The 134,087-nt window shown below is 40.7% G+C and overlaps 3 protein-coding genes across 20 annotated transcripts in view; 1 reads left to right on the top strand and 2 right to left on the bottom strand.

Annotated features, from left to right (window-relative positions):
- LOC125723477 (SH3 and multiple ankyrin repeat domains protein 2-like) overlaps positions 1-52,760 on the top strand; it is a 205,170-nt gene extending 152,410 nt beyond the window's left edge. For 2 of the 9 annotated variants that reach the window (XM_049000078.1, XM_049000087.1), the window contains 8 exons: positions 19,470-19,605; positions 20,451-20,531; positions 23,871-23,894; positions 25,489-25,548; positions 25,813-25,934; positions 26,386-26,497; positions 27,532-29,935; positions 48,838-52,760. In XM_049000078.1, the coding sequence (XP_048856035.1) occupies positions 19,470-19,605; positions 20,451-20,531; positions 23,871-23,894; positions 25,489-25,548; positions 25,813-25,934; positions 26,386-26,497; positions 27,532-29,935; positions 48,838-49,390 (3,492 nt within the window). In that variant the 3' untranslated portion in view covers positions 49,391-52,760. Of the gene's footprint in view, positions 1-19,469; positions 19,606-20,450; positions 20,532-23,870; positions 23,895-25,488; positions 25,549-25,812; positions 25,935-26,385; positions 26,498-27,531; positions 29,936-48,043; positions 48,470-48,837 lie in introns of those variants that run through there. The other 7 variants (XM_049000079.1, XM_049000086.1, XM_049000082.1 and 4 more) reach the window with 7 other exon arrangements.
- Positions 52,761-54,317: 1,557 nt separating this feature from the next.
- LOC125723481 (src substrate protein p85-like) lies at positions 54,318-69,810 on the bottom strand. Of its 2 annotated transcripts, XM_049000091.1 has the most exons (17): positions 69,651-69,810; positions 68,274-68,357; positions 67,722-67,795; positions 66,981-67,110; positions 64,900-65,010; positions 64,474-64,528; positions 64,091-64,201; positions 63,500-63,610; positions 62,871-62,981; positions 62,028-62,138; positions 61,228-61,283; positions 60,874-60,943; positions 60,611-60,759; positions 59,085-59,156; positions 58,301-58,457; positions 56,506-56,577; positions 54,318-55,903 (listed from the first exon to the last, which is right to left on the bottom strand). In XM_049000091.1, exons 2-17 carry the CDS (start codon positions 68,355-68,357, stop codon positions 55,767-55,769), a joined length of 1,611 nt encoding a protein of 536 aa, XP_048856048.1. In that variant the 5' UTR covers positions 69,651-69,810; the 3' UTR covers positions 54,318-55,766. The 2 variants fall into 2 exon arrangements, with proteins under 2 accessions (XP_048856048.1, XP_048856049.1); XM_049000092.1 differs by lacking the exon at positions 62,028-62,138.
- A 768-nt stretch (positions 69,811-70,578) lies between these two features.
- LOC125723491 (liprin-alpha-1-like) lies at positions 70,579-131,689 on the bottom strand. 9 transcript variants are annotated; one of them, XM_049000107.1, is made up of 33 exons: positions 131,463-131,689; positions 120,236-120,499; positions 99,139-99,240; positions 97,875-98,039; positions 97,502-97,576; positions 96,150-96,251; positions 95,075-95,296; positions 94,810-94,956; positions 93,853-93,987; positions 92,928-92,984; positions 92,241-92,324; positions 91,755-91,886; positions 91,605-91,667; positions 91,241-91,323; positions 91,006-91,156; positions 89,292-89,515; positions 87,685-87,916; positions 85,763-85,792; positions 83,438-83,562; positions 83,138-83,310; positions 81,132-81,225; positions 80,578-80,589; positions 78,429-78,510; positions 77,988-78,188; positions 77,135-77,197; positions 76,447-76,473; positions 74,817-74,992; positions 74,373-74,470; positions 73,702-73,877; positions 72,910-72,978; positions 72,627-72,792; positions 72,180-72,253; positions 70,579-71,867 (listed from the first exon to the last, which is right to left on the bottom strand). In XM_049000107.1, exons 2-32 carry the CDS (start codon positions 120,497-120,499, stop codon positions 72,195-72,197), a joined length of 3,789 nt encoding a protein of 1,262 aa, XP_048856064.1. In that variant the 5' UTR covers positions 131,463-131,689; the 3' UTR covers positions 70,579-71,867; positions 72,180-72,194. The 9 variants fall into 9 exon arrangements, with proteins under 9 accessions (XP_048856064.1, XP_048856070.1, XP_048856062.1 ...); XM_049000113.1 differs by lacking the exon at positions 80,578-80,589 and having other exon boundaries at positions 81,132-81,222; XM_049000105.1 differs by lacking the exons at positions 76,447-76,473; positions 80,578-80,589; positions 85,763-85,792 and adding an exon at positions 86,533-86,652.
- Positions 131,690-134,087: the final 2,398 nt, after the last annotated feature.

Raw genomic sequence — 134,087 nt, 5'->3', positions numbered from 1 at the left:
TATAAACGATTACCCAGTCATCAAATTAATTGGTAGATGATTATTAGTATAATCGATAGTGACAGCCCTGAATTAAACTGCATTAGAGCTGTCATGATTACTCGATTAAACTTGATTAATTGATTATTAAAAAGCATTGATAACAAATATATAAAAATCCTAATCGATTATTTGGCAATATGGCGGAAGGAGGACAGTGCATAGAGAATTCGAATCTAAATAAAGACCGAAAGTATCATGTGTGTGGACGCACTTCTCATTAAAACTGAATGAAAATGCAGTCGTCTGACAGCATTCCAAAGCAGGACTTCAATATCAGCACATAACGACTGCAATGCAAATATATGTTAAAGGAAGGCATTCAGGTTTTATGGACTTACCTAATAATGCAAGCTTAGCCATAGATATGTGGCATTTAGCCTCTTGGAGTAGCCTAACCTGTCTTTATTATTACTTTCACTTAAATTATTTTGCTTAATTTACTGTGTACGATTCCTGTACGAGGGGTGGCATGATGGTGCAGTGGTTAGCACTGTTGCCTCACACCTCTGGGACCTGGGTTCGAGTCTCCGCCTGGGTCACATGTGTGTGGAGTTTGCATGTTCTCCCCATGTCATCGTGGGGTTTCCTCCGGGTACTCCGGTTCTCCCCCCCCCCCCCTCAGTCCAAAAACATGCTGAGGCTAATTGGAGTTGCTAAATTGCCCATAGGTGTGCATGTGTGAGTGAATGGTGTGTGAGTGTGCCTTGCGATGGGCTGGCCCCCCATCCTGGGTTGTTCCCTGCCTCGTGCCCATTGCTTCCGGGATAGGCTCCGGACCCCCCGCAACCCAGTAGGATCAGCGGTTTGGAAAATGGATGGATGGATGGATTCCTGTACGACAAAATCACAGCTGCTAAAATGAAGGCCAGCCCCATCGCTTATCCACATCATTTTACATAATATTGTACATAGAGCTAACCAATTAAAATTAATTATAATTCATTCTTTGTGAACGTATTTCTTTTGGCTGAACGATACTGGAAAAGTACATATTGCGATATATGAAGTTTTTGCTTTTATTTAGGAGTTGAAAATGAACTATATAGCCATATAGAACTTATCCAACAACAGAGTCTGACAAATAAGTTAGTGGTGCCCTGCGTTGTGCCAGCAGGCCAAAAGCAAAAGTGACAAATCACTTGCTTCTGCACGGTATCGTATCTCAAAGGAATACAAAATATTTATATAGGCGAAGGTCTTTTCGTAGCCAGCTCTTATTCACATTTCCTCTCTTCACTGATTTTTGTTTAATTTCTCACAAATGTGCCACAAGATCTATCAGTGAGACTGTCAGCATGGACATGATTGATTATGATTATCTTGGAGAATGCATGCAGAGCTCATTGAGGAGCACTGGCGGTAAGCCTCTTATACTAGATAACGCTGAAAAGGAGCCATCATTAAAATCGCAAGCTTGCTGAATTTGGTTTCCTGTGATTGAGTAAAAATGTTTTAGCCCAACTTATTGATAGTTTGAATGCGGCAGTATATTGCGATCCTTTCATGCATGAAATGTCAGGGCGGTACAGTGTTGCAGCAGGTAGCGCTGCTGCCACTTTGTGTGTGTGGCATTTGCATGTTCACACTGTGTATGTGTACCTTTTTCTGTGGATCCCGTTTCCTTCCACTGCTCAAAAACATGCAATTTAAGTAAATTGGACTGCCTAAATTTTCCATATGTGTGACTAAGTATACACCAATTGTAATTTATATTATATTATATTATATTATATTATATTATATTATATTATATTGTATTATATTAGGGGGTGGCATGATGGTGCAGTGGTTAGCCCTGTTGCCTCACACCTCTGGGACCCGGGTTCGAGTCTCCGCCTGGGTCACATGTGTGTGGAGTTTGCATGTTCTCCCCATGTCGTTGTGGGGTTTCCTCCGGGTACTCCGGTTTCCCCCCACAGTCCAAGAACATGCTGAGGCTAATTGGAGTTAGTAAATTGTCCATAGGTGTGCATGTGTGAGTGAATGGTGTGTGAGTGTGCCCTGTGATGGGCTGGCCCCCCATCCTTGGTTGTTCCCTGTCTCGTGCCCATTGCTTCCGGGATAGGCTCCCCCCCCGTCCCCGACCCGGTAGGATAAGCGGTTTGGAAAATGGATGGATGGATGGATGGATGGATGGATGGATGGATGGATATTATATTATATTATATTTTTAACTAATTAATCTTGAGCTAGTTCCTTCTGACTACTGGGGATGTGGAACAGCTCAGTTTTGGTTTCATTTGCAGACATCTTTGCAATGTATTATTTATTTACTGCATTTTCAGATTCATAGAACAAAGAAAAGTATATGTCCATGAAATATTAAATGAATCTGCAAATGTTACATTTTACTTCCCTTTTTCAACAAAACTTTGCTTCATAGAGAGGCACCACAGATACCTTTAATAGCAATGGCTTGTTGCTATCATTAGAGAAGGGTGTCTCCTTTTGCACAAGTCTAGAATTACAGTGGTCGTGATGCGTTCTGAACCCTGTGTGAATAGCTGAACTGTAATGATAGTGAACCATCTGCAGACCCCATATATAATATGATTTTCATGTACATACATATGGGAAACTTATGCACAGTGCATTAAAGTTATGCACAGACATTACGGTAACACTTAAGGTAATATTTTTTGTAATTTATAAACACATATAATAATGAATTCATAAAGCATTGTAAACATGTCTATAAATATTTATCACATTATAGTCATGTTTATTAGGCTTTATGAATGCTTTAGGAAACTCATCCAGTATTAAATAGTTTTAGTCTTAGTCCTTTAACGAAAATGCAACTTAGTTTTAATCATTTTTTAGTCAACTGATTTTTTTTTGTTTTAGTCTAGTTTTAGTCAATGAAAATTACTGTATCTTCAGTAGACTGAATCGACAGTACATGCAGTCAAAAGAAATTGACAGGCTTATTCATAGTATGCACATGCATGTACACAGGCACGCACATGGATTAGTCTACCTCATCCACTCCAGATTCCTGATGGAAACATCTGTAATGCTATCATTCCATTAGGTTTGAACATAGTCTTTAAGCACATAGATTTAACTCTCGTAATGTGGAACATGACAGTTCTTAAATGTTTTATATGGACTTTATCATTAAATTAAATACAAATAAAACCATTTTTTTTCCGCAAACAAAACACTTGCATATTAAAACAGGGTTTTATTCAACTAATAGATCAAAACAGAAAGGAACAGGGTCAAAGCAGTTTCCGACTTTGGTCAGCTGGCTGGCATGAGAATTTCAATTTGAGATTCAAGTCTGCATTATAAAGGTATCTATAGTGCATTATAAATGAGCGCTTCATAGGGCAGTCATAATGCATAATAAACATGCTATAATATCTTTTAATGGATAATTATAACCATGTTTGTAATGCTTTGTGAATGCATTATAATGCATTATGAATGATTATAAATTACTAAAAACATGGCCTTAAGTAAAGTATTGCCATTGACATTACCAACATTATGCACAGTAAGACCAACATTAAATACAGTAATCATAAAGTACATTATACTGTATGTTATGATACAGTCCTGTAATGTCTTGAGTGAAAGAGATTCTGACATTTCAGCCTAATTCTCAAGAGAGGACATGTCATGCATTAAAGGATGACAGAACAATGGAAACTGTGCTTTTTATACCCCTCAAAGAACAAATGAACTCAGAAGCTTGCTGTTCTACATTTTACTATGAAAAATATTGTATCATATACCCCTGTTGTACATAACCTGTAATGAGAAAAACTTGCTTAAAAATGGCTTAGCTTGCCTGTCTTAGCTTTAGTCATTACTCGCTTGGCGTAAGGGTTGGAATTTAATGAACCATTTCTGTCATTTTGAAACTTTTTTTTTTTTGTTAAATAATCAAAAACTGAAGTTACTGAATTTGCAGATCTGGGGGTCCCACTCTACTGGAGAAGTTCTGGTAAATGGTTTGACTCTGTTGTGGTTCTTTGATTTGTCTCAAGGCCAGTAAAGTAAGCTTCCACTGATAGAGTTGTTTGTTTTGTGCCAGTATGTGTATAAGCTGTCATATTGTCTTACTGGTGGTTTTATACATACTGTATATACAGCCAGTCCCCAGTTTAAGAACATCCAAATTCTGGACATCCTGTACTTACAATTCACTGCTATAAAGCCTATTGTATAGAAAATTTGAGTTAATGAACTCAGGCACTACTTTGTGACCCTTATGAAAACATCGCTCGGCTTGTGTGGTCTGTCGGCTCAAGGTATAGTGCAGAAAATATGTAGCACATACTAGGACAAACATTTGACTAACTGACACTAAATAAGAACCATATGTACCTTTTCTGACTTACCTACACATTTGACTAAAAGACGGAATTTGGGAACAAATCTCGTGTGTAATATGGGCACTGCGTGTACAGTGCTGTGTCAAACATTTATTGCAAGCTGTTAATTTCTCTGCAGAAATCTTTTAGATTTATTAAATGGCATCTTATCTACAAGCATAATCATTGTGGCATTTAAGTAGTGCACTCGATTGTAGCACAGCGTGTTATTTACCAACATCTGTCCACTGCAGTACCTTGGGCAAAGTCTTCCTTATTTTTATATGTGTGCTGAGATTCCCTGCATCCCTCCTTAGCTTTTGATATATGGGAAGTTATTTTCCGTAGCTTTCCCCCTTGCCTGCATAATACACACTTCCCCTTAAATAGAAGTAAACCCCATTTCACAGAAACTTTAGCAGAATGAAGGATAATAGATTCTGTAACTTCTTTTTAGATAAAGACATGTTGCAGGATGGTATCTGCTATCAGCAAGAAGGATTAAAATGGTGTCCTTGGCATTGCAAACTATAAAACCATCCTTCTGTATCAAAACCCATAATAGGAAATGGGTGTGGGTTATGTGCACATTTCTGGGCTTAATGTCACAATGATTTCAGCTCTGTAAGGAATTCTCTGTCCCTGTCAGATGATGAGAAGGTGAGTCAGAGGTCTAGTTTAATCCTAAAACTTCAAGTCAGCCATGCACTCTATTGATGCAATTAAGTGGACTGTTTAAGTCACTTAAATCACTGTTTATGAATTAATTATTTTATGCTATGTCAGACCCAAGCAGTTACATTTTTTCATGTAGGATTGCTATAGTAGTGACAATTTAGTTCGGACATAATTTTACCATTGCGACAAGCACAGCAGTGACCATCATTGCCCTAATCTAAACACATTATATTGAAGAAACCCCCCACCCCATACTCCGCTTTGTTTTTAATTAGTTTTGATTACCATAAAAGAGCCATTAACTCAGCTGAGCTGGGATGCTGTAGAAATGGTCCAGACCGTTCCCAACACCATCTGGTGTTCATAACCATTGAAAACCCTTTAAAACCATCCAGGAAACACCAGAGCACCAGGGGGAATATGAAAGTTTAAAAGGGTTTATACTTGCCATGTCTGTAATTCTGCAGTGAAGGATCCACATTCAGCGGGTCAGCTTTAATCAATAGGGATTCGTTGCAGCTTTTTATTCTTGCTCTGATACAGTCAATATGAATGGATGGCTTATTGTTCTGTCTGACACATGAAGGGAAGTGTTACTTGATGACTCTGCTATATGATTACTTCAACATATCTACCAGCTCTGCTTGAAAAACATCTATTATTTTACTATTTTTTTCATTAGATTGTTTTATTCAGTAATTACAACAGCTTTAATCATTTGTACAGGTAGTGTATACAAAAAGAGAGAAAAAAGTGTCTTGCTAAAAGCTCAATATCTGGGTTTTGACCTAACAGCAGTTCATTTTTTTTTTTTTACTAGAATGCATAGTAAGCATGCTGTACGTAGTAAGCATGCTGTGCGTAGTAAGCATGCTGTGCATAGTAAGCATGCTGTGCATAGGAAGGATGCTATAGTTGTATATTTGTTTTAATCATATTATAACCATAAACAGTTTTTGTTTAAGCTATACATGACCTGAAAGTGTATATGTCAGATGGAGTAGTGCTTAAGCCACTGTGGACTCATCTGTTTCATGGTGGGCACTGTGTGGTGTGCGCTGCTCCTCTGACACTGTGCTGCTCGTGTAGCACTGCACTGTTTCTGTAACACTGCACTGCTCCTGTGGTACTGCTTTGCTCCCGTAGCACTGCACTGCTCCCGTGGCACTGCACTAGTCGCGCCGTTTGATGGATGCTCGCTGAAAGCTCCCCCACCTCCTCCACGGGTGTAGGCCGCCACTCTCACATAAGCGGACTCTGTCACCATGACGCCTTCATTGCCATGATGTCTCAGACTGGAACACATTTGCATGTTAAGGGTGAACTAAATGTTTTTCTCCGGTCAAATTTTGTTTTTTTTTAATTATATTTTTGACCGACTGCTGCTACTGCTTGTGATACCATAATGTACAGATTTATTTGGTCTCAGTGTGTTTATTGTTGAGCTCATGTATTTGATTTATTTCTGATTTTCATTATTAATTAACCATAGGCCTTTTCGATCGTAATCAACAGCAAATGACTTGGTCTTCAAGGATACACAGCTGAGGGCTACTGAGACTTGAATTGTCCTGGTTAGTTTGTACCTGTTCTAATTAACTTTGACAGTGAAATACAGTATGCCTGCCAACAGAAATACATACCTTTTAAAACACCGCCTTTGTTGCCATGCACTATTTTTAAGTAATGAATATGTAATTATTTGAGTTTATGCCCATCTTCAGTAACATAAAGAGAAACGCTGTCATCTGGGTCCTGGGCACCTGCAGGCATTCTCACTGCCCATTAAGTGTTGTGTAATCTGGCTGGTGATGCACTTTCATGTGAGGAGTGGATTACATAATGGCCCTGTGTTAGTGCAAGCCCCCCCACCCACCCCAGCACCCAAAGGCCTTGGGACAGCTTAAGCAGTGTGGATCCCTTTGCCTCCTCATCTATAACATGCTCCTGTTAGGCCCTGCTCTGAGAGTGACTGCAGCATCCGGCTTTCCTTTATAATAGGAGGTGCCCTCTTTCTGCAGCATTTTTTCTGACACCTCCAGGGCCCAAGTCAAGTAACGCTGTCCTACATGCCTTTTAGAGTGTGCCCCCACAGGTGATCAGCAACTGAACAAAACCTTGGAGTTGCAGCCTCGCTCTGATAGAGAATTGTGTGTGATGCACATGATGGCAGCCATAATAACTAAGCTACACCAACAATGTGCATCACATTTACTGCCATGTGGCCCCTGAGGAGCAGGGGTTAAGGGTCACAGGAGATTGGCCATTTCAGGCACACATATTCAGAATTAACTCTAGTTAAACGTTTGGTGGCTGATTGAAAGGCACACATTACACTATCATGTGTATTTTTGGAATTTTTCAAGTCCCCACGCCTCGGCACATGCACTGTGCAGCTCTAGGACTGATAGTCAGATGATGCCCATTGTTTGCAAATGGAATTTCACTTTTCGCTGCTCATGTGCATACACACTGAGTGTGCAGAAAACATCATCTCGAGTTAGTCTTCAGCCTACTGATTCAAGACCCTGGCCTTCTGTGTCAGATCTGCATTGGATCCACATCAGCTCATTTGCAGAAAGGTTTGATCATGTTTTGAGCAGTGAGGAATTGTGCTGAGATTATTCTTAAAGGACAAGACACTCATACCTAAATGCATGTTGCTGTTTTGTTTCTGCTTCGCTTTAAAAATTGGACAAACATGCATACACAGGCATCATATGTGATCTGCGTGGTCCACGGCAATATAAGCTTGACAGCATATGGACAAAAGTATTGGGACACCTAGCCATTAAACCTTTTATGACATCCCATTCTTAATTCATAGGCATCAATATGGAGTTGGTCTCCCCTTTGCAGCCATAACAGCTGCCAATCTTCTGGGAAGGCTTTCCAGAAGATTTTGGAGTTTGTCTTTGGGAATTTTCGCCCATTCTTCCAGAAGAGCATTTGTGAGCTCAGGCACTGATGATGAGTGAAGCTCTGGCTCTCAGTCTCCATTCTAGTTCATCCCAGCGGTATTTGATGGGGTTGAGATCCGGGCTTTTGCGGGACCAGTGAAGTTCTTCCACACCAAACTCATCAAACCATGTCTTTATGGATCTTGCTTTGTGTACTAGAGCACAGTCATGCTGGAACAGAAAGGTGCCTTCCCCAAACTGTTCCTATGAAGTTGGAATTATAGAATTGTCCAAAATGTTTTGGTATGCTGAAGAATTAAGAGTTCCCTTCACTGGAGCTAAGGGGCCTAGCGCAACTCCTGAAAAACAACCCCATATCATTATCCCTCCCCCATCAAACTTTACAGTTGGCATAATGCAGTCAGGCAGGTACCATTCTCCTGGCATCTACCAAAACCAGACTCATCCATCAGACTGACCGATTCGGCACTCCACAGAACATGTTTCCACTGCTCAAATTTCAGGTGACGCCATGCTCTATGCCGCTCCATCTGATGCGTGGCATTGTACTTGGAGATGTGAGGCTTGTATGCAGCTGCTAGGACATGGAAGCCCATTCCATGAAGCTCACGGCACACAGTTTTTGTGCTGGGGTTAATGCCAAAGGGAATTTGGAACTCTGTAGTTATTCAGTCAATATCCTGTTGCCGGCTTTCACGCACTATGCACCTCAGCAGTCGTTGACCCCCTCTCTATTATTTTACATGGTCTGCCACTTTGTGACCGAGGTTCTGTTGTTTCTAACAGCTTCTACTTTGCACTAATACCACTTATAGCTGATCTTGGAATATCTACTGTAGCAGGGAAGAAATTTCACAGATTGAGTTATTGCGAAGGTGGCATCCTATCACAGCACAATGCTTGAATTCATTGAGCTCTTCAGAGTAACTCATTCTTTCACAAATGATTGAAAACCTGACTGCATGGCTAGGTGCTTGATTTTATACATCTGTAGCAATGGGTATGAATGAAACAGCTGAATTCACTGAATAAGCGGTGTGTCCCAATCCATTTTGTCCATATGTATTATATGTATATGTACTAATCATTCACCTGGTGCCAGCAGAGAAGCTTAGACCTGAGGAGTTGCTTTTAAAGCCAGCGCTGCAGTGGGTCAGGACTTTCCAGACCTTGTCTGCTACCAGATAGAGAGGTAGTCCCAGTTCTGCTTTGTGTTTGCTAATCTGGACAGGGTGGACACTCACAAATACATATATGTTAATTCATCCATCGATCTACAACCACTTATCCAGCACAGAGAACCTATTCCTGGAAGCAGAACATCCTCAGTGGTATTCCAGCCTGTAACTGGCCACATACACATGTGTAATTACATGCTATGAGAAGTTTAGAAACCTCAGTTCACCCAGCTGCATGTCTTGGGATGACATGAAGAACCCAGAGTACACAAGTGGACCTGACAGGACACAGAGAAAGCACACAATGACAGAGCAATGCCGGGATTGGAACAGCATTGTGTCAGGCACCTCATTTGTGTCGGAACAGTGCCCCGCTTGCCATATTTTGTGTTATGGAGCAGTGATGTAGTACCATATGAGGAGTTCATGAGTGTTTTAGCCCATTCTGCTTTAGGGCTTGAATTTATCTTGCACTATTCCTTCCCGAGGCCACCATAAGGGTATACACAGAAACAGAGCAGGCTCGATTTCAATGTTTGGCAACTGCAGCATTGAAATGGGAAAAATAAAGTGTGTATAACATTTGGAACAGTTTTTCAGCAGTTTTTTTTTTCTCTCCATGGTTGTATTCAGCAATCTGGAGTCATTGATTTGAGTACGTAGCAGCTGCATGAGTAGGATTAGGCCTGCTGAAGGAAGCAGTGTATCCAGCCATCACACATTCATGTTTGGTTGTTTAGCTGATGATGACAGAGCTGAGGTCCCAAAAGCCAATGCTGTAGCTGGAATTGGAGTGGGGTTGCTTTCTGCAGAAGCCCAGCTGTGAGAAGTGGATGAAAATCTGAGAATGTATGGTATGTAATTTTACATAGGCCTATTTATCTGACATTTTTATTCAAAGTGACAGTAGAGAGAAGGGTTAAAATTTGAGTGTGCTCCCTGAGATCTGAACCCACAACCTTTGCATTGTTAACACATATCTATATTTGGGGACTACAGGAGCTATTAAAAGTTCCTTTGTGGAAAACCTGTAAACTGTATACCTTTTACTATAAATTTGTATGCTAGGAATATTTCAACCCTTATGTACGGTGTTTTTAAAATATACAAAAATAGAAATACAATTACTCCACTAGCTAATTATCAAAGTTTGTTAGATATTTCAAATTTGCTTTAATATTCAGTCAATGATTATCTTCGTTCTGTATGAATGTATGACTCACTGAATTATATACATGTACATCCACAAGCTCTTGTGGGTATGAACACTGCAGTTTTGACCCACTTAAATCTAGAGAAGTCTGAGCTTTCAGCCTAGCCTACTTTTTCTTTACATCCATACTTCAAGCATCCATATATCGATATCAAAAGAATCATTTATGTCACCACACTGCTTGTACTTTTGTCTATAAAAAACTCTAGATGTAGCTGCAGTATACAGTAACTGCATGGTTCCATTTACTGCTGCAGGCCTACTTTTGAGTGGCACAGGAAGTCATTAATTGTTACTGTAAAACCCCATGCTGTTAACTTCAACCTTGAGTGATCTTTCAAGAATGGTTTAATTTTATGACAAGTTTAGACCAGACCCTGAGCAGGATTGGTATGATTTACAAAATGCAAGGTTTATGAAAGGGAACGGCATCCACAAAGATGTATTAGGTAATTTTGTGCCAGTGGACATGTGCCCAGGGATCATGTCAGCACACACCCATGAGCCAAAACATTATGACAGTCCCTATTTCAAGAGAATAACATTGACTCTCTGTTAAGGTCTGGGATATATTAGATGGCAGAGATAAAAATCTGAGTAATTATGACAAGGACTGCATCAGAACATCTCCGAAATGGCAAGGCTTGTGTGATTCTCGTAGTCAGCCATGGTGAGTATCCAAAAAGAATGATCTGATAAGGGAAAAACGACAAACCTTTGACAGGGTGTTGGGCATTCAAGAGTCATTGATGAGAGATGTGAACAAAGGCTATCCCATGTGGTACAAACCAACAGACGGGCTACTGTGGCACAAATGGTAGATAATTCTGATGAAGATGACAGGAGTAATGTGTTACAGCACACAAAGCACTGAGCCTTGCTGCATATGAGGCTACGTAGCTGTGGATCGGACTTGTCCTACAGATGCTCAACACTTACCCGGTCGTCTACGTGATGCAACAGGAAATGGTATTCATCAGACCAGGCAACCTTCTTTCCTTGCTCCCAGGCTTAGTACCGACCCTTACATACGCATTGTAGGCACTTTCAATAGTGGACAGGTCTTACCATTTCTGAGATGCTCTAACCCGTTCATCTTGCCCTAATGGAACGGTGGCACCGTGTGGCTCAATGGGCTGTGCCTGTAATCACAAGGTCACCAGTTCAAACCCTGCTTTAGCATGTATGCAGCTCCTTGAGCAAGGCCCTTAACTTCCAGCCCCTTGCAGATGACTAACTCAAGTTGAGGGAGGCATAAAGACAATTTTCCCATGGGGATCAATAAAGTATTGATTATTATTATTAATGATTTGGCCCTTGACAGAGTCACTTAGGTCTTTATCCTTGCCCATTTTTTCTGCATTCAGAGTGTCGTCTACAAGTACCAGATGTTAAGCCTACCATCGAATATATCCCAGACCTTGACACGCATCATTTTTACTAGATAGTAGAGATGCACCAATTGATCGGCCGAGGACTGGAATCGGCTGATTTTCAGCATGCTTGGCCTGAATCAGACACTAGCCGTGACATGTATCCGTTTTATGCATACAGCAAACCCATACGTACAGCGGCACAGACAATAGTCTCACAGCTGCACACTGACATGTCGATAGCATGGAAGTTCTCCTCTGTGAGTGAAGACGACGCAAAGCTTCCAATTTGTCATACATGTATATCCAAAACAAAATGTTCTGGATTCACCATGAAAACATGGTGAAACGTTGGAGGTAAACTGTAAACTGATTATTAAACATTTGCTAGATAATCTTGAAAAAGAGTAATCATTAAAATTGCAAAGCTAGCTAAGGTTTTTTTCCTATGACAGTAAAAATGTTTTAGTTTAACCCTCCGCTCTATAATGTCCGTACAGTATGAAGGTATGAAAAAGTCTGATCATAATCTAGCTTACTAGCGATATAAAGTTTGTATGTGCATAAAATGCGATGTTCTTATTAATAATATTACCCTGCACCAATTATTATTTGTAAGAGTATAGTACACTTAACTTTTATTTGGAGGTTTGTAACCTATGGAGTTTCTTATTTTATGACAAGTAAAAAAAGAGAAAAAGTTCGATGGGACTGTTTGGTATGTATCATCTGGTGAATTTAAACAGACTGTATAATGGTATAATTAACTGACATTCGTTTTGTTTCTTAAATCTGTTGCACTTGCTCTTGTTTGGTAAAGTAATATATATCAGATAAAGTTGGGTGTATGGCAACCTCTTTCCAGTCATAGAGCACTTTACTTTGAGACATTTAAGTGAGAGAAGATCCTGTAAGTTTAACAATTTGCTTTAATATGAAAATAAAATGTAGCATTGTAAATAAGCTGATTTTCATTTGTATATGTTGTCAATTATAGTTCTTAGAAAGAAAATCAGAATTGGCAAAAATCGATATGGGCTGATCACACTTGCAAAAAAAAAACCGGAATCGGCCAAGGAAATTGTAATCGGTCCATCTCTACGAGATAGTGAACATTGTTTGGTTCACATAGGGTGGTTATAATTTTTTTAGCTCATAGGTGTATGCAGCAACACTATCCAGACACACAGAATATCGGAATATGGAACAGCGATGTACAGCAAATCAAACTGGGCCACATAACCCCTGATCCTTGTGAATCAGTGCATGCTTTTGTTGCCTTCCTAGAGTTGGGAAGTGTAGCGGTCTGGCCTAATCTAACCCAGGCAGGCGTCACATAACGTACTCTGCAAGAGTCACTAGCAGGCCAGTCTGGTAACACCATCGCAGACTCCGATCCCCGCTGCAGAGCCACCAATCGCCGGCACAGGTGAATTACAGCACCGTGCCCCTGAGAAGGGCAAGAACAAGGGAGAGACTAGATCTCATCCTTCTAAAATGATTCATACTGTGAATCATCCCATATTTCATGCATTATATGTGCGCATGTGTGAATGACAGTTTCTGTGTGTGTGTGTCTGAGTTTTGCATGTTTCTGTTTATTTATAACAAGAACCTGTGTGTTTGCGCATGTGTTTATGTATAGACAGTTCATATATGTGTGACAATTTTTACAGCTGTTAGAACAAATGCATCATAATGAACCTTGTCTGATTGTGCTGGGCTGAGACTGCCAGCCCTGTTGAACAAAGCAATGTCATTGCTGGGTCTTAAAACTATTTCAGACTGATATTACCAACATCTCATATAACCAGCAGACTTTTTCCTCAGTTCCTGTTTCAAGAGAATGCAGTGTGTAGTTAGATTAGTTATGAACATCGCAGGTTATCAGAAAGATTTTATTTCTGATGGGAGCAGCTGTTAGACCATGTGTCAGCCACACAGCAACCGGAACCATGAAATGTGATTGCCACATCATCTAATTTCCCTTGGCGTTTTTGGAAGGTGCTGATATGTCAGTTAGTCCAATCACAGTGAAGCACCCTGAGGTGTGCCATTATGAAGCGATCAGACAGAAATAGCCATTTTGGACATAATTAGATTAGAAATGGGTTTTCAAATTTGGCATTTATATCAGGGGATGAGCAACAGGGTAATCTTTGTGGTGCACGTACATTATATTTTATTGTTGTGCAAACAAAAAACATTAATATTTTTCTATAATTTTTCCGTAGATAAAATCTACAGTGATCCCAAAAAGTATTTGGACACCCAGTTTTGAATAGTATGTCTGTCGTTTGACAATTTACAACCTACCTAATAACTTTTTGTTAAATGTTTTGCTTAAAGCACGCTTAAGGTATTTATCTTCAACATGATTGCTATTTTGTTTGGATATGCAAGTGAATAAATTTCTAACATTTTTAAGCATGGTTTATGTGTCCAGAAATATTTTGGGGCCACTGTACTTCAGGAGGTTAAGGAAACCTTAAAAATGTGATGTATTTACAGCATTTATACCTCTGAAAGGTATGTTTTTCAGATTTTGTTTCTTATGCCCTGCTGCACCATTTGATCTGCTGATCCATTCTTCATGACATCCTCCTTGTGTGGCTGTCAGCACTGCCTAAGATGATGCATCGTCCCCTATGCTGTGGTTTTTCATCTAAATTTTCTCTTAGCAGTTGTTTCAAAGCATATTGGTGCTATCAAATGGCAAGAAAATGAGTCATGAGCTGTGCAGTTATATTTAAATGCTTTATTTGGCCGCTTACTGTAAGTTTATTGTCAGTCTGATGTGACTTGTTAACTTTAATAATAGTTTTAATATGGTTTTATTGTTTTTCGGGCCCCACCTGCCCAATTTGACAAGAGTGCGCAGATTCAAAGCAGCTATGCTCTGTGTCTTGGGGTGCTACATCTGGATGGCCACTGTCTGAAGTGAGAAACTGTACAGTGCAGCTCCCTACTGGAACAGGCCTTGCACAAAGCAGCTATGCTCTGTGTCTTGGGGTGCTACATCTGGATGGCCACTGTCTGAAGTGAGAAACTGTACAGTGCAGCTCCCTACTGGAACAGGCCTTGCACAAAGCAGCTATGCTCAGTGTCTTGGGGTGCTACATCTGGATGGCCACTGTCTGAAGTGAGAAACTGTACAGTGCAGCTCCCTACTGGAACAGGCCTTGCACAAAGCAGCTATGCTCTGTGTCTTGGGGTGCTACATCTGGATGGCCACTGTCTGAAGTGAGAAACTGTACAGTGCAGCTCCCTGCTGGAACAGGCCTTGCACAAAGCAGCAAGAAAGTTCCCATCATCTTGAGCCGTCTGGATAAACACGAGAGTGATGCAGAACTGCCCTGTCAATAAAATAAAACAGTTTATCCAAGACTAAGTCCTGTTTATATGATGTCGTGTTGCCAAAATGTATATTTATATGCCTGACGTTTGGCCCAGCGAGTGACTCAAGCAGCCGGTGTCACAGTTTGCAGGGCTTCTGAACATGGGAGTTTGCCATCTGAAAGTCTCTCCCTCACATGAATGTGAGCCCCAGGCTGTCCATGAGAGCCCACCTGCTTGCATGGCATTATGGTGCAGGGAAATGTATTAATGAAGGCAAATTGCGGTAGCATGCAGGGGTCCCACAAGGTGCCCGTTGAAGAAGTAGGTCTTAGACCTATATATATTGGAGATAAGCCTCAGCCCTGTTATCCTCTCTGAATTTGATTCATGTCTAATAACCAAGAATTATGTTAAACATTGCCTGAGCATAGACATACACAGCAGAAGTGCTACACTAACCAGCATTTTGCCCTTTCCTACATTGTCGTTTGGCTGATGACATCTGAGTTCTGGCCTTATTCACATAACCTTACTCTTAATGACAGCCCACCAACAGCCTTTTCTCCATTCGACATGTTCTGCCCTCTCTGGTATCTTAGACCTTGTCTTTTTATCCTTTTAGATTGTTTCATAAATATGTGTGTGTGTGTGTGCTATGTATATATTATGTTGTGACAACCAAGCGATCGCACAATGTGATAAAAACCTGTTATTTTGACATTGGTAGGACCATTTTTTGGTCCCCACAAGGGGAAACTCAATTTCATAAACATCCGTGACTGCAATCAAAAAACTAAGTCTTGTATTTAGTTTGGCTGCTTATGGTCAAGGTTAGGGCTGGGTAGGGGTTAAGGTTGTTACACTATAGCTGAGATTAGGGTTATGTCCAAAGAAATGAGTGGATAGTCCCCAAAAAGATATAGATACCTAGCACGTGTATGTGTATGTGTGTGTGTGTGTGGGTCTTTCCATACTAAAAGTTTTGCTTTATGGTTAGTTACATGTCTTTTTTTAGAGTACAGCATCTCAAATACTGGGTATATTTATAAAATTTCCCTTTGATGACCTCCTGATTTGAGATCGTTCTATTGTGTTTTGTTCTTTTCTAAAATGGGATTATTGACAGTGTTTGAAGTAGACATGGCTCTTTTGCACGGTTACCTTTATCTACCCTTTATCTCATAAACATTGCAGGCCCATTGCTGAGGTGCTCTGGAAACCTCTTCATAACTACCAAAATTGTTTTTCTTTTTTATGAATAAGTTGCTTTGCAGCTGTGGCTACAGGATACTGAGGAGGGTACAATTGTGAAATCACCTGTCCAAACAGGGATGATGTCATGGAATATACTGTATGTCCTTTGTATGTTTTGCTCCATCACCAGACCTTTAGAGTAACTGCTACAGCCGCACACAACCACATTAGACAAAGGAGTAACTTGGTGACAGGTACAGCCAGCACTGAATGCGCAGTAACTGTATGTTAATGAACCAGGTAAAAAATAAATAGTTTAGAAAATGTAATGCCTGACAGACCGAGTTAATGTGCTTCAGTCTGTAACGTACAGCTAATTATGTTAGTATAGAATCAGCTGTCCATGAGGTACAGTATAATGATAAATTTGAAATCCAGTTCTCACACAGCTGATAAAGAGCAGGTCAGTAGTCATTTTCCACCGGAATCGGTCCCTCAGCCAGTAGGATGTGAGCCCACACTCTGCTGGAAAGGCCACTCCCTCTCGTCACTGCACCCAGCACAGACTTTGGCTTCGGCTTTTGCAGTGGCCACCATTGATGTGGTGCACTCTCTTGGCAGGTAGCTCCTCTGTTACGGATACACTGAAGTGAGCCTAACTAATGTAGCTGACTGCTCACTGAGCACTGGGCCTCGGAGGTTCCCTGTATCACCCCAATGGTGTCACTCAGCTCAGTGTGCTGCCAGATACAGATAAAGGGCCCCACGTGGCCCTGGCTTTGACATGCTTCGCATGCATGTGCAGATATACATCAGATCAGTGGATTACGCTGTAATGCATGCAGGTTATGCCATTATTTTCCACAAGCTCCCTAACTTTCTGCATTTGATTTTAAATATCGTTGTGTAACTTGTAAGATGTTGACTATGCTTGATGGAATTGGTTGGTTTGAATTTTTGCAGTTATGTTCAGCACCAGCTTCATCAATATCAGTATATTAATGGTAACATAACTGGGAATTTTCTTGTTTGACAGCATGATTTCTTACTATTTAGCTGCTGCTTGCAAGCTGGAGTGAGGATGCTTCAGGATGGTTAGAATATGAAAAGCAGTAATACATGTTCTAAGAGTGTAATCCTCTGTTTAATAAGTGTCGCAAAAAAGAACTGGTTTATATCATTATCTTAACGCCATCGGGGCTTCATGAGATGATTTCCAGAGTATGCTACTCAATTTGAAAATGATCATCAAAATCATCCATCAGCTCTTCTTGGTGAAATCTACCACTGTTATTTTGGGGGGAAATTGGGAAAATAACAGATGTACGGTTTTACAATCTGTAAACATTGCCTGACCTGCTTTTTGAGCACAGAAAATGACCTCCAGCATATTAACAGTTGCTCAGCGCTGTAACTAAACTGTCAGCTGTCACTTGCACTCAAAGTGCTCTGACTGCACTGACTTGGCAAACTGTATCTCTCATGAACCCCAAAACAATGACATATACAGTATCATGCACGCTGCACCCTTGAGTGGCTTTTACCAACACACAGGACTGTAGTTACTAGGTCTGAATGAATTAGGGAAAATATCAAATCTCGATAGCTAAAGCTTCAGCTAAATATTCAGTGTGTATGAGATTTAAAATATGTGATTCAGTATTATCACATGAGATACTATCAAAATATTAAAGATGGTCTATATTCTTATGCAAATCTAAATAGATTTGTGTACTTATAATTTAGTTTTGTACACCCATGCAGCAAAGCTGGTTCACAAAAAAGTTTTGCACAATTGTGTTTTCAAACTCACATCTGCACATATTTCCTGAAGCCACATTGCAATGACGAATCGGGATTACAAGTCAACAAACTCAATATACATGTGCTGAGAATGCTGGCATTCCTGGCAGCTTTGCCATGCACCCAAGGTTTTAAAACCCTGAACTGCCAGACACGGCACGGCAAGTGGGTGGGATCTGTGTGCCTCAGACCACGACAGCCAGTCAAAAATCGTTTGACTTTTGTTGCGGGGGTATTATTGGCTGAATTCACCTGACAATCAAAATGTTGCTCCATTCACATGCCATCGGGATGGGAAGAAATCTAAATACAGGATTTCCTTCCCAGTTTGTGCACTTGTAATGCTGATTCGTGGTTGTAACACGGCTTCTAAAATATGTGCAAGTGTGAAGTTGAAAATCTGTGATTTTGAAAGCACAAATATGCAAAACTTTTTTGTAAACATAAACTCTGCTGTACGAGTGTACAGCAGCAGAATAATTTTTTTTTGTGCCACGAATGTAATGTTTTCCTCGGGTTTCACGTGTTTGCTGTTTGTGGGTGTATACACAGTTGACTTGGCCACGTCTGTTCGGTGAGCATGACTGTCACGCCAAGAGCACGGCATTTCTGATTGGTGAGAATGTCACACAGGGAAAAAACACTCTTCTCAGGACAGTTTTATATCTTGGGTCAGACGTGCTGTATAATGAATTTGCAAAATTGCAGCCTGCATAATTTACTCACCCACATGTTTCAAATCACGATTTAGATTTTAAATAGACCTCATTCAGCCCTAGTAGTTAGTAACTAGGCACATACATACACCTCTGGAAAATTAAGAGACCACAAGAAAAAGGTTTCACTACACTCATTTCTAAATTTATGGATATGCACCTGTGTAAAATATACATTTTTTGCAAACTCCAGTCTGGCTCTTCCCTGCTTCTCATTGTTGAAGGGCTTCTTCCTTGTTTTATGAGACTTCAGTCCTGCTTCTAGGAGCCTGTTAAGAGTTGTACTAGCAATACACTTCTCACCACTTACTGTAATGTGTCCCATTCTTTCTAAAGGTCACTTGAGGTCATCCTCCGATTCATGAGGCACTGCTGGATAAGTGGACAGTCATTTCTGGCATTAGAAAGTTGCTTCTGCAATCTACCTGGCTAGTTTTTGGTTATTGCCAGTGTCTCCTTCTTTACCTTGTTCTTGTGTACTGCTGTCTTTGAGCCTGGAAACAAACTGCCTCTCAGTGTAGCCTTCTGCCAATAGAACCAGGATTAAACCAGGATTTAAAAATACAAATTTTTAAAACGTATACAGTCTCTCATTTTTTTCCAGAGCTGTATATGTCCATTGAAAATTATGTTGAGTGTATGTTTAAGTATGATGCAACACATCTCTCCCTCTCTTTTTTGTTTCAGGTCAACCAGGACAATGTGGTGAAAGTCGGCCACAGGCAGGTTGTCAACATGATCAGGCAGGGGGGCAACCACCTGGTTATAAAAGTGGTAACGGTCAGCCGGAATCTGGACCCAGAGGACACGGCTAGGAAAAAAGGTAAACCTGCCGCATGGAGTCATGCTGGCTTTCCCCATATCCTAATGCCTTCCCTTGTGCAGTGAAAGGGCAGGAGGACTGCAGCCTTCCTCTATCCACCCGCTTTGTTTATCCTTTTGTCCATTGCAGCACATTGAGGCCGACTGAATGACCAACTAATCAGCTGGGACACAGGGGCTGTCCCAGGCCCCCACGCTAGTCATTTAGCTCATTTCATGGGCATGGTAATGACACAGATGCGTGATAAAAGCTGTGCATGGCTTGCTGTCTTCCCCGAGTGCCTTGGATGAGATCCCAGTGTAAAGGAACAGGGGGGTTTTGGAGGCAAAGCCTGGCTCTTGCTGGGGGGAAATCTGCTGGAGCCACTGCCAGAGCTCCTGATGCCAGCCTGTGCCAGCTCCCTGTGCCAGCGCAGCCTGTTGGGAGCAGGCCCTTGTCTTGCTGGCGTCCAGCTTGGGCCCTCCTCCTTCAGCAGGAAGCAAACAGGACCTGTGTCTCCTTCTGTGCCTTCACTGCGCTGCTACAGGCCACTATTGGTGCTGGAACTGGGTTGAGCTTAGCTCATTATCCTGAACATGGCATAAGACTCTAGAAATCAATTGCACAAGCACATAGCAGTGGGTCCCTGTATTAATTCATCAGTCCCAAAACCATCTGCATTTCTTGTTCAGATTCATCAATTTTTCTCCTTCAGGGTTCAGTCCTGTTTAGGAGCTCTGGTCTGAGGTGTTACATGGAAAAGTCCAGGAGTTGTACTGCTTCTGGATTTTGTGCTGATTGATACACCTCAGTCTATTAAATCCAAATTTCCCACCCTTTCCTTTGTCTCTGATCTATTGTTGAAGCACCTCCACCTCCAAAGAGGGCACCGACCACTGCATTGTCCATGCGCTCTAAGTCAATGACCTCTGAACTCGAGGAGCTAGGTAAGCATGGCCAATTTGAGTGGTAAACGCATGCTCTAGATGATTGGAAAGGCAGACTGTACATGCGGCATGTTGGCTCATGTGCCTTTGTAAAGGGAAAGAACAAGTCAAAGTTTAGACACAGTATGGCTGGGAACCGGCAATATAATTTTATTAATTATTGTTACACAAAACTGAAAGTCACAGTGGATATTTCAATCATGTGACACATTTCTCTAATCATTATTCAAATTTTTTTCTATGCAATTAGTGGACAAAGGTAAGCAGTCAGAAATAATTTTTTGTTTCGTTTCTATTTGTGGGTGTTTTTTTCTCATTTTGATGTTCTTTCCATATGTTTCTTGTCCCCGCCTCACATAATTGTCCAAAACGGGATGTTGCAACTTTGCTTTCCTACTTCTGTTCTTCTCCATGAATTGTTTTCTCTCACCACAAGTAGAGCTGTGACTTTAACTGCTTCCGATGGTCCATCTATCCTTTGACATGAAACATTGACTGTGTATTGCAGATTCAAACATATGACTTTTTAAACGAAAACTTTACGTTTGAATCTTTAGGTTGTTCTGACACCATTTGAGATGGCTAGCATGGTGTCTGTGACAAAAAGCAACCATTTCTAGAACACTGGATGAGCGAGATTTATTAGTGGGAATTACAAAAGAGAACAATTCTCACCAGGTCTCCATTTGTTAGAGTAAACTAAAAATGGGCTCCACAGTCAGGAAATAAGGCTGCTGCCCTTTCAGACCTGTTCTGTTTGTGTACCTCCGTGTCTCTTTTCCATTTCCATTTCACAGCACTATTATTAAGAACCTACCAGCATTTGTCTGTGTTTTTTCCTGTTTGTGAGACCACACAGCCCCAGACCCCTTCACAATGTCTACAGACAGAATTAGTGTTAAGTCTGTCTGACCACAAAAACACATCCTAACTTCCTAAACTGTACCTGTTTCATTCAGTGTCTATTAGTATAAACTGAAAAACAGATAAGATGTCTTTTTTTGTCCAAGATACTATCATTAGCGAATAGCACAGGAATTGTGGGCAGCTAAGACCTGCTGTAGATGTACTGCAGGCCAGAGTCACTGAGGCATATTGATTTGTTTATTAATCGAAAGTAATTGTTAAGAAGACTAGGGGTGATGCAGAGCAATAATTATTGATACACTTCTATTAAGTCTATAAATTTATCCACGTTTATTATAATAAATGTTTTGAAAACTGAGGCGGCATGGGGGTGCAGTGGTTAGCACTGTTGCCTCACACCTCTGGGACCAGGGTTCGAGTCTCCGCCTGGGTTACGTGTGTGGAGTTTGCATGTTCTCCCCATGTCATCGTGGGGTTTCCTCCGGGTACTCCGGTTTCCCTCCCACAGTCCAAAAACATGCTGAGGCTAATTGGAGTTGCTAAATTGCCCGCATGTGTGAGTGACTGGTGTGTGAATGTACCCTGCAATGGGCTGGCCCCCCATCCTGGGTTGTTCCCTGCCTCGTGCCCATTGCTTCCGGGATAGGCTCCGGACCCCCCATGACCCAGTAGGATAAGCGGTTTGGAAAATGGATGGATGGATGGATGTTTTGAAAACTGAGTAATATATTGGCCTTTTTTCTGTAATAAAATATCAAGCACTTTTAAGGAGTTTAATGTTGTGAAAGAAATAGCAAAATAAAAATACTACTTGTAATAGTTCTATCCAAGTAATAACTTTTCAGGTTTTTCACAAAAAATACAATATACAGTGGCTTTAAATCTACCAAATAATTAATTGAATATATATTTATGTGTCTGTGTGTATACACACACACACTTTTTTGCTTTGTAAAGAATTTATATGGTACAGTACAGTACACATGTAAAAAGTCTCTCCCAAAAATGTGTACTGTTTGATGTAGTGGAAGTCTCATGGCAATTCATTTTTTTTTTCATTGAGAGTTTTTAATTACTTTTTTTTAATTAAGGTCTGTACTGAAATACAAGTTCCAGACAAATTACATTAGAACAAAGTTACATACTACATTTGTCTTAATCTATTTTTTAAGCGCAGAATTTAGTAAAATTTTGTATGTGGTTGTATGCAAAAAAAATTTTTTTCAGTCATATTCTCTTTTCTGCAGTTGAATTCACATGAAATCGCGTTGATTCCCAAAACCCGCATAGGACATAGTTTGAGAGAATATTGTTAGTTAAATATGATAACCTCACTAGTTTGCCTTCCATCTCTCTCATAAAGCATTTTTAAATTATGTAGTATATGAATAGATGAAACTAATCCCACTGAGGTAGAATAGACAAGATCAGAAAGGATTTTCCTCTCTTTCCCATCTGTTCCCATGCATTGACCTTGTGCCAAGGCTAAAATTGATGTTATTCTTTCTGAACTGAATTACAATATTTGTCCCACCTCCTTTTCCAGCTACGTAATGTGAAATATGCCTCTAATGTTTTGTATCTATTTATTTTGTCTGTAATGACCCTCTGGTAAAAAGAAAAGTTTTCTGTATTCTTATGCTTGGGAAGGATATTAGCACAGGCCTTACTGTACCTCCATATCAGCAGAAATAAAAGGCTCTCTAGGGAGATATTAAGTTATGAAAATGTTTCCTAGCACTTTTCTAGTAACTTTGCCTTCTGCAGCGTGTGAGACTCTGCCTTTCTTAGGTCATCCTGCTTTTCTCTGTGGTTCCTGCCTGTGCTTTTCATGGCATTTCCATGTTCACTGATGTTATTGTGGTCAATGGCAATCAGCAGCCACAGAGTTACCTTGGCCTGTCTTTTCTAAAGGTTTCTTTTTTCTTGTCTATGTTGATCACTGTTTCTCTGCAACTTTTTGTTGGTGTTTCTGCTGTTACATGTATACACAGGAGTATCAGTGGTGTGTCAATAAGGTCAAAATGTTCCACAGTCTGTAAAACCATTTCAAAGACATTGTGTGTATATTACTGGTTTAAAAACCTGCTACTCCAGTGTAGTTTTACTTAAATCGACAGTCGCAGTGTCAAAACCAATTCAGTGTATGAATAGCTGCCATGAAACTCATTGTACAATCTGTAGTCTGGATTCAGGTAAACAAACAATGTCACAAGTTAGCAATGTAGTAATTTTGTATCTGTTCTGGGGAGAAAAACATATAATTACAATTATAATTAGTACTAGCTGAATCTGTTCTTCCACTATATCTCGTGCTTATTTTTTGGAAATAAGCAGAACCTCCTTTTATAGTTAAATCAGTGCTTTAAATAGGAAATTCACTTCACTGTGTAGGGAGTTGCAACTAGTAGAATATTTTTTGTCTTTGGAGTTGTATCTCAAGTATTAAAGTTTGATTTTTTTGTTTTCAAGCCACCTTGAGGAAAAAGAAGGCTGGTAAGTTTATACAGGCATGTTTTATACAAAAAATTTTATTTTAGTAATTTCTTTATTATTTGACCACACATTTTTCGTGTTTTATTATTTAAAAAAATGTGCTGATTTATTGATCTGTCAGCTTTGTGTATTAAGTTTGCATGGTAACTGTTTTCTTTCTCATAGTATATTTATAAAGCACCATGAAAAGCGGCATGATGTTAAAAATGCACTCAAATAATTTCAAGCCTATATTTAAACAAAGACATATTTTTTCAGTTGTGAAGATGGTTATTTTAGTGGTCAACTACAACCTTATATATTCTGTATTACCATGGTATTTTTTTATAAAAATATATGTAATTTATAAAACAAATTCTGCGTTATTTATGAAATATATTTTTAAATATCACATACACTTCTATGCCATCATTTGAGGGTTATTCCTGTACATATTACAGCACTCTGTTTGAGTGTCTAAATACCATAAATCTGTATTTACCTTAATTTGGTCCAAGAATAATCTCTCTTTTCTTTTTGAAAGCCCCCTTTACTCTTTAAAATATATGATTCTATAAGATATGTAAACAATACAGCACAAGATTAAAGGTAACAGGGCATTTGGTGTCCAATTTTTGATTTGCTTTTTACGTAAGGAAAGAGATTCCACAAATTATTTCTCCCAACAGTAGACACTATTTTCTTTAAAGCCATTATAATATTTCAGCTTCTTTGACTCAGTGAGACACAAGCTGTTGCCATGGCAATAGTGCTGCATTTGTTTAATATAGAAACATTCCACCTGGAAAGCAGAGTCAAAGACATTTCAAGTGTTTCTGTTGCAACTTACCATATTAATCTGATGGTTTCAAGAGGAGGAGTAGTCTGGGCTGACCTGGTCCCCCATCCAGTGATCCATTGATATGTTAGGAGGCTCTGCATTGGGAAGGGAAGCTGCTGGTGATATTGTGGTGGTAGGTAGTGTTAGTAGAAAAACAAGCTGGATTCAAGGGAGGATAAGGTCTTCTGCAAATGGGTGTGTTCAGATTTATTTGCCCCTCTCTGCACATAGAATCCAGAAATCCTTTTTCTGACTGTATTATATGAAATGGACATTTTAAGCCTAATTTTTCATATATGTATTTTTGTAAATCTGAAATTTACAGTCCTCCAGAACCATGATGCTGAAGTGGGGTGGATTTAGCTGGCTCTGCTTGTGTCTGTCAGACAGGAGCAAATTTTTTTTGTAGTGTTCTAGATGTTCTAGGTTGCTTTAAATTAGATGTCCTTCTAACACAGCTCGTTTCATTAACCTTGCTGAATAGTATGCATTCTCCCTTTCTATTTGGCATTCTGCTTGTTAGATGATCAAAAGTATGGCTGTAGTTGGTATTCAGTGATGAATAAATGTGAAACTATATCTTCCACTAGTCTCATTAAAGCTCTGTTCTGCTTACAGAATATAAGATAGAATACCTAACAGAGATACCAATACCGTTGGAGCAATCCATGAGCCTTGTGTGGCTTACAAGATGACAGTGCATGTGGTCTAACTTGCTGCCTCATGGCACACCCTGTCCAGCACTGAACTTCCTTCTCTTCCGTTTCTGTATAGATGCTAAGCCTTCAAATATTGAGGGTCTGAAGAAGAGGATTGTTTTTCAAGTCACACTAAGTAATCACCCAATGCATGGTGGCTTCACAAACAACTGCTAGCATGTTGCGCAGCAGCTTGGGCCTAAGAGCAGTCTGATCAAACAGATAAAGCTTGCACGGCTTTGACGTTGACCACTGTCTGAAATTCTGATTCTGTTTGGTTTTCATATTCTCTTATCTGCATTATGGAAAGGATCTTTAATCACTGGCTTGATGGCTGATTGAGATAGTTTGTTGGAGGATGACTGGCAGGTTGTCAAGGGCTATGGCTTATGTTTTCCAGACAAAGTGGATGAGATGCCTTCCCAGAAACCCACACGGGAAAATGTGTCTGTTGACATGAGGGTTGCTACCATCAAGCCGCGACCATCCAGCAGGTGTTTTGCTACAACCACTGACATGGATGTAAGTAGAGCCGGCCTCATCTCTCTTGGGTGCTGCTCCACTTTGAGCAGAAGTGATGAGGTGACTACAGTCCTGCGCATGAAACTTGTCAGAGCCCGAGACATGGGGGAGATACAGATTGTCTCCTGCTAAGAAAAAAATGATTGAAAATATGGTTGAATCATTTGCCTGTTCCCTCACAGGAGAGCTGTGCTTCATTTCATAATAATTGTTGTATCTGTTGTATCAGAGAGATTGTTTCCCTTTTGAATGTCAGAGAGTTCGTTCACCTTAATCTGATGCCAAGACTTCAATGTCCCACAGGAATCAATCATTTTTAAAAAAGACGAATGAGCCACACCGTTATTTTCCATGATTTTATTTTTTTGTGCAATGGGACCAGTTAGCAAGCAGGTATGCCTGTTCGACCTCATAGTGTCTCTTCTTCTCTTAACCTACTCTCTTATTCTAGTCTGTGTATGATTGCCAGGGTGTGGCCGCCATACCCCCAACAGTGCCAGGGAGTTCGAGAGGCTCCTACCTGGGTGTGCCAAAGGGTACGATGAGAAGGCAAAAGTCAATAGGTGATGTCCCTGCTCTGCTGTACCAGTTCAGCTCCTTCCTCTCCACTGCAACTTCATTCTTACATTGAGGCACAGCACCTCAAATGCTCAGTAACACTTGACATCTCAAGATCATAAAGGGTTATTCTTGGTTCACAAAAAGTTTGATGACGTGATGTACTGAGATACAGCAGATCACACATCCTTTTCCTTTAACCTTTTTGAATAAAATGCAAAATCTGTTTAGATTTTGATGAGACAGAGTCTTTCAATTTTCCAATTAGGTATAAGATTTAATAGTAGGAAATATGAAATACCAGTGGCTGGATGACTGCAGCAAGTGCACTTATATCCCCACTTCTCCAGTATATCAGATGTCCCTTGACATTTCCTATGTGCTCTGACTGAAAGAGAAGACTTTGATCTGCAGGGAGTTTTCACTCCGCTGAACTATTGATTGGTAGATAACGGCATGATCTAAGTGTAATGGCTTTATGTCTTGGGATGTGTGCACTAAATCAGGAGGTGAAAGTGCAGAAGCACACATTAGCTTAATACAGGAGAGCACATTCCAATCACTTCTGCAGTCCTGCTTCTCTTTGCCTCCAGTTTGGCTTTATCCACTATTGGTATTGGAAGATCTAAGACAAATGTGATTAGTTTGATGATATTTTCAGAGATGTCCTTAAATTGTTCTCTGTTTTGCTAAATCACTGCAATCCACTCACTACTTTAAATACTTAAGCACAAAGAACTAATTATGCAAAAGCTGAAAAATATGAATTGCACTGTCGATTTGTTGACTGGTCTCCACATGTATTAAGAATTATGGTATTTTTTTTCCTCTAAATTTTACAGTAGTGGTCCTGTACCTTCTTGGTTTATGAGGTACATGGATCTAGACTCTGTCCATTTATATTTATATTTTTTTAGCCATTCAATTCCTGAAATTGTTGAAGTATTGAATTATGTTACATTTTCCCGAAGTTCTTCCCATTTACCCATGTCTTCCACTTATTTTGTTTAATTAGATGAGTGATTTCTCTGTTTCATAGGAATCACTGAAGAGGAGAAGCAGTTTCTTACGCCTCCTTTGCTGAAATTTACCAGGAGCCTTTCTATGCCTGACACATCAGAGGATATTCCCCCTCCACCAGCGATCTCTCCTCCCTCTCCCCCTTACAACACCCCCAAATCACCCACAGCAAGAGGCTATGGCACTGTCCGACAAGGTTTCAACCAGAACTCTGCAGCTAAAGGGCCTGCCTCTAATCGGGGGGATGCTAATGTGGGCACTATCCGCCGGGACAAAGGAATGTACTATCGGCAGAATTCGGAGCAGTACGAGGCAGAGGACTACAAGCAGAATGCCTCATCTCAACAGAACTTTCGTAACCGTAGGGCCCATGTGCCTGAAAACCCATACTCAGAGGTGGGAAAGCTGAGCAACAAGGCACTGTATGTGCCCGCCAAGCCAGCAAGGAGGAAGGGCATGCTGGTGAAACAGCCCAATGTGGAGGACAGCCCCGAAAAGACGTGTTCCATCCCCATTCCCACCATCATTGTGAAGGAGCCCTCCACCAGCAGTAGTGGCAAGAGCAGCCAAGGCAGCAGCATGGAGATAGAAACCTCCACACCAGATCACCCAGGTCAGCTGCGGCCCGAGGATGGACTAAACCTCAGCAACCCATTTGCAGCGGCCATTGCTGGTGCAGTACGGGATCGGGAGAAGAGGTTAGAAGCCCACAGGAACTCTCCTGCTTTCCTTTCCACTGACATGGGTGATGAGGATCCGGTGCCCACCCCTACCCCCCGCCTCCGGCAGTCAAAATCCATTGATGAGGGCATGTTCAGCAATGATGAGCGGCTGCGTAAACTGATGGCTCCTCCATCCTCGCTCTTGGTTATTCCTCAGGGAGGTGGCAACGTGACTGATTTCAACACTCCTGAGCCCACCTTAGTGAGGGAACCTCTCAGCACGCGGACAGGAAACAGTCCCAACCTTGACAGTCCTGTCAGCTTGCCTACGAGCAAAACGTACAATACTAATGGCGGAAACTATGTGCATCCTGTTACGGGCAAAGCACTGGACCCCAACTCCCCCCTGGCTCTCGCATTAGCTGCCAGAGACCGGGCCATGAAAGAACAGGTTCAGCCACAAACCCAGAAGAATGAGTCCCCCAAACCCGACCTCAATAAGCCTCTTTTCATCGACACCAAAATGCGCTCCAACATGGAACCCAGTTTTGCTACGACTGCCACCATGGGGCGGCCAGGCCAGCGTGGGGGCCTAAGAAGGCAGATGACAGAAGCCAAGTATGAGTCTGACTCAGCCAAAGAAGAGAAGAAACAGGAGGAAAAGAAAAATATGTTAATAGACGTTGTAGACACCTCTCAGCAGAAGTCTGCTGGCCTCCTAATGGTGCACACTGTGGATGGGACCAAGACTGAAGAGAACAGCATAGTCAAAGGTGGAGAAAGGGAGGAACCTACTGTTCCTGACAGTGCCCCCACTGAGCTGCGAGACCCTAACCAGCCAGCCCCCAATCAGGCGGCGACCCTTACCAGTCCTCAAGCGCCCAATGCCAAGCCTGCTGGCCCCCATGGCAAGACTATCATCACCATCAGCTCAGTGGATGAGCCTGTAAAGTTACCCTTCCGCATCCCCCCTCCACCCTTAGCCTCTGTAGACATTGATGAAGAATTTGTGTTCTCAGAGCCCTTGCCACCCCCACTTGAGTTCGCCAACAGTTTCGATATCCCAGAGGATCAGGCAGGCGCCATTGCTGAGCTGCTAAAGCAAAGGAAAAATGGAACAGCGGGGTCCTCCCTTGCTCCTTATCACGCCCATATAGCACCTTCAGTGATGGCCAATGCAGAACTCAAGAAACCGATGGGGCTGTCAAACTGCATGCCTCCCAATTACCCACCACCACCACCTGAGAACTTTGAGCCCATTACTGACTCGGGAATTGAGGAAGTAGACAGCAGGAGTAGTGGTGACCCACATCTGGAGACAACCAGCACTATCTCAACCGTGTCCAGCATTTCCACCCTGTCCTCAGAGGGTGGAGAGAACCTAGACACTTGTACGGTCTATGCAGATGGGCAAGCATTTCTGGTCGACAGGCCCCCCGTCCCACCCAAGCCAAAAATGAAGCCTATCATCAACAAAAGCAATGCACTTTACAAGGATGCTTTAATTGAAGAGAGCCTTGAAACATTTGGGATGCCTCCTGCCCCACCACCACTAGGGGGTGCCCAGTCTGACCCTCCTAAAACCCCAACACAAAGGACATCAAAACTCTGGGGTGATCCTCCAGAACTTAAGAGTCCACCTACTCCAGATCCCAAGGCCAATGTGATTAGTGAACTGAATTCAGTTCTGCAGCAGATGAACAGAGAACGGACACCCAAGCCAGGGGAAGCTCTTGATTCTCCAACAGGATCCAGAACAAGGTAATTCGTCTCACTTTTACTCGCCATAGAATTTATTTCGACCTGTTCCTTATTTCCAAACTGTTTATTTATTTATTTGTTTGTTTTATTGTATGGCAGGATTTGTGTTGTGGGTTGAGTGACTTATCTTGGGTTAATTGGGTTAATCAACAGATTTGCTTGGAATGCTGATTTCAGTGCTCAAGATGGTTTCATTGTTAAACCTAAAACAGAGGAAACGTTATGTTATGGTTCATAATGGTTAGTGTACGTTATGGTACATTATGCAAAGCAACCATTGTGTTTCTGCTGTCAGTCTGCTTGATTTGGGTCAGTATGTGCCATCGGCCATTACTCCCTGCCTCTACTTACAACTGAAATTTGAAACAAGTCTGTAGCCAATGAATATGTCTGTGGCTTGGATCTTTGTGAGAACCGTGTTTAGTCCTATTACTGCTGGGTCAATATATTTTATATGAGCCTGTTAACTTTAAGCAGTTGAAGTATGGCAACAGGTAATTGAGTAGATGTAATAATAGCAAGTCATGAATTATACATTGGCTGCCATAAGCAGAACATTCGTAATACCTGGGCCTACATCAGCTTTGCATGAAATCAAAGGAAAGCTGAGCATTTCCTGATGGAAAATGTGTTATATGTGGGATTTAGGGAAATACGTGTGTGAGCAGAGTAAATGTACTCAGATCTAATTTGTGGTGCCAGAGTTTCCAGGTTTCAGTGCATCGGTAGGTAAGCTCATAGCTGTTAGTGCCATTGGCTGCAAGAGCTCTGTCACACATGCACTGTAAGAGCAATCTGCAGAAAGGAGTCTTGATCACATCTAGCCTTATGTCTTATGTATTTGTGTTCATAAAGGTATATTAGAGAAGCTATTTTTCAATACTATTTTTTCAGACCAAGTACCAATACTTGCTTTCTGGTTATCACTGATATTGATGCTGACATCAATTAGGGCTGGGTGATGCCTAAGAAAATGCAATATTTTAATTAAAGAATATGAGGATAAACGATAATTATGAAATCCCCTCCTCCACCATACAGAGTCTCTTCCCACAAAATACTGTCAAGCTAGCATAATCCTTAAGATGTGCTCTAAATTTCTTGTAATTTTCAGTTTAATTGTACTGCAAATGTAACATTTTCATTATTTGTGTTCATCGAAAGAAAATATGACAGCAAGGTCAGAAGCTGCCATGAAGTTTGCAAATACTATGAATTTTACAATAGTAAATTTCTTTGCTGAAACTTGGTCATAATGCATAATTGCATAATTATTTTAATGGGTGTATTACAAAGCTTGACATTATTTTTTTGCTGTACATTACATTGAAACACAAACACACAACAAAAGAAACATTGTCATAACAGGAATGCATGTATAGTTTCCTTTGCTGTAAGAGTTTTAACTCTAATCTTGTCCCCTGAATGCTAACCCAAGAATTACATCTCATTAATTAGTCTTTTCAGAATCTCATTACATTTCTTCACTGTATCATTATAGTTGGTTAACTGGAGACACACACCTTCATCAATCAAACTATCAAAGTTGCCACTTGAGATCTCAGGCCACAAGAGATCACAAGACAAATCAAATTCCATATTGGTTCAAAAACTGGACAGAGCATTTTATTTTTCAATATTGGGAGGTTGCACAATATACAGGTGCACTATTACACTGATATGTTCATTTTGCACAATATAATAACTGAACGCAAAAAGTACGTTCTTGTTTGTAATTTATACATGGGATTAGCTACAATCAATAAGAACAGTAGAAATCAAATCACTTCAGAGTATGCTGATCCTTTGCCAACAAAACGACACAGAATATTAGGGAGCAAGTGATGTTATCTTGCCTGATGGATGAACTCACATTTTGAATGGATAAATGTGGTTACAAAATACACATAAGTCACTTTTCTTTACAGACTTACACATACATATATATTGCTATCCATAGGAATGAATGAAGCTTGGTGTTCAGGGTCAGGCTATTTTTCCGGTACCCATGGAGCACTTTGTGTGACTTTTTTAATTGCATTAGGTTCACCAGGTCTGCATGTGTTCTTTTATGTCATCATTAATTTTGACTATGGGTAAGTGACACAATTATATTTTCCCACAATAAATTTAGCTAAATGGAGCTGGGGTTGGAGGGGATTGCTGGGTTGTTCCACAATACATTTTGCTGAAGAAAAATACCACAACATAAAGAAAATCTTTCCAGCCTACCTTGAATACCCTCCCCACCTAGCCAAAAAAGTGACAAAAATAAATTTACAGGATCAAATGAATTAAACTACCTTTTTTTTTGCTGTCACTGTGTGGCACTGCTTCAGTTATGGGACGATCTCAAAACACGATCACTTACAAGTTGCCACCCCTGCAGTGTGCCTGCATGAGTAAGTCTAATGTTGTGATGGTGGTACGCAGATAGTGTAATACTTTCATAAATGGTACATAGTGTAAAATATTTCAGAACCACTGGTTTTAAACAGGTCACAACATGTATTTAAATCATAATCAAACCCAGCCTGCCAAATCAGCTGTTCTCCACAGAGGCTAAAAATCGACGATCAGCACAGCTAATTGGCACCCCTTCAGTAGGCAACTTTTAATGCCGGCAGTTTAGTGGATTATACATTTATTATAATATTCCTGTCTGGGGAATATTTTTGGTTTGGAGACCTACGCTGCGGCAGATGCTTTGTTTAATAACTCAGTAACTCAAAAACTATTTGACGGAACTTTTTCAAACTTAGCATGATCTGGAACTGGTGAAATTTTGAGACAGATCACTGCAACATACAAGCTGAAACCACAGCACATAGTGAAAACAAAGGGTAGTTTTGACACTTGATCTCTTTAAGACGATAACTCAAAACATTTTTGACATATATTTTTCAAACGTTGCAGAGGTATTTTATGGGTGCCTAACTGGAATTGACTAAATTTTGACACAAATTACTTAGTGGCAGCAAAGAGAAGAGTGAGAGCAGACTGTGAATGTGATGTCAAAAAGTATTTGATAGATCTTATTATAATTTCACAAAAACATGGGTGGAATATCGACATTTGCTTTTATTTCCAGACAAATTGTCACACAATGAAGCAGCAGTACTGTGTGGCAGTAAAGTAAGGAAACGGCAGCTGTAGTAGACATTTGGTCTTGTGAACACAATAACTCTAAAACTATTGTACTGTACAGATCAATTTCAAATTTTATGTGCACATTGGCCTTATTGGACCGAAAGCTTTGCTATCAAGTGTGTGTGTTTGTGTGTGTGTGTGTGTGTGTGTGTGTGTGTGGATTATGTTTATATTCAAACCAAATGTTCCCCACAATGTAACAAAAATCTGTTATTTTGACATGAAAGGGACCATTTTCTGGTCCCTACAAAGATCTGTGAATGCAATCAAAAAACTAAAATGCCAAAAGTCTCGTATTTTGTTTGGCTACTTATGGTTAAGGTTAGGGCTGGGTAGGGGTTAAGGTCATCATATTGAGATTAGAGTTTTCCCCATAGAAATGAGGAGAATCGTTTAACACACCTGATTCAACTCCTTGTGCTAATTACCACACAGCTCTTGAGCGGAATCACTTGTGTTGGAACAGGGAAAGAACTAAGCTACACAGGGCTCTGGCCCTGCAGGACTGGAGTTTGACACCCCTGCACTAAAATATCTGAGTGGGGTTCAAGTCAGGGCCAAAATCCTGGTTTTGTTTTTATCTAACCATTCAGAGGTGGACTTGCTCTTCTGCTTTTGAGCTTCAGATCACGAGCTGATGACCAGACATTCTCCTTCAGTAGTTTCTGCTAGATAACGCAATTCATGTATCCCTCAGTTAAAGCAAGTCGCCCTGGCCTTGAAGCAGCAAAGCATCCCCACACCATCACACTACCACCACCATCTTTGACTGTGGGCATGATGCTGTTTTTATGAAACGCTGTCTTAGCTTTACGCCAGATGTTGCAGAGCTCATGTCTTCCAGATAATTCCACTTTTGACTCAGTCCATAGAACGAAGTTCCAAATGTGTTGGGGATAATCAATGTTCTCTGGAAAATGTTAGACAAGCCTTTATGTTCCTCTTCTTAAGCAGTGGTTTTTGCCTTGCAACTCTCCCATGGACACCATTTTTGGCCAGTGTCTTTCTAATCGTGGAATTATGAACGCAGGCATTAACTTTAGCATAACCTTATGGTTAATACATGTGTGGTATTTTAAACTTAAAAAAGTTTAAAGCTGCTCAGCTGTGGGGGCATCTCACTAATATTTTAGGCTTACTACCAATTTCCTTACCAAATTGTGCCTGTAGGTAAGCATCCATATAGTACCAAAAAGCTGGCATTTGGACAAATGTTTCACCCATCATCTAAAGCCCTGGTGATTATTTTGCATGTGCTATATAATCACGAGTACATCACAATGTGACTCAAACACCAGGTCAACTGAGCAACTCTGGCGGGTTGTACCAAAGAAAAATGCCATGTCCATTGTTTGGACACATTGTGGCTGTAGTGCAGATGAGACCAAACAAAAAGAAGTCAGATGAAAATTCTGTGAAAAAATTAAAACTACCGCAATTCTTCTTATTTTCCTTGCCTACTTTGCCTTGCGGTAACCTGTCTGCTTCTGGCTAGCTACCTGAGGCTAACGCTGCATGCACAGAAAACGTGAAGGGAAAAAGAAAGTAATTTTCTCTCATTTATGAATATAGACTCATCAAAGTCATCAAACTGCCAAAAACGAGCCAACGAGATTCAGTAGCAAAACTACAGTAAACTATATTTTATGTACAGTATTGTACTGTATTATAGCGTATTTGAATTATCCAAAGTTCAGTAATTTTATTTGTGCAGTATTGTAATTTGAAAAGCATTTGAAACAGCTGTACTGTATTTTGAGAGTCAATAAAATTCAGTAAACAGTGACGCTGTCCATTTATTACCTTATATTCATGTAAAAAGAAAAAGAAAAATGATATACAATCTTTCATTAGAAAAAATATTCTAGCATTAATAGCATACTTACAGTCCAAATGCCCAGCCCTAGCTCTCATAGCCCTAGCAATATATCTTCCCTGGTATATTTTATCCATCTATTCATCATCTTCCACTTATCCAGAGTTGGGTCATGAGGGCAGCTACTCTAATTGATACTTCATTGATCCCTGTGGGGAAATTGTCTTTATGCCTCCCTCAACTTGCTCTTTGTAGAGTAAGCTGTCTGTGAAGGGCAGCCACCTGTTGGGGTGCCCGGAGAGCTGGGGGTTAAGGGCTTTGCTCAAGGACTTGCAGATGTGCTGAGGTTGGGTTTGAACCAGTGACCTTCTGATTACAGGCACACAGGCTTAAAAAAATTACTTTGCCACATGAGTGACATGGGTTTTGGAGATTTTGTTTCCCATTTTAAATGAAAGTTCAGCTATCAGGCAAGATAGTTACTTGATTTCCAGTACTCCTTGTTGTCTTGTGGTCAAGGAATTGTTGATTACAGATAACCTATGTATACTGTAAGTAGGAATCTTCATTTTTTTGTTGATTTTTTTTTTCATTGTGTTAAAGAAAATGACAGACCAGTCTTTTGGGAAATGTAAGGAATACAGTACAGTGGTACCTCAATACTCGAACTCATTAGAACTCGAATTTCTTATAAGTCGAACCAACCAATTTGACAAAAAATGACCTAGAACTAGATCTGAATCTCAGAAGTTGAATCATGAACGCCGACCTGAGATACTGTAACTTGTACGTGCGGGGAAATGAGTCACGCGGCACGTCTCTCAGCGGAAACAAAGGGTAACGCTTCAGTCTCAGCCTCGCATTCGCTGTGATAGCATCGTTTGTTGGTGATAGTGCTTTTTTTATTGAAAATATCAAGTAATACACTGTTATTTATACTGTATCATTTTGGTAGCCATTGCTCACTAAAAAGTTACGCAATAGTTGTACAAATTGTACAACCTAAAAGTTTGCGATTTACAAACAAATCAACGAATACAGAGTAATAATAAAAATAAACAATGAACAGCATGGCATAGTCTAGTGTTGGCGCAGTGTTGGGGCATGGCTTGGGGTAGCATTGGGGTAAATGCTTTATCGTTTTGGAAGCCATTAAGAAAAAAATGTTACACGCGCTGTAATTGTTTTTTTGTTTAAACTTTGCACATTATTTGGATACATTTACTTTCTTACTTTACAAATTTTGATAAATGTGCTTAGATGTGTTTAGTATATGCTCTTCTTGTTTTTTCCGGTTTATTTTGTGTTTAAATGCTAAAAAAAAAAAACATATTTAGGTGTAATTTTTTGGGGCCGGGAACCGATTAATTGGTTTTCCATTACGTTTGAGTTCTGAGGTACCACTGTATATACCCATCTGGTATATTGCACAATCACTCTGGATTGAAAAATAAAATGCTGTGCTCTCTTGTAACTCAGAAAATAGAGCATTGTGCTAACTACCCAAAGCTCAAGAGCTCAAATTCCATGAAGCACACATATGTTATTCCCAGTGGTGTCGCTAAGGCCAACTATTGAGGTACAAGGCCTGAATCTTTTCAGTTGTGCCATATTCCTCAATCTGCCCAAGAAATGTTTTTTATGTTATACTTTTTGCTGTTTTCTTTACTTTCTCCCTGGTTATAACATTTATTACCACAGAGACATTTCCCCTCATATTACAAAGTAGCTTGTAACAGTCATCTCAGAATTGTGACTTTCAGCCAAGGTATTGCTTATGCCTGTGTAAGTCCCATTTTAGTAAGCAAAAACAGGCAACATTAGCCTGGACTAAGAATATTAATTTTTAAATGTGTTGATATACAGTTATAGCTCACAAGTGTGCGTTGTGTGAGGGTTTCACATTGGTCTCTGGCTTTGCCAATCGCACAGTGATGGAAGTAAGCTGTTTTTATAATCTACATTATTAAGATGTTAAGATATAACATTTACATGATATTTACATATTAGGCAGACACTTTTGTCCACAGTGACATATAAGACCAGATTACCAGAGTGAAACTTTGACAGTAAAATCATTTCACCACAATTAAGTAACTAATGATAATTGTAACATTACAAACAAATATACTCTGCCCGGCCAAAAAAAGGTCGTCATTTGAATTTTTTATCGGACCACCTTTAGCTTTGATTTATGGGGCACATTTTTCATGGCATTGTTTCCACAGGCTTATGCAACATCTCACCCTTTATTTTCATCCAGATTTGCATTCATTTCTCACTGAGATCCTGTATTGACAAGTGAGTTGAACCACTCCATAAAGCCTCCTTTATCACATCCCAAAGATCTTCAATGAGGTTAAGGTCACAACTCTGTGATGACCAAGTCATGCGTGAAAATGATTCCTCGTGCTCCCTGAACCACTCTTTCACCATTCGAACCCAATGAATCTAGGCATTCTTCTCCTGGAATATGCCCATTGAAAAAATCAATTTATGATGGATGGAGGTGTAACCTGACCAGTAGATTCAGGTACTCACCTGATTTTACTTTATTGCTGCATAACATTGTTGAGCTGTAATAGTCATATAGTAGTGAATAATAGTGTAGTAGTCATTGGCTCTTAAGTATTTGCTGATATAAGTTTATAGATTCACATGACGACAACTTTTTTTTGCCGGGCAGTGTACTTGAAAGGTGAAATGTCCAGAAAATAAATGTTCTGTTAGACCAGGGGTTTCAAACTCAAATTACCTGGGGGGCCATGGCTACGTAAGAAATCACACAACAAAAACATTCCCATCCTTTTCAGCTTGAAATTTTAAATTCACCTATAAAAACTGCCTGTGATAAATTGAAGGAAGAATGTATGATCTTGGGGCGGCATGGTGGTGCAGTGGTTAGCACTGTTGCCTCACACCTCTGGGACCTGGGTTTGAGTCTCCGCCTGGGTCACATGTGTGTGGAGTTTGCATGTTCTCCCCACGTCGTTGTGGGGTTTCCTCCGGGTACTCCGGTTTCCCCCACAGTCCAAAAACATGCTGAGGCTAATTGGAGTTACTAAATTGCCCGTAGGTGTGCATGTGTGAGTGAATGGTGTGTGAGTGTGCCCTGCGATGGGCTGGCCCCCCGTCCTGGGTTGTTCCCTGCCTCGTGCCCATTGCTTCCGGGATAGGCTCCGGACCCCCTGCGACCCAGTAGGATAAGAGGTTTGGAAAATGGATGGATGGATGTATGATCTCCTCAGAGTGCAACTATTTACTGAACTTCAAAAACAATACAAATAATGTTGTCACATTGTAGTTATGGTGGAAAATCCATGCAGATGAAGGAAACAAAATGGTCTCAACTGTTCTGTTCCAAGAACATATAAATACATGGAATTCATTCTTAACAAATAGGCATTCGGCTAGCTCTGAGGCTCCACTACACTACTAGCATTGTGTACTGTTTTTACAAGAGTAGCTAACAATTTACATTATTGACAAACCATTAGCAAGTTAGATAGACAAACCATGACATTTTAGCCCATTCTGAAGTTCCAACATCATGCACTGAGCTAATAGTTAACTTACCTCGCTATAAAGAAGTGGGTGGTGGTTACAAAGATTAAAGATTAAAACCAAATAACAGCCACATCAGACTTCATCCTCTTAGAAGGCTGGAAAATCTCCACAGTGCTGTAACTGCCTTCCGCCATGTTTTAACTGACAGAAAAGAAACCCACGTTTCATGCTGCGTCTGTGTGCTTGTGTCTGGGAGGCTGAAGTTTTTCAAAGTGCAGTAATTAACCACAGTTTTAATGATAATTACAATTTGAAAAGGTAATACCACTCAGAATTTTTTGTGAAACCAGTAACTATTTCATACCTAGTACAAAGTAAAGATTGATTTGAGGGCTTGATTAAATAGTAAGAGAAAAACATGTTAGGGCTGTATGAAACTGACTTGCAGGCCTATATTTTGAGACCCCTGTTTGAGACCATTCCTTAGCTGTGTGTGTACCTGTGTGTTTATGAGAATGTACTATAAATGTTAAATATGAAGAAATCAGTATCATCAAGGTCAATTTCATAATCTACATTTTTGTCATTGTCTGATGATTATGCATGTCTGTAGTTAAAATTAGAAAAGAAGTTAAATAGGCTATTCCAGGGTCAGTTTGTTTACCTATTCTGAAATTTTACGTTTAGATAAAGTTTAGTTTTGATATAATTTCATTGATCATTGATTTGGACATCACTTTGTTCTCAGGTTCAATTTCTTTATTGATTTTAATGTATAGTATTTTACTGTATGTTACTTTCTGTTTGCACTTTGCATTTTAGATCAGTCAGGGAAGCCAGAGGAGGTTTTAGAAGAGCAGGACAGAGAGGCAGATAATTCAGGCTCTTTAGAAACAGGACCAAAACACACCAGTCTTGTGAAACATGCTCTCACCAACTTTGTACTGAAAAGAAATGTGCTCCTAACCCAAAGCACTCGTATATCAAAGCAAATTTTCCCATTTGAAATAACTGAAACTCAGATGATTTGTTCTACAACTCAAAAATATTCAGAAAAAACGATTAATACAAAATATAAAGTAAAAATACATAAAACAAAGTTCTCTCCATGTCGTCGTGGGGTTTCCTCCCACAGTCCAAAAACATGCTGAGGCTAATTGGAGTTGCAAAATTGCCCGTAGGTGTGCGTGTGAGAGTGAATGGTGTGTGAGTGTGCCCTGCGATGGGCTGGCCCCCCATCCTGGGTTGTTTCCTGCCTCGTGCCCATTGCTTCTGCGATAGGCTCCGGACCCCCCGCGACCCAGTAGGATAAGTGGTTTGGAAAATGGATGGATGGACATAAAACAAATTAACCTGCACTTTACCCCTGAAAAGATCGTGGATGGTGTGAGGGAGATGAGAGAGAGGAGAAGAGGAGGCTTATTTTGTAGGCCGACTTTCACTATAACTAACGGAATCACTGCTGTCTGTTGGCTCACTGGAATCTTTTTCTTTTTGTGCAACTTTAACAGGGATCCTATCCAATGACAGCCGCTTTTGCCTGCTTTCCAATTTCGCGGAAATGTGGACATTGCATTGTTGTTAAACAGATTCATCGCTCGCACTGCTACACCCTTATTCGGGTGGTGCTTTTCTATAAATTTTGATTATACGAGTGAGGCACGCCAACTGAGGGCATGGGAGACGATTGCCCACAATGCCACAGCGAGAGAGAGAGAGAGGGAGAAGAACCATCGGCTCAGTTGTGATCACGTAACGCTTGGCAGACAAAGCGTATACATAATATTTGTATTGCAAGACCTTGTTCGTTTATCAAGTTAAAATTTATTTAAAAATTTTGCTCATCTTGGAAAACACTTGTAAACCAAAGTTACTCATTTTGGTGTTACTGCAAAAGACAAATAAATGCAATATAAATATTTCAACATAAAACTATAAATAATATACATGACATTTTCAAACATGGACATTAAAACATGCACAAAGAATACAAGAAACCACCTAATTGGTGGGGAAAGATTCTGCAAACTAAACTGCTATAGATGAATAAGAATACATTCAGACCTACCTATCATAAAAAGTACTGTAATCACTGAAGTAAAAATGTGATTATTAAATTTTAACATTTCCAGGTGATCCGTTCAGTACTAGAAATAGTACAAGTTGGTGAGTGGTGGAGAAGTATGGATTTTATGGACTGACAAAATAACAGGGTTATGCAAGGAATACAATACCGTATAATTTCAGGCAGCAAAGTGCCATACAAGGAGCTTGTGCGCTCCCCGTGGGAAAAGTTGAACTCTGCTGAACTTTGACCACTGTGCGTTGTGATGTATTATTGCACGACCAATAGAAACAAGCTATCGAACCTGGCCCAGAAATTTAAATGGAGGAGACACTTACATTTTGTGTGCTGAATTCCCACAGCTATATGATACAAGTCTACCATCTTTTAGCATGCAAAATGGAATGTTTTGAAAACCACGCCTACTTTTTTACACTGAACTCTACAGCAAGCGTAGCACATTGAGGGCAAAACGCTGTTTTTTGAAGGGATACACAAACCCCACGACCAGCACAGCATATGCACGTTCGTTCGTTGGAAAAAACGACTTTTTCTACAAGTTTCTCTAAAGTTTTGAGTAAATATTATTAATAATAATATTATTATTATTGTTAATAATAATAATAATAATAATAACCTAAACTTTTCATGAAATGGAATAATCACATCAGTAACACTATTTAATCCCGACTGGGCAATCAATACCCCATACCTCCCCACCCCAGAAAATGTTACTGGGGCAGTGGACCTTAGCTCTGTGTCATGAATTTGGGGTGTCCTGCCATATAAAATCATGTAAATCTAAAACATATCAAATTATTTAAAAAATGAGAAGCCTGTCATCCATTGAATGTGCATTTAACTGTAAAGATCCTTGTTTTAAGGTATTAGCCTTCAATAAAATATTACAAATCATGATTTTATGTGTACCTCTTTCTAGCAATTTTTTAAAACAAAATGAATAAAGTAAGAATGATTCCTCGCCTTTCCCCTCTATCAGCTTCCCCGAGAGACGCTGTTAACTGAATGTTTTGATTTTAGCTGTGAATTCTGGCATTCTGTGCAACATCACAACCAAAGCTCTCATAACCAGGAAGCAATGTTGTCTCTATTAAACCTTTGCTCATACTATTCTCTCTTTTGGGTGCCAAAATACCGCCTGTGGCCTTTTTAAAGAGGTCAGCCTGGTGGTTATCTGGAACCTCTCTTTTGTGCCACGTGGCACCTGCGCTAGTAGGAGCAGGCTTCCTTGTGTCGGGTCCCCCTCCCTGCTCCATTGCAGAAGTACCATTGCACTGGCTTTCTTATGCACGCTGACAATGCTCCCCAGCTGAGTGGGTGAGTAGTGAATAACAATCTCCAGCCTATACAAGAAGTGCAGAAATAAATTGCCAACTTGGAATATATGCCCATGTGACAATGTAGAGTCTGTAAGTGTCAGCGTGAGTGTGTGTCTGTGATTTGGGCGTGTGGATGCAATACCTTGGCTTGCCTGCACACTCTGTTCTGCATGAATGTGGTCCATGTTTTTGTGTAGTTGCATGATTGCATGCGGATGTGTATGTATCTTTACCTGTATGTTGTGTGACAGTGTGAGGTGTGCACATGTGTGTGCGTGTGTGTCTGTGTGTCTGTGTATACACGTGCTCACAGGTGCGTGAGTGTGTGCTCGAGATGTGGGAGTAAGTGTGCGTTGGCTTGCGTTTCAAAATATTATGCAAGTACCTCTCTCTACCTCTCTCTCTCCCTCTCTCTATGTGAGCATGCGTTTCGGGTCTGCCTCTTCTCTGCAGTTCATACATAGATCAAATGTTGCCGTGAACAGCAAGTGAGCAGGCTCGTTGCTAGGGGCAACCAGTCAAATCATCAAACTCCCGTGTTTCAACCTGAGCTGTGATGCACTTATACTTTGTAGTAGTCCTTTATTCCTGGCCATTTAAATACCATCCATCCATCTGTCCATCCATCTTGTCACCACTTATCCTGGTTAGTGTTGCAGGGACCTTTAGATACCTCTTTGGCATTTTTACATTTCACAGTCAAGCACATTACATTCCGTTATTCCACCTGCAGCAGGGATCTCCGTAAGAAGAATAGCTTAATATTCAAAGTCCTAACATAGCTTTTAATAAATTTACTATGAGGACTGCTGAACATCTGTCACATCAGACCAATAAGCTGTGTTATGTAAACATGATCTCTTTTAGGTCCTCACTAAACCCAGTGTATTCCCGGAATGAGACACACGGCTTCGGTTCGGTTAGGGGGAGCAGTAACAGCAGTAGCCATTAAAACCTGCATGTCTTTTTTGCTAAATAAATGCCTGTGTATCTGAGTTTGGCCTTGACTCGAGCAGTCATCTGACACAGCTGGAAGTAGTAGTGTTCATATTTCATATTTAGTAGTGTTCATATTTCTTTAATTCCTGGGTCTTATGCAATATGACAAAGAATTGTGAATTATTTACATCTCACATGCATTTTCTATGGCGTCTCCCATCCTTCATCGCTATGAAGAGCACCACCACATTGGGATCACCCACACCACCTTTGTGTACTGTAGTCTGACATTGGCTTCAGGTAGGTCAGCTTTTCTGACAGTAGTGTGCCTGCCATGATTGAGGAGCCATCATGAACAGAAGGACAGGCCAGCTCATCCTACAAATGCAGAGCCCCTCTAGCAGCTCCCAGACCATATGGGGCACTCAGTCTCTGTTTTAATCGCATTTCTCTACCAGTACGAATTAAGACTTCACAATACAGATTTTTTTTTTCACAGATTTGTGTGCGTTCTGCCCATGATCGAAACAGTTGCCTAGCAACCTAATGATGAGCGCAGCCTTGAGAACTGGATGAATAATGTCATCCCGATTAACACAGGCTGAACCAAAGTGCTTCAAGGAAGGGGGGAATATGGGGCCAGGAGATGATATGTGTGTGCCCCACATCTTACTGGCCAGTCTTTGCATTCGTCTTAAACAGTTATATAAGCGTGAGGATGCCCTGCACCAGAGCTGCTATGGGAAAATGCCTGTGTTTGGTGGATCAGAGGGCAAGAGCTGGCCAACTGGGCTTCTGGAGAGCAGTGGCTCCTAGCAACCTGCTTCACTGCTGCCTGTCAGCTGCAGTTCCTGGGATGAGACCAGCTCTGGCTGCCTGGCTGCATCATGTCTGTGCTGCCTTCCAGTGGAGATCGGTCTGCTCTGTCTGCCTATTTTATTTTGGTTCCAGTACACGAGTGTGTTTGTGCGTGAGTGTGTATCCAGGGGATCCATGTGTGACCATTTCCTGTGTGTCTGTGTATGTGCATTTGCTGTTTCCAGCATGCATCAGTCTGTTACAGCAATACTAGTATGATAAATACATTTTCCCTCATACTCATTTACTACAAGCAATATCAAATTTGCAAAGAATGAAAAAGGTATTGAATAATTACAAGATTGATTGATCCCAGCTGAAATAAAATCCATTCTGCATTTAACCTGTGGCTTGTCAGAGAGCTGCTGCTGTTAGCTAGACATGAAAGATCGTTTGTGTTTGACTGGCACATGCCTTCCAGGATACTGCTGGCCAGAAGCAGAAACATGACTGCTATGATAAGGAAACACTGATCCCTCCCTTCACTTCATACACAAAACTGTCTAGTCAGCAACTTTCTGGGTGTGAGCTCATGTTGCTCTATGGGTGAAAGTAGCTAAGGGCCACTTTTGTGTGTCCATAACGCAAACCCTCCTTCTTCAAAATGGAAAACCATTCATCCATCATATTTACCAATTACTTAACACTGTATTCTCTCTGAGACTCTCATGTAAGTTTGTCTTAGTGACTATCATCACCATATTATTTGCCTTTCTTTCAGCTATTTGTGTTAAATCTTTTATTGCAGTTCTCTTTCTCCATTTCTTACTCCTCATTTTGCATCAATGCCCATGAAAGGTTTCTCACAGAGTTTTTTTGCATACTAGGAAGGTTCTCTTTCCATCATACCACCTTTTCTGCAGACATATATGGTGAGGGCCAAAGGTTGAGGGCTGGGACTCTGCACATAGCTCACTGCCTGTCAAGATATGCAGTGCTCCCCTAATCCTCTCAGGATCGCTCTGGGATCTCACCCACTGCCTGTCAGTATATGCAGTGCTCCCCTAATCCTCGCAGGATCGCTCTGGGATCTCACCCACTGCCTGTCAGGATATGCAGTGCTCCCCTAATCCTCGCAGGATCGCTCTGGGATCTCACCCACTGCCTGTCAGGATATGCAGTGCTCCCCTAATCCTCGCAGGATCGCTCTGGGATCTCACCCACTGCCTGTCAGGATATGCAGTGCTCCCCTAATCCTCGCAGGATCGCTCTGGGATCTCACCCACTGCCTGTCAGGATATGCAGTGCTCCCCTAATCCTCGCAGGATCGCTCTGGGATCTCACCCACTGCCTGTCAGGATATGCAGTGCTCCCCTAATCCTCGCAGGATCGCTCTGGGATCTCACCCACTGCCTGTCAGGATATGCAGTGCTCCCCTAATCCTCGCAGGATCGCTCTGGGATCTCACCCACTGCCTGTCAGGATATGCAGTGCTCCCCTAATCCTAGCAGGATCACCCTGGGATCTCACCCACTGGCTCTTGTTTCCAGGTCACCATTTCAACAAATGTGCTTATTATACTTTTCATAATTCTATCTAAAATAAATATTCACACTGTACTTCTCCCCAACTAGCAGCATCAAACCCTTTGATTTGTGCCAGAAGGGCTCCTGTGTGGAAAATAGCATTGGGTAGCAGGGGAGTAAGAAGCGGTATGAACAGGTTTGGGATGAGAGCAGTGCTTGTTCATAGCCCTCTTTAGCTTCTCCTCACATCCTTACCCAGCTGTCAGCAACAAAAGCAAGGTCTCAATAAGCAGGAGCACATATCTTTGCTCTTTTGCAGAACATACCAACCAGATTTAGTTTTGTAGTGTTATATTTAATGGATAAATTTCTTTTATCTAAAGATTTTACTTTTAATGCCAAGCTCTTTTATGGAATAGGCCAGACAGCTACCATAAGTCATATGTACATTCTTCATATGTTTCTCATATATACGTTATAAATAAAAGATAAATGACCATTAATTTGACCCCTGCTGCTACAGAGTAAAGACACTGTTCTCTCTCAGTGAGGCTTGTCTTGTAATAGGTATAATAAGTAGCAAACCTCCTCCCAGTTGGCCTGCTGATGCCATGGGATTGACCATACACCTCTTCATGTGTCTTCTGATGGTCTGTGTCATGGAGTTACGACATGTGGCACACAGACTGCAAATTGCTGTTGGGGGAATCAGCCACTCCTGCTTGACGGCGTCTGCCACAGGACTGTCTGTGATCCAGTTGTCATGATGCTGCAGTCGTCATGAGCATCTTGTCCCTGAAGCTCTGCACCAATAAAATGGCATGTGAGCCTGCATTTGGCTAGCTGAATCTCTAGCCAGAAACCCAGGTCTCTCTGTGATTGACTAGTAAGGCCCAATGGGATTGTGAGAGTGAAAGAGGTAGCTGGATGGGTTCAGTTTCATACCTCTGTATTTTCTGGTGTATTTTCAACCTCTTTAGCATTAGCTACAACAAACTATTCGAGTAGCAAAGATGTAGCATTGTTTGCTGTAATCGTACTAAAAATATATAGTTGTATATATATGTGTATGTATTTAAATTAGTGCTTTTGAAAACCATATCTTCTATTGCTTTTATTGTAATTCATCATGTTAGTTGAGCAATTACATTGTTAATTACATTGCAATCTAATGGCATGCAAAGGCTTCTATAAATCATATATAGACCAATAACAGTGAGGTGAGAAGGTCTTTTGATTTTATATTCTCAGAGGTCAGCAGATATAAGAAGTGAATTTGCACCTAGTTCTTATTGATCACCTCCATCTTGAGCATTTCAGCATTGCCACTTGATCCAGATCGTGGTGAAATGAACTCTGGCTCCCAAAATCTGCTGAAGGTATAACAGCAGTTTCACAAATATGTAAAGCACACACAATGGTGCTCTGTGACACTGCGGAATTCTCACTCCCCATTGTGGCTGTGAAGCACACAGCCCTCACTCCCCAGTGTGGCTGTGAAGCACATAGCTCTCACTCCTCATTGTGGCTGTGAAGCACATACTTTAGCCCTCACTCCTCAGTGTGGCTGTGAAGCACATACTTTAGCCCTCACTCCTCAGTGTGGCTGTGAAGCACATACTTTAGCCCTCACTCCTCAGTGTTGCTGTGAAGCACATACTTTAGCCCTCACTCCTCAGTGTGGCTGTGAAGCACATACTTTAGCCCTCACTCCTCAGTGTTGCTGTGAATCACATACTTTAGCCCTCACTCCTCAGTGTGGCTGTGAAGCACATACTTTAGCCCTCACTCCTCAGTGTGGCTGTGAAGCACATACTTTAGCCCTCACTCCTCAGTGTGGCTGTGAAGCACATACTTTAGCCCTCACTCCTCAGTGTTGCTGTGAAGCACATACTTTAGCCCTCACTCCTCAGTGTTGCTGTGAAGCACATACTTTAGCCCTCACTCCTCAGTGTGGCTGTGAAGCACATACTTTAGCCCTCACTCCTCAGTGTTGCTGTGAAGCACATACTTTAGCCCTCACTCCTCAGTGTGGCTGTGAAGCACATACTTTAGCCCTCACTCCTCAGTGTGGCTGTGAAGCACATACTTTAGCCCTCACTCCTCAGTGTTGCTGTGAAGCACATACTTTAGCCCTCACTCCTCAGTGTGGCTGTGAAGCACATACTGTAGCCCTCACTCCTCAGTGTGGCTGTGAAGCACATACTTTAGCCCTCATTCCTCAGTGTTGCTGTGAAGCACATAGCCCTCACTCCTCAGTGTGGCTGTGAAGCACATACTGTAGCCCTCACTCCTCAGTGTGGCTGTGAAGCACATACTTTAGCCCTCATTCCTCAGTGTTGCTGTGAAGCACATACTTTAGCCCTCACTCCTCAGTGTGGCTGTGAAGCACATAGCCCGTTAGCATCCCGAGCAGTGGCTCAGTGTTTCAGGTCACTATGGTTCTGCATGCTGGAAGGAAACTATTCTTGAATACTTAAGTGATCAAGTTCATTCCCTGAGCAAGAGCATGTTTGTCTGAGAATTTGTATTGGCTGGAAGCAGCTCTTTTTCACGCTGCTACTGCATTTAGAGAATCATGACATTTACAGACTGGACAGCTCATGCGAAGGTTGTGTTGAGGGTGCTGCCCTCCACTGGCTGTATCGATAACAGAAAAAATACCATTTTTACATTATCAATTTGTGCAATGTAAACTGTGCCGAAACACCATTGAGACAAATGATTGTAATTCTGATAAAATGTGTTGAAATAACACAGTATTTATCATGCAAAATTCGTATAACCTCTAGTAAGAGGTCACAATATATGAATGCAAAGTTCACATACGTATCGCACATGCAGTATAAAGGAAATTAGAAAAACTATCCTACCGACTCTCATTTAATACAATTATTGAGTCTTAATCCCCCAAAAAAAGATAAATGGATTAAATGGATTTTTTCTTTTTCCTAAAAAAAAAAACAGATGGAGGGGTGGCACATTCAGAAGTTGTGCACACAGACAGGGGATTGGCCTGTAAGGCTTGTAAAGGACTGGTCATGTGTAGAGCACGGGAGTCACGGAGGTGTCCATCTGTCAGCTTCCCTTGATCTACTAAACCTGGCACATGCTGGTGCTTGGAGAGGAAATGGAGGCGCTGAATGTTGGGTCGTTGGATAAGGCTTAACACATGGGATGATCAGTACCTTCTTTCAAGCAAATCACAGCGAAAGACAGACTAAACAGGCTGGCTGCACTCTTCTGGCATGTCTGTATTTTCAGTTTGATTTCCAGTGCAGTTTGTCTTTTCAATAAATCATTCAAGTAATGAAGAGTGAAGCTGTTTAATGGATGGGTTTTCTTGAGAATTGGTGCTGTAAGAAGTCTTCTCTAGTTTTTTGTGTGGCTTTAAATCAATATTCACTTTCAAAAGAAAAAAATAAATAAGAACTTGTTAATATGTCTTAATATTTATGTTATACGTTACACAGTTCTTATATTGTAATTTGTCCCTCCATGTCATTATTATTTGTTATATATTTGTTTTTTTTCTGAAGTTGAATAGCAACTTTTTGGTAACTTAGTGAATGATAAAACAACATTAAATTTTAAATATTCTTGAACCAGTGACTGTACAGATTCCGTCATGCAACGATTGATCTTTTTGTATATGATGTATATTAAATTTCTGTGTGTGGCCTTGGCAATGTGAACAGTGGTGGCTGCCCCCTTTGGTACCCTGTGTAAATAACTGCCTGTTTGCCCTGCCTTTCCTCCAGGGGTACAGAGAGTGCAGCCCCAGCCTCAGGTACACAGCGGAACACCATGGTCACCTTCGCCATCCGGCCTGGCACCGGCCAGCCTGCCCCCTCCCCGGGCCGGCAACCAGAGAGCATGCCGACCCAGCACCGTGCCCCCAGCCCCGTCATGTCTCCACCGGACTCAGGCTCCGGCCGCGCCTCCTCACTGCCAGCCTCTGCCTCCTCACCCACCCTGACGGACGTGTTCGGCCTGCCCACACCACCCATCACGGGCGAGCGTTTCAGCCTGGGCTCGGGTCGCAGCCGCTCACCCTCCCCGCTGACTCTCATCCAGGCCGTCTCCAACAAGCCTTTCGCCACCAAGCCAGTTGTCCTGTGGACCAAGCATGATGTAGCAGATTGGCTGGAGAGCCTCAACTTGGCTGAGCACAAGGACGCCTTTATGGACAATGAGATTGAGGGGACCCATTTACCGAACCTCCAGAAAGAAGACCTCATAGACTTAGGGGTGACTCGAGTTGGCCATCGAATGAATATAGAAAGAGCATTGAAACTCCTATTAGATAGATAAGAGAGGGTGACCTTTCTTGAAAGGACTGCTCTCTTCGTTCATTTTTTCTTTTTTTTCCAACTTCTATCAAGTCTGTAATTATATTCCCATTGTGCTCTCGTCTGAGAATAGGAATCATCACATCCTAAAGAACTGCGTTTTTGAAATAACCCAAGCAGTTCCTCAATAAGCACAAGAGTTCTCTTGATTCTGAGTGATCAGCACGTGGCCCGGCCCTCCCCGCGAGCCCCTGGAGCCGAGGAGGGCGGTTCTTTTTAGTGACAAACCTGTAATAGAGACTAATCGCTTTGGAATATAAGGACTTTTTAAATCAGCTTCATTTGGATGCACCCAAACCAGCAGAGCTGGGATTTCATTTTCTATCTTTGCTAGAATTTCTTCAGAGAATATTTCTTCAGAAAAAGGGGTTATATTGATTGATGCATCAGCTGTGTAGAAAAAAAAAACATCTTGCTTCTCACGCATTTCTCTGGAAAGAAGATAGTTGAAGTATTTGCTCAGTTGTCGTCATCATTTCTTTCAGAGCACACGAGCAGTCCCAGAATTGATGTTTCTACTTGAAAATTAAACCTCCTCTTAATATTTTGCACCTATTTCACACCTATAGGGGCACAATTGTAGCAAGCAGTCATGTTTGTAAGCTGTCATTTGCTTTCAACTTTTTCTTTTTGGAAATATGGTAAATTTTGATTTAGTTGAATTCAGTATATCTATATGAGTTGTCTGAAAGGTGTAAAATGTATATTAATCATTATTGTCTTCCATGCAAGTGCAGGTGAGTCAGAGTGAATGCCAAGGGCTGACCCTCTCTTATTTCAGAATTCCCCCAGCCCAGTCCAGCCCAGCCCAGCCCAGCCCAGTCCTGCCCCCACCCCACATCCACAAAAGAACGTGCCAGATTACCGAAGAGAGCAGTGTTCCTCTTGATTCAGCAACATTCTTTCAGCCATTGATTCCGTTAGTTTGGTCTGATCTTTAACAGTAGGTCTTTTAGTCCTCGATGGAGGCATTATCTGAAGAGACTATTTCTATGTTAATCCTTAGCTCTGAACTGTTGCTCTGTGTTAGAGGTTTTTAGAGAGAAAAAGTTCTAAGATGAACACTTATCAAGGTTCGGAAAACACATATTTTAGCACTGCATTTGGGAAGTGCAAGAACCAATCCTGTGTTTTGTTTTCTTTTTCTAAATCTGGAAGAGAAGCAACAGACTGATACTGTGCTGTATGGCTGCAGTGTGTGAATTGTTTAGAGATGTTTTGCTGCTATAACAACATTTCAAGTTACATAAATATGTGTACATATACAGAGAACACTATGTGTATGTATTAATTCAAATCGGGAAAATTAGTATTTGTTTTTGGGGGGGGTAGCGATACAGGAAGCAGGTGAACAATTGTCTTCTCATTGTTGCCTCAGAAGTTTCACGCAAAGAAGGCCCTTGTACCTGGCCTCCAGGGATGAAGAGGGGAAATCATCTTTTCATCTCAGGGTGTGGCAAGTTGCGAAGGTCCCAGTGGGTTTTCATTGGCTGTCACCTATCTTCCTTCTTTTTCACCCATAATAGGTTTATTATTTTTTAACTTAGCGGGATGGATATATTGGACGCTTGTTTTATTTTCAGTATTGGTTTGGCAAAGCAAAAGGTCAGAACATTTGTTTAATATGAAGAATTACCAGATGTCTGTAATCTGCTACAAAGAACAGCTGTAAACGCATGTATTAGAGAATGTAGACCAGTTGCTTTTTAAACCAATGTTAAACGTAGAAGGAGCCGGCGGTACTGAACTTTAATGGATACTTAATAAATGAGAGTTAAGATATGTTTATTCTCATTTACTGGAAGAGTGTAGTTTTGACATTGCAGTTCTTGAATGTTTTGAGAACTGATTTCATCCATTCATCCATCTTCCAGCCACTTGTCCTGGACAGGGTTGCAGGGAGGAATGTTTTCAAAATACCAGAAATATTATAAATTACAAAAGAGGAACAAAAGGTTTTATTAAAACGTATTAATCTGTTGTGGAACCAACTCCAGAGCACAATAAAGCAGTCCAAAAACTGTCGCCATCAGAACTGTTCTTTGAAAGCAAATGAGGGTGAAAGTGTCTGTGTTTAATTTTCCAAACCAGTGCCAACAGGAGTGTCTGCTGGAACTCCTCTGATGGGGGTCTGTACCCAGTGAATGGTGGTGGTGGGGGGGGCTATTTTTGTGCAGTTTACGGTATTTATGCCCCCTCCATGACAGGACTGAACTGTTGACGTTAACATGCCTGAGCTGTATGAATGGATGAGGTAGATATATACATATATAAATGTTACATAAAATTATATATAAATACAAAATAATTATCCGAAAAATTAAGGGAATACAGACCTCCTTTAAGAAGACTTATAGGAGCTAAGCTGCTAATTCTATCATTTTTAAATAGATATTATTTTAAAACAGAGCTTCAGAGAAAAGCACAGTATTTTTCATGATTTATATAGAATTATATGAAATTTTATAAACTACATAAAGTATGGTTTGTCAAAAATTTATCAGATTTATGAATTACCAGTTAAGCAATATTTATATGAAATGGATCTGCAAGACATTTTCAAAGTTGCAGATCCTCTCATATAATATCAAAAATTGACCTATTTTAATTTTGAGGAAAAGAAATGTAATGAATGGCTCCATATCCACTTGAGAAATTGACACTTAGAAATAAGATCAAATGGTCACCTGCCTCTGTTACATATTGTAATTACATTTTGAAAATGCTTAGTTTGTGTATAATGTGTGTATAAATTACCAAAATCTCACAGGCTGTAAATTTATATATAACCTCTCAGGCCACTTTATAGCAAACGGTCTGAGCACACTTGTTACGGTAACATATATTTAAATAAAAATGACTAGATGTGACTGTTGACAAATTGATTTTATGGAACTACATATCACTAAGCTAATACATTTGTGGAACTAACATTAGAGCTAAATAGTGGAGTTTTTAAAAAGAAAAAAGGAAAAAAAAATGCTAAAGGCATCACCCAGTGAATTAGGCTTTGTTGCCAGCTGTGGGCGAACCACCACCAGTCGTCTCAAATCGATTTCCTCTTAGAGATCAGCTCCAATTTGGTTTCCTCTTTCTTTTCCTTTATAATTCTTCATAGATATTAAGGTGTTTCTCGCTCTACTTTGTGTAAAAACTTGTGTTCATGATATCTATGTTGCTGTAATTTTGTGCTACAAAATCCTATTCTTTAGAGTTAATTATTGAAATAAAAGAGAGACATTCATGTTAAAATGCACTTTCCCCAAAATCCTCAATACTCTTGTATGGCAACCAAAATTTACTGTAAGAAATAAATATAATATTGCACTATGGTTGTATTTCTTTAATGGGTCTTTTATCAGTTTATAGTCTCTATAGAAAATTGGATGATATTTTTAGTTCAAATTCTGCTTTGTTTCTGTGACGCCAGTTCCTCACTGTACGCAGCCCATTCATATGGAATATGTACACGTATCTCCAGTACCTGTGATCTGTCTGAGGATAAACACTGCAGTGCTTATTAAGTTTTTTTTCTTTCCATGCTTTATGGTTTTACAACATTGACTCAGTGCAATCAGTTTTTGCAATAATTTTGTTTTTCATATATGTAACTAGATCACTTTGTAGAGTCTGAATCAGAAATTCAAAACATTTTAAGGTATAATAAGGGGTGAATACTTTTAATAGGCACTATGTGATGCATATAGTAGTACTTCTCTTCATAGGAGAGTTTATATGTCCTGATCATTAACGGCCTTAAGACATTCAAAAAATATCAGTCATAGAGGATGAACTGCAGTGGTATACAGACTTCAGCAGCTTACATGGTTCCGTTTCCTATGCCACTGTAACTATATTAGTAAAAATAACCTGTTGTGCTGAACATGATGACTAAAATGGACAAAGACTTACTGCAAACACTCAGCAGCCAGTAAATCAGCATAACAGTAATGTTCAGAGTTCAGTGTGACAAAATTGTGCCTTGGTGGTTTTGTTTTCAGAACTACGGTAAATGTAATGTTTTTCATGTTGCTAAAAATAAAGTCTCCCTCGATCCCAATCTAGTCCTCCAGCTAACCGGCTCCCCTGGAATTTTCAGGGGCATGAGCATTTTTCCAGGTGGCTGATGGGTATTTGGGCTGACAAAACATTGTGGGGGATCTTCTCCCGTCAGAAAAATCTTTCGGCAAAAGTCATCACCAGGGAACCAAAGTCCACAGCCAATTTTGAATCCCAATCCAAGCGTGCCGGCTAGGATTCAGTGCCTGTGATCAGGTCACCTGTGGCTGGAAGAGTAATGCCCTTGGAGATACATTCCCCCATTGCTGCAGCAGCATGGCCTGACCCTGTACTGTGACCCCCAAGTCTGCCGTCTCACCTGTATGTGTGTTGGTGTCACTCGTGGAAAAGATGATGTGCAGGATGAATAGAGTATCACGGTTCTGCTCATTTATATGGAATAGGCTGCACAGTCTGAATGTGCTCGTCTCCACTTGGAACAGAAACATGTGACCAGCCTCAAGATTGCAATCAAAATACTATTAAATTTAAGAGGGGATGCAGTACTTTGCGGCAGAAGCATAATTTCTGTTGTAACAAATCTGACTCTTGACAAACACCATAATTAAACATTTACCTATTTAGCAAATGCTTTTCTGCAAAGTAAGGATCTGAGAGGAGGATCGGCCGCTGTCCCTGAAGCAACCTGCGTTAAAGGCCAATAGCAACACCATCACTCCGCGGGCCACGGAGTGAAACTACAACCGTCCAGACAGTCACACAGATTCCAAAACTGCAGCGCCTAGGAAATCCCAATCTGTATAGATTTACACCAAAATACCCTAAACCGTTACAAAACATGCATGTAAAGAAACATACATAACACTCAGTTTCTGGTTGTTATCGGAAACTTTATTTACTTACAAAAAATAAGCAAGAAATGTAAATAACTATGCAGGCTATTAAAGAAACGCAATATCTGGAAAGGTCACTTATTTAAAAAAGAAAAAAAAAATTGATCTGTGGCGATGCAAATACAACATTGTGGTGTCAAGCAGGTGAATCAGATTGTCTAAAACCATCACGACTCATTTTTCCAACATAGGATTGTTTATACTGAACATAATGTAGATAATTTACCTATGTGTACCATTAATTATAATAAAACTGTTCAGTGCTCCCCAGTTCTGCATACCATGTCCAACACAGTACGAAAAAGGAGGAAACCGGGGAAAAACAAAACAAGAAAACATGTAATTCATTTTAGCAGGGATAAAGATTTCCAGAGGTTTGTTCTTATACATCTTAAACACCTATCATAAAATGTGGAATGCTATATTTAACAATGTAACACTGATGATACATGGGACTCCAGCCTCTAAGAATCATCGAATCAGAACATTTGCACACATCTCAGACGGACAGATCAAGGCTGTTTTTTATTTCAACTTGCATTTTTCTTAGTGCCACACAAACGCCGCCTGACAATTGTTTGATGATAAAACTATTCTGCTGATCAGTGTAGACTTTTGAAAGTGAATTGAAAAAGGTGTACAGATTTATCAGCAAGATTCATTTCTCATTCAATTACCTCTCCATTGCCATAAAACATAAGTAATCCCACTTCACCAATGATAAGCGTTTCAAATGATGCACCACAAAAATATACAAGCTACAGCAAGCCATTAAAATAAATGATAATCTCATGAAGCCGCAGCTATTGAGTGCTAGGGGACAAACAGCAGCAACTTTCCCATACCGCAGGCTGAGAAGATTCAGGTCCACTTCAAACTACCATCATCCCCATTATCACTGCATCGACACCATGGCCTCCAGCTTTCCCTACCACTCGATGGTCCCAATTCAAGCACCAGCCTCTGAGGGACAGGGTATTAATGCCTTGAGGTTCGACAGATCAGCATTTACAAAAACAAAAAGAAGACAAGCTCTGAACAATTAGCATGTCTCCTTTAATTAAAGCTATAAGATGGCATCATGGAATTGGTTGTGAATGGGTTGAAGAGCCTAATAAGTTCTGCACTTCTGAACTTACTTTCAGTAAGTGAGAAGTCCTTAAAACAACGTTTTCTCCCCAATCAGGGTGGATCAAGCAAGGAAGCAGTTTTTTCTTTTATATGAAAAGTGGGGGTGAAAAATGAAGATGAGAGCAGACAGACCTGAGAATCATTCATACAGGAGGCAAGTGGTAGAGAGGCTGGCCTCCACTCCTGTCCAGGAAGGAAGGTGTGTGTGTGTGTGTGTGTGTGTGTGTGAGTGAGTGAGTGTGTTGGTGGGGTCCTGGGGCTAGTTAAGGCAGGATCAGCAGGAGGCGGGACACCTCATTGTCTGACCTCCACGTAGTTGGCAGGAAAAAGCCCGTAGGCCCCTTTGCACACACCCCTCCACCAACCCTCATCGATCATCTCTATGTTGGTGATGATGTCATCGGGATCAAAGGAAATCTCATCATCGCCAGCTGAAAAAGAGTTTGCGTAAAATTATATAAAATATTGATTTTACATTAAATGTGCATATCCATGTATTTTTATAAATACAGTTATACTGGGTTGTTTTGGTTTAGTATGAAGGAACAAGCTGAAATGTGAACGATCCCTCCTTCTGTGCTGCAGTAATGGATCTCAGTCCACAGCCCAGGAGTCAATGAATGTATTTGAGCTGCAGGTCTCAGCAACTAAACATCCAGCACTATTTCAGGGCCGGGCCTCCAGAGCAATGGGCCGGTCCACACTTATGCTTCCAGGATTGCAGGGCCCTTGTGCTGCCCTCCCCCAGCTTAGAGGCTAACATCAAGGGGATTAGACATTATAGTTGGGCAGCACAATCATGGCTGCAGACTCCTTGTTGCCCTGTAAACCCCACTATCAAAGACCATTTCACTGGGGTCTTGGATGGTACATTTGTATAAATAACTTCAATTGTTGCACCAGGCAAAAGCATCAGCTTTATATTAAACTTTAGTTTAAAAAAAATGTAGGCACATGTGTACATTTCCAGTGGCACCTCTCACAACCCCCAAGAAGATGACGACACTGCATGCTGCAATGCCACTGCACTCACCAGCCTGGTAGTCATACAGGGCCACTGCTGTCACCCCCAGGTCCTCTCCATACTCTGCATAGGTGTTTGCATCTAAACACACAAGGACACAATAAAGACCACAAGCCCATTTTCACACAGATTTCACAGGGAACACATTTGTAATAGCACAGCCAAGCCTGAAAAGCCATAGAACATGAAGTTAAACAGTCAACCGTGCTACAGCACACTTAATGCCTTTCTGAAAGAACCTGCTTTCACAAAAATCGTGTAGTGAAATACAACATATTCAATGGGAAAAATAGGGAACTTACGGCAAACAAATTAAATTATAAAAATGGTGATACCTGCGACCAGTAATGTAATTATATGCATTTTAAACAAAAAATAATAATTATATCATAAACATCTTCTACCGGTCTTATAAGTCTCATGAGAACTGCGTAGCAACCAACCAAATCAATGTACCAAACTCACTAACTTGTTGATTGCCGAGATTCAGAAGCAGTTATGGCCAAAATGAGGCTTCATGAACCATTTGTTGTATTTTCTAACCCCAGTAGATGATGCTGTGGGTTTGCTTTGGGGCATGTTTGAGTCCCTTTTTGATAAGTGGGGTCAGAAAATACAGCAAATGGTCCAAGAACCATCATATTGGCCATCAGTAGTGGTGAGCAGTGAGCCAGCGCCACCATGTGGCCAGGCATATGCACAGCAGAAAGACAACAAAAAATTTTTTTAGATTTGAAAAGTGGTTCGACTGGTTCATTGAAAAGAATCAGTTCAAAAGAACGATCGGTTCAAAAATCAGCCATCACAATTGTTCGCTTGAATAGCCATTTTTGTGTACAAGTAGCGTAGCTTGTATAGTGCTTTGCTCTCTGACTGAAAATCACAGAAGTACAAATGTGATTCCGCGTCGTATTGGACTTCAGCACTAACATATCAGTCTCACTGTGTGATATCAGGCATTTTAGAAGAACTGACTGTTCATTTATGAACAGAGGTGATCCTACACTGTGTGGATAGTTATAGATTTTTATATTACTAAATTTTCATTTTGAAATACAGGTTTTATTATAAGTTTTAGTTAGTTTTCAGTGTCAAGTAAAAAAAGATTTCTATTTAGTTCTTCTATATTTAGTTTCAGCTTAAGTTTTAGTAATTTTATTTCTAGGGATAGACTAAGTTGAGCTGTTTAATGTGTCAGATTGTTAGAGAATCCTACATGAATACACAGTGTACAATATGTACTAATGTATTATAAAGATCACTAAAAGACGTTCAAGGTATTAAAGGTCATTAAAGATAAATGATTCATTACTTTAGACATATAGTATTAAAAACTAACAGAATTTGTTTTGTTACTTTCAAAAGCAACGTGCAGTAGAAGCTTTTAATTTTTGTATCTTATTTCAATTCACCAAAATGCTCTTACAGTTGTAGTTTGTTGTTAATGATAAGCCTGTTGTACAGTGTGTGCGTTCTCCTGTGTCTGTGCGTCTGTCCTCTGAGCATTCCAAGTTCCTCCCGTGGTACAAAGACAAACCATCCCGTGACCCGCAAACTCGTACTTGGGACAGACTAATCCTGTCCAGGGAGGTGCTTCACTGCTGTGTGTGCCCTGGGATACACTCTGGCATCACCAGGACACTGTGCTTGATAAGCGGTAGGAAGACTGACATATAGATGCATAGATGGATGAGAGTTTTCTGCTCCAATACTGTAGTGTTTAGCTAAACAGAGGATCTTTTCTACGTTGTCGAGTGTTTCGTATGGAAACAGTGTGACTGTGAGCTGGCGTGTCCTTCCTCACCTCCTTGATAGGTATCTTCAGGGTTCTGGTAGAGGTCCTCAGATGGTTCCAGTTCATACGTCGGTTCCTCTCTGTTCTTAGCCGCAGGCTCGGCCTCGTACAGGCCTCCGCCGTTCTCCGCCGAGTCATAGCTGGCTTCCTCATACAACGGCGTGCTCTGCAAGATGAGCAATTCAAGCACATGTCATAGTTCATCAGCCTCCCTCCAGAGGTGTCAATGTTTTTAAGAGAGTCAGAGAGCCAGAGGGCCAGAGAGCCAGTCTCTGCCACACACTGGCAGCCTACAACTGAACTCTGCAGTTGGATGGGGAGGGAAGAGATCACTTTTTTTTTTTTTTTTTTTTTTAATTTTCCAAACTTAAACTGAACGAGAATGAAGGATTTGCATTCCAACTACAGATCAAGACTATTTACATGCAGATAAGATGCCTCTATGGGGGTGTGGAGTAATACTAGCTAATGAATAATATCCAGGTGTCAGGGCCAACAGTAATTCAGCTGGGAGATCATAAACCATGAGAGATCATAAACCATGTAGAGGGCTGGGCCTCTACAGGACCATGAGAATAACCAGCCGTCAGATAAATAATCTGAAGGTGTGATCAGCCAACAGATATAAATGACATAAAAAGAGCCACTTGATACATAATGAACGTGCCAGTCTGCCCCAAGGGGTTTTCAAGCACTGCTGCCTGTCAGCTCCCTGTTCTTCCAATATAAAAGCATATAAATGAGCAGGATAAGCTGCTTCTTAATGGTATGAGGTAGTATAATCCAGCCTCACCTCACGCTGCAGGGGCTCAGCCGCCGCTGTGGCACTGGACTGCGGGGAGGGGGGCCTGGCTTTAGCCTTTTCCTGTAACAAAGCATAGGGGGGCCTTATATACCACAATACACCACAGACTAAGCTTCACGATTTCCCCCCAATGTGAAAACATGGAACATCATTCTGTGTTTATTTGCTGCATCACCACATCCAGAGCGGGAACACAGAGTCCAGGAACAGGAAGCATAATTATACACAGCAGCGGGAAAGACTAAGTGACCACAGCAGACTTTGATTTGTTTCACATTTCACAATTTATGGGTGTGCATCTGCACATAATGTATATTATTTGGAAACTGCAGCCTGGGACATCATCTCTCACTAATGAAGGGCTCCTTCCTTCAGTCCTGCTTGTAGGAGCCCTAGCAGTGCACGTCACACCTGCACTTAATGTTTCCCATTCCTTTTGAAGGTCACTTGATGTCATCCTATAATTCATGAGAAACTGCTGCAAAAGTTTACAGTCACCTCTGGCATTAGAGTGTTGCTTCTGTCCTTTACCTGGCTGGTTTATGGTCGTTCCCAGTGTCTCCTGCTTCACTTTGTTCTTATGTGCTGCAGTCTTAGAAATTCTCAACCTGAAAGCAACCTGCTGCTCAGTGTAGCCTTAATAAAGAGTGGACTTTTTTCAGGAGCTGTATAAATAATATCAAGTTATTTATTATTAATACTAGAACTGGCAGGACCTCCTTTAGCTGCATATCACACCTTTCGGTCTCATGAATGGTGCGCTGCGTTAGCAAACCACTCAGCCATCACGGAGACAATGGGGGAGTCAGTAACGCTCACACCAGCGGTGTGCCGTAAAATACATGTTTGTCTCATATTTTAGTACTTTTTGATTAATCTATCCAAACCAATAGTATAATCTTGTGAATTTTTTCTTAAATTGACATAAAAGATATAAAAAGTGACACAATGCTTTTTCATGTCCATTTTATATCTGTTGGAATAACAAAAACGGAATGATGAGCCTCTTCAGCAGAAAATATTATACATTTTACATTTTTTATCAACTTTGGTCAGCTGGCTTCAGATTATCTGTCCAGGTCTGCATACTCATTTCCAAGTTTTTATCACTTTGTACATAAGGGTCTGTAGGGTTTGCAAACTACCCTAGTGCTTTTCATATAGCTACTTTCAGATTTATAAAGAAAAAATATAGATTTGCCGTAAGATTTCTTGCATGAGCGTGAGAGTCTGGCAAAGCTAAAAATGTACAATTCATTGTTTCAGCTGAACTGATTTGTATAAAAAAGTAGAAACTTCGATGAACATGAAATCACCAATAAAACAACTGCATCTATTTATCCAGCATTTTATAAAATGTGTTTGAAAACTTTTCTGTTCACTTGGTTGGGAAACGGTGCTTTCAGTATTTATGTACTCTTATCATTTCTTATTTAACGACAGCCTAAGTTATGGCTTCATTGTCCCCCATCAGTTCGTAAAAAAAAAATCGTAAGAAACATGCGACTCTGTACCTCCACCTTCCTGCGGGCGTCCTCCTGCTCCTGCTTCTCCTTCACCTGCCGGCGCTCCCGCTCCTCCTCTGCCTTCTTGCGGTCCTCCTCCTCCTTCTGCTTAGCAATGTTCTCAAAGCGAGCCTTGATGCTGCCCATGTTACTGCCCGCTGTGGTCCATGGAGATGAGGGGTCAGGTTATGGGAATAGTGGCAGGGTGCTGGGACAAGTATGCAACTGCAAGCAGAACCCTAGACTACGATCGGGGAAAGGTTTCGGCTGACCTGCTTCACTGGGTTTGGTCCTCTGATAGGCTGGGTTCGGCTTTTCAACCTCGTCGAAAGTGCCAGCACTCTGCGAGTCAAAGCAGTGAGAGGCTGGAACATCAACTGTGTAACAACTCACTGTACACAACGTCAACACGGACATAAACATCACTGCATATCGGTAATTCTGATCAAATTAAACATCACACACATACTATCAGCCAGTAAAATGAGAATTAAAACTAAGGAAAACAATCTTCAAAACAATGCATTTCTTACTTGCAAGACTGAGAAAATGAGGAAAAGGCCAAAAACGATGATTTGATATTAAAATATTAATAAAGAAACAAAATGTGGATAACAATTAGAGACCTTATCCATTCTGTCTTTCTGGACACCAAACTTCCCTCCGAAGCCTTTGGCATAATCTGAAATTGTATAGAGATTCACTGTCAAACACCAGTTTTGATGCAAAGTTTCTAAACATTACAAGCAACTCATGCAAATCTCTAAGAGCAAAGCCATCACATTTAAACTGGACAAATATAAAGAGCATAGAATAATAAGGGTTGTGATGATATCTTGGCTCAAGCACCATGTCAGAGGTAGTATTCTCTCAGGAAGGCGCTTGGCAGGATGCACTGTAGCCGGTGAGCATGCAGACAGCATTGGCATACAGGGGCCGAGCAGCAGACGAGGCTCGGGAAAGAGGCCACAGTCAAAGCGACTGGCACAAGAGCAATAGAATGAGACCGAGATGAATACACAAAGTTTCCCAAACCTGCAGCACTCAACCATGACAGTCCGGGGCCATTTATCTACTAAAGTTTAACATTAACAAGTTTAAGATTATTCTGAAATTTTTACACAACTGTCACTAATACTGTTAACAAGTCATCACTTCCATAATGCTCTCTGGTAAGCAATGCATGAAATAAATATCAGACAACTGTTACTAGTACCATTAGCGCCACCCACTGGTCACCAGGCAGCAGCACATTGCTAACAATGTGGCTGTATGGTACACGTCTGATACATAAAAACTGCATTAGATTAAAACCAAATTAGCTTCCATCTTCAGTGGACAGGGAGCTGGGGGTAGCAATGGCTGGAGGCACCATCTGTGAGCTGAGCACTGCAGGTCTGCCTGGAAGCCAGCGGGGGGACTGTGCCTTGCTGGGATTCGTGCTTGGCCAGTTTCTCCTTGTGCTCATAGCCCAGGGCACATTTGTCCTGCTTCTCCACCTCTACCCCGTATTTCCCTCCGAACCCGCGTTTATAATCTGAAAAGAGTTCCACAATGGAAGAGAACACAGCTCAAACAAACAGATGTGACACGTAAAACCAGACAGGAACAGCCACGGGTGAGTAGAGCACCGCACACCGTGGGAGACAGACACTGCACACTGTCGCGGGGCTGCACCTCCCCCTCTGAGGACGCCTCTGATGAATGCAGCGCTCCAGAGAGTCGCTCACAGCAGACAGAAACCTCTGTGGTCTCATTTTCCCTAAGAATTTTGATTAAGTAATGTCGCACAATAGAGTATTATAGTATATTGAGGAGACCAGAAAGCCTTCTTAGAAAAGCATGGCGGAATTTGTATTCGGGCAAAGAAATAACTTTAGAAGCAGACTTATCCAGCAGGTTTATTTTTCATAAGTTCACAGAGGAGAAATTGCAGCCCCCACTTTCCAACATATAGGAACATCCAATTATTTTCTATACCAGCTTTTCCTACACGTACAAACATAAAACATAAGACAAGGCTGAGCTCCCAACATTTTTGCTTGAAAGGCTGAGACAATGACTAGACAAGGAAAAGACCCCCGAGGGGGATTTCAGATCAACAGAAAACATCATAAGAAGGCGATCAGTGAGCAGGTGGAACAATACAAGACATGAACTGATACCTGAAATAAGGAAAAGGGCAAGAGAAAAGCAGTGAGATTGTAGCAGGGTAGCAGCCCCCAGGACATATTCAGAACTGTGGACAGTGCCGGGCGGCCTGGGGTACCTTTCTGCGATTCGTGAAGCTGCAGTTTCTCCTGGTGGTCCCAGCCCAACGCCGACTTGTCCTGCCTGTCTGTCTGCAAGCCAAACTTCCCTCCGAAGCCTTTCACATAATCTATGTGCAGCAGGTATAGAACAAAGCAATACATCCTGAATTGAGCAGAATACTAAAAATATGAAAACAGGCACAAAACCATTGCTGGACCCTGCTCTCACCTAATCAGCTGAAAACGCTGATATTCCTGTTCATTTTAATCAATGCTATCAAGACACAAAAACAGCTCATTTAGCAGTATGTGTATAATAAATTTGAAAGGCAGCCTAATTTCAGACAATAAGAATTTACAGGCCTACAATTGCACCACAACAAAAGCTGACCGTGTTTACTTCTAGTTCAAGGAAGGAGGTGGCAAATAATAGAGTTTAGCATGTGTCACAGCTCTGTGGGGCGGAGGAAGCTCTGGAACCCAGTTCCACATGTTGAGACAAAAGAGAACATTCTCACCATGACTTCCCCTCGCATCCAGAAAAACCGGCTCTCCCACAAATCAGAGGTGTAAGAGTGAGGAGAGAGAGCAGACGAATCAGGGATAGGGAATGATAAGCAGCCAGCGGCGGCCCCGGGAAGCTGACCTTTCTGAGACTCGTGCTTCTCCGTCTTGCCCATGTACTCGAAACCCACTGCACTTTTGTCCACCTTGTCCGTCTCCACACCAAACTTCCCTCCGAAACCTTTTGTGTAATCTGTCGATTCCAGGTCACAGTAGGTCGGCATGTCAAAGGAGACCAAATACTTGGTAAGAATCACACAGGCATTTCTCTTGACCATTACGGCTGCGCTCCCTCTTAGTAGATTCCACTAAGACTACTACGCTTCTGAAGCAGGACATAGGAAACAATGAGATACAGGTGTAAAGTGCAAAGAGTGTAAGAACACACTGATGCAGAGCTTAGCAGCGTGTAATAATGTCTGAGCTGCATATTAGTGTAGAACAGCCACTCTGAAAGGAAGCATGTAATCTAACATCAAAAAAGAGGCGCCTGGCAAAACAAAAATTTACTGAATCGCTAATGAATCATTAAAAATTATCGTGCCCCCAGCAGGAAGATGAGCTGGGGCACAGATGCCACAAATACAGCAGTCTGGTGCAAGATGCAAACTGATGAAGGTCAGACTGACCAAGCAGCGACGGGAGGGGGGGGGGGGGGGGGGGACACACAAACCTTTCTGCGACTCGTGTTTTTCCGTTTTGCCCAGGTAATCGAAGCCCACTGCACTCTGGTCGACGCGATCCACTTGCACCCCGTATCGCCCCCCAAACCCCGTAGTGTAGTCTACATGATTCAAAGAGCAAAAGCAGTCAAGCAGGTGTTGACTATGCTGGAAGCAGAGCTTCAGCATGGGGGAGGCAAGGCAGGGGGGGGTTGTCAAAGATCAACAGCTTGATTATAGCAAAATAAACAATTACAATTATGAAAATCCATAAAAGCAAAGGATGGTGGCAGAACAAGCAATACTGCAGGCAGCTGCGAGTGTCCATCTACAGTTTAAATTTGGGACAGTTTTTATAAGTGTGTACTGCGCTTGAAGATAAAGCTGATTGCACCTTTCTGTGAGGCGTGCTTCTCCGTCTTCCCCGCGTACTCAAACCCCACAGCAGACTGGAAGCACACAGTAAGGAATCGCGGTCAGGGCCATGATGTGAAAGGACCGCTCACTTTCCGAGCAGGAAACACAGACCACAGTCAAAAGGCTCAAATATAAAACCTCTGTGTCTATAGAACCTCTGTTAATACAGGAAGGTGACCTTCACCTCAAAGGAAAAAGCAGCTCCGGAACATACCAGAGAGTCACCACATACGACTCTAGCTTTCAACTTGTGGTCTCAGAAAAATAAAAATTTATTTTAGCTTATTATATAAAGGACACATTTTAAGTTAACTGTTGTTATGTTGGGTAAATACTGACAAGTGAATGTAATCTGTGTATAAATACTGCATCTGTCACACAGCCAAAACCCACGTAGTCCTACCTGGTCAACCCGATCCGCCTGGAGACCAAACTTGCCCCCAAATCCCTTGGAGGTGTCAGTCTGAGAGCAATGCTTGGACAACTTGCTCTGGTAGTCATGGCCCACAGCAGACTGAGGGGGACAGGAAAGACAGGCAGAGCAAGAGGTGACCTGCTACTCCCAAGCTCCTGTCCTGTTATTGTTGGCGGAGCAGTACTATCTGAAAATCCATGCCAGGAAATGAGGCTATTCTATCAAACAAACAGCGTGAAAGAATGATACCAACATGACAGACTTGGGAAATCAGAGCATTAAAGAACATGCCGAGTGAGTAGAGTATGGACACAGAGCATGAGAACGGCAGAGAATGAGCACTTCCACTACTTCCATAGAATTAAGGAGATAGAGGAATTCTGAGGCTCGCAGAGTGACTCGAAGGCTGGAACTGCAACACCAGAATGCCAAGGCCATTAAGTTAGGCTCGTCATCATCTCTCCTGTGCCAACAGTCTATGCTTGTCTGTGTGTGCCCTGTGATGGACTGGCATCCTGTCCTGGGTGTACCCCATCCTCATGCCCAGTAATGCCAGGAACAGGCCTGGGCTGCTTATATCAGTGGGTTTTGGATTCTCAAGCTGAAAGATAAGGCCCTACACAGCAGACAGGATGCTCTTCACTGCAGGACTCCAGCAACCTTTTTTAAAACCATAAACAGTACTGCAGCCTACTTCTAGAAATTCTCACAAATAGTTTAATCCCGTAAAGGTGACTATAACATTCTGCTACTACCCCTTCAGACATATACACCTAATCTGTATGTACCTAAAGCTTTAACCTGCAGTAATTCGTTGCATTTCAGCAAAGTGGACACCAGCAGCAAGTCAGGGCATTTTGATCAACAGGAACATTGTTCCGAGTTAAAAAAGAACAAAGGGGTCACTATTAAAACAGTGGCTCCAACAAACTTGTTTTACATAAGACGTGTAGATGTGTACTTCACAAGGACTGTTAACAACAAACTTGAGTAAAGTCAATTAGTTCAAGCAAAATAACTGACAGCAAAATGTTTCACTACCTACTGATTGCGTTTTGGTTTGGCGTAACAGAGGTAAATCTTAGCTAGAATGTACTAAAATAGTATTTAAGATCTGCTTTTTGATGTGTACAATTTTTGTGTTCTTTTCACTTAGTCAAAAGTACTACATTTAATAAAATAATGCTGATTATTATGTAACTTTTTTTAAACTTCAGCAAAGCTTAAGTAAATCTGCCTTGTATGCAAACAGTGATCCTGCGACCATGGCCGTCGCAATCACGCTGACATGTAATCGCGATTATACATGCTGCATGTGCAATTATCACTAGGGCTTTAGACGATGGGTGAAACATTTGCCTGCATGCTGGCTTTTCGGTAGTTTATGGGTAAGCAGATTAGCAGTGTGCCTAAAATACTAACAAGATACATATTGCGATGCCCAAAAGTTAGTGATATGTATAAATTTGGCGTATCCTTAAGTTTAATAAATGTGTCAGACTTTGAACTGCATAAAGTACCCACCATACCACTGAGGTGTATTTTTTCACCTTGCTAAACCACAATAACTCCTCTTTCAAAAGATATTGCGGCTGTTAACCTGTCCCTTTCTTCACCACCACTTCACCGCTTATTCCATGATTCACCGCTTATTCCATGATTCCGCTACCCAAATTTAATAAACATATGGAAACACAGAATTTATACAGACTACTGACTTGTGGGCATCACATTATGCATCTCTTTATGCATTAATATTTTGCGCGCACTACTAATCTGCGCACCAAACTGTCAGAGTAAGTAAGCGTCCGGACAAATGTTTTACCAGTCATCTAAAGCTTTGGTGATTGTTGCACGTGCCGAATAATCGCGCTTACATCGTGACATGATCACGACGGCCCTATTTACAGGTCATTTATGTTCACAGGATCGCTCCTTGCATACCGGTAAAAATCCATATAGTACCGAAAAGCCGGCGTCCAGACAAATGTTTCATCTAAAATGGTGACTATTACATCACGAGAGCCTTACCTATAAGAGCCCCTCACAGAATGCCCACTGGTGCTCACCTTGTCCATGCGGTCCTGCTGCACACCAAACTTCCCCCCGTAGCCATGGGAGGCCTTGGGCATGGTCTCCAACTCTTTCTGCTTCAGTTTCTGATGCTCCGTTGAAACATTCTCACGCAGCTCATGGATGCTGCAAACGAACAAGGTCACATAGTTAATTCTAATCCTGAGCCACTAAAAACCAGTGATGTTTTAGCCATCTGTGAGCTCCAGATCCTTGAAAACCACTCGAACAGAAACATTTTAAGCATTACGAAAATACAGAAATGCTGACATATATTAAATAAGTGAAAAATCAATGGCTCTGAATCCCAAACCTCTATTTACTAGACCCACATGAAGCACTTCACCCAGAAAATGCTTATACTTTTTTCTAGAAACTACACACTTCTATACATGACATTCCTATAGATAGACAATAAAACCACCTCTGTGAGAGGAAATCCTATGCAGCCATACTGTCACTGTACCAGCAGCCAGACAATTAGCAGAAGCAGTATTACCGTGTCATAACTGTAACCATCTAAATGTATTGCTCAGCACACAATACATAAAGACACAAAACAGGGAAATGCTGCATGCATGAACGGAAACAATGTTCCTGGCTATTCTGATAAGCACAGTACCACAGTGGATATAGCGAGACCAAACACAAGAGATACTGGCACTGCACGTCGCCAAATAAAGTACGAGGGTTTTAAGAATGCGAGGTAATGGAGACAAACACTGTCGGTTACCCACTTAATATGTTCCTGATGTCCTGAACCCGCCACGGTTTTGGCTCCCCACCGCTGCTCCTTCTCAGACACGTCATTCTTTTTTCCAGAGGCAAAGGAAAAGAAAAAAGAAAATGATTCAAAAGAGGTAAAGAGCCAGCGACCAAATGAAAAGATCCCAGAAGGAACAGAATCCAGCATACTCGGCAACTGCAAAGCCGCAGGGCACGCAGACTCGGTAATGCTTAAACATTGTGGAGCTACAGTAACCAGTAACGCACTAAAACTGCAGAAAGGCACTGTCACTGAATTCGCAGTGGGTATACAGAGTCATCAGCAAGGAATCCATTCATCTCATCCCTAGACCTTCCGGTACAAAATCACAGTCTAGAACAGTGTTTCCAAACCGTTCCTGGAGAACCCGCAGAACGTCCACATTTTACCGGGAGATAGGAGGGAACAAAAATGTGGACCATCTGTGGGTCACCAAGGACCGAGTTAGGAAACATTACTGTAGTAACATGTTTTAAAGGACCGGCAAGATAGACTAACAATATTAAGAACCTTCTAATGTTACCTCAAAGTCTGGGTCTGTTTCCCAATCATCTCCACCGTTGTCAGCAGAGACTTTGACAGACTGACCAGCAACTGCTTTCCACATCTGTAGAATTGAGATAAGGAAGTCATTAAAGCAGGGAAAACCTATGGCAAGCTCCCTATCGATGTCTATTCTATGAAATGTGGATCGTGCACTAAGGCAAAATACCAATTTATAAAAGTAATAAACAGAATATAAATATTTAAGTTACAAACATTATACGTGCTAGTTGTAATTAGTTTGCACAGCACCTCGGTAGACATTTAAATTTCATTATGCACCACTATAACTTCCTCATGAAAAACGGATTGAGCATAATACGCCTGAACATAAGCGATGTCATTTAGAAGTAGAAGTGAAACAATATTATAATGAGAGACATCGAGTCCATCCCTTTGCGAAGATCTCCTGTAAAAAGGGCAACAGGACTGCCGGCAGCGTCAGTCAGCCATCTGCCCGACGTGGGCATCATGAGCCACGCCGATCAGCCTCCCAGTATAGATCCCACAAGCAGCAGACACATTAGATTCATCAACTGCAACCCCGCCAAGCATGTAGATCGGATGATGCTCAAATATAGTGGAACCGAAGGGGAAAAAGTACGGCTCCCTCTGCCGTTCCGGGATCAGCCTCCAACGTGTGCACCCTGCGTCTTACTATCGCTATGCACCACACCCAGCTGCGATCTGTCCCAGGAGGGATACTCTGCTAAGATACTTAATCATTATATTTTAAATAACATAATCCATGTGTGTCTACTACACGCATACATACACGTCACAACACAAAAGGAGCTGTACTCTACTCCCGTCTGCTTCCAGCCTGCCATTTGTTTCATTCAAAAATAAAACTACACGGGGAGTACAGGCCCAATGTGTGTAACAAATGTTTATAAATTAAAAATTAAACAATTAAAGGCGCCCCGGCAGTTCCGGATGAAAACGAAAATTAGCAATATGCAACTAAAAAAAACTATGTCAATAAAGTTAGCCCAATCTTATGATGGCATGTCAAATCGCCCATAATTTAAAGAGGTCATCTTCACAGGGTATTGGAGACAAACGAGATTTTCCAGCCTCAGCAAGGTTTTTAACTATGAATATAAAGCCATCACAAAGCAAACATGATATGCAATCAAGAGATGGGGGCAAAAGGTCGACATAACAGCTGACGGCTGTTTAGCAGCACTTACATTTTAAAAGAAAGCTAAATTCCTACAGAAAAAGACCGATTTAATGACACGTTATTTCCTGCTCAGCATTTCCAGCTCGCTCGGATCCTCCTCGGTTTCTTGCCGTTTTCCAGCTGGCTGACGCAGCCTCGGCGCTTAATATGCGGCACAAGCCCGATACTCACCCTGAGAACCGCCTCTAGTGCCGAGGACCCTCTCTTAGGGACTCGTGAGAATCGCTTTTATTTTTAAACAATAAGATAATGCGAAGGGAGATTTTCTCGGCTGCCGGACGTATTCCTTACGCCTCCTCTTCCGGCTCTCCCAGTATCCAGCTTCCTGCTTTGAGCTCAACAGCTCCACCTGGGAGCGGAGCGGAGGCGCGGCGGCGAGCGCCGTCCTTCGGTGAAGCCCGGAGCACCTCCGAGTGCAGCTGACACAGCGCATACCGATACAACTACAAATACAAAGTAAATAGTACATACAAGAGCTGAACAACATACAAAAGAAGTCAACTACATAGACAGTATATATAAAAACTCTGCTCTGTGTGTGAGTCTGTGTGAAGAAACAATAAAGGGTCACCCTTCCATATGTCAGGAGTAATGTGCTTAGACACTGAGTACGACTGCCATTATCTTCAGTACTGGTGGGTGAAATCCCACCCTCACTGAATGTGGGGTTCACTCGCTTTCAGTGGGTTTACTCTAAGCCAAAAACATGCAGTAGGTGAATTGGGAATCCAGGGTGATGCAAACTACTTGCGAACCCATGTTTGATAATTCCATCAATTTTCCACAGCCACTTATCAACCTAGACTTTCTTTACTTTATAAAAAAAAGACAACTAAATCAAAATTGGCCAGATACCTTAGTAATGCAAGGTAAAATGAAATATGGATCTCAAATTTCAACGCCCGTTTCCTTTTGAGTACACTGACATTTGCACTTCCCTTACAAATCAAACTTCATCAAACCTGCATGTGAAAAGTAACAACAGAAACTAATGAAGCATTTCAGTTAATGAAAAAGAAATTTATAATAATACTATAGTCTCACAATTATATGTCAAACACTTAAGTATATAATAACATGAAAGACCAGTTTTTTTTTTTAAAACAAAGACTTAGTCTTTTTATTGGCAGTGGAAAATAAGTTTCAGTATTTTATTGAAAGTAAGCAATAAATAATACTGTGATAAAAAGTTGAAGTACTGTACATTGCTTGTTACAAGATCATGAGATCTAAAAGAAACAGAACACAAATATGACAGTAAGATGATTTGAATTGTGCATAAATGTTTAGATCACAGAGACAAACATACAGGTGAGAAAACCTTAAGAATGATTTCTCAACATTGCCTAACAAATTGAGAAACCATCATTTAACATCAGCTGAAAATATTCAGAAACACTCCAGCCATCACTATATATATATATATATATATATATATATATATATATATATATATATATATATATATATATATATATAATAAAATGGCAACTGCTATAAGACAAGAATAAATAATGAATTAAAAATAAGGCTTAAAGTCTTCATACAATGCATTCAAAAGTTTTGAAGAAACAATGCTGTCTTCAAATATGCCATTTGAAACAAGGCCACAGTGGAATTGGTCCTTCAGCGAAGAAGAAAGTCACATCAGCTTGCTTCCACATGTGTTCCCAAGGAAGAGGAGGAAGGAATGGAGTTCTGTTATTTGCTCAGAGAATTGATTCTCTAAGGCCCATTAGCCAGGCAATTCCTCCATAGTGAGCCCTCATCCTCACTATTTATGGCTTTTTCAAATATTTCGTTTTGGTATCTCCATTTTAACAAAGCAAAATAAAAAAAAAAATAATAAAAACAAGTCATCTGTTCTTGGCCAAAGCAACCACGACTCTGCCTAAAATCCCAAAACAAAAGTCATGTTTACCCCAGCCTGCTGGTCAGAGACAGATTGGCCAAATTATTGACCTAACAGCTGTCTTGATTTAAAATAGGCAGGGACGTGAATTAGTCAATTTAGCTTAAATTTCATGGTTTAATCAAGGACATTGTAAAATACAGAATAAGAAATAAAGACTAGATAAGGTCTGTAGGTACATATACAATATTCAGATTTATGATACATTCAGTTATATCTGAAGTAGTTTACATTTAAGGGTAAAAGAATTTGAAAGAAAAAAGCAAATAAAATTTCATAAAATGTCCCATCAGTTTACATAAATAAACTATTTTCTTTAGCATAGACCAAGAGATTTGCAGTAATTGATAATTATACTCTGTAATAAAATATTTTAAAAAGTCCTCTTAACGTTGATGGTTCCTTCCTGATTCTGTGAATATTGACTTCAACTGGATTTGTGCTGCATAATTACCTATAGAAATAATGTGGATAAACTAGAAGGGGGAAAAAGGAAGAATGATTAGTACATGCACTTCCAATATTATAAAAGCCACATTTACAGCACATATGATGACACTTAGCAGACTGGGTTATTAATTAACCATGTCCACCTATGGTCTATTCAATGAATTAGTGATATACAGTCATATCAAACTTAAAAAGGTACCATTTCACCATTTAGGAAGTAGCTTAACACTTACAATTCAGACAGTTAGTTACAAACTCCTCACTTCAAAAAATAGTTTAGTTTCTAAGTAACAGCTATAGAATATTTGCAGAGTGGAATCAGTTTCTTTTCGACTTACCGTGGCTGAGGTGTGTTAACAGGAGTAAGTTCTTACTGTAGCAGAATCCAACCTTTGTTGCCCAGTTATGTTTCCTGTTTGGCAGGATCCACATGAACAACATGCATAACATGCAGTTAGTCACAAGTTAGCAACACGCATTAAGCGACGTCAGAAAAACTTAGACCAACTAATTGTCGAGCGACAACAGCAGCAACTCTGAACACAAATCGTGGCCATTCAGCTCAATACATACTGCACACAGCAGCTTCTTGATATGAATTTAGCCTTGCTGAGGTTCTTAGCAATGGTCAGAAAGATTTAATATAAAACCACAGCAAAAAAGTCAATGAAGAACATTGGACTAACAGGAATTTTGCTAAATAAATGAATGCAGTTAAAGATCACCTTACTTCAAAGTGTCAGACAGTAACCCATGCAATGTTTGTACTAAGAGGCTCTTCATACCGTCCATCGGCATCTTTTTTGGCTGCATAGATGGTGAAGACATAGTATTGGTGACCCTGAAGTTGGCTGGAAGCGTTTCAGCTGATCCTACTGACATCCCCCGAACATCTTTGGGTCTAAATTTCTTCCTCCAAGAAGGTGCCCGCCTGAAGTTCTTGTCATCGTCCTGAAGGGAGACAGGCATGTCAATGCCAGAATAAATGTGTTACAAAATGAAGTTAAGTCTGTTTAGAATCTTTTATATAATTATAAAAACAACCAGGAAGGGCTACATTCAGATCACCTCATCTAGTCTTCGTTCGGTACCCAGGACCAAAATGTTGTTATATTCTCTCTCTAGAAGAGCTCTTGCCTGGAAAGAAGAGAAAAATGAAAGACTAATCTTTAGACTTTTTACACTCCGATATGTGATTAATTTTGAACCCTGTATTGCCTTCAGTCATTCGCATTTGGGTCTGACACAACCGTCAATCAATATGGCAGCAAATCACAAACAACGCCAAACACCTGGGGGAAAAAAAACACCAAGTCACTTAGCTATTTCATCATCATTCCACTCATATGAAGGGGAACAAAAATTTCTTCCACATCCTACTTCCAGGCTCAGATAGGAAATGTCTAGACTGGAGATAGCCCAACTTCATTACCCAATCTTACAACAGGCAGCCACGCTACAAGACATTTATGACACGGTTACATTCCAACACACAACCCCAAAGCCACCCTTGTCACAAAAGCCGATTATTATTTTCAGCAGAAAACTGGCCTTGTTTCATAGAAATCATTCTTCACCTGAAATTTTTAAAGCAAGCAAATGTGGATGTCAGTTGATCAAAACTAGATACACCAGTAGATAAAGGTAATTGTTAATAAAGTCAGTTGCTGATTTAATAGATAAATCAGATGAGCATGAATAAGGCCATTCTGCCTGAATAATAATTTCCAGGATTAGTAGAACAACGTTATCAAATATTCCTGCAAGTGTCAGCTACTACTACAGCACCTTTCATAAAATTCATGGGGATACCTATCATACAATTGAAAGGAAGTCAAAGTGCTTTGACATGCTAGGTACCTGCGTGTTCTGGGTGGGGATCTGCAGCAGCAGAGCCAGGGCATTGTGGTCGAAGGTCTCCTCTAAGGCAAACAGGGCTCCATGCACTCCGCTCTCCAGCAGGTTATCTGCATACTCTTTCAGCCCGATGGACTGAACCCAGTTAATGACCCGGTCATTGGTCCACACCAGTACATCTGAAACAGTATTGCCGACAGTCTACTACACCTGCTTTCCACACTAGATGAGAGCCAGTCCTCTATTACCTTCAGACATGACATCTAGGCTCCAATTTAACTACCTTGAACTGTGTCTTGGTATGTATAAAATACTTTATTATACTTTATACTTGCTGTTCTTGGCAAGGCAAATTTCTTCTTTTTTCTTTATTGCACAGTAGTTTACTGAGCAACGTATGACCGTCTTAAATAAAAAGTCTCTGTCAATAGTACTGCAACCTACTAATAAAAACTAAAATTTAAAGTAAATCAAAACAAATAAAGAAAATCCATTTAGGTGCACATTTAGAAAATTAAGTTTACCCGATATCACCTTCATTCACATTAGCAGGTTTTAGTTAAATATTCAAACTGTGCAAGACACTGGACCAGGGTGTAGTTTGCACTAATAAAGATTCGGAGAACTTACGAAAAATTACGGAAAGTTTGAGGGGGGAGTGGCCCTGTCAGTACCTTTAACCTCTGTTGGGGAGTCCTCCCGCCTTCTCTGCAGTTCGTTCTTATCGTAATTCAGCCGCCGCAAACACATGACGCCACACTGGAAGCTATTTCTAGAATGAAAGACAGGAAATTTGTTCTGTAAATGGCAGAAACTGTCAGGTGCAAACGTTTATATCCAAGGGGCTTCATTACCTACATTTGCAGTTTAAAAAGAAAAAAACTCAAATGACTTTTCCTCTTGGACTTTTGTTTACCTAGTCTATACCTAGGTCTATTTATATTCTGGAGGCTATACCTCCATCCACCTGCATGGTGAATGTAAAACATTTGCAGGTACATGATAGCATTTGCGAGCCAAGAGTCAAGCCACCACGTCAAACCTTAAGCATACTAAAGCTCAGATAAACTGTTGCAAGGGATCATGGGTAGAAGATGACGCAGGCAGGCAGGCAGTACCTGTGAAAGCTATCCACCATTTTGAGCTGGCCGCGCAGGTCCTTTTTGGTGAGGTGGTCCAGCATGCGGGCGTCCACCAGGCACTCCATGAAATAGCTGCGGTACTGCGGCAGGCCCAGGCTGGGCAGCCACTCGTTGCCAATCCACTCGTGGTTCATGTCCCCGTATGCCAAGGTCTGTGCACAAGGGTCACTGTAACTGCTGGGCATTCCAGGTCAACACAGGCTAGTGCTACGTGGTCAACGGTCACAAAAACCAGCAATTATTTCAAATCGCAAGCTAATTTTATTTGGAAAGGGCTGTGAATGTTACAAAACAAATTTGACATATATCTAAGAGGCAACGGAGGAAGCAAGAGTGACAATTTTAAAATAAACAGCACAGATTTGCTAATCCACTGCCTGCAAGTGAACATTGACAAGTGGTAAGAGTATGGAAGCCAATTTCTATTTTCCTCTTTAGAAAAGACCACCTTGTCCAGAAACTGCTGTGGTACAGATGTCAGCAGTTAAAGCCCAGAACGAGAGGGCAGACAAAGGGGGGCTTTAGTGACAGCTGTTAAACAAAAGCAGTTCTATTTCAGCTGATTAAGCAAAATTCATGTGGATTTAAATTGTTGACCATTCAGAATATAATTCACGGTAGGGGGACAGGAAATGCTACTTGTACGTATTTCATCTGAATTCAATTATAGCGCCCTTTGAATGTCAACAGAACGTTTGCACAGAGTGTAAAAATTCCTGGCCTACAGCAATGGGGAAAAAGTGAGCTGACATTAGTCATGCAGGGTCTAGGTCCCCGATCTCCGCAGGACACACAGAGGAGGGGAGGCTGGCCAGTCTGGTGGCATCTGCTGCCATCAGATGGTGTCTACAGGGGCCTAAGTGGAGCTCTGGTCTCTGGCCAGGTCCTGCAGCACACAGCCGAATCGCCTCTCACCCATGACCATGACAGGGCCAGATCAGCCGACACTACTGGCAGAAGGGCCCACAAAGCACCTGTGGGGTGGAGCCTTCCACACAGAGGTGTCAGGACTCACCAAGACTGAAGTAGAGAGGTATGGTGTTTGCGCTGAAGGCAGTGCTCGTTGAAAGCAGACCCAACAACACAGTCCGGGTCTGCCGGTTACCATAGGCATCAAGGACAGCCATTTAACACAAGGTTTGCGGGCTACATGCAAGGGTGTAGGTTTGGTTTCAACACAGGTAGGAACCAAATCAGCCCCAAACTCCCAGCCCCTTAACACCCATGGCACTTCCACAGTATTGGTAGGGACATGTTCGTACCCTCCATCTCATAATGCGGTTATACTGCCACAATGCCACAGCTGAGATGGGCAAAAACTTAAAACCATTCAACTACTAAAGCTTAACATGTATGCAAAAACTGACATATGCAGGGGGTTTTAGATACAACATATTTCCACATAAAGACATTGTATAAAATGATTATAGTGTCAGAGGGCAGGATTCAGGCCATCAGCCCAGGGCAAACATACCTGTTTTACTTTTTGGGTACAGGCAGTACCCTACTGAAAATAGCTTTTCAGAGAGGAGCACATAGAGCTTTTCTGAAAGGTTTAGTGGAAATAAGGATTATGGGAGAGACCAATTAGCAGAAATATGCAAACCTGGGCCCAGCTGCCCTCCTCATCCTCCTGATGTTAACATGTGTTAGCAGTTCAAAAGAGAAGAAAACACAAAAAAACAAAAGTGTTAGTGGGTAGGAGGTGAAATTAAAGTGTATTGTGTTAGCATACACACAAACAATGCACTACAAGCAATAATCAGGCAAGGTCAGGAAAACTATGTCTAAAATTTTAAATCTCATCCACTCGACTGTTTTGACTGCTCTGGAAAGGACCGGCACTTAAATCCGATTCAGGATTAACAGTAATGACAGGGGTTTGAAGGCTGAGTCCTGAAGACCCTGAAGGACCCCATGATTAATATACGTTGAAGTAGGTATGGATGAATGTATGGTAGAATATATGGTAACACACATCATAGTTGAAAAATAAATGTACTGAATTTTTTTCAGTGTTACTAATTACTGACATCACAGACTGCAAATCAGTCATGTGACATATATATTTCCTGAAAGAACTGCCTTTTAGCTGCAACTCAAGCCAGGGATGCCTGATTTATTTTTAAAGTTTCCAATTTATTTGTTGCTGTAAGTATAATGAAACTATATGCATTATCTTGCTGACACGCACGCGCGCACGCACACACACACACACACACACACACACGAGACAGACTCACAAGAAAGCAGTGGTATATTTAATCCGGCAGTGATCTTATTGGATGACTAACCGTCTGTGGCGTGGCTGCGAGGCTCTCCATCTCTTCGTGCGTGACCCATATATTGCCCGTGGGCTAATCACATGACCCCCAGAAAGAATGGCAAGCACAAACAGTGTAAGGGGGGAAGGGGGGAGGGAAAAATGGGAAGGATGGCAGAATAAAAGCACAAAAATGTCATTACTGAGTAGCAAAGCACAGGCATATTTGTGCATTTTGTACAGGATTCCAGCCTTACAGGAGAGTAAGTGATTACTTTTAATCAATAATTTGCAGAGGAGAGCAGCAGAATCATCATCATGCAGTCAGAAGTGAGCTTGAATGTTAATGCAGGAACACGCATGAGCCAACCAGTGGAAAAGAGAAAGAGTCAGTGTTTTAAATGAAAACACCCACATCCATCTTCAAGAATTTAGTCTGGGGAGTTTCAATGGCAGTCAAAAGTCTTAGAATCAATACTAATCTTCACAGAGGTATATTGTGAAGGCACCTTACCCTCCTTAGGTCTTACATTAGTCACAGCAGATTAACATGTACTGTACACCGTGAAGCAGCCTACTGCTCCCTGACCAGTGCGGGCATGTGGTGAGAGCCAGCAGCAGCTGGGAAGACCAAGGGAGGGCAAAGGCTACAAATTCCAGCAGGGGTGTTTGGAGAAACACAGTTCTGCGCAGGTCAAGAAGACATGTAACTAAATCAGGCCTTTTCCAGTCCAACAACACAGACAACTTCCTAAACGGCAGCTGGTAATTGGGCTGCTTGAGCTGCATTATGGCCCCAGAGAGCACACACTGCCACGCGAGTCAGCTCTGGTGCATGCATCTCTGTGCCAGTGCTGACTGGCAGAGCCTGAGCAGAGACGTACCGTGCGGGATGTAGGGGGCGCCGATGGGCTGGTCAGGGACATGATCTCCTGGATGGCCAGCCGCAGCTTGAGCCGGTGCAGTGGGTTGCTGATGCCGATCTCGCGCTGGATCTCCGTGTCCGACAGTGCTGACATGATGGCGCCGCTCTTCACGTTGGCACGGCAGGCGGCCACGTACCAGGCGGGCATGCCCACCCACAGCTGAGGAAACCATCAGAGCACCGCTGGTCAACTTCACAACCTCAACTACACTGTAAATGTGGCCCAAAAGTGCTGTATGTAATGCTTCATAATATAGTGAAAATACTTAAATTTATTTATAAAAATATTAAAATATTTTTTATAGACAAAATGAAAAAAGTCAATGAATTTATCAGATTCACCAAAAGACCACATGAAGATGTCCAGGATCCAGAATGGGACAGAGGATTGTGGACTTACCTCCAGCCAGACCACAACTGTAGGGCCGTCCCACTGGGCAAACGGCAGACCCTGTCTGCGTGCCTCTTCTAGCAGTTCATGCCTGCCACAATATGGTGCACAAAACGACCAACAAGGTGAGCAGGCAGTTTTTGGAGGTGACAGCTCAGTCAGCATTTGGTGACTTTTAGTTATCAACCACATTCAACCTAATTCAACCCAATTGACACAAAAAACATACAGGAAATGCAAATGCAAAGCCCTGGAAACTCCAAGAATTCAAGCTAACACCAGACAGTCCACCTGGCCAGCTGACTAAGAGGTGCCTCCGATCTGACAGTCAGGATCGTATTGGGTATCGGATATGCATGACTCAGTTATCTAGTTTTTGGCAGTCTGTAAAAAGTCTTCTTGTTAAATTAATTTGTACAATCAAACGCATGACAGCTCTTTCCCATTTTAGATTTCACGGCATACAGGCTGAACTCCAACGCTGCAACGTTTTTTTGCCAGTCAGTGGGTGTGAATGCGTTTTCTGCCTGCTGTGACATCATGTACATACCCTTTGCAGGAGGAGTGCAAGAACATCTGATAAAAGATTGACGAAAGCAAATGTGACTTGCATGTTTGCAAAGCAATCAAAAATGTATTCAATCCAAAAGTATTATATACAAACGAAAGGAAGTATTGTTTACTTTGGGAGTCACTAGCTTGGGCTGTTTTGTGCACACACCACAGTTTTGGAAAACGAAAGGCTGCTATTCCAATGAAGTATAAGTGACGCTTACAGTGGAAAAAAAAGCTGTGGGGCATCTTAAGCAGTTTCCGCTTGTGTATACTTGCTTGGAAGATATTCAGATTGAACTGCAAATGCCTTGAAAATGCTTAAAACAAGATGTATAAACGAAGTGGAGCAGTATGTTACGTATGTTTCCAGTAACATAACCGACAAAGCTTTGATACGTTTTTCCAATTTGCATTTACTAGTTTAAAAAAAAAAAAAAAGGTTCTGGTATCAGATTGGTACTTATATTGTCCAATACCCTCTGTTCAGGTATCAGGATCATATCAGCACTGAAAAAGTGGGATTGGTGCACCTCAACTAATTCCAGTCAGAGGTGCCGGTACAGCACAGCCCCATCCGCACGAAGGACAATGTCGCTGTGTCAACAATGCGAGCCTGAAGACCCCCTAAAGACTTCTGAATCTATATTTTGTACATAATTTAACGGAGGCCATGGACGGACATTTGTTAAAAATAATAAGGTGCAATTTCTCATGTATGTCATCGTCACTTCTGAACGGCTTTCTAGACACTAACAAATATCAGAGATACTTCGGATAAGTGATACCGTGCAGGTGAAGGTGATAGTCTGTCTAAATCATTGATTTTGTTATTCCTCTCCACCTACTGTAACCACAATATTAATACAGTGACCCAGCAAAACTTTTCAGTAACATCCCCAGCATGACAGCAAAGCCTGCAGCAACACACAAGGCACTATACACGTTAAAATGTTGCACGATAATGCAATCAATGTCCCTGATGCAGTCATTCGCATGCTTTGTAACAGCAGAAATTCCAGGAAACTCCAGCCCAAAGTGAAATCAATAAAGAAAAAATATCTTAAAACTTGGTCACTGGGAATCTCATTAATCTGTAGGTTAGATTTTGAAACTTCCCATACAATTATACAGTACATACATTACAAAACCAACAGTAGTCAAATGAAAAACCAAAGAAATGTTACTCTAATATCAGCAAGAACAAACTAGATTCCCCATGTCCAGTTTTGAGAATCTGCATTGCAGAACCCAGTTAAGTGTTAGTAAAATGGTACATTCATAAACAGGGTGCACGCAAGTATAGATGTCAGTCCTGGCATCTTTGAGACGCAAAAAATTGGACAATTTGCTGCTACCTGATAATGAACAGAAAGGGCCCACAAGTCTTTGGTTTCAAACTACAGTGTCGAGATGCATGCATCACAAACTCAAAAGCAGAAACCATGTTTTGTGTACATTTAAGTAAACTGGAAAGATGAATGTTTGAGACCTTGAGAAACTACAAGAGCATGACATGCCAAAAGACATTCTGAAGCAGAGAGAATGGAGAGAAACAGCAGCTATAAAGTTAAGGCGAGATGAAGCAAAACCAAAACGAACTTACCCAGTTTTTGGACTATGATATGAAAATGGAGTAAAATAAAGGGAAAGAAGAAACAAAATTCAACAAAATAAAAACTAAATGGCTGAAGCAAGGAAAAAAATGGCTAAAAGGAGACTAGCATACTTATACGACATTAAGTACTGGTGAGTTAAAATATAAATACAAAAATAAATCAATAAATAAAATCAGGAAATGTAATGGTCATGAAACTAGACTGGTAAGTAAATGGGTTAAACTTCCCAAGATGGGAACTACTGTCGGCTTATTAATAATAAAGCAGTTTAAATGAAGAACTTTATTAAATGAGTGTAAAAGAAATAGAAACACCGCTAAAAGAACACAGAGATGACTGATGTGATGAATGGATTAATGATTACAGCAATAACAGATGTTTACCACTATCCAATGTGATATTTAAACCAATAAAATAAAAGTCTGTGCAGGGTGGGACCATGACAGAAAGCACAAGGGTCAGCCTGACACGCAGCTGGCAATCCCAGTGCCACATGCTGTGTGGTAATCACAACATGCAGGGCAGGAGCTGGGATACATACTTTTTCTGTAGCTTCCTGTTCTTCTCCCCCTGGTTGCCCAGCTTGCCAAGGCTTAAGGCATCTGATGGCGAGTTCTCAGCGTCAGGCGTACCTGCTGGAAGAGATCACATTGCTAGCTGGTGTTGCTTCAGTAAAGCCTTAGCTTGTTTTAAAACAGACACATGTAATTTGAAATGCCACCTTAGATCAATACATGAATTAAAGTGCAGATGAATTGATGGTTAGAGATACTATATGGCCAAAAGTACGTGGACACACATAAGAATAGGAGCAGTTAGAGGAATTGCTGAAATACCAAAGACTGAAAGAGGCGTATAACTCGATGCTGTCTGTACAAAGGCATGACAACAATGTATTCCCCAGGCTGCAATGTCTCCTCCAATCAAATATAATCATATCACTACTCCTTCCACACCTCTGTTCCTCTCTCTCCAACTCCCCACACTAGGCTTCGGCAGTATAAATGTTATACGGTATTTTCAAAATTAATGCTATTTACAGGTCCCTCACAAAAAAATTCACAAAATCGAAAATACGGTGGTTAACAGAAAATAATACCGCCCAAGCCTAACCGACACTCTCCCCCTCCGCAAAAATCTCTAATCAGCCTCGCTTTTGCCCCATTTCCACCAACACAGAGGCAGTGCTGGTGCTGGTTCCTGCTTGGTGCCTTTTGAGAACCTGCCCACATTTCCACCGGTTTCAAAAAAAGAATGGAAAAGAAATACTATGTAGGCAAAGTGAAAGCAAAGGTTAATCTTTACTTCGTTTTTAGAATTTATTTTCAGCAGTTCTGGATTAAGTTTGTGCAAAACGTTGAACGAAAAAAAAGTTTTCAGAGTATGTATGACGTTCTCTCTATTGCCTGTATCCACTTCTGTTTCCGTAAAGGCTCTCGCTGTACATGCTTTTCAGAATCACACCACTCAGACACCACAAAATGTTATTTATTCGACCTGCAACAAACACTGCCCAGGCAGTCACTATTTGAATTTATATCAGCAATTACTTAAAAGCCAATGACTGGATCATTATTACAAGAATGCCAAGATTCATTAGGTTTGAATTGCCAAAGGGTGGTTCAGGGAGCATGAGGAGTCATTTTCACATATTACTTAGTCACCACAAAGTTGTGACCTTAACCTCATTGAAGATCTTTGGGGTGTGATAAAGGAGGCTTTATGGAGTGATTCAACTCACTTGTCAATACAGGATCTCAGTGAGAAATGAATGCAAATCTGGATGAAAATAAAAGGGTGAGATGTTGCATAAGCCTGTGGAAACAATGCCACGAAAAATGTGCCCCATAAATCAAAGCTAAAGGTGGTCCAATAAAAAAATCCAAAAATTCATATGGCGATTTTTTTTTTTGGCCGGGCAGAGTATTTATTAAATCTGGCCATCAAATATTTTGACTTATTGCACTGACGAGAGACGAGTGTGTGGCAGTCTCCCTGTCCAGGGAATACAATTGACCATAGAGCTATGCAATCCCCAGCAAGACAATGGCAGTAGAATGGGTGGTCATATGGAAGAAGTTACTTCGCACTATTACAGTATGCCATCTTTCCAACAAGTCAGTTCTCCCAAGTTCTGCCCTGGTCAACCACAAGTGAAATCGTTGTGAAGTGAAAATGTCTGTAAGCAAATTCAGATGCAAAGCGGTAAGCCGCACAAGCTCACCGAAAAGGATATGATCACCCAAACTTAATGGCAGCAAATGCCACCACCAATGTTCCAACATCTAAAGGAAAGACTACCCATAAGAGTACAGGCTGTTACAGCAACAATATTAATACCCTTGGTTTTAGAATAAGATTTTGGATAAGCTGGTGTCCATATACCTTTGGCACATATTTCATAGTGTATACTGAAGAACATTAAATACTTCAAATCTTTACAGTACTTTTACATTACAGATCAATGGTCCCACGAGGGAAATTCTAGACAGCAGTTTGATACAGAAGCTGTATATTATTAGAGCAGCAGCAACGCATAGCACCAACCTTGGCTGGAGCCATCTTTGCCAAGGGGGCCTGGTCTGCCCTTTTCCTTTTTTCCAAAAAGCCTCCCGATAGATGACTTGATGCTCTTCTTCTTGGTAGCCTTGTTCAGAGAGTCTTGGCTGCTGTTGCTGCTACTGGGATTACTGCCCTGGCCATCGGCAAGGCTGGCAGCACTGCACAGCAGAAACAGTGAGACTGCTAATGGCGCTCAGCAACAGCATGTTCTGATGCACAGCCTGAAGCACCTGCATCATGATATGTAGGTCACAGTCATGTCTGAGCAGCGAGTTACTAGAATACCTTCTGATATCCCTGAGGTCTTCATGACTGGCAGCATGAATGCTCCCCCCATGGAGACGAATGGACCGGGGGGTTGAAGGAGGAGAGGTCTCACATTTTATTGTAGCTTTGTCATCCTGCGAAGACTGAACACAAGGGCAATGATGGCAACATTAACGCTGTATTAGGGATTGGAGCCGCAAGTATATGGCAGGACACTGCGGGAAGATTCAACAGAGGGGGGCAGGTTGTTATAAGTCAGAAGTTGTACCGTTATTTGCTCTAAAAGCAGAATTTAAATCGCAACATTCAAAAACTTTTTGCTGTAGAACATTTCTGCTGGAAACGTACAGCCCTGTAACGTTTGGGACAAAGACATATTTTCCTTTGATTTACCCTCTAACTCCATAGCTTAAAATTTCAAATCAAACAAGACATGCTTAAAGTGCACGTTCCAGATTCTAATACAAAAAGTTTCACAAGTTCAGTTTCAACATGTGAAAATGACAGCACTTTTATATATAGTGTACATATTTTAGGGTACCATAATGTTTTGAACATAGCAATGGTGTGCATATTAAAGCAGTAATATTTAGTACTTTGTTGCATATCACTTGCATGCAAGGACTACTTGCAGTCTGAGATTCATAGACATCAGATGCTGAGCATCCTATCTGGTGATGCTCTGCCAAGACTATTGCAGCCACCTTCAGCTTCTGCTTGTTTTGGGGACTTGTCCCTTTAAGTTTCCTCTTTGGTATATGGAAGGCATGCTTAATTGGATTTAAATTGGGTGACTGGCTTGGCCATTCAAGAATTTTCCTTTTTTTAGCTCTGAAAGACTCTCGTGTTGCTTCAGGAGCATGTTTGGGATCATTATCTTCAGGCAGGATGTAGCCCTGCCAAAGACGTTTGAGGCATTTTCTGTAACTTGAGCATGTTTCTGTACTTCATAGAATTCATTGTGCGACTACCAACAGCAGTTACATCATCAATGAAGGTAAGTGTGGCAGCCACACATGCACTAGGCATAACACCCGCACCACCATGTTTAACAGATGAGCTGGTATGCTTTGGATCTTGGATGGGTCCTTTTCTTCTCCACACTTTCATACTGTCATCATTCTGATACAGGTTAATCTTGGTCTCGTCGGTTCATAGAGACCTTTTCCAGAATTCTGCAGGTTCCTATAAGTAGTTTTTCACAAACTGCAATCTGACTATTCTGTTTTTTGGTTAACTAGTGGTTTGCATCTTGCAGCGTAGCCACTGTATTTCTGTTCATGAAGTCTTCTGCAGATAATCTGACAAAGAGACACTGGCCTCCTGAAGACTTTCTGATCCGTTGGACAGGCATTTGGGGATTTACTATAGTGAGGATTCTTCTGCCATCAGCAGTGGAGGTCCTCCTGGGCCTATCAGTCCCTCTGCGATTACTGAGCTCACCAGTGCATTCTTTCTTCTTGATGATATTCCAGACTGTTGATTTTGCAATCCTCATAATAGCTTCTTTGACTTTCACTGGCAAAGCTCTTCTCATGTTGAACAATGGCAACTACAGACTCTAAATGGGAGAAGCAAGTCTAAGTATCTTATCCCTGCACTAATGAAGCAATGAAACACACCAGACTAATCAAACAGCTGTGAAGCCAAATGTCCTAAATATCATACTGCCCTGCAACGAGGGGGACTATGTATAAAATGTTTTGTAATTTCTACATGGTGAAAGGTATACAAATAACCAAGTCTGGAATGTGCACATTAATCATGTCAATTGTTCATGGCGTAAATCATGGAAAAGTGTCTCTCTGTCCCAGACAGTATGGAGGACACTGTATATTAACATGTCTGGGGCAAAGGAGGAGACAAAGAGAAACATGCAATAATACAGCCAAAGGGTAAGAGCCTATGTTAGCTGCCCTACTGGAGCAGCATTTTCCATAACCTTAAAACTGGCACTGAACTGTTACACTGTTCTCATTTGATTGGAATGTAAACAAAATGACTTTTGCCATGTGCAACATTTTTTGTGAGGTATAGTTAGTGCAGCACACTTAGTGCAATACACTATGGTTTCAAACATATTCTTTAATAACTTCATGGACAAGCACTTCAAATTACTGTTTATTTGCTGAACGAAATAAAAATAATGCTACAGGCAAATCAAAGTAAGTGCACATCCCGGTATAACAAATAAATACATTCATTTATCTACTAAATGACTACTAAATTGAGTCTCGAGCCATTTCTTGAAATCTTAACTTTGAGTAGTAGTTAAAAAAAATACTACATTACACAAAATACTGTAATTGTCCCTGTTGGCCAAAGATTATTTCTTGCAATTACCTTCCTGCGGTGTTTCCGTAAATCACTAGGCTGTTGGAAGCATGATAGGAAGAGGTCAGGAGGGAAGCAGAAGAGTTAACAGCATTTAGCAAGATGCAGCGCCAGCCCACTGACTGGACGGGGGGTGGGGGAGACAGGGCCAAAGGAAGCAGCCAGCAGCCAACATCCACGGCTGCCTTAAGAGCAGGAAACCTGAGGAGAGAGGTGCTGTGGCATGCAGCTGACTGCCACAGAGGAGAGGTGGGAGGCACACCGAGCACACAGGACTAGCAGGCAGCGTGTGGCTGTCATCAGCGACTTCAACTCTGGGGCCATATTCACACCAACCACTATGACATGGCTCACAAGTCTGAGCTGGCTGGGGCACTGTGGTACACTCAAAATGGGGGGGGGGCACCACAGAGCGGTAAACAGACCGTTATAGGATCATTTGGGTCTGGTATTTCCAATGTAAATATTTTCAAAAGTGGCTTTTTTTGGAAGGAGCTTATCTGATACTTTAATAGCTTGTTTCCTTTACCAAAAAAAAAAAATAAAAATATGGGCATGGAGGCCAGAGAGGTTGTGCACGCCGAGAGAGAATTGAGAGAAAGATCAGGGTTTATACATGGAAGGCAAAAGCACAGGTGACCACAGCAAGTGAGTGTCAGCAGGAGACTCTCGCTCATCTATTAGAGGCTGGTGCACTGAGATCGCGGAAACAGCTTCACGCTCACTGGTGTGAATAGGGCCGCAGACTTGAGCAGTACACTGGGGGAACTAGCCAGTACCTTGATGTAGCACGGTGCATTGCTATATGGAGGGGCGGAGCTAGCGGAGGAATATGGCAGGTAAGCTACAGTCTGATGTGAGGGGGAGGTCTCAGTAACATATGGATCATAGCAGGAGTGCTGGGGGACACAAAAACGTGTTAATGTGGGCTAGAGGTTCAGTCATAACCAGAGAAACACAATGTCTAACAAAACCAGTAATGAATGACAAACTGCCAAATTAAGACAATGATTTTAATTAGGGGTGTAAATCGTTAGCCCCAAGGCATTCGATTACAATTCAAGGTATGACCCAATGCAAGTGATGAAATTTGCTGAGCTTGCCGGCGCAGATTAGCGAAATGATGTTACAATATTTATAATTCTGTGGAAAATGGAATATCAATCTATAAATCGTGGCCATTACTTTCAGACCTCTTATAAGCGGTGAACGAACAGACAAAATCTCGTTTGCCACTACAGAAAATGGCTCTTAATTCAATCCAATCATCTCCATGATTTTAGCAGTTATGTGTTTAGCTTTGGTCAATATGTTTAATACCGGCTAGCAATATGGGGCAAGAGTGACATATTGGACCAATGGTGATATCTTGATTTTTTTTTTTTTTGAACAAATATCAGCCAATACCGATGTTAAGAAATTTATACACACACAACTAGAGCTAGTCACTTTTTACTTAGCTAGTTAGTTGCCTCAAAATGCTGACCATTACTACTACAACTACCAAATTTTTGACACTTTTTGCGCTACAAGAGGGGTGCTTCCCAAAAGCATCACAGCACAAAGATGATAATTTTTATGAATATTAACGAGCCTTCCCCTGCCATCCTGCATCTTCGAAAGCTGCATGCAGCACTGCTACATTGTGTATCAACCTGCAGTATGAGAATACATAACATAGAGCTATCTTCAAGGATTTTGTGCCCAAAAATTAATAAGCAAATCTACTGTTGCAGATTAATGCAACTGATTTGTCACCTTAATCAATTCATCATGATGCACTGATGCATTTTTACACCCCTAATTATAATACTAGAGCACATGCAGCTAACATGCTAAATGCTAGGCTGGCAAAATGCACCAAAACAAGCTAACAATATGGCAAAGATAAAAGGGGAGTTGGATTATACAGAATGTGAAATGTGCCTCACCAGGGTCATGACGCCCATTCGGTCAACCTCCCGGTTGGGGCTGCGGGGCATACGGCATGGGGTGGAGTGACCAGATCCCGGGGGTGAGGAGCCAGCCTGAGAGGACCCCGTAAAGGATGGATGGAGGGAGCTGAGTGAGCGAAATCGCCCTCCCAAGTTGTCGCCGCTGCCGACCCGACTCTCAATCTCCTCTGCCCGCTGTGTGGTGCTCTCCTTCTCCTCCTGGATCATCCTAGAGGAAAAAGTGACCCGTTTGCTACAGAACATCCAAAAACAGCTTGAAACCATTTAGCAGCTATTAACTACACAGCCTCCCTTTGAATCATTTCAAGTGCCTGCTTTCTTAGAGATTCAATTTTGAAAAAATCTAATACCCATTTAGGTAGGGCTGCACGATTAAATGGTACATATGCCATAATTACCAGGCCTTTAGATGACTGGTGTAAAAATTTGTCCAGACGCCAGCTTTTCAGTACTATACAGACTTTTACTTACGCCCAGAGTTTCATAAGCAGATTAGTACCATGTCTGAAATATCGTGGTGCCCAAAAGTTAATGTGTATAAATTCAGCATATCCTTGTTTAATAAATGTCTTAGATTTTAAACTGCAAAAATACCACCACATCACTGACGTCTTTTTACTTTAACCAGAATATCTGCCTTTCAAAAGATGTTGCGGCATTAAAAAAAATGTTCTGATGTTTAGTTCAGTTGTTATATTGATTGCTGTCATTAAAAAGAAACATGAACAGCATGAATCCTGTCGCTGTCCGGCTGCCCCCCCAGCTATAAACCTACAGGAAACACTGAACTATATTATTTTATTATTAGTCATTGCACTTATCCGCTACCTTAATGATAACATACGGCTAAACGTGTTTGTCAGCTAACTGCTTATAGATAAACAGCTAATGTTAAGGTGTGCACCGGCCAAGTTAACATTTTTGATGTGTTTAATAGTTCAGTATTGCTGGAACGCGTGCTTTACTGACCTCGCGAATGATGTCTAAGTTTGACGTGTTATTTTACTTTGTCACCACAGCTTTGTTGCAGTGTTTGCATAGAGGCTTATCGACATCCTTAGCCTTTCCATGCTCGTCTGCAAAATACTTCCAAATGGCACTTTAGCATTTTCAATTTTTTTTTTTTTGCCTTCAACTGCAGTATATGCCATGTTCGGCCAAACCGGTATGTGTGTGTTAACCAGCGCAAATGCGTTCAGCGACTATTGAGAAGGGAGGGGCTGCGCGAGCGTGTGCTTATGCGTGTGTATGTGCGTGTGTGCACGCGCACCTGCGCTGTAGTGGTGCTGTGTGAAGTGTGGCAAATGAGGCGAATACCGCACTGTTGGTATCAATAATGGTGAAAATGAGTATCTAATCAGATACTAATCGTTTCTGATCTTTCGCAGTACATTTTTAGCAGTGCAGCAGTGAAAAAGGCCCCCCCTTACAGTTTCTCGCTGTGCAAATTTCCGAACGTTGTGTAAACCAGTATTGCGGTATAAGGAAAAACTCAAATCATAACTATAATAAAAAAACCGGTATACCACCCAGCTAAGCAAATGAAGTTGAAAATGAGGCAAAGCTGGTGATGGGGGCCCTGCCTGATTTCATTGTTGATGGCGTCCAGCTGTTCCTGCAGCATTAGAGCCAGGGTTTGGGCATCAGCCTGGCCAGCAGGAGACAACAGGTCCACAGAGCTGAAGATGGTCTCGCGATCGTCCTCTACGTCAGACATGTCCATGTCGCTCTCAAAGGCATGTGCCACGTTGGCCAGTACGTTGGCCTGCTGCACACGCTCCCACTCCTGCTCGTTCAGCGTCTGGACCTGCAAGGAAGACGGGCCACGCTGTCAGGTCCAAGACAGTCAGCCGATGAACTACACTGCAGCAAGTTCATGCACTGAGGAGACCCGTTTAATAAGATAAAAGGGCCGGCTGATGGCAGGAGCAATGTCATCACGCTGTATCAGCTAACTCAGGAAAAGGCTCAGTTTGTAAACAGTGAGGCAAGACTTCACTGTACAAAGGTTGCTGATGTGAGCAGCATATCTGCACACATGTGGGAGGTTGTCCATGCCTTCTTACACAGAGCTGGTGAAAAGCACACAGGCGCACACACAATCCATGCCTTCTCACACAGAGCTGGTGAAAAGCACACAGGCACACTCACAATCCATGCCTTCTCACACAGAGCTGGTGAAAAGCACACAGGCGCACACACAAACCATGCCTTCTCACACAGAGCTGGTGAAAAGCACACAGGCACACGCATGACCCCTGTCCTCACACAGAGCTGGTGAAAAGCACACAGGCACACTCACGATCCATGCCTTCTCACACAGGGCTGGTGAAAAGCACACAGGCGCACACACGATCCATGCCTTCTCAACACAGGGCTGGTGAAAAGCACACAGGCGCACACACGATCCATGCCTTCTCAACACAGGGCTGGTGAAAAGCACACAGGCGCACACACGATCCATGCCTTCTCAACACAGGGCTGGTGAAAAGCACACAGGCACACTCACGATCCATGCCTTCTCACACAGGGCTGGTGAAAAGCACACAGGCACACTCACGATCCATGCCTTCTCACACAGGGCTGGTGAAAAGCACACAGGCACACTCACGATCCATGCCTTCTCACACAGGGCTGGTGAAAAGCACACAGGCACACTCACGATCCATGCCATCTCACACAGAGCTGGTGAAAAGCACACAGGCACACTCACGATCCATGCCTTCTCACACAGGGCTGGTGAAAAGCACACAGGCACACTCACGATCCATGCCATCTCACACAGGGCTGGTGAAAAGCACACAGGCACACTCACGATCCATGCCATCTCACACAGAGCTGGTGAAAAGCACACAGGCACACGCATGACCCCTGTCCTCACACAGAGCTGGCGGATTCGCGGGCGCCATCTCCGCTCATCCACTTACATGCCTCTGGGTTCCAAAGTGGAAGCAAAAAAAAAAAAAAAAAAAAACACACACAAATGAGGGGATAATAAAAGATTTCTGATAGCCCTGAAAAGGATTAACCATACACCTGCAAATAAGGGGGATGAGAGACCAAACACATCCCCATATTTTAGGAAATTTCAAGTGTTTGTCATAATAACAAATGACAGATTATGAACACAGGCAGAATATTGTGTGTATGTGGGGGGGGTGGGATATTACAGGTAAACCACCACCATTTGATTCATGGTCATACTCAGAATTGGTGTCGTTTACTAATCAGTTTCTCCTATACCCTTCGAAAGAGACCATGTGAGAAAAAGCCCAGGTGAAGCACTCAGCAGCTCACCTTGGAGGGCTCGTCCCGGAGGGCGGCTACCCGGCCCTTCTGTGGCCGCCTCAGCACCAGCGCACCACTATAGTGCTCAGAGTGGCTGTCCATCATGGAGGACGCAGACACCGGGTACCTGAAGTCCGGGGTGCTGACCAGGTGGGAGCGGCTGCAACATGAAGCAAATGAGTTAAAGGATGGGGTGGCGATACAGGAGAGCTCAGCAAGTGAGAGCAGCTGATGTGCCACTTACCCATGATGCAGCAGGGAGTTGCTCCGGCTACGTCCCTGTTCATTCTCTGCTCTCATGGTCTCAATCTCGATAAGAAGTTGCTCCTGAAAGCAGTTTATTTATATTTTTATGTACGTACGTATGTATGTATGTGTGTCTATATTTTTAATTTTGTTTGACACCCTTAAATCCCAGAGTGTTAGATGCTATAAATACAACACGTATACAACAGACAAGAGTACGAAAAAGGAAAATGTTGGTAAGCAATATTAAATTTCCCTCAGCAAAAAAGTAACAGAAAGCAGCCTTCATAATAGGGCGCACAATTATTGTGCATTATGAATATGAATGAGGGCTGGGGGTGTTCGCGGGGAGCAACACCAACCTTCTCACGGTGAGCCTCTTCAATCAGCTTCTTTGTATGCTCCAGATCTCGAATGAGTGCGTTCTGACAAGACGCAAAATACAGTTTACAAAGAAAGTGTGAAAATGGCAAGAAAGAAAGCACGAGCCCAGCATGTCAGGATGAGCCCACCTTGTCTTCCAGAGCAGACATTCTTTCCTTTAGATGGAGCTGTAGCCTCTCATTAGACTCCGACAGCAGCCTGTCCACTGTTTCAGACAGGCGCTTGTTATGCTCCTCATTCATCTTCTCTCTCTGACGGGCCTGAGGGTAAAAAAAGCAACATTTCAGCTGGTTTTACGCCTCATTTAAAAACACACGTACAAGAGGCACTTGAAGCAGGTACAACTGCATTTTGGGTCAAGTCCTTAATCTCTCTCCAGGAAAAACACACAGTCCCGCTCTAAAAACTTCTGTGTGGCCTACGCTGATGTCGTTGCTAAAAACATGCCTGCAGCTTTTATGCTCGGTAAATAAAAATGCATAGTTTTAAAGGTGCACATACAAAAAAAAAAAAACACAAAGTTAATTTACATAATGAATGGCTACTTCCTGCATGGCATCTGAAAGCACCATGAAATGGACTTCCAGGGAACACACTGACGGACACACCCTCACCCTCAGCAATTCCTGGTTCTTCTCCTCCAGCTGGGCCTCCATCTGCCTGAGTCGCTCCTCGATGTTTCCATGCCGCTCCTCAGCCTGCAGGAACAGGCTGCAGTCAGACCTCCACACGCACACACACATATGTGAAAACGTACATTTTCCTGGATGTACACTGATGTACACAGACAGACAGACAGACGGAGGGAGGGAGGGAGGTCGAACTGGCCCACAAGCATCATGCGCCAGGAAGCAGGGTATCGAGTTCAGACACACACTGGCACAGTAAACAAACCTGGAGAGGGACAAGGGGAGCCTGGCAGGACACAGGGTTTTAGCAGCCCAAGGCTCCGAATTAGTGGACAAGAGACAGAGGTAAAGGAAGGTCCATTTGGCTTTACCCCCCCCCCCCCCCCCCAATGACTTCATCTTCTGAGTGGTGACGTATTTCCATGTTATCCTGGTGCTCCATTCTTTCACAACCCCCATTTCGAAATGGAGGGGGTGAAGAAAATTCTACCAACCTTTGTCATCTGAGGTGCTTCCATTCACCATAACTAATAATAAAATAATACTGAGGCCAATATACAAGCAGCTGTTTCCTGGACCTCTGTGCAAATGAGTTAGCAAATGTCTGTAGGAGGGAATGAGGGTAGGAGCGACAGGAAACAAGGAAGCGAGGCGCTTTGAGCTGTGCTCTACCTTCCTCTGCAACTTAGCTTCCTTAAGGCCAGAGTCAGCACACACAGACTGGAGAGGCTACAGACAGCAGAGAGTGCAGCAGAGCCATGGAGAGAAGGGCAGACACCGTTTAGTAGAAAACAGAGTACAGACCTGACCGCAGAGAGAAAGGAACACCACACAGTTATTACAGTTACATGGTGGGGGGGCACCAGAGGAGAGACACATACCGACTGGGACGAGAATATACATAACTCGTTTTTAAAAAATTTGAGTCCGTCCCCCCCAACTGTAGAATTGATAGGACAAAGGATAGAACATTGAGCATAATGCCAGTCAATCGCACCTTCACAGCCTAAATGCAATCAAAACAGGCAGCGTCAACAGATCTGCACTTTACAGCATTTACATAAAGTGTCATTATCTGGAAAGGAAGGCAAAAATTAAGTACAAAAAGCATATGCATTAGGCATGTCACTGCTAAAAATACATATATCTTGCACCACACACCCAGTCGCAGAATTTGCATTAAAAGACATGCACCTTACGCTTCAGCTAGTAATAAAGCCTCAGCAATGAATTAGAAATCACAAAAATTAATGAATGAAAATGTGTTTTTTTTTTTTCATTAACTTACCTAAAGAGTTACTCGTTCAAGAAATATACATTTTGTTACTTTTCAACTTAGAATATAAGTACTGATATATACATGCATGGAAAAACATCTACCCCAAAACAAAATAAAGGTGTTAAATTTTAGGAAAAAACCCTAGCAATTAAAAACAAATTACCAACAGTTGGCACCAATCAGAAGCATCTGCATTTAAGAAACATATCAATGCCCATCCGTGCATCTTCTGACCACTTATTGTGGTCAGTGACGTGAGAAAAAAAAAGATAAAAGATGAAACACACAGAGCTGGAGTTGGGGATACACGTGACTGACCTTCGAGAGAGCTGCCACCCTCTGGGCCAGCTCTGCCTCCACCTCTGGCAAGGTTTCTGCCTTCCTCATGGTCTGCTGCAGCTTCTGCTCTGCTAGCTCAAGCCTTTCCTGCAGCTGCCGGTTCCTATCTTCTGACTGGCAAAGGAAGAACCAAGTTAAAAGCCATGAGTGAGCTGCACCCGTATCGCACATGACCAACTCTGCACTGGCGACCCCACACACATCTCGCAGTGTGTGTGAGAGTGGGGGGGGGGGGGGGGTACTGGCATAGAGAATTCTGTTACAGCCACTGAACATTTCATGAATAAATCAGTTTTTTCCACACAACCCCTCCATGCCATGCCATCAGCATTAGTACAGATGATTGAAATAAAAATGTGATATTATATACACACACTGGAGGGGAAAAGAGAGTTTGTAAAATCACCTACTTGCACCTAAAATCTCTCTACATTGCATTCTACAAACTATTTAAGCAGTAGGAGGCTATTCAGCTTCTAATTCCATGTGGAAGAAAAAAACAAATGATAAGGATTTGTATTCTTTTTTACTATTTGAAAACCTCTTTTTCCACAATGAGCCTTTCAGCATGAGTAAGAGTAGGAAGTCTGACACCATTCAGAGGCTGGGACTCGTGTGATTTTGAGCGCATCTCAAAAAACAAACAGGGCTTTGAGGCATCCCATTCAGGCCTGCCGCTCGCACCGCTGATCTGGGCTCGGACACACAAAGTCCCTGCCAAAGCACCACAGGAGTTTCCTGTCGTCAAAGGAAGCTGTCATCCAGTTTTCTGCTGGCTTCTCTTTCCACCAGCAAGAGACAGCAGGACAGACCCACGGCTTAAAATGAGACGAAATGGAAACATGCAACAGAATTCTCAAAAAAATAAAACGTTCATTTCTACATTCCAGACATTCTAAGACATGGGGGGGGGGGGGCAAGACAGATGGCACTCACCTGGCGAAAGACGGACTCCTTGTTGGCAACTTCGTTTTCCAGTTTGTCATTGAGGTCATGTACAGATGTAGCTTCACGTTGAGCGGCAAGGTAGCGTTTCTCTAGAGTTGTGATTCTCTCCTCCATGTCCTCCTTCTGCGCCATGGACTGGGAGGGCATGTTTAAAGCGGACCCTTACATATACAGCATACTGGGCAAAGACACCCTCTTCAGAGACATTCACATCATGCTTTTCCCCTTAGCCACCTCACCCACTTCCGCTCACCTCCCGAAGGTCCCTCTGCAGCCTGGTGTTCATGTCCTCTGACTTGATGAGGTCCTTGCGGGCAGTATCCAGGTCTTCCTCCAGTTCTGCCACCCGGTTCGAGAGTGTTGATAGGCGCTCCTTCATCTGGCCAAGGTCTTTGTTCTGCCGGTCGATGACCTCCTGCAGTTCCACAACCTTAGACAGGTCCTCCTCATGGTTCAGAGACCCATCTGATGACCTCTGCAGAATGAACCAAACCCATAGCCATTTTGTGGCATCTTAAGGCTGAGCTTCAGAAGTATGCAATATCCAGACAGGGAGACAATCCCAGCTGCTTGCTAGATGTTCTGTTCTGCCAGGTTCCACAACCGCCCTTCGTTTATTTTGTAGTCAAAATTACATTCCTGCCACTAGATGGCAATTCACATGCATCAGTGCGGCTCACATTGCTAAACACTCATTTCAACTACCGAGGGCACTTAACCATTAAAACCATCAACACGGAAGTTCATGCACATCTAAAGTTTTACTGCAAGTGAAACAATAACCCTCACATTCGAATACCCAACCCCGACAACCCTAAAAATAAATAAAATCATAGCAGATAATCATTAACTAAGTAGTAAACATTCTGCTTGCATGGAAGATGCAGAAAGGCTGATTTGAACAGCAAACAGATCATGATTAATAATATGTACATTTGACAGATCTGGAACACTGTCTATCACAGACTGTCATAAGACTGCAGCTGCAAATTTACAAAGTGGTATTTTATCATGCACTACCAAAGGGTCACCCAAACTGGAGGCCTTCGGAGGACACGAAAGCTGACATCTGAGACTGAAGGACAATCTGCAGTGAGACTTTCACACCCTGCTGATTAATTAGGCTCATTGGCTGTCCCCCAGAGTCAGCACTTCAGGCAAACAGGCGGTAGAGGAATCCAAAAACCCCTTACCTTAATAATAGTGCACCATCTTGCACAGACTGATCTAATTCCATCGACTGTGGATTTGTATGGCCAAGGCTTTGGACTGAGTGCAGTCCAAGTATCTCCTGGGTTTTGTCACCACCCAAAACACTGCAGGCTTACCTTGCCATTCGTGCTGGGAACATTCTCAGCATCGTGGTTGACTTCAACCCCTCCGCCTATCACTGCTTTCTTCTGGCTGTTTTGTTCTCGGAAAAAGGCCAACTGCAACAAAGAAAAAATAAATAAAATAATAATGTGAAAAAAACAACCTTGTCAACTATGAGCAGCCAGTGACAGTATTGAATAGAGGCTTAAAAGTTTTTACCACAAAACAGAAGCCCAGTCGAGAATCACTGGTTAATAGTTGTCAGGGCCAGAATTCCACATGCCCACATCGATAAGAATCCAAATTCAACACTGCATATCAGTTAAGGTTCATAAGTGCTAATATCCACCTAGAAATAGATATTCTAAAAGTGTCAAAAATTGTGAGTGAAAAATACTAATGCAGCAAACCCAAGCAGGGTTGCATGGTTCTGAGTAAAATATGTATACATTTTTTCCCACTCAGTATCTAGATTTCCTCTGCCAATTATTGATTATTCTTTATTATTTTGCATTACATGTCTGTATGAAGACAGAACAAACAATTTGCAGATGTACACATGACAAAATTGATGTCCTATATTTAAACAAAATTTACAGCAGTAGTACTATTAATGAAGTAACGGTGATGATTGCACTGGACAATCAGCCATTTTCCATAGTGAAGGATGAGGGTTTTAATCAGCTCATTCACCACTGCTTTCAAAGTACTAACATGTGAAATGTATGCAATTCATTATTAAATCTGACCCATAGATCGATATTTGGTTTTTACACAGAATACAAAATCATTCCACTAATCTGCACCAGGAAATTCTGCAACTTCCAATTCTTTTTCTGAATAAAAACATGTGCTTGAGTTTTCCTTGTGTTGCACTGTGACTTGCAACGCTATATGAAAACACGTCCTGAGGCAATTTAATAGGATAAGATGCTTTTTTTGTTAAATCTATTCATTTCAATGTGGTGTACTTCTTAAGTACTTTTAAAACCAGGTATTTTTTGTTTTACTGAAGTAGTACTTTACTGAATGGCTGCTTGAGTAACATTATGGTGTGGTATCTGAACTTTTACTCAAGTATGAATATTGAGTACTTTTTTCCACCACTGAAAAATTACCAGTAATAGCAGAAATAATAAAATGACTTTCCCGATCAATACAGCCATATAGAGAAAAAAAAAACTCCTGAATACAGGATGCTGAGCAAATGCGATGTGTCTGAATGACACGGCATTACAGCCCGGGGGTAAACCAACCAGGGTACTGAATCCTGTCTAATATGGCTGCTGGCCTGTAGGATACACTGGTCCCTCCGGGGTACTCCATGCCCACACTGGCTGTAGAACATTCTGGCACAAGCACGTACCTCCTTGTTAGATGATGTCAGTTGCTCCTCCAAGGCGCTGCACCGCTCTAGGGCAACTCGCAGCCTCTCCCTCACCTGAACAGGGCAAATCGAACAGAGACCTTCTTACACTAGGTACACAGAAGCCCTGTCCTTGACTGCACACTGCCTTACCCCACAAGGCAATCCCTAAATGCTGCAAGAATCAGAGACTGGTTAGCCAAGGTTACAGAGGACCTCTCATCGGTAGACTCAACATAACCCTTCTGAAATAGCATGTTAAACAGCACACGTTTTGATGATCATTACAGTGAAAGTTGATCATTCTGGGTGTTAGACTTAGCACAGTGAAAGCAAAGGAAGGTTTCACACAAAGGGGACGACAAGCTGCTACCTTCTCATCCAGCGCTTTGTGGTGCTCGAACAAAGACTTAAGGGCCTTGAGCACTTCCACCTCACTGGACACACCAGCCGGAGACTGAGCCTGCCTCTTCACCACGGTCATCCGCAGTGAGCGCTCATGCCTGGAGACCAGGCACTCCAAGTGCTCCAGCAGTAGCTGTGTGGAGGGAGGAGCACGGACACATAGACAAACAAATTACTCTTTTGGACATCTGGATGGTACAGAATACCAAAAGTTCAGTTCTTCAAGGTGTTGGTTTTCCACTAGCGTAAAAACTAGGACCGGCGCCAAATGACAAAGCGAGGTATTTTGTACTGAATTCAACAAATGACTAGTATATTACAGGTTTGATGTGTGATATTAATACCAACATTGCATGTTATGCACATGCAATTCTTTCATTGCTAGTAAGTTAGATTAAGACCAAGCTTTTTCTTATTTTCAATTCTGTATGGACATTATAGAACAGGGAGTTTATGTTTTGTTGAAACATTATAACTCATACAAATTTTTTTTTTTTATTACTATGGCAGTTTAAAATTCAGCTTAAAGTTTACCTCTGCTGCTTTTGCATTAGCATGCATTCTCCGAGACAATCATTTTCATTCTTGCTGTTTAAATCATTTCTAGCAGGTTTGCGAGAAATGTATTAAGTTGTTTCTGCTTTATAAATACCTCTAATATTCTTGAAACAAAATGCACATTGCTAGGACAGCCCGTTGCACGCCGCTATATATACATACACACACACTATATGCATGCTAGCCTAATATATTAAACAAAATACTTTAATTTGTCATGCCATCCTGATCTTTTTTGTATCTGCTCTTCGGACCAGATCACAATTAATTTCTTTTTACTTCATTTAATTCATGTTATTTTGAGTTTGTAACTTTAAATTGCAGTTGTATTGTGTATCAGAGAGAGGCTATTTGCATAACTCATCGACAAAGAAGGCATTTCAAGTACAATGTGCCAAAGTATTACCCCAGCTGGTTTGGCACTTTTGATACTGTAACCTTTAGTGCTGGTACTTGACTGGAAGTCAATGGAAAACACCAAAAGTACCATAAACAAAAGTACAGTACTTGGTGCAGGGGAAAAACGCCCTTTGATTCCCTGTGGCATTTCCTGTCAAGCACCCAAGTGCTGACTGCAATGAAGGTGCGCCGCCTGGGTGCACAACGATGTGGTCCGGCAACCACGGGTGCTGGCCACACTGTGGCACACTGTCGCTCAGGGGTCCGATCCTCACCCGTGTGTTGTTCCTCTCGGCCTTCAGCTCAGAGATCTCCTCTTCCCTCTCCAACAGCTGCTCTCTGCATATGTTCACTTCCTTAGTAAGCGCCGCAAACTCCTACACAGAGAGGGAGCACAGCATTCAGTTTAGGGGCATCTGCTCAAAGAAATGGGGAGATCAGGGAGGGAGACGGATCTAGGTTAGCTGGGGCCATCTTTACATGGGAGAACACCTCACATGAAGCATCTCATATTCATTTTCAGAAGCAGAATTTCACTTCACTGTAAAGGAAGACGATGCCATGAGAGAACAAAATGACTATGTATAAGATTTGCTGGCCTCAAACTCCCTGCTAAGTAGGGCTGAAATAATCACTTAAACACTTTAAATAATTAGATTAATAAAAATCCTTTAGGCAAACCCTCTCGATTATTCACTTTATGATCCACAGAAATATTACGCAGACTGCAGCAGTACCCAGACAATATTAACTGGAGCACTAAGAGGAAAATGAAAATGGGGAAGAGTGAAAGAAAGACAAGTAGTAGAAAATGGCAGAAACTATTAAATTTGGAACATTTCAATATGAGATTAAGAAAAGAAAATATTGTACAATGCAAACATCAGCTGGCTAGGATCTGGTATGGCTATTTACATACGTCAAAGAAAGCTTAAGTTTGTGTTGCTAAAATGTTGCAGTAAACTGCTTGGTTTAATGACAAAAATTTACTCAGGGCATTTGGTGAAAGGTTCCAAACTGCTCATTCAAAATTTCCATTCTATCCACTAGCATTTGTATGGCAAAAATATGGATCGCTTAAAATATTGCTGAATACAGTGTTATTCTTATCGCTGCTTATGCCCCGAACCTAGACCAGGACTTAACAGATCCTCCATAAACTAGGGGCCCTAATCGTTAGCAGCGAATCATGCTAGTGCCAACAGATTATTGTGCTACAAAGAGGAACAGTGTGTCTTTAAATAAATTGACAGTGATTTTTGTACATTCTAAACTGTCATTTGGACAGCATAGGTGTGCAATAAACAGGACTGGATTAAACTTAAATCTTATTTTAACACTTAACACTATCGGAATTCAGTCTATAATTGATATACTTTTAACGGTGCCAGCAGTGAAGCAACTAGCCAGCGTATTTGCAGAATAAGTTAGTATTGTAAATGAAAACCATGCCGCAGGCCCAATGAATAAAATATTGTAGCTCTCGAGTGGCGAAGAGATCATCAGGTGGACAGTAAAGTTCAGTTATTAGCAGACTGTTTTATTGCTCAATTCTTAAAAGAACAGTGTTAACATGCTTCCGAATAAAAGTACTTTCCCTTCCAATATGTTTAGCTTATCACTTAGTGCATTGCAGTTACGTTACAAGACATTTACATAGTTTTACACGACGCGTTGGCACAAATTGCACGTCGACACATTTTTATAAATCGGCATTGTCGATTACGTCGAATTTTCGTCCCAGCCCTAATTTGATGTTCCCATTACTTTGGAAAAAGGCATTTACTGCCATCCAGAGTTGCTCTGATCAGCTTCACGACAGTATCTTCAAGCCTAGCAGCAACCTAGATCAAATTCATTGTTTATTTCTACATCCTCATATTAATAAGAATGGTTTGAAATGTAACTGCAGCAAAGGGGAAGCCAAAATGGAAAAAGCGGTAGTTTCCAAATATGACATATGCTGAATAACATTACTGCTGCAAATGATTGCTTCAGATTCAAAGCAGAGGAGTCAAGCAAACCAGAAGCTTGGACTGACTTCAAAACGCATGTTCTGCAAAAGCAAAGCAAAGTACTTAAATCAGAAAACCTGGCTACAGACATCATGACGGACTACATAGGTACATCCCTCAATGCTCCGGGATCTCTCATCCAGCTTATGAAGTGATCAGCACACAATAAAACCAGAAGTGTAACGAAGGCCGAAATCTCCTGACCCCATTCACTCATGCTCCTCAAGGCCAAAGTTATTTTTCCCTGCTGCCCATTAAGGCAGTTTAAGTTACTGAGAAAAAATGGCAGAGACTATGGCCCAGTAGGGTAGCTTGTTCTTTGTGTGATGGTACCTGTAGCCCGTTAAGGCATTAAGCACTAAGAATGCCATGGACACGGCACTACTGGGACAATGCAAAGGCGACCAACCAGCAAGGCCTCATGGTAAAGCTCTATACCTACTAGGGCTGCTGTGATTAGTCATAGTCGATGTCAATGCTGAAAATGTGTCAATATTTTAAAATTGATGCATCTTTTGCTTTATTTTAATGAAATTACCTGTATGATTTATAAAACATTTATTTATAACAAACATTTTCCTTTAAAAACACTCATATAATGCACAATAATATAATTGCAGGAGTAGTTCATTTGTACACTGTGCAAAGTTTCAATGACATACCAAGGTGGCATTTCCAATATGTACAAGAACCTGAAGAGAAAACACACATTCTGCTATTCTGGAGGACTGACCACCAGAATAGGCAAAACCACTGTAAGTGTTTATTCACGCTTATTAAAATTACCATTAGCATGGAGAACTTTTAAAATATCTTTTGTCCTTCTAGCTGCTAAACACACACATTAAAGCCATAAAGTTGTCTGCTTGCTACCATACAATCTCCATTGAAAAGTGTTTGTGAAAATGTTATGGCTAAAATCTAGGCTTTGGCTAAAATCTATCTTAATCTACACTGATTGACAGTGCCGTTGTGTGTGTTTCATGTGCCTTGGGCTTGTTGGGACCTGTGTTATTGTAAGCCAAAACTGAAAAAAAATCAAATTTGAAAACTGAAATAAAAATGAAAACTATGTTCACCAAACAAAAACATGTTGGTTTAATCTGCAAAAAGTATTGCCACAATACAAATGTCGTTTACCTTGTTCAACCACAGTACCCTCTCTTTTAAAAGTTATGACTGCTCTCCATTTCATCGCCACTTCAGCGCTTATTGCTTGGATGATTTACTAAAACAGTCGCATGGGCCAGCTTCGTTAACCAAAGTAAATCAGCATAAAGGTACGGCAAATCCAGAAAGACTAACTTTTGTGCATCACAATACACATTCATTAATATTTTAGCCATATTCTCTGCTAATTGAAGTGTGGCCATAAATAATGTCTGAACAGTGCTGAAAAGCCGGCATCTGTTATCTAAAATCCTGCAATGATATACAGAAAATTAATCATTTATTAATCATCAACCAAATCGGTGAAACAGTCGATATATTAATTAGTAGAAAAATGGCAATTAGTGAGAGCGCTAATATCTAAAGGTATATGACTGCAAAAATGCAGGCAGTGCTATGAAAATGACATTCTGAAATTAGGGTATAAAGATGCACCAATGCATCATCATGTATTAATTATTAAGTGGCAATTCAACTGCAATCTATAACTTCAGAACAGGTGAATTGATTTTTGTAGGCAAAATCCTTAAAAGATACTCTTCCGGGTAGCATGTTCTTGCGCTTACGTGCTGCTGGTAGATGAGCAAAATAGCAATGCAAGCATACAAATTTTCAAAATGTAGGATGGCAGGGAAAGGCACATAAATATTCATGAAGGAAGTGCTGCTGGATGATCTCTTCACTTTGGTGAGCATCTTTGTTGTAATGCTTGAGAAACATGCCCTTATTTTGCAGTATAGAACACTCTCTAAAGGTTAAGATAATCTTTCAGCTGTGATGCTTTAGAAAAACACCCCTCTGTTGTAGCCCAAAAACGTCTCATTTTGATAGCCATGACCAGGAGTCGGCAACCGGCGACTCTTTGACCACGTGACTGTGGCTCTTCTCAGAACGACAGCCGCATTTACATTTTCATGTCAACATAATGATACTTTCATAAAGATTATTTATGGGTTAATATTTTTCCATTTAGATTTTTCTTTAGCTATATGTGAATGAGGCGGTCCAACACGTGGTTCTGTGATGTTTTAACAGGATCATTTGTATCTTCCTCAAAGTCATTTTCTACGATGAGAGTATGTCTCTGATGAAATGGTATGCTTTCCGGAGTTCTCTTTAGTACCTGAGATTGGATGTACGCTTCAACATTTATGGGATTCCTAATTCTTTCATATACTTTTTGTAGTAAATTGTCACCACACCTTCGTAAAAATTATTATATTTTCTACAATTTACATATTATAGCCAGCTGAGTTGTGACTACATTTGCAATGCTCGTCAGCACAGCAGTAGTGAAGAAGAGAGTGAAGGGCAGACGACTGCAGAGCTGAAGAAAAGAAGAGGTTAGGGTGAAGACTATCACTACAGAACTGAACAGAACTGAATGTTGTAATATTAGTCACCTTTGTGCTGTTACACATCTGACTGATTTAAAACTGAGATGCCCCCCAAAATTGGTTCTTTATTTTTTGTAAGTACTTGAAGTTTTGTTTTTGTGTTAAATGCATATATACACAGATCACATTAAAAAAACGTATCTCAAACCCCCTTCCCTACCCATTGCAGTTCATTGTAAATCTTGGATCAGATATTTAGCAAAAAATGGCTCTTTGCTTTAAAAAGGTTGCTGACCCCTAACCATGACTCTGCAAGCATTGGTCAAGATTCTATGGTAGTAAAAAGCAATATTAGCCTTAGAGATGCACAACATAACAGCTAGCATATTGGGACTAGTCAAATGGATCTTTGCCAAAATTTCAATTATCAATATTAAAATTAGCTGCGCCAGAGTTAAAAGACAAGTACTGAAGTGAACAGCCAATTTCTGTAGTGGAGGGTAAGTGATTTTGTCAGGGCATTCACTGTGTATGAGGTCTGAAATTACCAGCTCGGGACATATTTATAATTCACTATTAAATCTGGCCCACAGATCTTTCATTTTCCTCAGGGGAAAAAAATGTAACGTCATTGCGTTAATCTGCACTGGCAAGCTTGGCAAGTGGCTCAGAGGTTAGCTGGTTATCGGTGTAATTTTTTTTTCCCCAATGTAGTTCTGGTCAGAACCACACCCCACAAGCATCATTGTAACAAAGCCACACCCCATAACATACCAAACCTCACCCCTTTTGTTGCTTGAATAGTTAATTTCATTGGATGAACTTGCTACAGCACCAACTAAGCAAAAGGCTGCATGTTAATCTTTTGAAAATTCATTTGAGTGCTTACAGCAGAAAAGATTAAATCTTGTGCATTTGAGAGGAACCAGATGAGTCTCATGCCTGTATCTGTACCTCTGAGGACAGCAAGGTCATGTCCTCAATATTTTTTACTGAGATTTTATTGAATACCACTGAGAATAAAACTTAAGCGATCAGATGTCAATGGACTAAAGCATAAACATGAGTGAAAAACACTGTAGTCTTAATTCTTAAGCAGAAAGATTTTTTCTTTTGTCTATTTTGTCAATTGTTTGATACATTTTGAACTTTTCATGTTTTTTACTGCAAGACATATTTGTAACTTTTCAAAAGACAAATCAAATACCCTCTTTTCAAATTCCAAACTTAAAACCTTAACATTTTAAGCATAACAAGATATAATTTATAATCAACTTTGCAACGTCCAACTTCTACTCTAAGTGCATAGTCCAAAATCAAGCAAAACTGCATTCAGCAGCATAAACTCACAGGATTCACCTGTGGTATTTAATATGCAGAGAAATAAATTATGTTGTCCAATGAAATTGTTGGTGGGGCTTGGCTTTCGGAAAATGCTGCTAATAATCAGTATCAATGATATTAGACAAAAAATATTGGTTATCGGTATCGCTCAAAATTTCCATAAAATCGGTGCACCACGTGTTAGCCTAGGTGAAGGCATGTATTGTATTTTCTGTAGATTCTTTCTGTAAATAATTACAGACTTATTGTAATACAAAGAATGTTCCCAAGGACATATGTATATTAAAAAAATTGAATAAATTGATTTATAATGATCTGATTCCATTTAAAAAAAAAAAAAAAAAAAAAAAAAAAAAAAAAAAAACATTCCCGTTGCATCAAATAATTCCCTAAATACAGTAAAATCCCATTATAGTGGACTCGTCTATAACGGACGAGGTCTGCTGGTCCCGGCTAGGCACCTTTAAGAACATGCAGGAAAAGCATCGAATATAGCGGAATATTGCTTATAACGGACAAACAATTAGGTCCCCATGGCTGCTTTTAGCTGTAGCTGTCGTGCCGGTGATATCCAGCACAGATACGCAGTCGGAATTATTAATAGTCATGCATCTGGTCAGGTAAAGTTGCATTACTACATGTACAATATAATAATCCATACCACAAGTGTGTCTGCTGCGGTGTGGCATGAGTAAATGGCGTCCTGTAGTTGTGTTCCGGGTAAACAGCAACTCTGGACATAATGGACTGTTTTGCCAGGTCCTTTGAAATCTGTTATGACAATTTTATTGTAATCAAAATGATTTGGCTCCAACCATTCAATTTACACCTCTACTCTGAAATGTCATGGGTTACACATTTTTCTATACTATTGGTATTGTCCATGTATACTTAGCCAAAACATTTAACTGTGCCTGGCAGAGGAAAGACAACTATTACAGTCTCACCCACTGGATTAAAAGGGCATGCACTCATAGGATTACAAGTACTGGTTAATAGGTAGTGAGGGGAAGAAAAAAAAACTACCATGCAATCTAGAAGATGCCGGCATGTGTGTCTTTCCATGCACACTTCCCCTATATGGTTTAATTGTAATGTCCTGTATTTAAGGAATGCATGTTATCTAAGAGGAGGACATCCCACAGATTTCAGAAGAGACTAGACGCAGGGGGGCTAAACGGAGAGGTCTCCTACGAGGACGGCCTTGAAAAAAAAGACATAAGCCAGAGCTCGCGGGCGGGATTCTGACCTGGGCCTGGAGCCAGGAAAAGGGCAGAACTACTGAACTATTCAAGACATTTCTAAAGGCAAAGCTGCCTGGTTTAGAAATCTCTAGCTAAGGGCAAGCCTCCCATTTGTTTTCAGAGATGGACAGCTAACTAATTCAAAGACTTTGGAGTGTACGTCACATTCTTAAAGGAATAGAGCCTTCTAAAGTAAAACCTTTTTCTAAAACCATCATCTGGCTAATATGGTAAAACACTAGGAATGGTATAAGTGACCACTTAATGCTTGACATCTCAGTGCTAGAAAGCCACTATTTGAATTTTAATAGAAGCTAGCTTCTGAATATTAATATGAACAACTGATTCATCAAAATATTGCTTCATTCAGTCCTTCTTGAATTAAAGGTTTAGTGGGTAACAAAAGTATACCTGCATAGTTATGGGTTCCCACGTTCACCCTACAATCTGGCCATGTTCACACGTGGGGTTCCTTCATCCCTCCCAAGTCATATGGGCAAATTTTTATGTTAAACTGGGTACAACTATTTTAAGGAGCCACAGAAAAAAAAAATGTTTATTTTTAAAAACGGATCAGTAAAATTCCAAGCGTCAAATCATGGAAATAAAAATCAAAATGTCAGAATAAAACCTAATTATGGGCTTACAGGAAGAGGACCAGAATAATCAAAGCTACAGGCTACAAACTAACCTTGAGTGAAATTCTGGATGCACAAGAGAGCAAAAGGAGTTCAACCCTGACCTTAACATTTCACAGTAGATGCCGCACAGTTCTGGGATATGCGTGTGTGTGGGGGGGGGGGGGGGGGGGGGGGGGGGCTGTTAATTAGTTGCACAAACAGATTGGCTGTTATCTGACACTGGGTTCCTGTTAAACACTGCCTTCCTTCTCATGTTCAATGCTGGAGAATGATTCATCTACAAGGCACTGTCAAGGCCTGTAACAATCAATAATTAAAAATTATTAAATATCTGAGCTTAAAAATTGACTGACATTAAACCAAAAGGACTGAATAAGGCAACTGGCAATTCTAGCGCAATTCACATTATTTACCCCACCCCACATGCATTATGTTACGAAATCAAAGAAAAAAGCACCTAATCCCCTCACTGTGATAATTGTTTGTATGGTGTTCAGATGGTGGAGTTAAGACACCAGATTATCAGCATCACTTCAACTCACAGAGATCACCATTCTGTTCACTAGGACCAACTGCAAGTAAACGCAGCCTAGCACAACTTTTGAGACCCTATAATACATTGTTGTCACGCACAAATCTGACTGGCTGCATATTTTGCGAGCAGAAGTCTGGGTGGAGAATTAGCCAGAGAGAGAGAGAAGCATAGCAAACTGAGGGACATTTAAAAGAAACACACGCGCGAAAACCCACAAATACACTGTCATTAACTTCACAGTCGCGCAACATACAGGACAAGGTCCTTAAAGCCAATTTTTAGTGCTGGGTATGGATTCAAATTTCAAGAATCGATTCGATTCCAATTCTCAAGATTTAGAGTCGATTATCACGATTCGATCCAATCTTTTCCGATCCAATATCGATTTGGGTCAGTGTTTTCAAAACAGTTTTTTTTTTTAGCTGTTACCTTAATTACATGACTGTAGTTGTGCAACATATTAATACTAGTATTATATTGACATTTAACGACAAATTAATGAAGTATTGATAGTTAAAGATGGCTGTAATTGATACAATTGCTTTCACAAAAATGCTGTTGGGCAGAATTACCGAACAGGTCCAGGACAACCAATAGAGGACACCAAAGGTGTCTATACCTTCATCAATGGACTGCTATTGGGACACTAACCTAGGGCATTATTAAAAATATGACATTAAGAATTCACCCAAAAGCTGTTGAAGACAAATGCTATTTTATTTCAGTTACAATATGAAAAACAAAGTTTAAAGTGTGAACATGTAAATTGGACATTTTAAACTATTTCCGAAATACTTCACCTCCATTTGGCATGCCTTGTAAATCGCTTTGCTTTTGTCAAGCTCACCTGACTGTTTGTCTGTTCTGAACCTGAAATGCTGCCGGACTGCAGCTTTTAAAGTTACAGACATTTTTAAAGCACCGCTAGTGTCCGACGCCATGTTTTTAATACAGTTTTCCCCAGTGAACTTTAACATCACCTACTGTCACGTCATTGAATTCACGATGCACGCTACGTGTGACGATATTAACCCTTTAACACCTAAGCCTCAAAATGCCCGTCTGAACTTTTTTTCCTATTTTAGCTGTAAAAGGGGCAGAAAATGTTAAATGGTAAAAATCGATCTTAGGACGTACAAATTGATCTTTAGGAATTCTGAGAATTGATCAAGAATCAGAGAACCGATTTTATCGACACCGCACTACTAATTCTATACTTCTGTGCAGAATCTATGCAATAGGTGGCCCGGTAGTCACATGGCCAGAAATTTAAGTACAGGCATCAGAGTGCATGACTATGCAGCTACCTATTGCGTACATTCTATACAGAAGGATAAATTAGCTTTTAATTGTCCCCAGATTAATTCAGTTGCACAGTGGGACGGTCAATGCCATGGAAAGGCGGTGAGAGGATCCATTTCTCATCCAGAGAGAGGGTGGGTCATTACAATCATCTCAGCAGTGACAGTGGGCAGGCGAGAGGCGGGGAGTCCGTCGCCATTCCTCAAGTTAGTTTATAGTCCCAAAAAAAGGAAAAACACCACTGACCTGAGAAATCACAGCATTTCAAAATTAATTTACTGAAAAAATATACGATTATGTAATGGGCCATTTCAAAGCATACATAGTTCCATCTCCCCCTGTTCCCATCTACAGCTGCCCAATTGCTAGGGAATCAGGCGTTTGGAAAAGAATACAGAAAACCCTTCATGAAAAATGCAGGAATGAGAACACATGGCCACTGAGCCAGGCTACTGCAGGCTACCCATCTGCACTGTGCAGCTGTCACACAGGTAAAGAGGGTCTAAATTACCCCTCCATCGACACGCCTGATTGGGTGTGTGCGGGGGGTCACGGCGCTGTCATCCGAGCTGGCGGCGACAGGAAACCGCAGAGCCTACGGGCAATGAAGGCAGTGAACGAACAAACCTGCCACAACAGGTCTTTGGTGACTCAGCCCTGAGTGATGACACCATCGGGGCAGTGCGCAGTGGAATCAACAACTTTTTACGTCTGTGCCCAGGTCAGCACACACTGCCCCTCAAGCAACGCTATAACAGTTTTGTCTCTCACATTGGAGATGTGTCTACTGCTACATGTGTCTTATTGGTTTTAAGGTCTAATTACAGACATCTGCTAGTGGGAAAGGGAGGAGAAAAAAAAGACCACTTGAAACAAGTAGGCCTTTGTTTCCAGCAATACATTTAAGAAATGTTTCAACATTTAAAAAGAATAACACACATATACATATTGGATATATTTTTTTCATTGCAGTTTTCTAAATGCAGCCACACTACATTTTAAACCTTTGGCACAGAACTGTCCCCTCCTGCATTCCACTATAATTATTGTTTTTGTAGCAGTTGAGACTACCGGGCCTCCCAATCAATGAAGCCATCGAAAAGGAGCAGATTTGCGTCATGAGTCATGATGTGTAAAGAGATTTTCCCAAGAAGCATGACGCAGAGCAGGATCAATTTACAATAAAAAAAAAAGCAAGCAAAACACTCTGCAATCACAGATAAGCAGAAGTAACTATTTAGACAAGAACACAATGTACCACCTCAGCAAAATATAGGCCAGCACTTTCTCGATGTGCAGAACACGCATGTGTCTTTGGCAGGGTCACATCTGCTTTTGGATGCACAGTGCAGTTTCACAACCCGCACACTACTTTCTGACATAGCAAACAGTCAAGCAGTTAAAAAACATGGCGAAATTTTGGTGCTGCACAATACCCCATTTGCAAAGGTAAGTACTTTTTTTACAATCTTCCGTATATCATGCCTATATAGAACCACATACATTGACTCTCCTGCATACTCATTTTAGTTACGTGCAGTTAAAGACCAGACTTTACTGACAGATGACATTCCAAAATCGTAATTCAGCTGCACTACTTTCCACAGTATTTGGACCAATGTCTCCTCAAACAAATGGATAGCATGCGGCTGCATTTTAGTTGATGGCAGGGTGTCAGGAGGGATGCCAGCAAGTGTCAAATTTAATCACACTGGCCTTTTAGACTTTCTGGAAACAAGGGGGAGCGAAACATATTGACACATTCACACAGCTCATCTCACTATTATGAGTTTCCAGACCCAGCCTCAGCCTGCGAGCATGTCCCAATAAGGAGCAGAAGATGATGGGAAAAACACCATTGGCCCCATGGAAGCAGCCCCACTTTCTCCTTGGCTGCTACCAGCCTGGCCACGTCAGGGGAGGCTGTGTGCGGAGAAGCCCTGAGATGGCACGAGCTCGAGCCTGGACCAGGGCCACATGGGACGGGCAAAGGGAACTCAGCAGCTGATTCCTGGTCAGCTTTCCACCTAGCCCATTATGGGGAGGTCTGCAGGGCTCTCAGACAACCTCTGAACACCATCCCTCACTCACGGATCAGCTTTCGCTTTAATTCCGAGGGATCCAGCTGTCAAAGATTTGAGATTAGCAAGGCCCCTGATCTGTCTGCTCCACCCAGCCCTGGCGCCATGTTGCCACAGCATCCGGCTGCAGTGCTTCAAGTACATGGAGGCACCGCTGCTGCCCAGCACTTAACCAGCAACTGAATAATTCATGTGGGCTATATCCACCAGCTCTGTAATACAAGGACGGATAACAGTTTAAGGTTCATCCAAATAAAACTGCCTTCTCACACCAAAGTATTTTACATGGAAACAATAAGTGAAATGCAAGGAATGGCACACAGCCCTTATACATGCTAACAGTGCAGAGCAAACAATTGCCAATGAACAGAAGTAGAAGAAAGCATTTGTGTGAAGCCCCAATAAAAAAAGGCAGGGCACTGTGTGGGCGAGGCCGAGTCACCATTCATTCCCAGAGAAATTAAGTTAGAACTCTGCGGTGGGAATGTGGTGTGTGATCTCTGGTCATGCCATGTTTCTCTAGTCTCCCACTGTCTAGCATTCTGACAGCACCACACGGAGTATAAAATTAAGCAAACATTTCTCAAAACCAGCTTCAGATGAGCATCTAACAAGGGCTTAAGAACTTAAAGGTTTCCCAGCCTATATACACAATCAACCAAAAAGTGACAGGAAACCAAGAACCATCAACATGAAATAAAAGATTTGCAATTGTATGATTGTTTTTCCAAAGTTTGTGTCCACTAGTCAGATGCCAACAACATTTACAGCCAATTCCACACAAATGTCACGTCCACAAAACTGATAAAAGGCTATTTATTTTGAACATTTAATTTAATGAATGGAATTTGAGGATGTATCTATATTCAACCCAAGTGGTTACATGAAAAACTGATTCACTCATACTAAGCTTATCCATGCTTGGAGGCATTTTTGAAAATGTCACATCCATAACAGTGGAACAGCCCCACTGTTAACACACAAATATGGAAACATCTCTGCTGATTCATAGTCACAGTGATGAAAGGAAAAGACTTGCGAGAAAGCAGCTATTAAAGGCCAAAGAGAAGAAAGTCTCTCTCAAAGGAGCACCCATGTTAGTCTAAATGCTTCTTACCCTCTCTGCTCAACTCCTGTCATCACAAGACCAGTAAGCCTGTTCTCCACCAGATGAAAACTATGGAAAAAGGCCAATCACGTGAAGGGGGCTCTGCTTTCCAAGCAGCACAAAGCTGCCACAGTACAGCAGCAATATAAATACCATAAATCTTCCCACTCAGCTCAGCTTGGCTCACCAGCACCCGGGAACCAGGCTGATTCAGAAAATGTGGCAGCAGCTTATGCTAATCCATACATCATTTCACACAAGCAACAACATATGTTCATTTAACAGCAGATGACAATCCATGACACAACTGAACACGATTTTATTCTGCATCACTTATATAGCCAGTGAAAATCAAGGTGGGTTAGTTTCACAAAACACTGGTCTTTTATGAGTGCAGGACATTTCACAGGACACAAATGTTGGCACGTTCTGCAGCAGTAGCACCACTAGAGGAGACGAGGAGGCATTATGAAGGGGATGGAGAAGCGGCCTGACTGGTGGCTCACTGGGACAAAAAGAAACAGCCCCCCCTCCTCCATGGACTTTTCCAGAAGGAAGGAAGACCAAGGGAGTATGACTGTACACCAACCCTCTCCCATCTTTTATCGGCATATATATTAACACAACAACGTTGACACATAGCTCACGGTATAACAGGGCTTCAGAAGGGACAAAAACCAGGAGAATGAGGTTGACGAAAGAGAATTAGGGACGGGCAATAATATTATTACTAAAATCACGGTATTTTGAACTTTTTGGACGGCAGATGGATACAAAAAGTGACATTTATTTTATAATTGTTGGAGTAACAATGCAAAGGGAATGACAAGCCGCTTCAGCCAAAAACAGTTCATTTTACGTTTCATGTGAAATAAAACGCAGGGTTACCAACTTTGGTCAGCTGACTAGTGAGATTTTCAGTTCAAGACAGGTACACACACATGCACACGCATTTACATGTATGCAACAGATTTTTTTTGACCTTTGAAATGGTCTGTAGGGTTTGCAAACTACCCCAACGCTTTTGATGTGGCTAGGGTTGGTTTATAATGGAATAATATAGATTTGCCATAGGATTACTTGCGTGCGCGTGAGAGTCTCGAACTGTGAGTGCCACACCAGATGCGTAAGAGTTGGCAACCCTGAAAATATATGTTTGTTTCACCAGAGTTGATTTGTATAAAAAAATAACTATATACTGTTAATATAAACCTTGACAAACATGATGTCGTCACCAATTAACTGTCTATCCAACATTTTACAAAATACTGCGTTTGAAAACTTTTCAGCCGTAGTATTTCAGGACTGAACAGCCACTCTGTTAGGAAGTTCATGGCTTTTTGAGTAAGGGTGTTAGATTCGCTGCTGTTATTAACACCAACAGTACATTAGCGCAAACAAAAGGGCTGCATATGCCTAAGTATGTATTGCTTGGAGGTTGAGTTTGATGTTCATTAGTATGGGAAGCGGGCGGTTCTAGTGTTAACTGGGTAGTTGTCCCTTAGTAATAGAGGGAAAAAAAACGCAAAAAAAAGTTACATATACCATATAAAGGACAAGTAAGATTTAAATTGAAGCTTTGAAAAAAAAGCTTTATTTTTTATAAATAGGCTGTTGTATAATTATGTAGAATTCTCACGGTGTTACCGATACAAGGCAAATCCATATCGTGGTGCACAATCACACCAGTAATGACTATGACACCGGTGTACCGCTCACCCCTTCCGAGAATCCCATCTCATCTTAACCCAGTGGGGGGAACTGGCGTAATAATGAGCCTTCAACCAACTGTATAGCTTACATGTAAGGTTAAGGATCATTGATTCTGACAGTTTTGTGTGCTTGTTGGTGGGCTCAGATGTTTTTTTAATTGTTAAAAATCATTTTAATTGTTAAAATTTTAATTACCATATCAGCCAAATTATATCAGTTCAGTTTTTTTTTTCTTGTGTCAGAGAGTTTCACTCTGTGTGTGGGGTGGAGCAGGTAGCTCAATCAAACACTGCAGGGTAAGAGTTGCGTTACTCTACCCCGAGCACAGACAGCACCGTCCTCAGACAGAGCTGCTAAGAACAATGCATGGCGGAGAAAACTGTTTGTTCGAAAGCCTGGTTACCATTCACTTGAGCTGATGCTGACAATAGTCCTTCTGTGCAACTTGTTTGCATTTGAGAGCGGAGATTCGAACAATTTGTCAGACGTCTAGATAAAAAGTGCATGACTTTGCGCAGTTAGTTTCCTCATTAAACGTCTATCCTTTATACAGGCTTATCCATAATCACTAGAGGCTTGCATTGAACTTGAATACAAGACTGTAATACAACAAAATTATTTTATTTTCTGCAATCGATAGATTCTGATAGTGAGTTTGGCTTGTAAGCTGTGTCTGCTAACAACATAAACAACATGTTAAAGAAAGGTTTTGGGCCTTGTACACTACTCATCATACCATGATGCACTTACTAGTGTTTTTTCTTCTTTCAAAATATATTAGAGTGTAATTGTTTTAATGTGCATGGAATACTGGAATTGTAGAATGAATTGAAGATGAAGGCGCTATAATAAACACTAACCTTGCATTTTTTTGTTCTGTTTTAGTAAATGCTGTCTGATGACTGAACAAAAATCTAATCCTGTATGGCAGCATTTCACCAAGCCAAGTTTGTTATTGTTTACAAGTTGTATTGCTTTTGCTATTTAAGTTTATATTTAAATTTACAGTCAGTATTCAATAAATGCTAAGTTGAGAAATTTTGTGTTTCGTTTGTTGTTGTGTGATTTCACAAGTGCAAATAGAGGGGAAAACGTCCAATTATTGACAAAAAAAACTAAGTCGGCAGCATACTGGCCATCGGCTGGCGCTGACTCCTAAATATCGGAACAGGCTATTGAAAACCCATATCGGTCGACCTATAATATTAAACACCTAATTATATGACATAATTAGGCAAGTTATTTTTTAGTGACAGTTGTAACTTTTTTTTTTTTTTTAAATCTGCAAGACACCTTTGTACAAACTGTGTCAAGCTCTGCCACAAAGGGCAGTGGCACATCTCCAGCAGAAAGTCTCCAGCCCACAAGCACGTTTACCAGTCCAAGATATGGTGTTCATTCAGTTTTTTGTCCTTATATGGTAGAAGGCAACAAAGCCACTGGTTTTGAGTTTATCACCACCTCTGCTGTGGAAGAACAGTTTATGCTGATGCTACTATTCTAAGTTACAGCTTTCTTGTTTGTCGCAGTTCTGCACATAACCTAACTTGTCATTATGAATGGAACTAGAAACACCCTATGATGACATTTGAGAATGAATCCCCAATTGATTTATTATAGATGTGGCATAAACTATCAACCAATCAATCAATCCATCCACCATAATGGTGTCATGATAGAGACTTAAAAGCCTTCAAAACACCCTTTGTAAAGATATCTATGGATTACGGACCAAAAGGACCAGAAAGCAAGTTCATACCTGCCAAACAGCCTAATTCTTCGACATTAAACCCATTCTATCTACACAAAAAATGTATTTTAAATAAGCTGCCAGTATTCCTCATTAAGCTGGCACCACAACATGCAGGCACCACTAACGCTCTTTGGACAATACAAGTGTTCAATTCGGCAGACTCACTTTTTATTTGAACCCTTATTTGCTGTGCACCGTCTTTCTTATGCTATATTGCTGAGTAACCAAGGAGAGTGATCAATGCTTTTAAAAAACTCAAGTAATCATGACAGCTCTAGAATCAAGAAAATACTTGCATACCTGCATTGCTCATACAACAGGATATCATAAAAACTGTATACCACATACGAGAACATGCAAGGTATTTACTGCCAAGTAACAGAGGGGAACATCACAAATGACTACTCAAAACACCTGTGCAGGGACACCAAAAATCAAATCACATGCTCATAGCTTTCAGGGTCTTCCTGCTACCATCAAGGGTAAATTCTTTCAAATACCTTGAAAAGGATCATGGAGTCCAAAAATAAAACAATATTCCACTAATAAGAACTGGCAATTTTCAATATGGTATCAGTGATATTAGACAGAAATATACTGGTTACCGATCAGATTTTCCAATGCAGAGATACATACAGGCAAAAAAATTAATGCATTACATGTTACAAAATTACAGTTACAAAATTAATTCCATCTGTTTACTTTCTGCTGGACAACTTCCTGGTTTTCCACAGCACTTCTCTATAACCTTCAAGTTAGTGTCGGTGCTTGGGGTCAACCAATCAACAAAATTTATTGCTATAAGACCCACCCAGGAGTTCTTGGTAAGTATAAAAAAAAATAAAACTATTTTGGACTTTAGGAGACGGAAGCAAAGGGGCCACCAACCCATCAGCATTGGTGGTGAGAAGGTGGGGGTGGTTCAGAGCTTTCAGTTCCTCTGGGTTCAGATTAGCTGTGATCTGTCACAGACCACAAACACCAGCCATAGCCAAAAAATGACTTCAGAGGCTCCATTTCCTATGGAGGCTGAAGAAAGCACAACTTCCACAGCAGTTCCTGGTGAACTTCTACAGGTGCACCATAGAATCAGTGATCACATACTGCATCACTGCGTGGTACTCGGAGAACAGGAAGACACTGCAGTGAATCATCAGGACAGCCCAGCGGATCACTGGCACCCAGCTTCCATCACTGGAAGAAATCCATCGCGCCCAGTGCAGCCGGATAACTGAAAAAATAATCAAGCACCTTACCCACCCTGGACACAAACTCTTTACACATCTGCCATCTGGTAGACGCTACAAAACCCTGAATGCCCGCACAACCCGGCTGAGGAACAGTTCACATCACATCCATCACACTTCTGAACTCTCAGCACTGATCTCTGAAGCAATACCCCACCCACATGTGCAATTTCTATATGTATGTGCATTTAGTCCACTTGAAAACTCTACCTCTGTGAACTAACTTACCAGCACCTTATTTTGTGTGTGTGTGTGTGTGTGTGTGTATATATGTGTGTCATTTTATATATATATATATATATATATATATATATATATATATATATATATATATATATATATATATATATATATATATACACTTATACTACGGGACCGTTGAATGCTTTAATCTGATTGGCTGACGAACGTTCTGAGGTGTGCAATTATTTTCAGATAACCGCACGGCGAACGTAGTTCCAGGTAGCTCTCTTGACCGCATTACAGTTCCATATCACTTCGCATAGTTAACTGTAATAACGGAAATTAGCATACAGTACCTATACAGCACACAGGACTAACAAAAACAACAACATGACAGACGATTTTCCGAAAGTAAATTTTAATATTTACGGTGAATATGAAACTTTCAACAACTGGGCTGCAGCAGTATTAGTTAGCCTAGTGTACCAACTTAAAGGCTATACATGACATTTCTCACTAGCAAGGTAATAACAGCACTGCATCTTAAAGCAGACTTACAGTTTAGAGACGGTGCTTCAGAACACTGTTGAGGGACACACAGAGGTAGCCTAATTCATACAAGCTCTCTCTCTCTCTCTCTCTGTTTCTCTTTCTCTGTGTCTCTGTCTCTCTCGCTCTCTTTCTAATAACTTCATTATTAACTGCATTAGTCTGCTATCAACAGCTCAAGCCTCCATTGCCAGCTTTAAAATGCCGTTTTGGAGCTAGCAAAAGAGTCGTTGGATGAGATGCGGAAGAAATAATCCTACTCACAATAGCGATTTAAGTAGAAAAACCGGACGAATCCCTTGAAATATATCATCTGATCAATGTCTTGAGGTGTGGCAACCGTAGTATAAGCGGAATAATTGACTCCGGACCGTTGAATTGTTAGAAAATAATGCACACCCGAGGTGTAACGGCCACTCCGCATTACCACCTCGGGTGTGCATTATTTTCTAATAATTCAACGGTCCGGAGTCAATTATTCCTTACATATACATATATACATATACACCCACACGCTTCAGAATCTAATTGTAAGAATACTGTGCATCTGCTGGTGTTTTCCAAACTAAATCTCATTGCAAGTACAATGACAATAAAGCATTTGTCATATTTCGGAATAGGGGAAAAAAGAAGGGGTTCAGGCACACCAGAGGAACTACAATTGGGCTGAATTTCCTGAGGTGGGAATGTAACAGAAGTTTTCCTGGTTTCTGAAAAAAGTTCATGCAGTGGGAAAGTGCCTTATATTCAGAATCGAACACTTTTTCCATGCCATTTTGCTGACAGAATTTACAGTAGTGGTGATGGGTTACCATTCAACAGATTCCATCACTGCACACAGTATAAATAGAATTTCAACAAAATACAATTAGCCATCAAATTTTAAAAAGTGCAGAAGTACTAGAAACAGCTGTACGATAGCCAATAAATTCCTCGAAAATGTATGACTACACGTTTTTGTGTTTGTGAAACGTGCCCTCAAATATAACATTTTCTAGTGCCTCTACCTCACTATTCCTCTGCTCTTGTCTTAAATTTACAGTTGCTATTATTGGGCTTTACAACCAGAAATGCTTGATTTGCGTATTACATGAGCATGCAGCTCATCTGCACTGACCATTCATGGGAGAAATTGGGCAGTATTTCAGGCTCATGCACATTTACAAAACAGTTTTGACGTTTCCGAGAGGAAACGTGTGTACACCCGGTCAGAAAAAAATCCAATTATTGCGCGTACACAATTTTTCTTGATGAAATTTTGAGACAAGACCCCAGTTCTTGATTGCATTTGTCATTCTCACTTATTTTTGTTAAATTTCTAACGAACACACCATACAGTCTGTAAGCGAGTCTGACAGCAAGTACAAAAATGATTGATAGGCGGAGAGCACATGCAGAGCTCATCCAAAAGCAGCAGCAAACTTTTAACATACTAGATAATATTGAAAAACAAAACAATCATTAAAACTGTAAAGCTAAGTTTTGCTTCCTATGAAAGTAAAAATGTTGTGGCAAGTCTTATTGATGATCTTATAACAGGAGGTCTTAAGGCAAGTGCACCAGGATGCTGCAAGATACTTGGTTAACCAATTCAGAACCTCATAGATCAGTGCACTGAATCTGACAGGCAAAGCAACACTATCCACAGGGTTCAGGCTCTTCGTGAGGTTCATTTTCCAGAGGAACACAATAAATATTTCATCAGCCTACAACATTAAAATGCTGTTTAATCTGACAAATTGCTTTTCATCCAGAGAAACTCACAGTCCAAAAAAAAGTTTTTCAATTAAAATAAACAAATTTAATCCCTCACAAGCCATTAACCACAGCCAATTAGAAACTGAATCACTGATGGAAGGCAGGGTGAAAAAGCAGAGCTTGGCTCCTTGACCAGGCTGTCCATCTTCTAACTGCGTACCCTGTTTAGAGTCTGGTTAAGTCTTCGGATTGTAGGAAGAAACTATAAAAGCTGGAAAACACACACACACACACACACACACACACACACACACACACACACACACACAGACTAGAAGGTCTAGACTTTACGGATTGTAATACCTGAATCTATAAAGACTGACCACACACGCATAAAACAGGTTTAATTCCATAATGACAAAGATCTGCCAAACTGAAACCCCAAATAAAAAAAATACTGCATTCATATTGCTCATAACAATTCTCTGGCAGAAATGTAAATATTTCTTTTGAAGAAATTCCATTCATTCCTTTCAATAACAAGAACTTGGACTACCAAACTTCTAATCATAAATCTAGATACCTACAGCTAGGTCTGTCACACTTATTAAAATACATACGCATTTGTGCTGCTACAAGAAATTTTTGCATGTATTGCTTTACGGCAGTGGTTACTCGCCCCTCGGGACCCAATGCCCTGCTTGTTTTCCAGCTATCCCTGCCCTACACACTGCTGATTGACTGAACACACCTGATCCAGGTAATCAGAAGCGGAAAGACAGCTGGGACTTGTGTGTGGGGCCGGGATAACCAACATGCAGGGCAGTGTAAAATCAGTCAGATGGTATGCGATCGGGAAGAGACAACACCCCATGTTTATCTCCAGGTGTTCAACTTACTTGTTGTCATCATATCGGGCCCCCATTTGTTTACAAAGCTTAATAGACAAATGCATTTATGTTCAAAATATTCAAATATTCAATATTTAGTTCTTTATAAGGTGTATGTGTAATATTCAACTATGGTTAGGCCAACTCTAAGCTGAGTGCTAAAAAATGAACAGAAAAAAATTATTTGTACGACAATCATCAATTAAAATTCAGCAGCTGTATCTCTTATGTAGAAGGATAGCATATTGTTCTGGTCAAATCTGTGCAATAAACATCATAATGACAGAAGCCACAGGGAGGTCACAGGGAATGCTGGATTGCACAATATCCCAGGATTGTACTGAATCTTTAAATAAATAAATGGACATAAATAAATAATAATAATGATAATCTTACCTGGTGTTTCAGATGCAAGCAAGGAAACATTTTAAAAGTAACCTTAAGAGTGATGGACTACTTCTGGACCATTTCATTTGCCATCCTCTGATCAATGAAAACCCATTCAATAAAAGGGCCACATCCCGTAATAAAGAGTGCAGAGGGTGGGGGAGCTGAAACTCACCTGGGGCAGAGCCGTATTGAGCTGCCTCTGTAGTGCATCACGCTCATGGCTGACCTCATGCAGCTTGCTTTGAGTCAGCCCAAGGTTCTCCTGGGTCTCACGCAGCGTCTCCAGCAGTCGGTCCCGCTCCTCCAGCATTGACACCATGAGAGACTCAAAGTGTCCATCAGAGTCTGACTGCAGTGGAGAGCCTGAACCACAGCTGCCACCACCCCCTGGTGGGATCTCTGCCTCGCTGATTGTGGGCATCACCTCGCACATCATCTAGGAAAGAGAACGAAAGGTTCAGCTGTCGCACTAATGCACTGAGCAAAAAATATGCCGCTTAAATGTTCCTTCTTTAAGGTTTAAAATGAGTCAAATAATTTTAACCATAAGGATGAAGGCAAAAAGAAAAATGTTACGGCTATATATAAATGCGTGCACGCACGTGTTTGTGTGTGTGAGATAGAGAGATGGAGCACTGGTCACTACCTGGATTAACCTAAAGAAAACGAGAACATCACTAGTCAGTGACAAGAAAGAACAAAGTAACACAACCCAGAATTAATGTAACAAACAAGTTCACAGGAAACCGACCAATAATCTGATGCTCACTGTTCCTAGGTGATCAAGACAAAGTATGCAACCAAGCATCCAAGGCAACAAAAAGATATTATTGCCATTTCAGTACAAAGACCATTTCTTAAAAAAATATATATTCCACTACAGCAAACAGAAAGGCCAGAGAGGTTCTCATCACATTTACCACCCAGTTTAGTGCACAACACAAGGAAAAAGGCTAAAAAAATGTAAACTTACACATATATTTATATAGAGGTTAAGCCAGTGTTCCCCTACCATTATATTAGGGGGGCACCTGCCCCCCCCCCCTTGAAGGTCAAGTTTATTTAATTTTATTTTCTACATAGATACAAATCACAACAGATCATTTAAGGTTACCTTTCCTATAGAACAGGTCTATACGTTGTCCTTTTATTAAACAAACTAAATAGCCTTGTTATTTATCTTATTTACAGAACAGCTTGCCATTTTTCTCTACACTATCGCGCATTTAGGATTCTCCTCTGCTCTCTGTATCGCGCATGGCAAAGTTCCGCCCTGATGTGTGCGCAGACACGTGTGAGCACACATAGGTGAGCACACTCCCACCAGCGGAAAGCACGCGTCAGAAAATATGTTGCGTCAACCACCTAGAAGCAGACAAAAATATCTGCATTTTTTTAAAGTGCTGTCCCAAAAGATTATTCTTTAAACGATTAATCTAGTGAATATTTTTTTCTGATTACTCAACTAACCTAACTAATTTTTCAATTGATTTGATGACAATTGCTTAAATATATTTAAGTTGGTCAGTTAATACGACAATTCACCCCCTCCCCCCCACACACCTGAAATTCTCATTAACATTTCAATTTATTAAAACATTTCTTAAATATTAGAGCATTATTAAACAAAAGGCAAATCTTTAGAAATCCTATTGAATCTCTGTCAGACTGAAGTTAATAATCACTGCAATAGTTCTTACTTATTACATTACACCAATTTGACTTTAATGTTGAAATAGATGCTAAAACATGGAATGATTTCATAACTAGAGAAACATGTTTTTAACAAACACTAGCAAAGGTAACAGTTAAGCTTACTTCAGTGAACAAGGAACGATTTAGGCTAGTGTGTATGTGTAGTCAAACGATAATTTGTCTCTCTTACATTACAGAACAAGTAAACAGAAAATATAAAACGACTGAAACAGCGTCATTAACATCAGCTACAGTAGAGGTGCAGAAAAGGTGTCATGACTGAAGTATTCCCAAACTTTGGAAGACTGCATGCAAGCTTTTTTTACCACACGTTTCTCCAGAGGCTCCGGAGCTCTGTTGGTAGACACAGCCATGTTGCCTCATGTGCGTGGGGGGGGAGCAAATTTCCTTTTTGTATGGTGGTAGGAGATCTCTCATAAATATTTGAGAGAAGTGCTACATGTTTGGCCAGTGCATGCCTTGCAAAACAGTGTGATATTAGACAAAACTATATCGGAATTCAGTCTATAATTGATATACTTTTAACGGTGCCAGCAGTGAAGCAACTAGCCAGCTTATTAGCGGAATAACTTTGTATTATAAATGAAAACCATGTCGCAGGTCCAATAAATAATATATTGTAGCTCTCGAGTGGCGAAGAGATCGTCAGGTGGACAGTAAAGTTCAGCTATTAGCAGACTGTTTTATTGCTCAATTCTTAAAAGAACAGTGTTAACATGCTTCCGAATAAAAGTACTTTCCCTTCCAATATGTTTAGCTTATCACTTAGTGCATTGCAGTTACTTCACAAAACATTTACGTGATTTTACACAACGCATCGACACTAAAATTCCATGTCTACACACTTTTGTAATCGACATCGTCCATTACGTCAAATAATCGTCCCAGCCCTATTTTTAAACACTCCCAGGGTGGTGAATTGTCAAATTGTCATAAAAAGAAATGTTCTGATGTTTAAGTTGTTATATTGACTGCTGTCATTAAAGAAACACATGAACACCATGAATCCTGTCTGTGTCCGTCTGCAGCCCCCATCCCCCCCAAAGCTGTAAACCTAGGGGAAACACTGTAATCAGTCATAAAATTACTAAATATTCCATACCATTCAAGGCTTCTGATCAAGCAATTCTTAGAATTTTGAGTTAAAGCCAGATACAAAACAGCTGAGTACAAGTATTTTTTCTAGAGGTGCACGAATCCCACTTTTTCAGTGCAGATAAGATCCTGATAACTGAACAGAGGGTATCGGCCGATATGAGTACTGATGCCAGAGCTCTATTTTAAAACTAGCAAATATATATGAAAAAAATTTACAAATTTTCTCCCACTGGCAACACTGTAGGGATGTGCAATATCAATTAATTTAACATTACAGGGTGAACATGCAAACTCTACCCACACAAACCAGCGTTTTCCAGCAACACCGCAACCTACCTCTCCATTCTGTCGATGGCTCCTTTTCAAAATTATCTAGTACATGTAAAAAAAAAAATCTGCCTAAAGTTTACTGCTACTGCTTTTGAATGAGCTCTTTATGCACATTCTGTATTACAGGGCTGTCAACTCTAACCTTACGCCAAATCTATATTATTCCATTATAAACCTGAAATTGGTTACATTTAAAGCGCTGGGGTAGTTTGCAAACCATGCAGAATATTTACAAGGTAATAAAACTGCTACATACATGTTAATGCGTGTGCAAACTTGTCTCGAATTGAAGATCTCACGTCAGCCAACTGACCAAAGTTGGCAACCCTGTATTATGTAAGCCAAGTGATGGGGCCGACCTTAGTTATAGTAGCTATTATTTTGACAAACAGGAATCATAAAAAGTATATTAAGCAAAATAATTTAAGTCAATGTGATCACAAAGACAGGCAAAGCTAATCCATGAAGACAGATGGCACACATCTATGGTTAACCTCACATTTTTTTTCCTGAATGTTTAAGATAAATATCCTTGCACTGCAGGTATCTTTAATATATTATTTAAATTCTGCTTTGCGATACTTAGATGACAATTTTAATTTACTTTTAACGGGTATTAAATTGGAGCTCTCAAACTTATGTGCATCTTCCTTCCACCATATTTTCCAAGTAATAATGAAGGAAAATTTAAAATCAGTGCTTTTTAGTAATCAATTAATTAAATTCAATCACCTAATCATGACAGTTCTAGTTTTTACTAAAAGCTGTGTCCTATTTTTTTCAAAATACATCTGAAAAAGAGAAAGTTGGCAATGCATCCCTCAGTGTTGTGTAAATTGTTGGCTTCCCTGGCTGTGCTACTGCTAATATTACACTGATAGTGGCTGTTAGTAAAGACAGTAACATGCAGATTAACACAGCTGTCATATAGTCTTATTATGGGTCAACCATTTACCCACTTAATGTGAGTCTGCTGAATCAAAAACATTCTCTACCTTCAAGTGTGCTGGAGTTTGTAATATCTTAAACCCCCCCCCCCCCCCAAATAATACATTTGTTTTTGGAATGTTTGCTGTTTATGCTATTAAGTTGCTGCACTTATTGTAATCTGACTGCCTGTGGTTGCTGGTTAACTTATATGTTCTTCTCAAAAGTTATTTTTCTCTATAAAAGGTAAGATTTGGTATTCCAAAACCTTTTTTCTTAAAGATAGTTGCCAAAAAGTGGCGAGTCATCTTCTATTTGGGGCAATAGAGTGTTTCGTTGTTGCACATTCCACTTACATGCCCAATTGCAGAATCTTTCACCACCAATTACATGGTAAGCTGTATTTATGTAATGTTTTAATGCCCATGTCTTAAAGTGTCATTATTATTATTATTATTATTATTATTTACACTCCAAGTGTCTAAATATTTAAATTCTATTTCTCATTTCCACTATGACTAACATTTTCTGTGACATAACAGCAGGGATTTTCACCATCGATTATATCAAAAATCAAGTAATCTACCGAATCTGACAATCCATCAAGTAATTGCTTATGTTCATAATATATTATGATGCACAGATAGAGAGACTTCTGGCAGATAATCTGCTATTTCACAATGCGACACAGATACTGATCACAATACCAAATACGAGGTTCCTTGAATAACTCCACCCAAATACATTTTTTTTTTACATTACGCTCCAAAAATATGAAAAAGAATTCATTTGCTTGGTAAAGACACACCAAATTGGTCATACAACAGTCCCAGAACACTATACAGTAAAACCTCGGATTGCAAGCATAATTCGTTCTGGAAACGTGCTTGGAATCCAAAGCACTCGTATATCAAAGCCAATTTTCCCATTAGAAATAATGGAAATTCAGTTAATATTTTTAGGTTGTGGAATGAATTAATATAAAAATGATTAATACAAAATATAAAAGTAAAAATACATAAAGTGCAGGTTAATTTGTTTTATCTTTGAAAAGAATCATGGATGTTGTGAGGGAGACGAGAGAGAGAAGAGGGTTATTTTGTATTCGTTTATCAAGCTAAAATGTATTAAATTATTGCTCGTCTTGCAAAACTCGCAAACCAAATTGCTCGCAATCCGAGGTTTGACTATTTTATAACCAGGAACACTACCAGTCAAGTTCTTCCACACACAGATTTTCTACATGTCCATGTTACTAAACATTTACTACAAATACACAATTTTCTTGCTAACAAATAAACTTACACCATTTGAAGAACTTTATTAGCAAGAAAATGCCATATCTTCAAAGTAACCTTCCTCCAGCAGAGGAGGAAAATTGAGGCACTTTCAACAAGGGACATTAAATACTGCTCTGGTTCATGAAACGTAACCAGTTAAAGAACAGCCTAGAATTTGACTATGCAGTTACCACATAACCAGTTAATAGGATGTCAGACATGCACTCTTTACTCTTACACTCTTACATACTCTTTCCATGTCATAAAGGAAACTTGTTTTGACTGGTATTATCACTTATAGTTGTTCACTCAACTTTCCAGTGCTTAAGAATAAAAAAATAATAATTCAAAGGTTATGATGTGCAAAATGTTTTACTGGTAGTGTAACAGGTATATATTTATACTGCAAATTAAGTACGAATTAGCATATACAGGTTAAAATGTATGGTAATTCATATCAGCACAAATGTACATAAAATAAATAGGGTAAGGTCAATGCATACTTGCATACCAGTTATGTTCATCGCCGTTTATAACTGTATACATATTATATAATAATATTTACAACAGAAGAGCTAATCATCAAGTGTGATAAAACTCAATTTTCTGAGTAATATCTTGAGTTTGCACTTTTCTTTTGCTATTAAATGCTTGCATTACTGGCGGGCTAGCATTATTCGGCAGTATTGCAGCCTTCATTATTGGAAAGAATACATTCTTCAGAAACTCTTCATACTCTTTACCGTCTTGCCTTAAGGTGAGCGATCAAATGTTGCGTTGTGTTCGTGAGGATGATGTTAAATTTTTGCAAATCAGTGTTGGCTAAAAAAAAATGCATTTCTAGTGTCGTTTCCACTAACATTAAAACAATTCCGCACAGACATTTTTCTAACTGTACTACATGGGTGTACAAAGCAATAAGGGTCACCATTTTAAAAGGGAATTGTGGGCAGTAAATATAAGCTGATTTCTAACAGGCCAATGCCAACTATCAGAAAACTATTAGCGCATCTCTATTATAATATAATTAGTGCAAAGAAGGAACCAACCAGCCATTGCAGGGCGCGCACACACACACACACACACACACATATATACATATACACACACACACACACACATATATACACATATACACACACACACACACACATATATACACATATACACACACACACACACACATATATACACATATACACACACACACACACACACACACACCGTTAGTTTAGACACACCAGTACACTTAGGCTACAAGTTTTTGTGCAGTGAAAGGAAACCAGAGTATCCACAAAACCATGCACACACAGGGTGAATATGCAAACTGTACTCATACAAAGCGGCAATGTGTGGCTACAGTGCTACCAAACACAGCAGACTTGAAGTATGTGCAATGTTTACATGGCATTTCAAACATGTGCAATTGTAACACAATAGTCTGCTGGGATCAAATCATCAATAGGTTGCACTAAAATATTGTTACTCAGTCACTGGAAACTGAATTAGCAAGCAATTTTAATGATTTGTCAGCACTGCTTTGTGTGTGCTGGGACAATTCAGGTCAACACCAACAACTTTTTTTTGACAAACGGTGTCAAGTTCTATTTAACTATATAGCCAATTTTCCGATTCCTAAATATTGCAAAAACTTCAAGTATTGCAATGTGAACTTCGCAATATCATTCAGCCCTAAAACACATAATACAGTATCAAAATTATTATATGTAGAGATGCACTAATTGCAATTTTCTTGGCCAATACCGATTTCAGATTTTTTTTTTTTGCAAGTGCGACTGCCAATACAGATTTTTGTCAATCCCAATTCTTTCCAAGAACAATAATTGACAGCATAAACAAAGTGTTCTGTGTTCTGTTCTAGAAAGAGGTACTGAAAATGAGTTTCAGTACATCCAACTTTACCTGATATATTTCTTTACCAAATAAGAACAGGTGCAAGAGATTAAAATAAAACAAATGTCAGTTACTTATACCGTTTTCCAGCATGTTTAAATTTACCAGATATCACGACACTGACCTTTTTCTTTTTTTACTTGTCTTAAAATAAAGAGGTTCATAGGTTACAAACCTCCAAATAGTACACTTAAGTTCTCTCTTCCAAATAATAGGTAGAGGGTAATATTATCAATAAGAACACCACGTTATGCATGTACAATTTTTACATCACTAGTAAGCTAGATTAAGATGAGGCTTTTTCATACCTTCATACTGTACAGACATTATAGAGCAGGGGGTTGATGTATTACAAATGCCAAGCAATGTATCATCTTCACTAACAGTGAAGAACTTCCGTGATATCGACATATCAGCATATGGCTGAGAATGTGCATGCAGCTGTGAGGCTTTTGCCTGCATGTATGACGTGTGGTGTGTGTGTAAAACGGATACATGAGACTGACCAGGCGATCTCTGGTTCAGGCCGAACATGCTGAAAATCGACCAGTTCCGGTACCTGGCCGATCGACTGGTGCATCTCTTATCTAGTAAAAATGGTGCACGTCAAGGTCTGAGATATATTAGATGGGACACTTAACATCCAGTACTTGTTGACGACATGTTGAATGCAGTATAAATGGACAGGAATAAATATCTGAGTGACTTTGTCAAGGGCCAAATTATTAACCACGTCAGCATGTGGCTGTGAGTGTGCACGCGGCAGTGAGTCTATGTACGCATTACGAGGGGCAACATTTTTTAAAACAGGAAGTACTGTGCTTTAACAAAGTAAAAAGATGTTGGTGGTGTGCGGTACTTCTCGCAGATTAAAGTCCAAAATGTTTTTTTTGTAAATATGGATTTCATTTTTATTTCAGTTCACAAATTATTTTCTCATTTAGTGTGTTTATTTCAGTTTTAGCCTATGATAACGACACTAGTTCTATCGCACATGAACGCACATACTGACAACGTCGATCCAAGTAGAATAACCCCAGATTGTAGTCTAAACATTTCACAAACACTTATTAAATGGAGATTCTAATACAGCAAGGAGACAACTGTACAGCTTTAATTATGAGTGCGTTTAGCAACTACAAGGACAAAAACTATTAAAAAGCTCTCCGTACTAATGGCAATTCAATAAACATGAATAGACAACACAATGGTTTTGCTTGTTCTGCCGGTCTAGACTAGCACTTGTGTATTTTCTCTTCCGGTGCTCATGGATAGCAGTAGTACCACCATGGTATGCCACCACACTTTGCACAGTGTAAAACTACCTTTTTGTTTTGAGGTAATTTGAATTACTCCCATAATTACGGTGATATTACAGGAAAACACTTATTGTAATGAAACGTCTTAGAAATCATAAAAGGTAATTTTATTAAAATAAAAAACGATGCATCGATTTAAAGCATTCAGTGTCAACATCGACGTCAACTAACTGCGAAAGCTCTACACAATTTTGTGTGACCACGAAATACAAATTCAAGTAGAGCTGTCATGACACCTTGATTAAACTAGATTGCTTGATTTGAAAGTTATACAGTTTGCCTTCTCGATTACTTACCCATATGGTGGAATAAAGACTAAGCATAGCAGATGAGAATCCAAATAAAAAGAGTGAAAGCCTCAGTTGCACGTGAGCACTTCAGATTAGAAGTTATTAAAAAGAGTCATCTGTCAATACTGCAAAGCATAACGGAAATATTACAGGCTAACCACAATACAACAACTCAAAAGAAACATCCATGGACTCACCCAATAATGCTGCCACCCAATAGACAACTATAAGCTACATGTCCTTCTTAATATAGCTGACCAGTTCCTATCCCAGGGGGATCTAACCGTTAGCAGCTAATTCTGCTAGCAGCAGGTGGCAAAGATGGGGACATTATGTATTGCCATATTTGTAAATGTTTTGAGAGTGCGATTTCTGTACATTGTGGACTATCATGTGGACAGAGAAAATGTCAAACTTCAGATTTTGGTCTGAATAATCTTGTTTTTATTGAATTCACAAATTTGTTAAATAATTTTGGCTTTTCATGTCATGGAAACCTCTTTGATTATTCAAAGACCTGGGTAGTACAAATTCATTTATTCTTACACTTGAACAAAATACTTAATTGAGTAACTGGATAAAATAACCATAAAAAAATAATCTGTAGATTACTCGATTATAAAAATAAACAGTTGCAGCTCTAGTTGTTATATTAGCATTTAAAATATTTTAATTACATCTATTTCTTATAATGCAAAACTAGTTAAGATGAGCATGCTTACAACTGGTAAGCTGTCAAAAAATATCCCCTGTATTAAAATTATTCCGTGGATGCTTCAGTTTTGGTGCAGTCTGTCTGAGGCCTATCACATGTAGATTTTCATCCAAAAGGTTTCTGAGAAGTTGGAATAAGATTCAAAGATCAAAAAGTAAAACAGAGTAATGAAGAATTATCAGGTTCACAAGGATAAACAATTTATCCAAGTTACCCTTCCATTTGCTGTCATTAAGCACCATTGCTTCAATCTGGGGGGGGGTCTCTCTCAGTCAGTCCCAGTTAATCACCCATACAATGACACATTTTTCAAACTCTGCAAGTTTCAAAAAGATCCATCCAATACTTTGAGTTTTCTTCTTATCAAGAACGTGTTGGAGGCAGCAGGACTACTCCAATTCCTGTACCAAGAAACAATTCCAGCTAACACAGGTACCGATTTATGTGAAATTGCAAGCTGACTAGAATTATATCTAGGTAGATAAAGCAAGTTCAACCAAATACAACAAATGGATGACCGACCGAGCAAAGTCTAAAAAAAAAAAAAAAAAAAAAAAAACACTGAAAAATCCAGTGTGAAACATGGCGATGTAGATGTTTCCCATAAACACACAAGTATTTCTCTACAAACTATTTTCTACTGCATTCAGCTTAATGACCAGAGTCCTGAAGCTAGCATGGTGATCAGTACATTTCAGCAACTGAAGCTTTCGGTTAACAAATAACTCCTTTACTCACCTGCACCCGAAATGCACAAAAACAATTTATCCTTATTTCACCCGTTCAAGTGCCATATGTTCTTCAATAAGATCATGCTGATTCAGAGCAAAGTTTAACTGGAAAGTCGTTTTACAAAATGCAGAAGATCTGATAGATGGCACATGACTACCATGAGTCTTCAACATTCGCAAAAGAAAGTGGGTTAAGGCTTATGGTCACTGTATATTTGACTACTACCTGGGTTTGTTCTTTGTCAAAAATGACATATTTCTAAAAAGTTAATGATCTCACCAATGTGAACTCGTTCAATAAACAGAAAATCATGTCCATCTGAAATGTCAAAGTACAGTTAGAAGGATATTATGCAACATGCCTGCTATAGGATCTATGGAAAGAGTAGCCAAGTGTAGTTTGGTATAGAATGGGCTTTGCAGTTGTATGCGTTATCAATCCTTGGTTATCATTTGCATGCAGTATACTAACAGAAACAAGGTTAAAGTTTAGTGAACAATCCTATAACATCCAAAGACATGCTTTGTTGTTTCTCTCAAAACGAAGTTTAGTTGCAGTGTAGCTGTAACTACAGCAAAAACGTGCCTTTATAAATCATCACACGAACCTTACCTACATTTTATCTACTAGGTATACAATCTAAATATGCATACAGAGCAGTAAACGTTACAGAGCAACTTCAGTCATACTAGGCCATATGGTATCAGTTCAGATGACACACGACATGTGACACTGTGCTCAGGTATTGAATTATTCCTGAAAAAGGGCTTATCTGAGTTTCAGTATATCTTAAGTAATTATTTCAAAAAGTTTTGATAATACAATCGAGAGCTACGGGATGTTTCCAAAGTGTCTACCGGAAATATCATCACTAATAACTGTATGTTGACAATACTATCCGTATAACAATAATAAAGAATAAGGACTGCAATAACGGTAACAAAGCAAATCCACAGAAACACTTACAAACATTTCAGTCTCGTAAAATTCCCAAACTCTAAACCCTTAATACATTTAAACATCCAAGTTCATTATATATTCAAATCTTAATACCTATTTTTTAAAGAATGGAGGTTACCTTGCCAGCAGAGATGAGGTGCCTTTGTCAGGTCCACTTTCTCCTTTTGTTTTGGGGTAACTTTCTAAATAGTTCTTTACTCCGGTTTCCCTCCCTTTATAATAAACTAGCTTGCAGCTAGAAAAATAATCATAAAAGTTTTAAGAGCGAGCATGTGCCTTAACATTAAACAAGGGGGAAAAATCCTTTAAAAAATGCTTTAAATTAGTTTTAAAACTATCCAAGCGAACAGATCCCAAAGGCCTTACAAGTAACACAGCGATAATTTTCCGGCACTTTTAGGGTTTTGCAGTATTGCCTGCTAGCTAGCAATCATAGCTAAATATTTTAAATATTTTTAAAGGAAAGCTCCAGTTGCGTTTTTTTAAGTATTACGATACGTTAGACATGGTCCCGAGCTTCTACTCACTTTACCTGCCCAGGAGGCAGTGAGTTAAAATGAAAACCCTGGAAAAAACTACACTCAATCTAGGCAAAGGAAAAACAGATGGGAAGCAAGCTAGCTAACAGCGGCGCTCATATCTAGCCGAAGCTAACGACGGCTAGCTAACGCCTGGGATGAAAAGTAACTGCTAGCAGCTAGCCAAGAGACTGCCGAACGACCATCGATGAAAATCCTGAAATCCTGAAAAGAAAAACGTCAAAAGAAAGTATAATCCAGCCTCCGCGTTCAAAAGAAAGCCGTGTGGGAAAATAAGCAAAGTTAAATATCCATATGGTATTTGCTTCGGTGTGAGTGGCCGTCGTCGAGGATCTTCAAGCCGCGTCACCACACTAGCCTGGAAGAGTCCGAGAGCCGATAGGGTGACAGGGGGACCTTTAACTTTCCCAAATTTATCCTCAACCGAAAAGAAGAGAGCTCTCCACGCGCTTCTCTGCAAGCTTGAGAGATAATAAATCCAACTGCCGTCCACAAATTAGGTTTCCTTTTGTCTTCCTTCCTTTCTCCCCTCTTTTTTAATGCCGGCTCTGCCAAACCGGGCCCCTTCCACTCGGCGTTAGAGTCCCCGCTCCTGTTATCTGCCGTTTCCGGCTCTGCCGATAAATCACTGAGCGCCGGTGACGAGAGCGCGCGCGGAGACCGGAGCGCGCGGCTGGGTATGTAGCGCCATCTCTAGCCTTTACTGTCGTACTTTCTATTTTTCATTAAAACCGAACTTTTCTTTTCGGTACCTGTGAGTTTCTTAAAAATATGTAAGATCAATTATATTGATATTAAATGTATGCTCTTAAAAATCTGTCTCCTCGGAATCTTAAGAAAATGATCGGGATGTGAAAAGCTTTGACTAAAGACGACGCTGACGTTCAGTTTTGCTTCTATTGTAACCGTCGGTAGACTGGCATCTTCTCAATGATACTAAGCCTCCTGGACAGACTACATGCTCAGCAAAACCTTGTAATCTGTTAAAATATACAGAAATGGTCATTTAATTTTAGTCTTTGTCGATTATGTATAATTGTAGTGCGCTCTAATAATTTTCATGAAGTTTTCGAGTAATGATTTTTGTTCACTCATAAAACGGTTATGTATAAAAAAGTTTATAATTTTCGAATATGCTTTTCAACTAGTAGCTACATTAAAACTACTTAAAACAGATATGATCTTGAAATGCCATATAAATTATGTATTATATGCAACAAAATGTGCAGATATATTGCCCAAAATTCATTTTAGTAACCCCTCAAATTATGTTTGAAGCTATGCAAAAATTATCCCATGAAATAAAGGACATAATCCGTATACATCATTTAGGACATCAGCCCACTGCAAAACACTTACACAATAGGAATAATTTAATCACTAATGGTGTTGGTGTCAGTTTTGTGTAATACCTTAATCATTTATGGATACAAATTGGGGTCAGATGTATGCTTTTATTTACATACTATTTCTTTAGGGTGGGTTACATAGTTCAGGCCAGTCTGTTTGTGTACACCCAGATACCAGATAAGATCAGTCTACAACCCAGAAACCATAAAATTGTTTTAATTGCTATAGAGCCTTCCTGTATATTACAGGAGGGTTTCCAATTATTTATAAAGCTTGATAGAAGTGAATAGATAAATTCTTGACAATGTATACTTGGTGTATGTGTTTCAATCCTACAATATTAAATGTTTACAAGCATGAAGCACTGCACCCCAAATGAGCAGAACACTTGTTTTTATCCATGCTGTTTAGCAGAAATTATCAATGATGAACATGTCTTAATTTGCATATTTTCAAATCTAGTACTGAAACCCGCCTTTTTAGACAAGTTTTTAATCCTGCTTAAATATTATACTTTACCACTGTTAATTTGGAATTCTTTAAGTTTTAGCTGATTTACATTTTTAACTTCATTTTGTAGATTAGTATATTGCTGTGACAATTATTGCTTATATTTGGTTGTTTATTTCTGCCACTTGTTTTATTTATCTTGAGGGTTGTACTGCACTTTGGTTAGCAAAAAATAAAACGTACTTGCTTACTTACTATTTTCTGAAATAAGGGCAGAGTAAAACTGTGTAAAGCCCTCAATGTGATAACTGCTCACAATAAATCCTTGTTACTTGTCCTCTTGCCCTATTTCTCTTTGTTGTCATTTTGATTTTATACATTGGCCTTTTTAGATGTTTTTTAGA

The sequence above is a fragment of the Brienomyrus brachyistius genome, unplaced genomic scaffold (assembly GCF_023856365.1).
Source record: "Brienomyrus brachyistius isolate T26 unplaced genomic scaffold, BBRACH_0.4 scaffold49, whole genome shotgun sequence".
In the NCBI taxonomy this organism is placed as follows: Eukaryota; Metazoa; Chordata; class Actinopteri; order Osteoglossiformes; family Mormyridae; genus Brienomyrus; species Brienomyrus brachyistius.
Note: the sequence above shows the minus strand (reverse complement) of the source record. Positions and strands in the feature narration are given on the sequence as shown.

Excerpts from the sequence above, each read along its gene's own strand:
- LOC125723481 (XM_049000091.1), bottom strand. The coding sequence starts at position 68,357 with ATGTGGAAAGCAGTTGCTGGTCAGTCTGTCAAAGTCTCTGCTGACAAC. Across the intron at positions 63,611-64,090 it reads AAAACACGAGTCGCAGAAAG|ATTACACAAAAGGTTTCGGA; the intron begins GTTTGTGTGTCC and ends TGGAATCGACAG. Across the intron at positions 62,982-63,499 it reads GAAGCACGAGTCTCAGAAAG|ATTATGTGAAAGGCTTCGGA; the intron begins GTCAGCTTCCCG and ends TGCTGCACATAG.
- LOC125723491 (XM_049000105.1), bottom strand. The coding sequence starts at position 120,499 with ATGATGTGCGAGGTGATGCCCACAATCAGCGAGGCAGAGATCCCACCA. Across the intron at positions 78,511-81,131 it reads AACAGGAAGCTACAGAAAAA|GCATGAACTGCTAGAAGAGG; the intron begins GTATGTATCCCA and ends ATATTGTGGCAG. Across the intron at positions 74,471-74,816 it reads ATGGTGGATAGCTTTCACAG|AAATAGCTTCCAGTGTGGCG; the intron begins GTACTGCCTGCC and ends CTTTCATTCTAG.